At 42.1% G+C, this 144,179-nt stretch overlaps 1 protein-coding gene across 2 annotated transcripts; it reads left to right on the top strand.

The window, feature by feature from the left end:
* The first annotated feature begins 48,999 nt into the window (after positions 1–48,999).
* Positions 49,000–113,963, top strand: DIRAS2 (DIRAS family GTPase 2). Of its 2 annotated transcripts, none has more exons than XM_075828856.1 (2): positions 49,000–49,091; positions 109,104–113,963. In XM_075828856.1, the coding sequence occupies exon 2, from the start codon at positions 109,141–109,143 to the stop codon at positions 109,738–109,740; it is 600 nt and encodes a 199-aa protein (XP_075684971.1). In that variant the 5' UTR covers positions 49,000–49,091; positions 109,104–109,140; the 3' UTR covers positions 109,741–113,963. The 2 variants fall into 2 exon arrangements, with proteins under 2 accessions (XP_075684971.1, XP_075684970.1); XM_075828855.1 differs by lacking the exon at positions 49,000–49,091 and adding an exon at positions 52,505–52,834.
* The last annotated feature ends 30,216 nt before the right edge of the window (positions 113,964–144,179 follow it).

The raw sequence follows: 144,179 nt of genomic DNA, 5'->3' as shown, positions 1-144,179 counted from the left end.
CCACAAATGGGGTATTGACGCACTCAGGACAAATTGGGCAACACAATTGGATATTTTTTCCTTGTGAAAATAAGACATTTTGATGAAAAATGACATCTTATTGGAAAAAAAATTATTTGTTTAATTTCACAGCCCAATTCAAATACGTGCTGTGTAAAAACTGTGGGGTCAAAATGGTAACAACAACCATAAATTAATTCCTTGACGGGTGTATTTTCCGAAATGGGGTCACTTTTTGGGGATTCCTACTGTTTTGGCACGTCAACACCTCTTCAAACCTGGCATGCTGCCTAAAATATATTCTAATAAAAAAAGAGGCCTCAAAATGTACTAGGTCCTTCTTTGCTTCTGGGGCTTGTGTTTTAGTCCACGAGCGCAGTAGACACATGTGGTACATTTCTAAAAACTGCAGAATCTGGACAATACATATTTAGTATGTTTCTCTGGTAAAACCTTCTGTATTACAGAAAAAAATTGAATACAATTGAAATTCAGCAAGAAAAAATTAATTTGCAAATTTCACCTCTACTTTGCTTTCATTTCTGTGAAATGCCTGAAGGGTTAAATAAACTTTCTAAATGCTGTTTTGAATACTTTGATCTAGGGTCTAGTTTTCAAAATGGGGTGTTTTATGGGGGTTTCTAACACATAGGCCCCTCAAAGCCACTTCGGAACCGAACAGGTACCTTAAAAAAAAGGCTTTTGAAATTTTCTTAAAAATAGGAGAAATTGCTGTTTATGTTCTAAGCCGTGTAATGTCCAAGAAAAATAAAAGAATGTTCAAAAAACGATGCCAATCTAAAGTAGACATATAGGAAATGTGAACTAGTAACTATTTTGGGTGGTATAACCATCTGTTTTACAAGCAGATGCATTTAAATTCTGAAAAATGCAATTTTTTATAAATTTTCTCAAAATTTTGCAATTTTTCACCAATAAGCACTGAAAATATCTTCGAAATTTTACCACTAAAATAAAGCCCAATGTGTCACGAGAAAAACAATCTCAGAATCGCTTGGATAGGTTTAAGCATTCTGACGTTATTACCACATAAAGTGAAATTTGTCAGATTTGAAAAATGGGCTCTGAGCCTTAAGGCCCAAACTAGGCTGCGCCCTTAAGGGGTTGAAAACTAGTTCACCATAGAAACGGGAGGGAAAATAGCATAATATAGCAGGTTGTCACCACATGATGGAACCAAAAGCATAGTGATGTTAAAGTAAGGTCATACAATTGCAATTCAGGACAAGTAGAATTCAGTGCATGGAGTTATTATCTCCGCAATTTGGTCCAATGTTATTAAGCCAGTGTATGAAGGTGAAATGTGTGACTATTATTGATGAAATCTATTTCTGAATTTATCTGGATACATTTTGGACACTGTAAAGCGATGTGTTTAATATATCTCTATACGTATATATACGTATATATCACTGCATGTCCTATACTTGAGCATTTTTTGCGCATCACGCACCCATTGAAGTCAATGGGTACGTGAAAATCACGGACAGCACAAGGACGCACATCCGTGTGCTGTGCGTGATTCTCGCAACAGTTGCTCAAGAAATGATGGGAAAAAGAAAACCACCTCATTCATGTCATTTTGTAAACGTCAAAACCGCGTGACATGCGGATGGCATACGCGCGAAAATAACGCAGACACGCACCAAACACTGATGACACACGGAACTGCAATGCGCGCAAAACGCTGCATTTTTTACGCGCGCAAAACGGACATGTTCGTGTGAATTAGGCCTAATAGTGCGTTTTTTTAGGCTGGGTTCACACGTGGCGGAATTTCACTTAAATTCCGCTGCGGACACTCCGCAGCGTTAATCCGCAGCGGTGCCGTTTGTCCATTGACTTACACTTTAATTTAGCAGTGTTCGTTTAGACGAGGCGTAAAATTCCGCTGCGGAGCATAGGCTGCGGAGCGGAATTTGGTGTCCGCAGCATGCTCTGTCTGTTGCGGAGCAGTGGCGGACTCATGGCGGAATTTCTCCATTGACTTCAATGGAGAGTCAAAATTCCGCAATGAAGTCCGCAGATCTTATGTGTGCTGCGGAGCGTATTGGTTTTACTACCATGACATTTCTTCATTCTGGCTGGACCTATGTATTTCTAGGTCTACAGCCAGACTGAGGAAGTCAATGGGGCTCCCGTAATGACGGGAGCGTTGCTAGGAGACGTCTGTAAATAGTCACTGTCCAGGGTGCTGAAAGAGTTAAGCGATCGGCAGTAACTGTTTCTGCACCCGGGACAGTGACTACCGATCTCAATATACATGTATCTGTAAAAAAACATATAAGTTCATACTTACCGAGAACTCCCTGCGTCTGTCTCCAGTCCGGCCTCCCAGGATGACGTTTCAGTGTAAGTGACGGCTGCAGCCAATCACAGGCCAAGCACAGGCTGCAGCGGTCACATGGACTGGCGCGTCATCCAGGGAGGTCGGGCTGGATGCCGAAAGAGGGACGCGTCACCAAGACAACGGCCGGTAAGTATGAAATTCGTTTACTTTCACTAGGGAAAGTGCTGTCCCTTCTCTCTATCCTGCACTGATAGGGAGAAGGGAAGCACTTTTCCCGCAGTCCGCAGCAGCTAGTCCGCATCAATTTTCTGCACATTTTGTGCAGATCCGCAGCAGAATCTGCGACGCAGATTCTGTGCGGCATTGATGCGGACAGTTGCGGAGGAAATCCGCCACGTGTGGTCATGCCCTTTATACGTCTTTAGGTGCAGTTTTTACATTTTGATGCGGAAATAGGTGCAAGTTTTATGCTGCAGATTTTTTATTTATTTTTTTAAACTAGTCAGAAACAATTCGCAAGCGGAAACGCAAGATAAATTGACATGTGGCATATTTTCAAATACGCACCGCAGGTCAATTTTTGTGCAGAAAATGCGACATGTAGATGAGATTTCTTGGTCTCATTTAGTTTGCTAGCACTGTATTACACTGTGGATTTGCCGCACTAAAATACCCGTGACAAATTTGCATGTAATAAGTATCGTGTGCATTTGGCCCCGTTCACACATGTTGAATTTGATACGGATTCCGATGACATGCCGATGATTTTGCATCCTATGCATATGAGGTTTCCGCAAACCAGTTCACATGCTGTTAAAAATTTTCCATGTGTATTTTTGTCCGCACCATGAAAAGAAATCCACCACAGCAATAAGTAGCATGCTAATTATTTTACATGGAAAAGCCGAGGATAAGCAACTTTGAATGACAATGGGACTTAGGCCTTATTCACACAGTTTTTTGTAGGCAGAAAAATCTGCCTCGAAATTCCTTCAGGCTTTCTCTGCCTCCCATTGATGTCAATGGGAGGTCAGAGACGAAAATGCCTGAAGAAAAGACATGTCGCTTCTTTTCCATGCGAGCGTTTTTTTCTGCTCGCGGGAAAAAAACTCCTTCGCCTCCCGTTGAAATAAATAGGAGGCGATTTCGGCTGTTTTTTGCCGCAGTATCCAACGCGGTTTCCGCTGCATAAAATGTGGAAAAAAACCTCTATGTGAACAGGGCCTTATTTTTGTGCGGACCTGCTACACGCTTGTGGCACATCTGCATCAGAAATCAAAGGGAAAGCCTCAGATTTTTGCTGTGGAAAAACACATTGAACTTTAATGGCAACGTAAGAACGGAGCATTAATTCTCCTTACATCCTCACAAGCGCTTCCCCCTCCCTTAAGGACCCTTCTCATCATATTGTTGACCTAAGTTTATTGTGTATGTCAGGAAATCTAATGTAAACTATAAATAACGTAGACGATAATTCACAGGGCTCCATTATGTCCTTTTAGCTTACGTCGGGCTTGTTGCCATCGGCATCACAAGAGCTCTATCCGTGGACTTTGTACCTGGGAAAGCTCCTGACATCACTGTCCATATATGTAAAGTGACGTCAGGGGATTCTCCAGGGCTGGAATCCCTGGCCAGAGCATTCCCGACGCTCTGGCTTTGTACTCAGGCTTGGCAAAGCTTCGGACGTCACTTTACGTATATGGACATCAGGAACAGCGCCATAGTCCCTGGGCAGAGCGCTAGTAGAAGGCTCCAGCCCTGTTCATGGACAGTGATTTCAGTAGTTTCCCCTGGACCATTCCCCGGGCGACGTATCCCACTGTATGCCATACCCTCTCTCCAAAACCACTTGAATGCGGTGCTCGCTATTGAGCGACGCATCTAAGGGGTTAAGCGGGTGAGATCGATGTTGAAATCGATCCCACCCATTTGTGCAGGTGTCTGGCTGTCTTTTGATCGCCCAAAACCCATGAAAAGGCGGCGCTCTGGCATAAGTACCCTTAACGGCCACCGTGAAAAGGCGTATTGGCGGTCGTTAAGGGGTTAAGTAGGTGGGTGTTAGTATAGTATTGTAATATATTGTACTGGTACTGTGGCACATGTAGTATTAGTATACTTAGTACATATTAAGTAATTATATGTATTGAGGTGTGCTGATAATATATCGTGAATTATGTTTAGATTATTGGGTGGTGGTATAGTATAGTTAATAATACTGTGCCACATGTAGTGTCACTATACTCAGTACATGTTAAGTTATTATGTGTATTGGGGTATACTGATACTATATTGAATATTTACTGTGTTCTGTGTTTAGTGTTTTATATCTGAGTGTGATTTTGTGAACGTGCCCCGCTATTCAGCACCCTTCAATGGCGTAAGCGGCACAATATCGTCATCGCGTCTCTTGCGTGATTGATTGACAGGGCAAGGCAGCCTACCAATCAGCGCCTTTCGACGCAACTTTGAAAGGCGCTGATTGGCAGGGGCAGAATGACTTGCCCTGCCACTCAGCGTCTTTTAATGACGCAAGCGGCGTGATGACGTGATCATGCTGCTTGTGCCGTTGAATGACAGAGCAAGGCAGCCTGCTAATCAGTGCCTTTCAATGACGCAACGTTGAAAGGCGCTGATTGGCCAAGCAGAATGACTTGCCTTGTCAATCAACTGCTGTGGATTTTTGTTTCTGGCGTACAGACATCAGAAGATGCAACAAGTTTATTAAGGGGTGTGCCCCTTATAATAAATTAGTTGCATCTTACTCCTGTGGGCTTCATACTAATTCTGGCGGATGAAATGCCAGTCTTAGTAAATCTACCCCACAGTGTACAGTGATAGCACAAGATGAGGTCTTGGCACTGCTAAGGTTTGAATTACCAGCAACGTGCTTTGACTGTGAATAACATTTGGCAAATCCTAAACATGAACTTAGTTTAAAGGGATTCAATACTTTTGGGTAATAGCCCATAGTTCACTGAAGGTTAGTTGCTAAAAGTATAGAATTTCTTGGTTGGAATAACCATGAACACACAAATGTTTAATCGTTTTAGAGAATGGAAAACCGATTCAAATTAATAAATTGATAAATACTTTAGCAGGAGGATATTAATTTTCACTACAGTAGAAAACTATACACATTTTTTGTCTATGGTAAATATATTACAATGGTTGAGCAATTTATGTAGTCAGAGAGTCTGTGGATTTGCATCTATTTTTTTGTGTACTAAAGTAAGCCATATGACACTGAAATCTGTTTTGCTGTGTCAGATACTCATGTCCTTTCCTGTGCTATCTAGTCAGTTTCTTCTTGGATATGATAAAACCATTTTTTTATTATATTCTTTCCACCTTGTATAAACATTGTATTTTGAAGAACAGCTTCCTTTGTAATATCCCTCTCGTTTCTTTGTGTTCGTTTGGTTTGATTGATGAATCCGGTTCGGCAGTATAATTATAGGAGCCCTGGTGTTTACATCTTTATTTCAACTCAATGTTTTAACACTCCCTAGGAAAACGTTGTATGTTCTGTATGCATATCTGCCACTTTATATTTGGGCCCGTTTAAGATGAAGTGTGGCCCTGGGCAAAATTAAAAGTGGGGCCCCAAATGCAGAATTATTGTATCAATAATGCAGTAAATTCAGAAGTCCATGTGCAGAAAGCCTCAGCGCTGATTTTTAGTCCAGTAGTGTTGATAGTCCCAAAGCTTATGTCCCCCCTCTCACACACACAACAAAATTATCTATATACAGATACAGATATAAAATCATACCACTATGCCAGGTCCAAATATTTTCACTATAGCGAGATTAAATATTACCTGCATACTGTTACTGAACACAACTCATTATACAAATACCAATATTACCAATAATAACACTGTACAAGGTCCAAATAATACCGCCACACCATGACCACATAGTGACTGAATAATAGTACCACTCTGTTACAGAAAAAAAACCACTGTACAAAGACCAATTTTACCACCATATAGTGAATATATAGTTGTAGATGCCAGTTATACACAGGCTATCTGCAGAACATATAAGTGATTACAGTACAGTTATATCCAGTGACTCACAGGTGACTTCTTCTCAGATTAGGGTTGTTTACTTTCCCTTTTCTTCTCCATTAGTCCCGGACCACTATGACAACTTCTGTTGTGTTCTTTTCTATTTCACCCCACAAATAATCGTTTAAAAGTTTCCCAGTTTATTATGATACATTAAATGGTGCCACTAAAAAAATTGAAATCGTCCCACAAAGAACAAGCAGTCATATGGCTGTGTTGACAGAAAAATATAAAAGTTATGGCTTTTGAAAGGTGGGGAGGAAAAAATAAAAAATAGCTGTGGCGGGAAGGGGTTACTAATATAATTATTTAGTTGTTTGCAATTATTAAGATTAATTTTTGCTTGAAGCTTTTTTTCTATTTGGATATATTTTTGCAGTAAGTTTTAGCACCATTTTTGGGCCACTGAACATAAGACTCAATGCTAATGCCAAATTGTAATCCTAATCTTTCAATTTGGTTTCCTGACTTCATTTTCCAAGCCTAAGGCCTCTTACACATCACATGGCGAAGTCTGTACAGAGGCACATCGAGTCCCCACAGTTTTTATTACGGAACCATAGGCACTGTGTTTGCTACCGTATGATGTCTCACTACAGCATCATATTCTCCTCTAGAAGCAATGCGTAATAGGGTATCTGCCATAATTTTTACATGGAGGTAATGTATGAGCCCATAGATTTCTAAGGGTGTCATATTATTCAACCGTTACATACAGATCCTTCATATGACCCTGTGCATTTATATTCAGGCTCAAGTGCAGTGAAACATCAGTTCACAGTCTTAGTCCTTATAATAACTGTACCATGATGGTTAATCCAAAATGAACATAGGCAATATCACCCAGCATACAGTGTATAAATATACTAAAAGTCTATATAAAGTTTTACTCAAAGATCTTTTCCAAGATTTGTATATAATAACTGGATATTCACTGCATCTACAACACATTAAGGCTGGGTTCACACGAGCATGTTCGGTCCGTAAAGGACGGAACGTATTTCGGCTGCAAGTCCCGGACCGAACACACTGCAGGGAGCCGGACTCCTAGCATCATAGTTATTTACGACGCTAGGAGTCCCTGCCTCTCCATGGAACTACTGTCCTGCAGTGAAAACATTATTACAGTATGGGACAGTTGTCCCGCAGCGAGGCAGGGACTCCTAGCTCATAAGATAGAGAGCTAGACTCTCTATGATGGTAGGAGCCCGGCTCCCTGCAGTGTGTTCGGTCCGGGACTTGCGGCCGAAATACGTTCCGTCCTTTACGGACCGAACATGCTCGTGTGAATTCAGCCTTACAATAAGCAAATAATCTCACCCAATGAATGTGGTGATGGTCATTTTGTCTTAATTCATTTAAAAGCGATGTCTTTCTTGCAAGTAGGTATATATCTAGTTAGGATTATGTTGGCAGGGATGAATGTTTTAGGCGTCTAATCTGATTGCTTCTTATGGATCCAGCAATGAATGGTTCTCCCATGAAAAAGGGTTTTATTTTGTCTTCCAATGAAACAACATATAAAAAGCTCATTATAGGTTAAATCTAATGTTCCAATGAGCCAGAGCCTTACTTGGAGATATGAAGGCCAAGTAAATTGGGGCATAAATGCTGAAACCAAAATGTTGATACCCATCTGATCTGCTTACAGTGTCCTCCCATAATTTCCGAGGTTTTAGTCACATATTAGTATACCATAATAATTTATAGTAAGCAAAACATTTGCGTAGCAGTAAAAATATGATACAGATCTCAAGACTACATCTAAGATTATTAGCAAGAAAGTTCTCGTAACTGAACAGTCATAGATTTGCTGACACAGCTCTTCAGCCAAAACTGATTTTAATAGCCAGAGGAAAGACCAGATATATTTTTATACTTAACTTACTGGTAAGCATAATTGATGATGACCTTTCAGAATGTGAAATGTTTTATTCACTGTATAGGAAGGATGCTTTGCATGTGATGGTTGCATTAATGGAGAAGGCTTGAGCAGCTTGCAGCCAGAAGCCTTTTAACTTGCAAGAATAAACACATAAATAGAGGACACTTTTATTCTGAGTAGAAGGAGAAAAGAACATAAACCATCTGTTGTGCAATGAAATGTCTATGTAGTGCTTTGATGCTGACACTACTTGTATATGATTGGCCGTAAACAATATGTATTCTGTTAGCCGTCCACTGTCCCCTCAGGACATTCAATGAATGACTTAATCCCTTGGACAAGCACAAAGCACACATTGTACTGTGCATTTCTGCGGTCTTTATTTTTATATACATTCATATATACTGCACATTAAAAGCAATCTAAAAATAAAATAAAAACAACATATTTTACTGCATGTATACTCAGGAGCGTAATGCTAGGAGGTGCAGAGGTGGCAGCCGCACCCCTGCCATTGAGCCTGAGGGAGCCCAACAGGCACCCCTACCACATATTTGGAGACCAGTACTCATAATGAGGCGTGATAGTTGGGGGCCCTTTTCAGATTTTGCATTGGGTCCAAGGGCTTTAAGTTGTGTAAACCAAAATCATATGTAAATTGAGTAAAAATGATCCTATTTATTTCATGCACCCTTACCTCGACTACCAGAGAATGTTGTATCACATATAATTGTGAGAAAAATGTGTATTGACATGCATTTTTGCTATATTCTCTAAAACATAGCGTAAGTATGGAATTTAGTTAATTGTCTTTGGTGGTCAAAAGCTTAATGCTAACGTCCCAGTTGGCCTATAGTGGTGAAGGGTTTTATTAGTCAACCGTTATCCAGCATTAAATTTCCCTTTAGGCTTTAGTGTTGTCTTGCTGTGACAAGAATATTAACCCCTACTACCCGCACGAGTCAGTAACTGTACGTCCTGGCGAGAGTTTAATTCCAGCACCAGGACGTACAGTTACTGAACCGATCCTTGAGCTCACTGTCCTAATGGACAGTCTCCAGAAACCAGATCAGCTGTTCCCGATAGCTGAAACTTCCCTGTCACCGGCAAGTGGTCCAACGCTGGCGATAACTGCAATTAACCCCTTAAATGCACAATTGACAGCCGCGTTTAGGGGGTGTGTAGCAGATTGGCACCCCCACAACGCGATTGCGGGGGTGCCGATGGTTGGTATGGCAACCGGAGGCCTGACTATGGCCTCTGGTTCTGCCAAGTATGGAAGCCTATGAGCAGAGGCATAGCTAGGTTCTTCAGCACCCGGGGCAAAGATTCAGTTTGGCGCCCCCCCAACCTCTTTCCCGACATCTCCTTCCCCTTCACCATGTTTGTTTTCTCTACCAATCAATGACGTGTCATTTCTTTTCCACATTTCTTTTTATGTAACTCGAGCTTAAAAACATTTGTACATTTTACAAGCAATATAGTTCTATACACAACACCAGAACCAAGCTCATTACATATATACAGCACCAGAACCAAGCTCAGTACATAAATACAGCCCCAGAACAAAGCTCAGTACATATATACAACACCAGCACAAATACAGCTCAATTTAGTGCAACCCCTGCCGTATAGGTTTGCACTAAATTGTTTCCAGCTCCCAGCATGGCCCAAACAATGGTAAGGATATGCCGGGAGATGCTGTTTCACAAAAAAAAATCATATCATAATCATACCACCCATCCGGTCCAGACCTCTATGATGGATTTCTCCCGGTCACAGACCATTTCTGCAGTTTGCCGCTCAGATGGCTTCAGCCTCTCACTTTTCCAACATTTCTACACCTATAAACAAAGATATACCACACACTACGCTCCTAAATATAATAGCGACATACACTGTGTCCCACACACACACAGTGCCCCCTGTAGATAGTGACTGCCATAGAGTCCCCTGTAGATAGTGCCCCCCCATAGAGCCGCCTGTAGATAGTGCCCCCATATAGCCCACCCCTGTATATAGTGTCCCACATATAGCTCCCCTATAGTGGTCCACAGATAACCCACCCCTGTATATAGTGCTCCACATATAGCCCATCCCTGTATATAGCCCCCCTGTAAAATAAAATAACAAACTATTCAAACTCACCTTAATCCCATTCCCACACCGTGCGGCAGCAATGGAGACCTGCTCTCTTCTGCGCAGGTCTCCTGGGGTTGAACGATGCGACTATGAAAGGCGAAACGTACCCGGCCATTCATTGCTTCTACTTGTACCTGTGTCCTATAGACGCAGGTAAAATTATAGTGCAGGAGGGGGTGGCGCTGGCGCCCCCTCTAAGTTGCGCCCGGGTCACATGCCCCTCCTGCCCCCCCTAGCTACGCCCCTGCCTATGAGGACCCGCTTCCGGTAGGTCCTGATAGGCTTGCTGACAGTATCACACTGAAGCTTTAATACATGGCACTACATAGGTAGTGTAATGTATTAGTATACTGATCAGTGTTGCAACCCTTCAAGTCCCCTATTGGGACAAAAAAAAGTTACAAATATTTCAAGTTAAAAAAACACAAAAATGCCTTTTTCCCATAATAACTGTTTTTAAAAAAACAAAAACAAAAGACTATACATAATTGGTATTGTCGTGTCTGTAAAATCAGAACTATAAAACTGTCATGTAATTTATCCTGCACTGTGAACGCCGCAAGAAAAAATATGGAAAAACAACACCAGAATCACTGTTTTTAGGTCACATCTAGGCCCAAAAAATGGAATACAAAGTGATCAAAAAGTCACATTTACCCCAAAATAGTACCCATAAAAATGACCGCCCATCCCGCAAAAAAAAAAAGCCCTGACACAACTTTGTCGACACGGAAAAAAAAAGTAATGGGTCTTAGACTATGGCAAAACAGAAAAGGATAAAAAAAAAAAAAAAAGTGATTTTATTGTGCAAACACTGTAAAGCATAAAAAAACGATATACATATGGCATCGTTGTAATCGACCGACAGAATAAATTTAACGTGTAATTCATCGCGCACGGTGAATGCTGAAAAAAAACAACAATAGAAAACAATTCCAGAGTTAATTTTTTTGTAATTTTCTGTTTCAAAAAATTAAATAAAAGGTGATCAAAAAGTTGCATGTGTCCCAAAATGGTACCAATAAAACACAAGCGCTCACACAGCTTCATCAAATGAAAAATAAAAAAAGGTATGGCTCTAGTAAGGCGCGGAGCAAAAAACAACCTGATGTGCAGGCCAGAGGGAAACATTCCTTCCTGTAGTAAAACATACAAAACTATATAAATGTGCTATTGCCTTAAACATACTGAGGCGCTGAATACAGGTAACACGTCATTTATACAGCAGGGTAAACACTGTGAAGAAAAATAAATAAAAAAACAATGCAAGAATCGCTGTTATTGGTCCCTAGCCTCCCAAAAAATTTAATAAAAAGTGATCAAAAACTCCCATGCCCCGAAATTGGTCCCAAAAACAACTACAGCTCATCCCGCAAAAAAAGCCCTCATATGTCTACGGGGGTGGAAAAACAAAAAAGTTATGGCACTAGTAAGGCGGTAATGAAAAAACATCATGATGTGCCGGCCAGAGGGGAACATTCCTTTAGTTTTAAGAAATGGTTATCAGGGCCGAGGTATTTGGGAACCAGGAAGGGGAAGGCCACAGCACATCTGCTGGAAGTGGGGGCGCCCATATTATACCAGGGGAACACATATCCAGCAAAGTTTCCCAAACTGCAAAAGAGTAAAAGAGACAAAAAGGCGCAGAGTGTGTTCCAAAAGAGTATAAGAATGGTCACCATTTATCAGTGCGACACTGGCCTGTGCATAAAGGATTGCTTCAAAGTGTACCACACATCTAGGGATAATTTTATTTACCCCATTATTATACCCTCTTATTATGCCCTAATATACTCTGCCCAGATTACATGTATCCTTGGGCGTAGCTAAAGGCTCATGGGCCCCAATGCAAAAGTTCTTATTGGGCCCCCCCACAAACTTCTCATGGCCGACGGTCCGCAGCTTTCAGCTGCATCGCTGGGTCTCCTAAGTGACCCAACAATGCACCACTAGCAGCCGGGGGCGTCACTAAGGACTTAAAATGTCAGGGGAAATAGCCCCAATACATATGTGTCTGACCCAAAAAAAATGTGTGTGTGTATAGGAGACAGCATAGCATATCTATAGCACTACGACCCTATAGCTATGGATAGGATTAGATACATTGGCGCAGCAGACAGTATCACACATGATAGGATTAGATACACTGGCTCAGCAGACAGTATCACACATGATAGGATTAGATATAAGGCCCAGCAGACAGTTTCACACATTATATGATTAGATACAGTGGCTCAGCAGTTAGTATTACACATGATAGGATTAGAGATAGGGCCCAGCAGACAGTATCACACATGATTGGATTAAATACATTGGCTCAGCAGACAGTATCACACATGACAGGATTAGATACAGTGGCTCAGCAGACAGTATCACACATGATAGGATTAGATATATGGCCCAGCTCGCTGACATTGCGGCTTCAGCGCTGGACCCAGGAAAGGTAAGAATAATAATTTTGCTTCTTTATGTGTTACTAATTATTTTTGTGTGTTTGTGTTTTTTTACAGGTTCGGTTGTTGGACTACTTCGGATTCTAGGACTACTTTAATGACAGCTTACTTTATTCTCAATAAAATGGTTAATGGGAGTTGTGTTTTTTTATTTCAATAAAATATTTTTTCTATGTGCTTGTATTTTTTTAAACTTTATTATTACCGCCTTAGTAATGGCCTCTGGATGATTGACAACCTCCATTACTAAGGTGGGGCTTAATGTTAGCAGGTGCAGAGGCTATCACTAACCCCCATTATTACCCCGGTACCCACCGCCACCAGTGGTACTGGGAGGAGCCGGGTATGAACCAGTACCCGACCATCTGTAGTGATCTGTAGTGATGGTCGGGTACTGGGTCAGACACAGGCTGGTAATATCAGCCTGGGGAAGGCCAAAAACAGTGGCCCTTCCCACCCTGGTAATGCTAGGCTGCTGCTGTGTTGTATCTGGCTGGTTATGAAAATTGGGGGGGGACCCCAAATCGTTCTTTCCAATTATTTTTTTTTTTTTTTTTTTAAATGACGTGGGGTCCCCCCCATTTTTCATAACCAGCCAGATACAATAAAGCAGCAGCAGCCTAGCATTACCAGGGTGGGAAGGGCCACTGTTTCTGGCATTTCCCTGCCTGATAATACCAGCCTGCGGCCACCCCAGTGGCCAACCGTCACTACAGATGGTCAGGTACTGGATCATACCCGGCTCTACCCAGAACCGCTGGTGGAGGTGGGTACCGGGGTAATTATGGGGGTTAGTGTTAGCCTCTGCACCGGCTAACACTAAGCCCCGCCTTAGCAATGGATGCTGTCGATCAGCCGGCGGCCATTACTAAGGCGGTAGTAATATCGTTTAAAAAAAAACACGACATAGAAAAAATATTTTATTAAAATAACAAAAACCCACACAACCCTCATTAACCATTTTATTGATAACAAAAAAAGCCACTATCGAAGTAGTCTTCGAATCCGACGTAGTCCAACGACCAAACCTGTAAGAAAACACACAAAAAACTATTAGTAACACATGTGTTAGGCTTAGATACAGGGCCCATGTGTGACACTGTCTGAGGGACCTTGTATCTAAGCCTATGACAAGGTAGGCTTAGATACAGGGTCCAGCAGATAATAATCTTATACAGTATAAGATAACTGTGTACTGGGGCCCTGTATCTAAACCTACCGTGTGGTAGGCTTATATACAGGGCCCATCAGACAGGATCACACATGGGCCATGTATCTAAGCCTACCATGTGATTGGCTTAGATACAGGGCCCAGCAGACAGCATCACACAATCTGTGATCCTGTCTCATGGGCCCTCTAAGCCTGCTACATTGTAGGCTTAAAGGGGTTGTCCAGTCCCTAAACATTGATGGCCTATCCTCAGGATAGGCCATCAATAGCTGATGTGTCGGGGTCCGTCTCCCGGGAGCTGGCCAATCAGCTGTTTTGAAGGGGCCGCAGCACTCGTACGAGAGCTGCTTCCCCTTCATTTCACTTACTCGCTCACACTGTGAATCGCCAACACAGATTCACAGTGTGAGCAAGTGACCGGAATGAAGGGGAAGCAGCTCTCGTACAAGTGATGCGGCCCCTTCATAACAGCTGATTGGCCGGCCCGGGAGTCGGACCCCGCCAATCAGCTTCAGCAGACAGGGATATTAATCTTGCCCTCCTCTTCAGCCGCGGTGGAAGTTCTGTCCTGACTCTATCCGGGATCACGATGTTGTGCGCGGCGCATAACGTTGTGACGTCATGCGCTGCGCACAGCGCTGTGACGTCAGGATCTCCGCTGCGCTCCGGAAACAGGAAGGTAAGTACTGTCAGTTACTATAGTAACTTTTTATTGATGTGGTGCGGGGGGGCCGCGGGCCCCCCTGGATTTGGGGCCCGGTCGCAATTGCGACCGCTGCGACCCCTATAGCTATGCCACTGCATGTATCCCCATAATATAAACTGAAATACCTTAAAAATTCCAAACAGAACTACTATCCGCTCTCCAAATACCAAATGGCCCTCCTTCCCTTCTAAGCCCTACAGTGTGCCCAAACAGCAGTTTATGTATGCATGCATACCTGAAAGAACTCGATTAACAATTTATGGGGTAAGATTCCCCAGTGGCACAAGCTGGGCACAACATAATGTGTGGTGAATTGGCATATCGGTGGAAAAATAGTAATTTTCTCTTTGCATCATCCTCTGTATACTAATTTCTAAAAAAAAAACAGCCATGGGATCTAAATGCTCACTACACCCCTTGCATTTATGGGTAGTTTCTAAAATGGGGTCACTTTTGTTTTGGTGCATCAGCAGTTTTGCAAATGCGACATGGCATCTGCAAACCATTCCAGCAAAATCTACCCTTCAAAAGTCAAATGGCACTTCTTCCATTCTGGGCCCTCCCATATGTCCAAACAGCAGTTTATAACCACATACCATACTCAGGAGACATTGCTTTACAAATATTGGGGAGCTTTTGCTCCTTTAATAATATTAGAAAAAAAATTTGTTTTATTTTCGCTGCCAAATGCTAATCAATTTAGAAAAAAATTTGTGGTATCAAAATGCTCACTATACCCCTAGATGAATTCCTCAAGGGGAGTAGTTTCCAAAATGTACTGTTGCCTCAGATGTGACATGGCGCCCAAAAACCAATCCAGCAAAATCTGCGCTCCAAAAGCCAACTGGCGCTCCTTCCTTTCAGAGCCCTGCCATGTGCCCAAACAGTAGTTTATTGCCACATATGGGGTATTGCCATAATTGGGAGAAATTACTTTACAAATTATGGGGTGCTTTTTGTCCTTTATTTTTGAGAAAATTGAAAATGTCTATGTTTTTTCAGAAAAAATGTAGAGTTTAATTTCCAATAAATTCACCAAAAACCTGTGGGGTCAAAATGCTAATTATACCCATATATAAATTCCTTGAGGGGTGTAGTTTCTCAAATGTGGTCAATTTTGGGGGTTTCCCCTGTTTTGGCACCACAAGGCCTATTCAAAACTGAACTGGTGCCTAAAATATATTGTAATAAAAAGGAGGCCTCAAAATCCAAGTGCTTATTTGCTTCTGAGGCCTGTTTTTCAGTCCATTAGCACACTAGGGCCACATGTGGGATATTTCTAAAAACTGCAGAATCTGGGCAATAACAATTTTGCAGCATTTCTCAGGTAAAACTTTCTGTGGTACAGAAAAAAAAATGGATTACAAATGAATTTCGGCAAAAAAAATGAAATTTGTAAATTTCACCTCTACTTTGCTTTAATTCATGTGAAACGACTAAAGGGTTAAGAAACTTTCTAAATGCTGCTTTAAATACTTTGAGGGATGCAGTTTCTAATATATAGGCCCCTCAAAGTCACTTCAGAACTGAACTGGTCCATAAAAAAATAGGTTTTGGAAATTTTCTTGAAAATGTGAGAATTTTCTGCTAAACTTATAAGCCCTGTAACGTCCTAGAAAAATAAAATGACGTTCAAAAAATTATGCAAACATAAAGTAGACACATGGGATATGTGAACTAGCAACTATTTTGTGTGGTATTACTATCTGTCTCAAACTTTTTGTGTTTTTCACAAATAAACACTGAATGTATCGACCAAATTTTACCATTAACACGAAGTATAATGTGTCATGAGAAAACATTCTCAGAATCACTTGGATACATAAAAGCAGTCCGAAGTTATTACCACATAAAGTAACATGTCAGATTTTTAAAAAATCGGCTGTGTCCACAAGGCCAAAACAGGATGTGTCCTTAAGGGGTTAACATAGTCAGCCACTTTCAGAGAGATCAGTGCAGGGCAGAGGGTAAAGGGGACTGCATGGCTTTCATTTAACAGGCACCCAGATATCTCTAGGATTGGGCAGAGCTCCCACACAATCACTAAAGAGGGGGTTTACGTAGGCCTGTGCAACTGGGCCTCCTTGACTAGTACCGGGCAAGTACCTAGATATTTGTCTTCTCTATCACTCCAGATGGGAGTCTGTGAGTGTTATGACCTCTACTTCCTCTTTGCTTTTCTACTAGTGTTCTGAAAATGTAGTCACCTTTGATTTTCGCTTAGATTACTTCTCAATCAGTTATTGTTATTGAATGACAATACACACACTTTAACGATAAAAAACAAATGTCAGAACCGCACCGATTATATAATGATGACCTATACGGTGGACAGGTCATCCATTGTCTGAAGGTGGAAAACCCCTTTAAATAGCGCCACACATTTAAAGCTTCTGGAATAATAAAAACGCAGAGAAAAAATTGCATAAAAATCTCTTACCCTTCGACATTTGTTTATAGTTCAGGGTCTTTTCAATGCTCCGTTAGTGAACCCTCAATCACTGTTAGGGTTTCAGGTGACTCGACTCCCCTTTCTTTGTTAATGTGGAGGCAAAAATTTGAAGCACAGTGGTGGCAAGGAGTACTTTCCCTATATTCCACCTACAATTCTTTTCCCCCTACAGCGCAGCACCTGCCCTGAAAGCAGCGACCCCCACAAAAACTGTCCCTCCTAAACCCTAGTAGACCTTAGCAGTTATTCCGCCACCATTTACAGTTTAGTGTAACCAAGTGATACGTCCACAATAAACGTTCCAAACGCATTTCCCTCAACATTCTCCCTGTTCACATAATTTTTTGGTGCGGTTTTTGACACGGAAGCTGCGTCGGAAACCACGCCAAAATACGACCAAAATCACCTCCCATTGATTTCAATGAGAGGCAGAAACGTTTTTTTCAGCGAGCGGAAAAATACGCTAGTGGGGAAAAAGAAGCGACATGCCCTTTCTTCAGGCGTTTCTGTCTCTGATCAATGGGAGGCAGAGAAAGCGGTTTTCGCTGCGTTTTTTACCCGCCGCGCTCAATGGCTGCGGCCGAAAGATGCCACAAAGAATGCGGCAAAGAGACTGCAGGCAGGTCAATATCTGCCTGCAAAAAAACTCTGTGTGAACAGGGCCTTAATGTGACTTACGCTGGGGACACATACAGGAGACGAGACATACAGTGTGTAGTATAGAGGTAACTGGATGCGTATGGTGTCCTGCACGCATATGGCATCCTCTAAAGCTGGACATTAAGCCTCTCCATAGTGCTTTAGCACCAGATATGGTTGATGGTTACAGGAAGTTTGTCACAAGGACAGTACAGGCCGGACCCGCCAGAAGGCCTTAGGGGTAGGCTACCATGATCAGGGATGTAGGCAGGGAAAGAATTAAGGGAGTTAGGAGCGGTGGTTAGGAGGTAGTGGGGGGCAGAGGTTAGTGGGGCGAGGCTAGGTATACTTAAGGGTGGGGAGAGTGGAGCGACGCCATTACAGAGCAGACAGTGAAGCTTGTACACTGTCTGCTTGAAGTACAATGGAGGCCCTACTTATCCAGCTCCGGGCTGCTGTGGCAGAGCGGGGGATGGCGTGGCTTGCAGAAGGGCTGTGGCTATCCGGCCCTATTTCTTCGGCTCCGAGCTCGGCGGTGAGCAGAGGTGGAGATGAGCTATTGGTGCCTTCTGCTCTGGTGGCAGGAGATGGTGGTGTGTCGGCGTGTGGATCCGGGGCTCAGGCGATGACGTCATCTCCTCCTCGGCATCGGTCCCATTGCACGAGGCCTCCAGAGCGCCTGAGCCCTGAAGTGCTGCCGCGAGCCGCTCAAGGAGCCCCTCAAGGGACCCTCCAGGCCGGCCTCCCCGCTCTGCTGCCAGGAGCAGGACGGCCCGGTCTGAGAGGAATCCTGGTAGCTGGCCTAGCTCAGCGGAGGTGGGGGTCAGGCTCCCTTGCATCTGGGACCGCCCTCGGCCTCCAGTCGACTAGATCCAGGATTTCCGGCGGGCCGTGCTGTCGGTGATCCAGTCGGGCGGCCCGCCTGTCGTCTTGATGAGCTACCGGGTTCCAGGCGTGTGCCATGGTCGGTGGTGACACAGCGGGCAGGTGGGCGGCTACCTGCGGGCCGCGGGGTGGACAAGGCCCCCAACCGTCGGGCGGAGAGGCCCAGTTCGTCCGCGCTGGTCCACAGCGCTTCCGTGGAGAGTCATGGGTGTCAGTTGTGTGGAGCTTGTCCCGGTTTGGCCGGTCCGGATGAAGCTGACAACTGGGAGGTCGGTGGACAGGATGGATGTCTGGATGAATCCTTCGCACCGGCTGGTGGGTACACAGCACCTACGCTCCCCGATGAGTTGATATCCCGTACATTTTCATTGCCTGCTATATTTCGGTCCCCGGGCGTGGGGGGTGGGTTCCCACTTGTGCCGACGGGGGTGCTGGGGTGTAGCAGGGTTGGGTCCGGTTGTGGGGTGGGTGACGGGGGGAGATTCTGGAATTGTTGGGTTGTGTGCGGGAGCTGTTGGCATCTTGCGGGGGGGTTGTTGGGGTCCCCTTCTCCTGTTCCGGCATGGGTGCCGCCGTCGGTTGGGCCTGCAATGGTGGATAGTCCGCCGGGAGGTACTGGGGGTGTGGCTAGGGAAGCGTGTGTGGCGGTATCGGTGCGGACGGATAAGGATGGGGCGGTTGATGAGGTGCGGTTGGATGATAAGGTGAAGTGTATGTCTGTTTTGAGGGCCCGTTAGGAGCGCATCTGAAGCCAGAAGTAAGGGAAAAAATATGGAAGGACGAATACGTCAAAATATTTTCATTGTTGACGTTAGAGAAGTTCAACTTAGATAAGGGGAAGTGGTTGGAAAGTAAAAAGAAGAAGGAGGAAAAACTACGCTATCGCTTGATTCCCCAAACTTTTGTTAATTGGTTGCAGGCGTTTGCGATTTTGGCAAGCATGATAGGCCAGAGGACGCCGGAGCATTGTTCCGCGCTCTTTTGTCATATGGATGCTGTCGGGGAAGCTCATCGAGTTTATGGCGGCAGACCTGGCTGCGCTATGATGAGCAGTTTCGGCAGCGGAAAGCCATGTGGCCTGACATTAGATGGGATAAGGACATAGGGTTGTGGTTGCGGGTCATGGCTCCGGTGCGTTAGGGCCAGTCCTTTCCTGCAGGTGGGTCTGGTTCGGCCGGCCCCTCAGCGCTTTCTAGCGGGAGGTCAGTTGCGGCAGGAGGGAAATCCGGGTTCTGCTGGCAGTTTAATGAGGGCCAGTGTAAGTTCGGACCGGGTTGTAAGTTTAAACATAGCTGTTCCTCCTGTGGCGGGACTTCCCACGGGTCCGCCAAGTGTTTCAGAAAAGGTAAGGGATGGGGGGCTGGGGGCGCTAGCCAAGGGCCTGACTCCGGTGAAGTGGGAAGAAATGGAGGCCTTCCTAAATAGATTCCCTAAAAGATTGCAAGCGGTTTTGTTGCTAAATGGTTTTCGGGTTGGTTTCTGTATCCCTGCCCCCTCTCATGAGGTTCCGTTTTGCGTAATCTGCGTTTGGCGTTGCAGTATGCAGGGGTAGTTGCGGAAAGAGGTTGAGTTAGGGCGTATGGAGGGTCCGTTTGTGGATTCCCCTTTACCGGATCTAGTGGTATCTCTGCTTGGGGTGATGACCAAGAAGGAGTCGAATAAATTTCAGCTCATACATCATTTATCTTATCCGCGGGGGCGGTCGGTTAACGATGGGATCTCTCCTGACCTCTGTTCTGTGGTTTATACCTCGTTGGGTGCGTCGTTATGGTACGGGGGCTTTGATGGCGAAAACAGATATCGAATCGGCTTTTCGCCACCTCCCGGTGCATCCTGATAGCATAACGCTGTTGGGGTGTTACTGGGACAGGGCTTATTTTGTGGATCCTTGCCTCCCGATGGGTTGTTCAATTTCCTGTGCCTATTTTGAGGCCTTTAGTTCCTTCCTGGAGTGGGTGGTCTGTGATGTGGCGGGCATCTCATCGGTAATACACTACTTAGATGATTTCTTGTGTGTTGGTCCGGCGGGTTCCTCGGTTTGTTCTAATTTGCTGCGCACGATAGAGTGGGTGGCGAGCAGGTTTGGTGTACCTTTGGCCCTTGACAAAACAGAGAGGCCTAGCTCCTGTCTGGTCTTTCTGGGAATCACGATTGATTCCATAAAACTGGAGTGTATGCTTCTCGGGGATAAACTTGAGGCTTTGCGGGCGGAGGTGGATCGGGCCAGGCATTTGCGAAAGATCTCCTTGCGTGAGTTACAGTGCTTGTTAGGCAAACTCAATTTTGCTTGTCGAATTATGCCCATGGGTCGAATTTTTAGTAGGCAGCTGTGGGGAGCGAAGGCCAGGGTGAAGGCCCCACATCATTTTATTCGGCTGAATAAAGAGCTCAGGGCGGATTTGGCGGTTTGGTTCGAGTTTTTGCATAGGTACAATGGGAAGTCCTTTATTATGTTCCCGGTGGTGGACAGTGTTGATTGGGAGTTATTTACAGACATGGCAGGGGGCGTGGGTTTCGGTGCTTACTGCAAGGGGCAGTGGTGAGCAGCTGGCCGCAGGAGTGGGTGGATCTGGGATTGTTAAAGAACCTTGCTTTCCTTGAACTCTTTCCTATTCTGGTTGTGGTGGAGATTTGGAGCGAGAGGTTTCGTGACAGCAAGGTCCATTTACATTGTGACAATTTGGGGGTGGTAGTGGCCAATAACAATGTGTCAGCTTCTTCCCCCCTGGTTGTCCGCCTGTTGAGACACTTAGGGTTACGTTGCTTGTCCCTGAACGCATGGATAATTGCGGTCCATGTGCCAGGGATCCAGAATGACATTGCGGATTCTCTTTCTCGATTGCAGTGGGATCGTTTTCGCTTGTTGGCTCCGGACATGAATTCGGAAGGGATCTCCTTCCCCGAGTAGCTGTGGGGGCTGGATTACGAGCCGCGGGAAGATTGATTCGATCTTCTCTCGCACCCGGGTCTTGGTCTGCTTATGATTCTACGTGGAGGGATTGGGAAGGTTGGCTGGCATCTCTGGATGGGGTAAGGACAGATGACGATCGCGTGGTGGTGCTGCTGGTTTTTCTGGGACAGGTTTCTATCGCGGGCTGGTCCGTATCCAAGGTTAGTCATTTTGTAAGAGCCCTGGCCTTTGGTTTTAAGCTCCAGGGTTGCAGGGATATTACAAAAATATTTTTGGTTGGCCAGGCCCTGAAGGGTTTTAGAAAGGGGAGAGTGTTACCTGATTGTCTCCGCCCCGTGTCTTTTGTGTTATTGGAACAGTTGTGGGGGGTGTTGGTGGATGTTTGCTTTACAGATTTTGAGGTGACCTTGTATAGATTGGCGTTCTCGTGGGTGTTTTTTGGGGCCATGCGGATAGGAGAGCTGGTGGCACCTAGCACTAAGAGGACTGGGGGGTTGCGGACGGAGGATGTATTGCTGGCGGACTTCTGGAGTTCTGGATCCGGTGTTCTAAGACGGATCAGGGTGGACGTGGTAAGGGAGTGGTGGTGGGGACAGTGTGGGGGGGCAGGATGTGCCCGCTCGCATGCTTTGCAGGTTATAGGGATGTTCGGCCGATTGCGAGTGGGCAACTGTTGTGTCACGTGGACGGGTCCTTTTTGTCCCGTTACCAGTTTACCTGAGTTTTTCGTAGGTGTCTTGGGCAGTTGGGGTTGGATGGGTCGTTGTTTTCCTCCCATTCATTTTGTATTGGGGCGGCAACGGAGGCAGTGTCCTGGGGGTTGGGGTCGGACATGGTAAAGCGGATAGGTCAGTGGGATTCCCGCCGTTTCCAGTTGTATGTGCGCCCGCAGTTTTTATAAGGATTATGTGTACGTTGGTTCTATCCCCCCCCCCTCCTTTCCCTTCATAAGGTTTGTTTTATTACCTTTTGCTTTTATCATCCTAGGTCTCCCTTGCCGGTTGGTGTGGATTATCGGGCATTCCTACGTGCATTGGGAGGCGGAGCGGGCCGATGTTCGTCCAGACGGGCGGCAGTTGGGTTTTCGGTGGGAGGAGGTATTGGTTCGGTGGCTGGGGAGGAAAGGTATGGTGTGGCGTCGGGTGTTGCCTGGGTGTAGGTTTGCTTAGTTGGGTAGAGCCCCTGATGTTCTAGAGTTGCACGTGGGAGGTAATGATTTGGGTTGTCGCCCCTTTCGGGAATTGATCAGAGATATTAAGTATGATCTACTTAGGCTGTGGTCCAGTTTCCTGGGGGTTAAGGTGGTGTGGTCCGAAATTGTCCCGCGTAAGGCCTGGCGGCATGCTAGGTCTGTGGCACGCTTAAATAAGGCCCGGGTGAAGGTCAATAGGGTGGTTTCTGGGTTTGTGGTCAGGAACGGGGGCATCTTCGTGCGTCATTATGACTTTGAATATGGCCAAGGTAATTTCTGGGTAATTTCTGGTTGGGTGATGATGTTCACCTGACGGCTGTGGGGATTGATCTTTGGACTCTGCGCCTGCAGGAGGGGATCGAGCGGGCTCTTTTGCTGGGTGGGGCTCTCATACTTAAAGGTTGTCTAAGTATGTTTGTGTGGCGGATTGGGGGTCCTTGGAGTTGGTGGTAAATTGGTGTGGGGGGGGGATTCATCGGGGGTATGGTCCCTCCCTAATTTATTATGGTTTAGTGGCCTAGTCAATTTGGGCTCCTGCTGGGTGGTTTCCCGGGGAGTGGTTGCAGTTTAAGTCAGCTAACTGCAGGTATGACGGTGCCCCTGAGCCTGTAGGGTGACGGCTGGGTGTAAAAAACGATGCAGGTGGGCTGTTTTTTGTTGACAGACTTATGTAGCTTCAAGGACTCCCCTTCCATTAATATTCTTATATGTAAATTGTTGTTTCCCTTATGTTTGTTTGTAAATAAAATGGCTGCTGTGGCCAAATTTATCCAACCCAAGGTGTCCGTGTTTTTCTTATAGGTGATGGGTGGGGTAGGTGGTATGGCCATTAAAGGGGGGAGGGGTTGTAGTCATAGTAACATTACCCTTATGAGAGTGAACGCACTCTACTGTCAAGTCCCTTATAATTGAGAGCATCAATTAATTCCCCTGTAAGACATATACCAGCAGTCACACACACTAAACATCACCCAGAATCCTTGTTTTGGGTGCTGATTTATTGCATGCACTATGTGTAAATAATGTGCCTCTTCGCCTGAATGGTCAAGAGGCATTAAATGATGGCATCCACAACTCTTGCACGAAGTAAAATGCCATGGTATCAATCACGTAGTACCTCTTGAGAAACAGGCTGAGAGGCACATTAAAGGGTATTCCAGTATTAAAAAGTAAATGTGATGCAAATTTTCAATATACTTTCTGTATCAATTACTCAGGTTTTCAAGATCTCTGCTTGCTGCCATTTAATAAGAACCATCATTGTTTTATTACAGTGAATAAAAATCTATCCTGGCTATGTCATGATCACACATTCAAGCACATGGGTGTCCATCACAAGACTAGGAAAGTTTTTATGCCCTGAGAGTAAACAATATGAGATCCTATTGAATGACAACAAGCAGATACCTTGAGTACAGAAAATGTATTGGAACATTGTATAGATTTTTAAGTTACAATTTTTTTTATTTATTTGCTGAAACCAGAATACCTTTTTTAGTTTAATGGTGCACGTTCAGCAGGTGCAGTGGCACCTACTGATGTACTTTCAATAGAGCACCTATTGGATGATCTTACTTAAAAGGACCTGTCCTGGTAATCGATTATCTTTAATATGTTTAATTTATACCTCCAAAAAAATGTCAGGCACATAGAGTGACACAATACTCAGTAGTGCAGTACATTAAAGGATTGATAAGTATAGGGATGAGAACTACAGTAATAAAATGTAATTAAAGGGGTTGTCTCACCCCAACAACCCCAGTCTATATGTCCTATTAGAGCTTCCACTTCTGCGCTTTACATCACTTCAGTCTCTGCCTCCGTTCCGCACAGGCTTGGGTCACCCTCCAGCATCCACCTCTCTGTCTGCAGCCCCCAGCCTTCTACTGCCCTTTGCACATTAAGATCCACTGGATCCTCGAACACAGCTCTCTCTCTCTCTCTCTCTCACTGCTCCTTGCTGTTCTCTCGCTCGCCCTCACAGTTTCGGTGCCAAATCACCTCATTCATATATGCTACTTCCAACCTTCTCTCCAACCAGCATAGTGGGTAGTGTATCGGCGTCACCATGCTGCCCTTTGCCAGTGCCAAACTCTTCCAGGGCATGTCAGGCCCATCTGGCGTCTCTTAAAGGGCCAGGAAAGCTATACAAAAGAATACTTTGTGCACAGTCCATAGGCTGCAAGAGAGAGTTAGTGCAATACTACATTTCCGCAGGGTGGTCTTCATGACACAACCCCTTTAATACCACGGCGTGATGTGGTTGCTGCCACTTCTCTGCTCTTAGTACAGCATTCCTTTATTTTGTATGGTGAAGTCATGTATGGCATTCTAGTTATCAGGGATACACCGCCCATCTATAACAGTCATGTCCGTGCAGTTGTCAGACAGCACATTCCTAGCAACCAATCTATTCCATATTATTTAGGTCTTCAGTTTCTGGCACAATTGCCACTAAACTGAGGTCAAAGAAGGGACACGCAGGCTTGTCGGGGATTACACCAGGCATTTCTCTCCCATTTATTGCTGGATGTGCTATTATTTTTGTAATAAATTTAAGTTGAAAATGTCTTTGAGCCTTTCAGCTCTAAACATTTGTTAAATGAGTTTATTCAGAGATCGATGTGTTAGTGTCTAACATGGTATTTATTGGTTTTATTAACCCCAAAAGAAACGGTTTGACTGTGCACACATAATAAAGGTTATTATGAATAAAAATCAATACAAAAGTAAAAGCCCCTATTACAAGAAAGTACAGATGAGTACTTATGAGTGGTATAATGCAACACCTACTCGGACATCGTGGTTCGATGAAGCAACACTGCAAATACAGTATATTCAGTAAAAGGGTAATTAATGAATGCAAACCAGTGCCAGAATCTTGACATTTCCAAATGCGGAGGAACATTCCTCAGGGATGCCCGGAGATAGATATGTACTGTAGCTTTCCCTATATGACACTGCAATTCTGCAAACACTTATTCACTGCTAATCTGGCTCCTTCTGCTTCAGCAGCCTCAGGCTAACTATCTATTGCAAGATACTTAACTTATTCTATGCTAGATGTATACACTAAGTATGTCACTGAAGAATTATATTAGTAGAAATGATAAGAAATTCAGACAATATGTAAGAAAATGGAAAGAAAGATGGAAAAATAGATAGATAGATAGAGAGATAGATAGATAGATAGATAGATAGATAGATAGATAGATAGATAGATAGATAGATAGATAGATATACAGGCCGCAATAGTCAAACTATTTAATATAGTGCTGAGTGCCGGCTACTTCCCGCAAATCTGGAACCAAGGCCTTATAACACCAATCCACAAGAGTGGGGACAGTTACGACCCGGCCAACTACCGAGGGATATGTGTCAGCAGCAACCTGGGGAAACTGTTCAGCAGCATCCTGAATAAGAGAATCCTCAGCTTCCTCTCCCAGCACAATGTCCTCCACCAAAGCCAAGCTGGGTTCATGCCAAACCACCGCACCACTGACCACATCTACACCCTGCGCAGCCTCATCAAGAGCCACGTCCACAATACAAAGCATGGGAAGATTTACGCCTGTTTTGTGGACTTTAAGAAGGCCTTTGACTCAGTGTGGCACCCGGGCCTATTCCTGAAACTGCTGGAGAGCGGAATAGGAGGTAAAACCTATGACGTCATCAGAAGCTCCTACACAGAGAACAGATGCAGCGTGAAGGTGAACGGGAGAAGAACGGCTGATTTCCAGCAGAGCCGAGGAGTCAGACAAGGCTGCAGCCTCAGTCCAACGCTCTTCAACATCTACATCAATGAACTGGCCACAGCTCTGGAATCCTCCTCAGCACCAGGTCTCGCCCTCCATGACACCCAGGTGAAATTCCTGCTGTATGCAGATGACCTTCTGTTACTATCACCAACCGAGAAAGGTCTCCAAGACAACCTGCAAATCCTAGAAAAATTCAGCTCCACGTGGGCACTACCCATCAATGCCAAGAAAACCAACATCATGGTGTTCCAGAAGAGAAACTCAAAATCCCCCAGGCACCCGACCTTCACACTAAATAACGCCACAATCACAGCGACCGACAGGTACACTTACCTGGGCCTAGAAATCAACCAATCAGGAAGCTTTAAACAAGCCATAGAGATTCTGAAAGACAAGGCGTGCAAAACCTTCTATGCCATCAGACGAAAACTCTATCATCTCAAACCACCAGTGACGGTCTGGCTGAAAATCTTTGACTCCATCATCTCCCCAATCCTCCTGTATGCCAGTGAAGTCTGGGGTCCGGACACATACCCAGACTGGTCAAGGTGGGATTCCAGCCCAACAGAAATCTTCCACCTAGAATTCTGCAAACACCTTCTCCAAGTCCATCGGAGCACCTCAAATAGTGCCTGTCGGGCAGAACTGGGCAGATTCCCACTACACCTCACAATCCAGAAGAGGGCGCTATCATTCTGGGCCCATCTACACAGCAGCAGGCAAAGTTCCTATCACCATAAAGCCCTGTTACACCAAGGGGTCCCAGGTAAACCAGGCCCCCCAGAACATCTCACCCTGACCCGGCCTGAAGAAAATGTCACCCAGCGCGGCCTCACAAAAGCCGAAATCAAGAAGACAATAAACAAAGGCCAAGAGGAATATATCAGTGACTGGAGGAACGACATAAAGACATCCCAGAAACTGACAATATACCGGAGTCTACAGCGGGAATATAAACTGGCGCCATATCTGGAGAAACTGCCAAACCACAGAGACAGACAGATCCTGAGCCGCTACAGACTGAGCGCCCACAACCTGCTCATCGAATCCGGGCGCCACAGACAGACCTACAAGCCCAGGGAGAGCCGACTGTGCCAACAGTGCGACCAGGAGGCCGTGGAGGATGAGGCCCACTTCCTGCTACACTGCTCCAAATACTCAGCAGTAAGGGACACTCACTTCAGGAGACTCTCTGATCTCTTACCTGACTTCAGCTCCATGGAAGAGGAAGAGAAACTCTACATCCTGCTGGGTGAAGAGGAAACCACAGTGGGCACAGCGGCACAATATGTCACTGCATGCCATAAACTGAGAGAGACATGATATGCCATGGACTTGTATAACCCCGACCCTAGATATGTCCCTATCCCCAAGCCCTCAGTCCCTATCCCTCATTCCCTTACTTCTTACTTGCTTTGGCAATGCTAATATGTATTTGGTCCTGCACTGAACATGAGCTCCTGAGTCTACATCAATATATACCTTGTAATGAGCAAACTGTAAGGCATAACCTGGATAATACAGACTCCATGGAAGACAGGAGGAAGCAGGACTAAAAGTTCTTCATGAAAAATAAGAAATGTAAAGATTTGAAAGAAAAAACAAGAATTTTGCTTAGAGGACAGACTGCAGCAGAGAACATCAAGTCTGACCGAGTCCAGAGAACTGAGCATCCAAAAGGTAAGAACTTCCTGCAACACCAACACAATCCTACTAGAGAGAAAACACCATAGATATAAGGATTTATCTAAAAATGGAAAATCACAACTTAGAACAAGAAATGCAGAATAAAGTAAATGTCCATAAGACGGAGTTTGGGATAGAAGATTCAGACAACAGGGGGTCAGGCACCTTGGAGATCACATACTCCGAAGAGCAGAGGAGCATTCAAGCGAGGAAAGCAGTAAAACATGCCACAATCAGACACAATCCAGAGACACTTTTTGCTGACTTTACCTCTAAAGAAGAAGTCAAGAGGAAAACAAATGTATTATTCTACACTGAGCACCGCTCCGCCTGGCACACAGCCCTGTGCCAGCACTATAAGGACATATCAAAGTGTGGCATCAATAAGGGCCGACAGATCAGAATAAAAGACCCAGGAAATGATGGGAGTATTACACTTACCATAAGTCTATACAATAACGGCAACGTTCTCATACAAGGCAATGAGGACAAGCTAGAGGAATTCCAAGAAATCTTTCATCATATTAAAGACCAGGCCCAAACTTACAAAGAACAACAAACTCCAGCAACCCAGACCAGAGATGGACATACAGAGACAATCTCCAGCGACACCCCCGCTGCCCCATGTCCCAATGTCCCACACCCCTCACCCGACACCCTCAGAGACTGTTTATCTCAATTAGAAAGAGACTTTGTACAATTCAAAGAAGAACTTCAAAGAAATCTCGGTGACAAAAACACAAATGACCAAGTAATTAAAGAGATAAACAAACTGAAGTGTGAACATGCATCAGCTCTGCAGGAAATACAATGTACACTCCGAGAGCTGCAACAAGAAAATACAAAGCTCAGATTAGAGATAGAAAATCTAAAACCACAAACACAAAGTCTAGGAGCAAGGGAGAGCGCTGACATAAGGACTGCCAATGACCAGGGCGCTAGTACATCAAATCACCCAAACCCAATAAATATTCCTGAAATTAATGAAAACAAACTAGGAGAAAACAGAGCGATACAAGTGGGTACAAAGCCGACCGCCAACCAATCCTCCAGCACAGAACCACAGCAGCACCACATACCACCACCAAGCAGGACCCAGGACACAAGCATCAGACAAGCCACCCGCAAGTCACAATGTCCTGATACTGTCCTAATAATTGACTCAAATGGCAAATACCTTAATTCACGGCGACTCTTCCCAGGAAAAAGGGTCAGTAAAATTCACTGTGCAACTATCCAACAAGTCACATCAGTCATCAATAACCCACATTTTACCAATCCAAACCATCTCATTATACACACGGGTACAAACAACCTCCAAGACCAGCAACAGCAGATTGCAGAACAACTGACCCAACTAGCAAAGACGGCACAACAAAAGTTCCCTGACAGTAAAATAATTATATCATCCGTGCTCCCAAGAAAAGATGTACCCAACGAGATCACCCAGGCCATCAACACAGAGCTGGCAGCGAACATCAGCTCAATGTCAAACATCAGCCTGGCACAACACCCCTCCATAGAGCAGCACCACCTGTATGATGACAAACACCTCAACAAACGAGGGGTCAGCCTTCTGGCCAAAGAACTGAAAGACATTGTGCTGAACAGACCCCCCAGACCTGGACCCCACACCAGCCAAAGCCAAAACATGGAGACATCACTAACAATGAAAAGACCTCAAACTCCACACACCTCACTACACCCAGGAGAAAAACCCCTTTACCCAAGGTCAGACCAACAGAGGCAAAAGCCATGGAGAAAACCCCCTGCCTCACACAGAGACACGCAGAGCAGAGACATGGAGGAAACCCCCTGCCTCACACAGAGACACACAGAGCAGAGACATGGAGGAAACCCCCTGCCTCACACAGAGACACACAGAGCAGAGACATGGAGGAAACCCCCTGCCTCACACAGAGACACGCAGAGCAGAGACATGGAGGAAACCCCCTGCCTCACACAGAGACACGCAGAGCAGAGACATGGAGGAAACACCCTGCCTCACACAGAGACACGCAGAGCAGAGACATGGAGGAAACCCCCTGCCTCACACAGAGACACGCAGAGCAGAGACATGGAGATGCTAAAGACCCTGCTCAGCACTCTATGTAAAAAACTAATGTGACTGTACAACACGAGAACATCTACAACACATCCAACAGTCACATCTCCAGCCCGTCCTACACAGCGCCGCTCATTACAAGGTATATGAACACACAATGACGTCCTTTATAATCAGCAGCTGGAATATTCAAGGCCTCAACGCCTCAGCCTTTGGATGCAAAATTAACGATCCAGACTTCATCCAAAGACTGAAAAATATCGATATACAAATCCTCCTGGAAACATGGACTAGGACAGAGAATGAGTCCCTGGTGCCCACTGGATACAGGGAAATCTCTGTCCCCGCCCTGAAAAATAAACACATCAAGCAGGGTCGGTGTTCAGGAGGAATATTAGTCTGGTACAAGGAGGAGCTCCATGAGCAGATCAAAGCCGTGAAGCGAGGAGACAGCCACATCTGGATAAGAATAGGCAGCTCCATCCTCACCTCTCAGTCTGACATGTATCTCTGCGCAACGTACATCGCACCGCCAGAGTCCCCGTACTCCAACCCAGACAGCTTTGAGATTATACAAAGGGAAGCCGCCCATTTCCAGACCCTGGGCAGCGTTCTCATCTACGGAGACCTCAATGCAAGAACGGGGAGAGATAAAGACTACCTGACCAATGATGGAAATATCTTCATCTTTGGAGCAGAGGCCGACTGTCATAACTCCCTACAGAAAGAGAGAAACAGCTATGACAGCACCATCAACAAAAGCGGGAAAAAACTACTGAATCTATGTCGAAGCTTAGGACTCCACATACTGAATGGCCGCACCAAGGGAGACTCTTTAGGAAGGTATACACTAAACTCCCATGTAGGCAGCAGTGTAGTAGACTATGCCATCACGGACATGGACCCCGCAAACATTGGCGCACTCATAGTCACTCCACAAACGCACCTGTCAGATCACAACCAATTACTTCTATACATCAAATCCACAACCAAACCATCTGCACAAAAACCACATCAAACCGGCCTCTTCAACCTGCCCCCATCTTATAAATGGTCCAAAACGTCAACTATAAAATATAAAGAGACAATGAACAGACCAGAAGTGCAGGAGATGCTTCACAACCTCTACAACAAGGTGTATGAGACCAGCCCAGGAGGGGTCAATCAGGCCGTAAATGACCTCAATAATATATTCTATACCATGGCAGAGAAGTCTGACCTGAAAAGATGTGACTACAAGAGGCCACAAGAAATACATCCTAACGGTTGGTTTGACCGTGAGTGCAAAGAAGTACGGAAGACCCTAAGAAATGCCTCAAATAAGAAGCACCGAGACCCAAACAACACCGGTCTGAAGGATGCCTACAGCAACATACAGAGGCAATACAAGACCATCCTCCGAAAGAAAAAACAAAGGCACATCTCCACCAAACTTACCCAACTCCAAGACGCCCTCCATGACAACTCGTTCTGGGAATTATGGAAACACATGGGCAAAAATTGCAAGAAAAACAACCTTCATATTCAAAATGGCAACATCTGGCTCCAATATTTCAGGGACCTCTACAAAGATATCCCGAAAGAAGAACAAAGCCAAGAACAAAAACAAATAATATCAAAATTGAAGGCGATGGAGGAAACACTTAAAGATTCTCAAAACCCCCTGGACGCACCAATAACACTGCAAGAAGTAACAGAGAGAACCTCAGACATAAGGTGTAAAAAATCCAGCGGCCTAGACAGAATCTCACCAGAAATGATAAAACACAGCCCGCCAGAAATACAGGCCGCAATAGTCAAACTATTTAATATAGTTCTGAGTGCCGGCTACTTCCCGCAAATCTGGAACCAAGGCCTTATAACACCAATCCACAAGAGTGGGGACAGGTACGACCCGGCCAACTACCGAGGGATATGTGTCAGCAGCAACCTGGGGAAACTGTTCAGCAGCATCCTGAATAAGAGAATCCTCAGCTTCCTCTCCCAGCACAATGTCCTCCACCAAAGCCAAGCTGGGTTCATGCCAAACCACCGCACCACTGACCACATCTACACCCTGCGCAGCCTCATCAAGAGCCACGTCCACAATACAAAGCATGGGAAGATTTACGCCTGTTTTGTGGACTTTAAGAAGGCCTTTGACTCAGTGTGGCACCCGGGCCTATTCCTGAAACTGCTGGAGAGCGGAATAGGAGGTAAAACCTATGACGTCATCAGAAGCTCCTACACAGAGAACAGATGCAGCGTGAAGGTGAACGGGAGAAGAACGGCTGATTTCCAGCAGAGCCGAGGAGTCAGACAAGGCTGCAGCCTCAGTCCAACGCTCTTCAACATCTACATCAATGAACTGGCCACAGCTCTGGAATCCTCCTCAGCACCAGGTCTCGCCCTCCATGACACCCAGGTGAAATTCCTGCTGTATGCAGATGACCTTCTGTTACTATCACCAACCGAGAAAGGTCTCCAAGACAACCTGCAAATCCTAGAAAAATTCAGCTCCACGTGGGCACTACCCATCAATGCCAAGAAAACCAACATCATGGTGTTCCAGAAGAGAAACCCAAAATCCCCCAGGCACCCGACCTTCACACTAAATAACGCCACAATCACAGCGACCGACAGGTACACTTACCTGGGCCTAGAAATCAACCAATCGGGAAGCTTTAAACAAGCCATAGAGATTCTGAAAGACAAGGCGTGCAAAACCTTCTATGCCATCAGACGAAAACTCTATCATCTCAAACCACCAGTGACGGTCTGGCTGAAAATCTTTGACTCCATCATCTCCCCAATCCTCCTGTATGCCAGTGAAGTCTGGGGTCCGGACACATACCCAGACTGGTCAAGGTGGGATTCCAGCCCAACAGAAATCTTCCACCTAGAATTCTGCAAACACCTTCTCCAAGTCCATCGGAGCACCTCAAATAGTGCCTGTCGGGCAGAACTGGGCAGATTCCCACTACACCTCACAATCCAGAAGAGGGCGCTATCATTCTGGGCCCATCTACACAGCAGCAGGCAAAGTTCCTATCACCATAAAGCCCTGCTACACCAAGGGGTCCCAGGTAAACCAGGCCCCCCAGAACATCTCACCCTGACCCGGCCTGAAGAAAATGTCACTCAGCGCGGCCTCACAAAAGCCGAAATCAAGAAGACAATAAACAAAGGCCAAGAGGAATATATCAGTGACTGGAGGAACGACATAAAGACATCCCAGAAACTGACAATATACCGGAGTCTACAGCGGGAATATAAACTGGCGCCATATCTGGAGAAACTGCCAAACCACAGAGACAGACAGATCCTGAGCCGCTACAGACTGAGCGCCCACAACCTGCTCATCGAATCCGGGCGCCACAGACAGACCTACAAGCCCAGGGAGAGCCGACTGTGCCAACAGTGCGACCAGGAGGCCGTGGAGGATGAGGCCCACTTCCTGCTACACTGCTCCAAATACTCAGCAGTGAGGGACACTCACTTCAGGAGACTCTCTGATCTCTTACCGGACTTCAGCTCCATGGAAGAGGAAGAGAAACTCTACATCCTGCTGGGTGAAGAGGAAACCACAGTGGGCACAGTGGCACAATATGTCACTGCATGCCATAAACTGAGAGAGACATGATATGCCATGGACTTGTATAACCCCGACCCTAGACGTGTCCCTATCCCCAAGCCCTCAGTCCCTATCCCTCATTCCCTTACTTCTTACTTGCTTTGGCAATGCTAATATGTATTTGGTCCTGCCAATAAAGCTTCTTTGAATTGAATTGAATTGAATTGATAGATAGATAGATAGATAGATAGATAGATAGATAGATAGATAGATAGATAGATAGATAGATAGATAGATAGATAGATAGATAGATAGATGATAGGTATATAGATAGATAGATAGATAGATAGATAGATAGATAGATAGATAGATAGATAGATAGATAGATAGATAGATAGATAGATAATAGATAGATAGATAGATAGATAGATAGATAGATAGATAGATAGATAGATAATAGATAGATAGATAGATAGATAGATAGATAGATAGATAGATAGATAGATAGATAGATAGATAGATAGATAGATATGAGATAGATAGATAGATAGATAGATAGATAGATAGATATGAGATAGATAGATAGATAGATAGATAGATAGATAGATAGATAGATAGATAGATAGATATGAGATAGATAGATAGATAGATAGATAGATAGATAGATAGATAGATAGATAGATAGATATGAGATAGATAGATAGATAGATAGATAGATAGATAGATAGATAGATAGATAGATAGATAGATAGATAGATAGATAGATAGATAGATATGAGATAGATAGATAGATAGATAGATAGATAGATAGATAGATAGATAGATATGAGATAGATAGATATGAGATAGATAGATAGATAGATAGATAGATAGATAGATAGATAGATAGATAGATAGATAGATAGATAGATAGATAGATAGATATGAGATAGATAGATAGATAGATAGATAGATAGATAGATAGATAGATAGATAAATAGATAAACACTTGAGAAAGGCTCCTGTGTTGAGCTGAAACGTCGTGTGTATATGGACCAATAAAGCACTTTTTTCTACCTTGCTTATACCTTGGAGTGCTGCCTGATTTTTGGATTCTAGATAAATAGATAGATAGAAGTCTATGGGGTCAGGTAATACACGGCCATCATTTGAATGAGTTCCGAGTGATGGACGTGTCTTCCGTCGCTCTCCCTCTCTCCTCCACACAGTGCAAAGCTCACGTGAGGAGGAGGAGGGTATTTTGTTGCTCCCTGTAGGAGCGGAATCCCCAATCCCTGGCCACAGCTTCGGGCAACACTGTGGCCGGGGATTGGGGATTCCGCTCCAGGAGAAGTCCCTGACTTCACTGTCCATATATGGACACATTGACGTCAAGGACTTCTGAAGAGGAATCCCCAGCACTGTGGCCGGGGATTACGCTCCAGGAGAAGTCCCTGCCTTCACTATCCATATATGGACACAGTGATGTCAGGGACTTCTGAAGCACTGTGGTCGGGGATTCTGATCCACGAGAAGTCCTTCACTTCACTGTCCATATATGGCCAGTGAAGTGAGGGACTTCTCCTGAAGCCATCCCCTACAGGAAGGTAGGGGGGGTGACTATGTACAAGTGGGCAGTGTAGCACTACCTACAGGGGGTCTGTGTTGCATTACCTACAAGGGGCTGTGTGGCATTACCTACAGGGGCTGTGTGGCATTACCTACAGGGGGGCAGTGTGGCATTGCTTACAGGGAGGCAGTGTGGCATTACCTACAGGGGGCAGTGTGGCACTACCTACAGTGGGGCTGTGTGGCACTGCCTACAGAGGGCAGTGTGTGGCATTATCTACAGAGGGAAGTGTGTGGTAAAAAATGTACAAATGTGAAAATGTTAAAACGGACAGGAAAAAAAAAACAGATGCAAAATGGGTCAAAATTGGCTGTTGAAAACGGAAACACGGCCCGGAACGGATGCAAAACGGCCGAGAAAAACGACAGTTTTTATTGGCCGACACTCAGACCCTGTCGTGTGAATAGAGCCTTAGCCATCAATATCTGATTGGTGGCGGCTCGTCTCCCCGCAGCCCCGCCGATCAGCTGTTTTGAAGGGGCCGCGATGCTTGTACCATCGTCGCTTCCCCTTAATTTCCTTTACTGCTCACACATGGAATCGCGGACACACTTGTAGCGGCGGTTCACAGTATTACAGTATACACTTGAATGGGAGAAGGCTGTAATACTGTGAACTGCCTCTACAAGTGTGTCCGCGATTCCATGTGTGAGCAGTAAAGGAAATGAAGTGGAAGCAGCGCTGGTATAAGCTCTGTGGCCCCTTCAAAACAACCGATCGACGGGGGTGCCGGGTGTCGGTCCCTGTCCGATCAGATATTGATGGCCTATCCTGAGGATAAGCTATCAGTTTTTGTGGACTGGAAACGCCACAACATCTGTAATGGTCGTATGATGTCAGTGAACCAGCTTTGGAATTATTTTTTCTAAAAGCCAATTTGCTTTCCATTCTTTGTAAGCGCCACCTTGTGCCCGGCGTGTAAGAAATGCACACATTTTTGGTATCGTTGAAGTCGGTAGAAGTTGCCAAATATGTATTCAGGTGTGTTTACCCAGTGGCATGCACCAGTTGTAAAAAACAAATCACCTAAAATCACACATTCACATTTTTTTCAACTTTATTTTCCATTTTTCCTAACATATTTTTAAAAAAAAGTTAAATATATCTATTATTTTTTTACACAATGTGGAAGGCCAAATGTTTTGAAAAAAACAAGACCAAAAACATGTAGGTTGGAAAAATAACAGAACAACAATTTGCTTTTAAATTGGCACATGGCTAAAACTTAAAAATGGGCCTGGTCAGGCAGGGTGGTAAAGCTCCTGGTCAGGAAGTGGTTAAAGGCGATTTTACAAAACAGTTCAAAATAAACCCTAGGCCGTCCAGCCTCTAACTAAACATACAACTTCCCTAGCTATAAGGGTGAAAGGCCTTCTGCCCAGCACCTCACAACACACATGTGCTTACCAGAAATTCTGACTCCCACAGGCGGGCAATAACTCTCTACCTCAGACTGGGAGCATTGTGAGAATAGATCACACCTCTCTTAACTCCTTCCTGACATCCGCCGTATATATACGGCACTGTCGGGAAGGTGTTCCCGCAAACCGCAGTACAGTTACGTCGCAGTGATGGTGTGGGCTCAGAAGCAGAGCCGGCACCATCACTGCGGGGTGACAGCTGTATTATACAGCTGGCACCCCCCTGTAACTGCCAGGACCGGAGCTATTCTTCGATCCGGCTGATTAACCCCTCATATGCTGTGCTCAATACAGCGCAGCATCTGATGGGTTTTAACCTGGCTGGCAACCCAGCGACACAATCGCTGGGTTGCTATGGCAAACGGAGGCCAAATAATGGCGTCCGAAACTGCCTGAAGGGATCTGGATGCCAGCGTCACTGTTAGGTTGGGCTGGCGGTGATTGGCTGGTCGGATCACATGTCTGACCTACCCTGAACGGCCGCATATCAGCAGTGACGTTGTTGGAATCCGATTGGCTAACGGGGAGGGGTTGGCCTGAGCAAAAGAGGAGGAGTGATATCAATCTTGCTCCCAGCATCAGCTTGCCATGGTTATCAGATGCGAGCACGCTCCTGTGCATGTACAAACAAATGTACTGTTGAATTGTATTATCGCTGACACGTGTAGTCAGCTTAATCTAATCTCGAGCAGTCCCCTGATAAAATCTGTGTGTATGGAAACGCGTAGGGTCATAATAGAGGGGGAATGAGTGCAGGTTACAGCTTACCAAGATCACACAGCAACTGCATCAGGGCACTGAGGAAATTCCTGGTTGCTTTAGGCTGGGTTCACACGACCTATTTTGAGGCGTAAACGAGGCGTTTTACGCCTCGAATTACGCCTGAAAATACGGCTCAAATACGTTGAAATTAATGTGCAGATGTTTGCCGACGTACTGTGCCGACGACCTGTAATTTAACGCGTCGCTGTCAAAAGACGGCGCGTAAAATAACAGCGTCGTCAAAGAAGTGCAGGACATTTATTGGGACGTAATTTGAGCTGTTTTTCATTTAGTTCAATGAAGAACAGCTCCAAATTACGGCCGTAATTGACGCCTCGCAAAACACGAGTACGAGCAAGTACGTCTGAAATGCAGGAGCTGTTTTCTCCTGAAAACAGCTCCTTAATTTCAGCCGTAAATGTCGTTATCGTGTGCACATACCCTTAGAGGTCTGAGAAAGTGACTAGCTGCAACAATTGTCAAGCACACCAACCTCATGCATCATGATGATTGTGTTCGTTCATTTGGATTCATAACTGAATCAGTGATTAATCACAGTTTTGTTTTTTGCTATATTATTTGAGCACGGTGGGTTATTTTCACGATGGTAATCGTACCCCTGATTTTAAATTGAAGTTGTTGGATCACAATCAAAATCTAAAAGGATACAGTGAAATATGCTGTGTTGCAATCAAGTAGCACAGTAGGGCCACATATGGGATATTTCTAGAAACATCAGAATCAGGGAAATAAATATTGATTTGCGTGTCTCTGTTAACACTTGCTTTGTTACAGGAAAAAAAAAAAAGGTTTAAAATGGAATATCTACAAAACAAATGAAATTTTCAAATTTCACCTTGCTTTCATTCCTGTGAAACGCCTAAAGGGATAAGAAACATTCTAAATGCTGTTTTGAATAATTTGAGTGGTGCAGTTTTTAAAATGGGGTGGTGATTTATGGGGGTTTATAATATATAGGCCCCTCTAAGCCACTTCAGAACTGAAGGGAATTGGTCCCTAAAATAATAGGATTTTTACATTTTCTTGAAAATGTGAGAAATTGCTACTAAACATTTTAAGTCTAGTAACATGCTAGAAAAATAAAAGGATGTTCAAAAAAAATGATGCCAACATAAAGCAGATATATGGAAATTGTTAACTAGTAACTTTTATGAGTAAAAAAAAATGGTTTTACAAACAGATACATTTAATTTTAGAAAATGCAAATTTTTCAAAATTTTCACAAAACTTTTGTGTTTTTCCACAAATAAACCCTAAACATATCTACCAAATTTTACCACTAACATAAAGTACAATGTGTCATGAGAAAACAATCTCAGAATCGCTTGGATAAGTAAAAGCACTACAAAGTTATAACCACAAAATATCAGACATGTCAGATTTGAAAAAAAAGTCTCTGTCAGGAAGGTCAAAAGTGGCTGCAGCGGGAAGGGTTTAACATTCCTCTACGCCCCACACTGGAGTAGAAACGTGTTGCAAATGTTTTCAGACTAAATAAAATATACCTATATTTATGGTAGTCCATCTGAATCTACATTTTTTCAATAAGCAGCACCAAGGGACGTTAAGGAGCAAGTTATTTTCTCTCTGTCTTGTTTATTCTCAATCCACATCAATACTACATGGCTGCAGCAAAGACCATTCGGAAATTTCCTCCCAAACAAGCCTCAAGTAGTGTTGTGCCAGGTTAGTAGGTTTTTGACATCGTTAAACATCACTTTGAAAGATCAAAACTATATTGCCTTAGGGCAAGGGTGGGGAATCTTTTTTCTGCCAAGGGCCATTTGGATATTTATAAAGTCATTCGCGCGCCATACAAAATTATCAACTTAAAAATGAGCCTGCTATATTTGGTCAAACATTTAATTAACCCACCCCTAATGTGATGGCTGGAACTGCTAATCTTTGGTGAGGTGTGTGATGTTAGCCGGTATTGATGTTGCTACTGAATCGGTCTGTCTGTAGCGCAGTCGACTCTTTGCAATGGTAAGTTTTGAAAAGAACTGCTCGCAGCAGTAAGTTATTCCGACTTACTTGCTTAAAGGGGCTTTCCCATCATGGACATTTATGACATGTCCACTGGATATGTCATAAATGTCACATAGATGTGGGTCCCACCTCTGGGACCGGCACCTAGCTCTAGAACGGGGCCCCCTAATCCCCGTTCAACCTCTCTGTGTTCCGGCTGATTTCCGGCCATGTAGAAGAAAACAGCATAGCTCGCTCAGCTACGCAGTAGCCGTAACTCCCATAGTAGTGAATGGCAGTTACGGAAGCAGCGTATCATGCGAGTTACACTTTTTCCGTAATTACCATTCAGTTCTATGGGACTGAGGCTGGGTTCACACGACCTATTTTCAGGCGTAAACGAGGCATATTATGCCTCGATTTACGCCTGAAAATAGGGCTACAATACGTCGGCAAACATCTGCCCATTCATTTGAATGGGTTTGCCGACGTATTGTGCAGACGACCTGTAATATACGCGTCGTCGTTTGACAGCTGTCAAACGACGACGGTAAATTGACTGCCTCGGCAAAGAAGTGCAGGACACTTCTTTGCAACGTAATTTGAGCCGTTCTTCATTGAACTCAATGAAGAGCAGCTCAAGATTTACGAGCGTCACAGACGCCTCGCATAATATGAGGAGGAGCATTTACATGTGAAACGAGGCAGCTGTTTTCTCTTGAAAACAGTCTGTCTTTTCACACGTAAATGCCTGCTATCGTGTGCACATACCCTTACAGAAACAGCATAGCCCAGTGAGCTACGCTGTTTTCTTATTCACGGTCGGAAATCACAAGCTTCAGCCACAACACAGAGAGGCAGAACGGGGTTTAGGGGGCCTCGTTCTAGAGATAGATCTGGGACCCGCACCTATCTGACATTTATGACATATTCTGTGGATATATCATAAATGTCCTTGATGGGAGAACCCTTTTGAGGCCTCATGCACACGAACGTATTTTTGTCCTCCCGTAAATACTGGCGTAAATACGGATCCTTGGTCACACGTATTCGACCCGTATTGCACCAGTATTTACAGACCCGTGCACGTAAATACGGATCCGGAGTCACCAGTATTCCACCCGTATTTACGGGCACGTTTTCGCTGCAAAATTGCACTGCACTAATCGGCAGCCCTTCTCTCTATCAGTGCAGGATAGAGAGAAGGGACAGCCCTTTCTGTAATAAAAGTAAAAGAAATTCATACTTACCCGGCCGTTGTCTTGGTGACGCGTCCCTCTCTTGACATCCAGTCCGACCTCCCTGGATGATGCGGCTGTCCATGTGACCGCTGCAGCCAGTGATTGGCCTGTGATTGGCTGCAGCGGTCACATGGGCTGTAACGTCATCCCGGACTGGAGGAAGAAGCAGGGAGTTCTGGGTAAGTATGAATGTGTTTTTATTTTTTACAGCTTTATCTATATTGTGATCGTTAGACACTGTCCCTGGTGCTGAAAGAGTTACTGCCAATCGTTTAACTCTTTCAGCACCCTGGACAGTGACTATACACTGACGTCGCCTAGCAACGCTCCCGTAATTACGGGTGCACACACGTAGTCACCCGTAATTACGGGAGCCCCATAGACTTCTATAGGCCTGCCCGTGCCATAATTACGGCCTAAAATAGGACATGTTCTATATTTTTTAACGGCACGGGCACCTTCCCGTAAGCATACGGGGAGGTACCCGTGGCCAATAGATGTCTATCGGCCCGTAATTACGGGCCGTAATTACGGCCCGTGATTATGGGCGTTTTTACGTTCGTGTGCATGGGGCCTCAGTCACCTGACCTCACTTCATGCATTTAGGACAGGTCCTATGTCTACACTACAGCTATATTTCTACATTTAGGCCTCAGCTAAGCATCCACATGTTAGGTCAGAGCAGGAGGAGGGCAGATGGACCCAAGTACTGTCATTCACTACTAGAGAATGAGGATGCGGCAGTAGGTCAGTGCTTGCCGGCCCGGGAGTGGACCAGTCTAGTCACCTAACCTGAGTAATCTGACCTCAGGTCAGGTGATTGGACTGGTCCACTCCCGGGCCAGCACGCACCGAACTCACTCAGACCACCACCATACTTGGCACTGCCCTCCTCCTGCTCCTAAATGTAAGTGAGTAGGGCAGGGAATGGCAGCGGCGGTCAGAGTGAGGTCAGTGCATGCTGTGACGGAAGTGGACCAGTCCGGTCACCTGACCTGAGTCACCTGACCTCACGTCACTGATGTGAGATCAGGTGACTCAGGTCAGGTGACCGGACTGGTTCACTCTCGGGCCGGCACGCACCGACCTCACTCAGACCGCCGCCATACTTGGCTCTGTCCGCCCTCCTCCTGCTCCTAAATGTGAGTGAGTAGGGTGGACGTAGCCAAGTAGCGAATAACAGCAGCGCGGTCTGAGTGAGGTCGGCCAGACCAGATGATCTCGCGGGCCTTATAGAGCCCACGAGCTGGACGTTTCCCACCCCTGCTCTAGAGAGCGCTCGCTTTCCTTCTTTGGCTTCCTTTTCAGTTTAATGGGGTTTCTATAATATAATTTAGAGAAATCAACCATTCTTATATCACATCTTGTGTTGATTATTGGGGTAAAGTGGATAACATGAAACATTTATAACCATTCCTCTTACCTCTATTTTCTTTCCGTTACCTCATATTTTTCTCTTCTTATTTATTTTTGCTTCCCTTCTATAGATTTTCAGTGGTTGTACTATATCTGTATGCTATTCATCATGAATAAATATGTATTAGAATTTAGACATAGACCTTTTTCTGTAAGCTTGTTAACAATAGTAGATCTTTAGGAATACTTGTTTGTACATGGCCTTATTCTGTTACTGCAGATCAGTTATTATATCTCTTGATTATTTGGCTGGGTTCACACTGTGCGTGTTTCTTGCATTTTTAACATGCTTTTTTTTTTGTTTTGGTTGATGAACTCCCACTCAGAAATGGGAATTTATCTAACAAAACAAAAAATGGCTGTTAAAAATGCAACTAGAATGGAATGTGAACTCAGCCTTACCATGCTGGAAAAAAACACTGGGTCCATTGATGATATTTGCTATCAGGGCAACATTAAAATTAACTTTGTATCTCCCCATCTATATGTAGGTGTCCTCTAAGCATCTTCATTTCTTCTTACAACTTGAGAACACATAGTGACAGTGTTTTAGTGCAATTGCATTAAAAAAAAATGTAGCAATGAGCTTCAACAGGTAAAAACCTGCCGTAGATATGAACCATTTTGTTAAATGCAGTGCGCATCGTTGACATAATGAATACTTATTGGTGCACTATAAGGTATGTTGGTGTTATATAATTGATGCTAACCCCATGTAATTATCAGTATCTGCTGCCAACAGCCTTCTAACTGGACTTCGTTGGAAGCTAGCATATGTGTTCCTCTTGAAGCAGTGCCCCAGAACCTTTGTCAAGCTACACACAGGGCCGGCATTTGGGGTGTGCGACATGTGCCATCGCACAGGGTGCATCACTCCAGCAGGTGGAAGGGGCGCTGCGCTGGCTCCCTTCCCCTGCTTGTGCAGAGAAGGAGCTCCTGGGCTGAAAGGCAGCTGCAGAGTCGCCGGACCCTCCTTCTCTGCTCTCGGCGAAACTACCGCTGCAGCAGTCAGAGCGGCTGCTGCGGGGCCTGCGGCATGAGGGGGCTCGTGCCGCCTGCCGGCACAGGCACCCTCATGCTTGGTAGCGCCGCTAGCAACCGCTATGGCTGCTAAACACGCCACATTCAATAGTGTCTGCATCCATAGGATGCACATACTATTGAATACTATAGTAGAGCAGGGAGACACAGATACAAATACAGATAGAGTTAACTCCCTGCTCTGCCATTTACTAGGCTACAGGCCGCTGGGACCCCTGCGCAGGCCCGGCGTGATGACGTCATTGGATCACACAAGTAACCCATCTGCATTATAAAGCTGCTACGTTGGTCATTGAATGGGGCCTAGGTGAGAATAAAGTTTTTGTTTAATTTGTTAAGGGGGTGCTGTCTACAAGGGGGAGGTGGGGGCACTGTGGCGATATATACAAGGCGGAGGTGGGGGGACTGTATGGCACTATCTACAAGGGAGAGGTGGGGGCTGTATGGCACTACATGGGTCTGTATGGCAGAATCTACAGGGGGCACTATCTACAAGGGGGGACTGTGTGTGGCACCTAGGAGAGGGGAGCGGGGACATTATACTGTGGGGGGCCACTAAGGGAGCATTATACTGTGGGGAAGACACTAAGGGGACATTATACCATGTAGGGGCACAACAGGGGGCAATATACTCTGTGTGGCACTTAGGGGGTATTATATTATCTGAGCACACTAAATACTGTGTCCTTAAAGAGGTTATAATATATTTTATTATTACTATTATTATTATACTGTGTGGGGCACTATAAAGGCCATTATACTGTGTGGGGCTCTAAAAAGGGCATTATACTGTGGGGAGGCACTATAATTTTTTATGGGGCATTTTTTTTATGATGGGGTGGGGTGTCGAAAGCAAATTTTGCATGGGGCACCATCTATCCTAAGGCAGGCCCTGACTACACATATATTTTTATGAGCCAATTATACAAATAAATTAGTCTCTTACTACAGACGAGCACATTCTGATCATGATAAACTTCATCCGGGTGGTCTGGCCATGTTAATGCATTGTGATCACTGCTGGAGTCATTACATTAGTGTAGCAACTGCTGTTGACAGATATTGTCTTACAATGTTATTGTAGTGTAGGTTTTCATTGAAATTACCTAAAAAAATGTCTGTATTCCTAAAAATAAACAGATATGTACTTCTGGTAGCCTTTAAAGTGAATCACCACCTTTTATTATCCTGTTGCTTTTAGGCTTAAAATTCTGTGCTGGTGAATTTCTTAATATATCTTCATAGTGGTTGGAGATTTGTTTTTCTGATACAGAGCTCCAAACCTCATAAAGTAGATATAGATTCAAAAACGATAACATGCTGGCTGCCTAAAGTGCCCACTAAAGGGAGTATGGGAGCTCACTGTATACTGTCTAATCAATGGATAACAGTATAGACCCTATTTGCCACAAAGTCAAAAAAATTCCTTCTAGAACCTTACTGGAAATCGGACAGATCCCTGGATAAACATTCACATTAATACCAGTAGGGATTTGTTTACATCTGCAATGAAGCATGCGTCGCATATCCCATAAAATGTTCCAGAAAAAATAGCACAGCATGCAGCGCTAATTTTTCAGTCAAAATTATGCACACCATGACAGAACCGAACGGACCCCATTGACTTATAATGGGTTCTGTCATGGTATCTGTCAATTTGATTAAAAAAATAACGCTACATACCATTGGTGTGCGTTGTTTGATGGATTCAAGAACGCATATCTGAGCCCTGTATATTGTGTTTTTCAAGGAAGATGTCGAGCATTTCTTAAATCTATCCATAGTTTCAGCCCTTAGCAAATCCTAGACGCATGTTCAATAACTTTATGGTTTGGACAATAATGTAATGCTTTCAGACTTTGTGATGACACTTTTCCGTTGGGTCCACAGTTTTTATAGGAGCCATTTACATACTTGTATAAAGTATCATATCTCCCCTAAGCCCTTTCTTCTCCAGGGTAGATATATTTAGTTTTGACAACCTTTCTTCATGACTGAGATCTCCAATACCTCATATTAATTTGATTGCCCTTCTTTGAACTCTCTCCAGATCTCTGATACCTTTATGGATTGGGGCTCAAAACTGGACTGCAATTGTGGTTACACCAGTGTTTTATAAATGGGTAAAATAATACTTTCTTCTCTAGAAGCCATACCTTTCCTAAAACAAGACAATGTTTTGTTTGCTTTTTATGCAGCAGCCTGACATTACATGCTATAATTTAGTTTATTATCAACAGTTATACCCAAATCCTTCTCCATTGTAGACTCACCTCATAGTGATCCATTCTGGGTATAAATCACATTAATAGCTTGTCCACAGACAGCAGTCTGGCTTTGTAGTCTGGGCTACCTCCAGACCATTGCTATAGAGGTGGTCCACACTACATAGCCAGACTTCACAGCTAAATTGCTGTTATAGGATACTGTTTGGACTGCACAGCCAGACTACTTTTGTAGGGCAACGTTCAGACTACACAGCTTAACTGCTGTTATATAGGGCTGTCCAGACTACACAACCAGATTGCTGTAAAAGGATAAAGTATGGGTTACACAACTAGACTACTATTATTGAAACCTACATATGCTGTTGAAGAGGGTGTTTCAGACTACACAGCCGGACTGCCATTTTAGGGGGTGTTCCTGATCACACAGCCAGACCGCAGTTATAGGGGGGGTTATAGACTACACAACCAGACTACTGTTATAGGGGGAGGTCTACACTACACAGACAGACTTCTGTTATATAGGGTGTACCAGACTACACCACCAGACTGCTGGTATAAGATGGCGCTCCAGACTACACAGCCAGACTGCTATTATAGTGGGAGGTCTACACTACACGGACAGACTTCTGTTATAGGGGGTGATACACAGTAAAAAGCTAGACTGCAGTTAAAGGGGGGTCTAGACTACGCAGCCAGACTAGTGTTATATGGGGTGATATACCCTATATATCCAGACTGCTGTTATAGGGATGGTCTAGACCAGGGGTCTTAAGCATGCGGGCTGCATGCGGCCCCTGGGGCTGTCATCTGTGGCCACGGGACACAGAGCCACTAGTACAGTCTCTGCTCCAGGACTCTGTGGAATTCACTGACTTTGCTGTCCATATATGGACAGTGTTGTCGGGGTCTTCCCCAGAGCGAAGTCCCGGGCAGAGCGCTAGTATAGGCTCTTCTCCGGGACTCTGTGGAATTCCCTGACATCGCTGTCCATATATGGAAAGTGTTGTCTGGGTCTTCCCCAGAGCGAAGTCCTGGGCAGAGCGCTAGTATAGGCTCTGCTCCAGGACTCTGTGAAATTCCCTGATATCGCTGTCCATATATGGACAGTATTGTCAGGGTCTTCCCCAGAGCGGAGTCCAGGGCAGAGCACTAGTATAGGCTCTGCTCTGGGACTCTGTGGAATCCCCTGACAACGCTGTCCATACATCGACAGTGATGTCAGGGGCTTCCCCAGAGCAGGAGTCCCAGTGATGTCAGGAGCACAGCTGGAGTCCCAGGAAGAGCCTACTAGCGCTCTGCCCTGGGACTCCAGCTCTGGGGTTGCCCCTGACATCCATGTCCATATATGGACAGTGATGTCAGGAGCAGAGATGGAATCCCAGGCAGAGTGCTAGAAGCGGCTCTGCTCCAGCACCCCAGCTCTGAGCAAGCCTCTGACATCACTGTCCATATATGGACACTGATGTCAGTGGCTTCCCCAGAGTTCCGGCGCAGAGCCTATACTAGTGCTCTGCTCTGGGAAACCGGCTCTGGGGTTGCCCCTGACATCACATTCCAGTCCAGGAGGATCCCCTGACGTCACTGTGTATGGACAGTGACATCACTGGCTCCAACAGCAGAGGAATCCCAAGCCAAAGCGTCGGCAACGCTCTGGCTGGGGATTCCACTCCTAGAGGGAGCCCCAATGGAGCTATCTACTGGGGGTGTGTATGGCATTATCTGCAGAGAGCACTGTGGCAGCATCTGCAGAGGGCACTGTGGCAGCATCTGCAGAGGGCACTGTGGCATCTGCAGAGGGCAATGTGGCAGCTTCTGCGGAGGGTACTGTGGCAGCATCTACAGAGGGCACTGTGGCAGGATCTACAGAGGACACTGTGGCATTATCTAGGGGTGTGTTGCATTATCTACAGAGGGCACTGTGGTATTATCTACAGAGGGCACTGTGGCATTATCTACAGAGGGCACTGTGGCATTATCTGCAGAGGGCACTGTGGCATTATCTACAGAGGGCACTGTGGCATTATCTACAGAGGGCACTGTGGCATTATCTACAGGGGGCACTGTGGCATTATCTACAGGGGGCACTGTGGCATTATCTAGAGGTCACTGTGGCATTATCTACAGAGGACTCTATGGCACTATCTAAAAAGGGGCTGCCCAATTTTGACATGTGTGTCTGCCAAATACTACCAACTGAGCCGCCGGACTGCATTTAGCGACACTTAAACTGGAAAACTGGATTGTTGAAATAAGCATGTGGAGAATTCTCTCAAATTTTAAACCTAGCGTATTATTATAGTAATGTAGTATTATTATAGTTGTTCAAATAACTAATTGATTAACAATCATTTTGTATTGTATCAAATGTGAAAGTAATGCGGCCCATCAACTTCCCATTTTTTCTATATGTGGCCCACTTACCTGACAGAGTTTGAGACCCCTGGTCTAGACTATGCATCCAGACTAGTGTTATAGGGGGTGATATACCCTATGTATCCAGACTGCTGTTATAGGGATAGTCTAGACTACGCGGCCAGACGAGGGTTATAGGGGGTGAAACACACTACTCAGCCAGATTGCTGTTATATGTGGAGGTCTAGACTACACATCAAGACTGCTGGTATGGGGGGCTGCTCAGACTAAATAGCCAGACTCATGTACAGCAACCAACTGATTATTACCTTAATTCTGACAAGTTCATAAAAGAAACAAAATTCAAAAAATAAGAAAACATTAAGTCTTTTTCAAAATTAACCTAAATGCTAAGATTAAAAATGTAGCACTTTGCAAAAAGAATCAGCTCATTATTTATTTATTTATTTATTTCCGTTACTTATATAGCGCCAACATATTACGCAGCGCTGTACAGAGGTCCTCTTTTACTGTCCCCATTGGGGCTCACAATCTAAATTCCCTATTTGTATGTTTTTGGGGTGTGGGAGGAAACCGGTGTACCCGGAGGAAACCCACGCAAACACAGGGAGAACATACAAACTCCATGCAGATGTGTCCTTGGTTATTGAACTTGAAATACTGAAAGTATTAATTAAATATTTTCACATAAACAAAGTATATGTTAAAATACAGTTTATATAAAATCTGACATGTAAGCGCTCATTTAAACCATTGCTGTGGGTTAGAGAACTTGCATTCATCTTTATCTTATTATAAAAGTCTGAAATGAACTGCAAATGAATAAATATCTAAGAACAAACAAATTACCACATGGTTGGCAGTCGCCTTATAGAGATTTAATCACCGATCCAGATCCAATTATCCTAATTAATTTTTCATATAGTTGTCCAAAGACCTCCTCTGCAATTTCTGTTTTTCTTGTCACGACAACTAAAAGAAAAAACATTTTTTGTTAAGGTGTTTTATTCAGAGCAACGTAAGAGTGAAAACCACACGAAGAAGCAAAACTTGCCATGAAGACTATGAAGACGTTTTTGTCATGTTTTACCATAGAAAAGGATCAAGTCTGGATACATAGACTCTAGGTACGTAAGACAGATAGTGCTTTAGCTCCAATAACTGTATAGTACACAGCACCATTTAAGGCTGGGGCTCCAAGGCACGCGTTGTTCATGTAACGGTAGCAGCAAAATTTAGTTATAAGGGGCATTATCAGTGACATTGTCTGACGTATCTTCTTTAAGGCCCCATAACAGGTGATGACCATATATTAATATTGGGACCTGAAGCTGACAGACCTTCACAGTGGGTGTACCCAGAGGCAGGGGTGGCCCAGGCACGAGGCATGGTGTAACTATAGCCCTCCTCCCCAAGAAAGTAAGCCGCAAGCTTTAAGATGCAGGAGTGCACATTCACTAAAGCAAAGTGAGAAATTTGTCACTGGCACCATCCTCCCTGACTGAACAGGGGAGGGGCAGAATTTTGGCAGAAATACAGTTCATGTTCATACTTACACTTTTCAATTTCCATTTTGGGAAAGAAGGCAACATTTCAATCTCAAGCAATGAATAAGGATGCACCATGCCTGTCCGACAGCTGCAGGTCCTGATGTTTAATTCATAGGACTAGCACTTCTAATGACATCACCACCTCTTATGCCCCCACCTGTGACATCAGGTGTGAGAGCACCACCCATTTTAATGCATTAAAGGGGACACTTTGGGCAATGTCACTGACATTGACCATTTTCAAGTCTTCAACTTTGTGACGTCATGACCCCTTTGTTGCTGCCAATTACACCACTACCTGTGATATCAGCATCTTTGATTTCACCACCCATTCTGGGGCCTTAAATGGGACAGACAATATTACTGACATTGCCCACTAAGATTTCATCACCCCTATAACCCACTATAGAGCCTTAAAGCATAAGAATCACGCAGAAACGTACCTAGAATTCAAAGTGCCTCAAGGTAAAGTCATTTAGTTGATAGCAAAATAAACTGTAATAATGCAAACAGTAGCTTAGCTATTTTTTTGTGAATTTATTAAGGGATGGCTTGTAGAACATTTAATCATATCTCATGCACAAAGGAAAATCCACATAAAAGGACTAGATACTGTAGCTACAACTGTGTTTTCCCTTAAAAAAGGAACAACGTTCTTGTGCCTTCAGGCTCTTGGCCCCGCAACAGCTGCCAAGGCTGTTACGGCTCTAATTGTGCCCAGGAATTATGCACACTGGCATGGGTTGGTTCTATGCAATCTATCTTGGCACAGAGCAAGTGCTAAAACAGGAAAAATGTACTCACCTGAAATTTTATTTTCCTTGCTTCCATAGAGAGTACCCCAGGGTATTTGCTCTACCCCATTTTCTTAGGAAAGCCTATAAAAAAGCAGCACACTGTACTTACTAACAGTGGTAATGTTGAGACAGTAAACTGGATTATTATCGCACCCTATGAAATAGCATGTATATCACAATGTCAGCTTTTTTTTATATATACATGTTTTATGTATAGACGCTGTTTCATACACACACAATGTTGAATTGCATAAAGTCCCAAATTATGATTGCACAGTGGTATTATTGTGGTATTATTGTGGAACCCAGGCCTTAGGCAAATTTCTTAGACTAAGGTCCCATGCACATGACTGTGAAAAATCTCCGTAATTGCGGAACCGCCCAGTTCTATTGGTCATGGACACCTTTCCGTATCGCTACGTGAGCACGGCACAAAAATGCAGCCCCCGGCAGTCGGCGGCCGGCCGCGCTCGCAATCGCGGGCCATGATTACGGGCACGGCCGTGTGCATGGGGCCTTAGGCAATCTAGGAGTACCTAAAGAAGGGTTCTTAGATATAAACAGTTTCAAACTTGTATTCCAAACTGTGACTGAAATTGCATCAAAACCCACAATATGTAAATGTGGTATTGGATGCATTTTATTTTTTGCAATTTGGTGTACCCTTATATGTGCCCTAACTCTAAGTGCCTTTCCACAATAAACATCTGCAAGAAAATAATAGTATACTTCATGTGAATGAGGATTTAAAAACCCCATCCACAGAAAGGTGAAAAAAAATCAGTGCAGAATTCAGGGCATTCTGCAGATATTGCATAATTGCCACCGATTTTCTTTGCAATACATGCAGATTTTGTTAATTGTAACCAATATCCGAGTGTCCTCAAAAGAATGCAGAAGAACAAATGTTTGTAGTGAAGATTTACATAAGTCCTTCTTGCTGGCTGGTCATCAAGTGTATTAAAACTAGTTATTAAACTGCTATAAATTAACCAAGACTTTGTAGACTGTGCTAAGTACATGAGGTGACGTAAAGAGCCTCGGGTGCTGCCAAAGAGTATAAGGAACTACAAATAGAGTAGTGGGGTTTCATTTTTTTCAACTGATTTATTGTTTCTTTCTTCAAACTCTTTGGTTCTCCCTTTACTCTAGACCTGAAACCCACATTCACATGCCTTGTGGATGAACCCTTAACAGGGCCACATTATAGGGTGGGAAAAAAGAGCAATCGCCCAGGGGCCTTTACCACCTAGGAGCCTCAACCTCCCAGTTTGCTCCGGCTCCTCCTAAACATTCCCAAACATAGGCATCAGAACTTCTCTTTGTTCAGACCTCCGATCTCCGATTCTCCTGCTCTGCTAACCAGGAGGACTAAGTAGTTGAGTGTTCATGTTTAATGCCATAGGAAGGAGGAGATAAATGTCTGCCCGATACCTCCAGCTCCACTTATTTCTAACGTAACAAAATATTAGGCATGATAAAAAAACAACATGCCTGATCCTTGTTATTCGTACCAGCAGACATTAGTGTATAATCACGTTGCACGCATACAAAAGGATTGTCAGAGGATGTTGTCGACATGGGTGGGATCTGCCAACAATTACATAATGTGTATGGCAATCTACTTAGCAATGCATTATATTTGGCTTCCACCAACCTTGATCTGGCCCTGACCATGGCTCTGAAAAGGGCTCCAATAAATTATTATTATATTTTTTTTTTCTACAGATCTTCTTGGCTGAAATTAAGTGTCAGAAACATGGGATTCTAAGTTGACACTTTTACTTTAATAAGCACAGAATTGCATTCATACATATAATTCAAAAGATCATTTTAGTATAGACAATGGTGCAATAGGTTAATAGATGCGGACAAGGTGGATTTTCTGATTGACACATTTTCTAATGTACTTGCGCCTTTTATCTTTACCGTTACACGTTCATAAACGCCAAGTGTTTGTTTCTGAAGACGTTGTAAACGTTAGGTTTGGCAGGTAAGATCTATTTTTTTTATTTCTATCATAATAGTGTATTGAATATTGAAGTCATTGTTATAAATTATTTTCTATCCGTCCATTACAGGCATTATGCACGTCGTATAATATATTTTTGTATAAACCTCGTAACTAGAAATATGCAGCGTATCAGAAAAAGGAGTGTTCGCATGAACATTCAGTAGGTGGCACTTAAAAAGCTTCCTTGAATTTGCAGTCGCCATTAGACAAGCGGGAGTAGGAGCAGAGGCTGGAGCCAGTCCATCCCTGAGCACAAGGCACTGAAGCCAAGGTACTGAGGCAAAAGCAACAGCCCAGGCCAAGGCAGAAAGAGACAAAAAGGGGGGAGGGAGACACAACCAGGGAGTACAGCAAGGAGCACGCAGCAAATCCAAGCAGCACAAGGCAACAGTCACAGTGCAGCAGATTGAGCACTTCCAGAAGGGACAGCTCCTTCTTTCCCACCAGCACTCTTTATATTATGACAGCAAAACTCTGAAGATCTTCCCTGCTGATTTCTTCATTATCAGGTATTTTTCCTACTCTCTACCTATGTACAATGTCTAAGGATTCTACTACTGATGCTTCTTGTGCGTTGCTGGATGCTAGAATTCAGGTCAGCAGCATCCACTTCACCTGCACAATTCACTGTTATGAGTCTGCTATAATATAATGTAATAATGCAATATAGGAAAGACATGTATGATTGTTCAGATATGTATGACATACAAATACATGTATATATATATATATATATATATATATATATATATATATATATATATATATATATATATATCCATATGTCCAGCCTGGATACTGTTCTTTCTGCAGATTATATAAAGACAATGTTCTTCTGATGCTTATGGACTTCTACATAGGGTGGGATAATATACTGTAGATTTTCCTGCCATCTCAGCTTTAAAGCTCTGACTCTGCTGATACTATATACAGTATACGCTCAGCAGGGCAGAAATATTAAAGGCAAATCCATCTCAGTTCTGCGGAGGATATTTTCAGTTAATGTACTGTAATCCTGATTTAGAATCAATACTTTGCACAAGGGAAGCAATTAGATATCCTTGTTCTGTTTTCCCAACTTTAAAGAATCACAGCATAGCTACTGCGGGATGTTAAGGGGAGGAAATCTGGCCTTTGATGATGGGACTCCTCTTAAACATTACCATTGATTTTCTTACCCCCAATGATTCAGAAAAGAGATACTGGAACACCACAGCCTTTAAATCAGCTTAGCTCCCTCAATCTCAGCAGTGAAGGCAGTCAATAGTTGCGGAAAAAAACACAGATTAAATGTAGGGGTCAGGAAGCTTTTCTGCTACAATTTATGTAACATTAAGACACAATGTTACATGTTTTATTGCATATTGTAATGACTATGTTCTTAGTTTTGTTGTTCCAGGCGCAAATACACAAGAATTATTAATTTAAAACTGTCATACTTTGTAACAATGCTATATTTATTTAATATTAACATAATGGATTGCAACATGAAGTACTTATTAAATTATAACTTTCTTACTATGAGTAGAATACTCCCATATTACTATAACACGATGCAATAATGATTCTTACATACAGAATATCACAATGTAAAATAACCAATAAAGAAATAATATTGTGGTTATACTCTACAGAGATATGTAAATGAAGCGCTTACAGATATAGCAGTTATATATAGGAGTTTGATACGTGGCATGTTGAGGTACCATGGTTTGTTATTGCTATGCTTTTACATAGAACTGCAGATAATCCTACTCTTATTACTTTATTCAAAGAGTTTTGATCATGTAAAAAACAGACCTAAAGAATTAATAAAATCAGCTCTGTTACATCTGTAAAATGAATATCTATCCTCCGGCACATTTTTTGTTGCACTTGATTTGCAGTAAGTATAGCCTACTCTGATTTTTAACCTCCCATGTGATGTTGCTTTGGCTGCCATCTAAAGTTAGATAATAAGATTATCGCAAATGCGTATAAACTATAATGCACAGTCAATCAGTTTCTGCAGGCATTAGATCATTGCAATTCAATGTTAATGGGTATGTTGGTGATTAAATTCGGTTGTATTTTAAATAAAGACACACAAGATTAATGAACATCTAATATTTATAGTATAGAAGTTTTATATATATATATATATATATATATATATATATATATATATATATATATATATAAAAATACTTTGTATGTATGTTGCTTAGCCTAAAATATAAATAGATGGTAACAATCTCTGACTAGTTCAGGCATAGCTATTTTGCAGAGGAAAAAAATACAAATATAAGTCCCTGAGATGTCCACTCATTTGACACCTTTGACACCCTTTAATATTTAGCAGCTCTTGAGGTCCCCTGCCATTACATTGAACTTAGGTTTCATCCTGTAGCTTTTCCGAAAGCTCTAAATGCCACAAGTTTGAATTGTTATGAAATATAAAGATGTGTCCACTCTTCTTTTGCTTGACTTTGGTTAAGTACTCCAACTTCTCATGAAATAAATTCAATACAATATCGCGACATGTTAGCAAAACCTTTGACAGGCTGCAATCCACACCACAGCCACTGGATGGCCACACATAGGAACATATAGTGTAGACATCTCCAGACAGAGTATCGTAAAATCATGTTTGTTTTTTTTAAGCCGGTTATTTGGTGCCACACATCTCAGGATATATTGATATACAGTATGAGCTAAGGAGGAACACATCTGTAAATATAGTTTCAAAACTGTGTGTCAATCACTAATGGCAGCTAGTATAGTGTCCATTGTATTTGTCACCCAGTTTTGAACTATACTTACAGATGTGTCCTTCCTTAGCATCTGCTGACCAAGATAACTTGTGATCATCTCAATAGAAAATAAAAAGACTTAACACAGGAGGACAACTCAGTGACTTTTAAAAGGGTTTCTGACCCATAAAAATGGAGCTAAATTTGTTCTAAAAGCCTAAACAAAAATGTATTACAGTTGCCGTTGAAATCCAACATATTTCCTGTGCCACTGGTGCCAGGATCCCCCACCATGTCTTGTCATCAAACAGCGATGACATTTAGTCTATTACCACGTGAACGTCAATCTTTGCCCCTAGTGGTGAGTTCACTATGGTGACCATTTACCACTGCAGGCAGGAATTGGGTAAGTCTGTTTTTTAGGCAATTAGAACTTGTTTAGCTCTCTTTTAATTTCAAGTAAGTTTTATTATAGGAGGAAATACCAAATACATGTCATAGAATACATTGAACAGTCTACCCTACTTGTGTAACATAAAACATAAACTAAGTCACCAATAACCCTGAATGAAGAAAAACTGGGATGCAGTAAAGGTTGACTGAGTGCAAATGTGCAGCCACACATAAAATATAATCTGTAATTCAATTTCGTCTACTCTATACAATAATGTAATTACTGCAAAACACGTAGGCATACAGAAGCTTTACCATGCAGAAATGCACTCATACTTATATTGTAGATATGTGCAAAGTCCCTTATTTCACGTCAGACATTGATATCACTGCATCAAAAGGTTTAGGTTGCTATGAAATTTACCCGAGAGTGAGTGAAAGTTTGAGATAAAGAAATGACACTATGGGAAGGCAGGGGTTGATGTGAGTGAATACATTCCATGTACCGCACTGTGGAATGTGGAATGGCCATACAAATAAGGGATTATCATCTAATTTTTGCCATAGATCCACTAATGTCTCATTATTTTTATAAGTACCATAAAGTATTTGTATATTATTACAATTATAATAAAATACACATTTAGTTGTTGTTACTTAATATATATAATAAAATACACATTTAGTTGTTGCTACTTAATATATATAATAAAATGCACATTTAGTTGTTATTTAAAAACGCAGCGAAAAACGTTGAAAAAATCAGCGTGCAGGCAGAGCAAAATTGGCCTCAAAATTCCAAACAGAATCTTGAGGCAGATTTTCTGCCTGAAAAAAACCTCTGTGTGAACCCAGCTTTAAGTGACCGCTTGGATCGTGGTGATGTCTAGTGAAGGTATTTACTTTCAGCAGTGGCGAAACGTGGTCCTATAAATGATAAAATTCTATTTTAAGGTTTCAACCAATAGGAATTGCAGACATTTCATTTTAACCAGCTAGAAGAGCTCTAAAACTATTATGTTCTATTTAATATATTGCAGCATAATGAGCTTTTATCCATAGAACTGTACAAATGATGAAGGGGGGATCAGTTGGATATGGGAAAAGGGTTTAGATAGGAGAAATAACATTCCCCAAATCCCTCAAAACTTTCCACCATATACAAATGATACCCCACCATGCAGTGTCCTACCACATAGGTAGTAATGGCAAAATTAAAGGGAACCAGACACTACAGGCACTGGTCCACCTTTACTATTCTAAGTGGTCCATGAGCTGAGACTCCCTGCAGATTGCTAGAACACAGGGTTCTTCACCCTAGGAACAATTATATAAACGGTTATAATTAATGATAAAACTATGAAATTATTCAGTAACTGATTTCATCAGAGACAACCCCTTTAAGATTGCAGAAGCCTCGGGTCAAGCTATTGGCACAACCAGCAAAAGAGCTGATTTTGACAGGGGAAGTCCTCTCCTGACAGACATTTCTGGCCTATTCAGGGAAAATGTAGTATTAGCGGGCAATCAGATGATTCACATGAAGTATTACATGGATTGTTTGCCAAAACGGGAGCTGTTCTTACAGAGGGGGTTCTAAACAGGGTCCCCATCAGTGACGTCCATAGATTTAAAGGGGGCTTCCCATCTTAGGCATTTTGGCATATTTACACGCATATCCTATTAGAAGGACAATGTTCCCTGGCCCCTTTCTGCAAGCCAAAAAAAAGCTTGTGTGCTTCTGTGGATATGTAATAAATGTCGAATCCTTTTAATGTACATTTTTCTATGTAGTTTTTAATTTGAAGTGATAAGGTGCTCAAGAAAAAGCAAAAGAGGACAGCTACCAAATCATAAATCCTTTACTGTAGTTCTCTATTTTTCACATTTAATTCAGTAACTGGTTTTTAGTTAGAACATGTGACATTTTTTTTGTATGAAAATCAAAAGAAGCTGAAGGAAAACAACATAAATATAAATGTCTCAGACAAGCAGCAGGATTAAGGGAAAGATAAGAAAAACATGAATCACTAGGAAAAGCCACAGACTTGTTATTCATGTTGTAGTTTTCATATTTCTCCCACATTGCCCTAGTAAAAGGGATTTGTATGGAATAAAGTAATGTCAAAGTTATTTACTGAATGTTCCAAGTCATCAAAATACCCTAAATCAATTGTATATTTTATTGTATTATTAACAGAATACAATATGTATATGTATCACTATATAATACAAGATTATTATGTTGTTGCCTGTTAATAACGGGTTATAAATTACTCCGTCGACAAGCTAAACATATTTATCTATAAATTCTATTTCAGCCACAGTTAGTTACTTCTTTGCACTTGCTCCAAAGCAGACCTTATACTTGACCATTCTGCTTTTACCCTTTGCCTTGCTCTGTGCTAGAGTGTATATTGACTATCAGGTAGTTTGCGAGATCCACACAAGTTAACAGCACCATAATATATAATCCCTATATACACTATATAGACAAAAATATTGGGATACACCTCTTAATCACTGAATTCATGTGTTTCATTCAGTCCCATTGCTACAAGTATATAATATTAAGCACCTAGCCACGCAGTCTGCCTTTACAAACATTTGTGAAAGAATGGGTCGCTCTAAAGAGATCACTGAATTTGAGCGTGGTACTGTAGTAGAATGCCACCATTGTAACAAGTCAGTTCGGGAAATTCCTCCCTCTTAGATATTCCACCATCAACTGTGAGTGGTATTATTGTAAAGTGGAAGCGTTTAGGTATCACAGCAACTCAGCCTTGAAGTGGCAAACCACGTATTTACAAAGCGGGTTCACTGAGTGCTGAGGTGCATAGGACATTAAAAGTCGCCAATTTTCTGCTGACGCAAAAACTGAAGAGTTCCAAGCCTCCTCTGCCATTAACATTCGCACAAAAACTGTGCGCCGAGAGCTTCATGACATGTGTTTCTATGGCCAAGCAGCTGCATGCAAGACTTACATCACCAAGAACAATGCCAAACGTCAGATGGAGTGGTGTAAAGCACGACACCTACGTACTTTGGACCAGTGGAAACGTATTCTGTGGTGTGACGAATCGCGCTTCTCCATATGGCAGTCTGATGGCGACTCTGGGTTTGGCAAATGCCAAAAGAACGTTACCTGCCTGACTGCATTGTACCAACTGTAAAGTTTGTTAAAGGAGGGATAATGCTATGGGGCTGTTATTAAGGAGTTGGCCTAGACCCCTTCGTTCCAGTGAAGGGAAATCCTAATGCTTCAGCATACCAAGATATTTTGGACAATTGTATGCTTCCAACGCTGTGGGAACATTTTGGGGAAGGCCCTTTCCTGTTTCATCATGACTGTGCCCCAGTACACAAAGCAAGGTCCATAAAGACATGGTTGGCTGAGGTTGATTGGCCCGCACAGAGCTCTGACCTCAACCACATCAAACACCTTTGAGATGAACTAGAATAGAGATTGCGAGCCAGGCCCTCTTGACCAATATCAGTGTCTGACCTCACAAATGATCTTCTGGATAAATGGGCAAAAATTCCCACTGACACACTCCAAAATCTTGTAGAAAGCCTTCCCAAAAGAGGCTTTTTTAGCTGCAAGGGGGGGGGGGGAACAAACTCCATATTAATGCCTATGGATTTCAAATGGGATGTCATTTAAGGTCCTGTAGGTGTAACGTGTAGTTGTCCCAATACTTTTGTCCATATAGTCTATATTGACATTGAGCATGTGACAAGAAAGGGTGTTGGCAAGCTCACCGAAACACAAACCTATGAGTTAGTCGTTTTCTCACTTCTGTGTAAAAGCGAGCAAGAGAACAGCTTGGTGACCCAACATTAAGATCTACTGGTTACCACTCTAGGGTCTTCTGGTAGATTGTAATGTACTGTGGCTACTACTGGATTAGACAATGCAAATCATGGTTAGTTGACGAGATGAGTGAATCTTTAAAAATTCTATTGACTATCCATTCTCCAAAATGCAAAACCCTTATTCTCTGTGAAACTACGTTAGAACTCTACTAGTTGGGTTATTTTGTTATGGCATAGCCATGATTAGGTCTAGTATGCCTACCAGGTTTCAGGTTATTATGCTGTTACATGGCTAGATTATGACATCAGATTCCTATGATTCGGTGAAAGCCCTGGATCTAACTGAGAAGACTATGATGGAATTCTAACCAGCATATTTCCAGGACTCTAAATTTCAGATGGGTGAAATGTTTTATTCACATTTGCCAATTTTATGGCATTTGTTTTCTGTCAATTGACATTGAAAAAAAATATAGAATACAATTTTCTACTTTTTAACATTACTATCTGGTCTAGTACATGTTTCTCTATACACTACATCAGATTCCTAAACACAACAGAGAAGGACCTTTGTGATGTGTTTATAGAATTAAAATTATTGATAGACGTGTAGTAAAGCCATTATATTGCTATATATTGTAAGTGTAGGGGATCTATGATTTTGCTATACAAGAATAAGGCTTCGTTCATGTCGAGGTTCCGTTCGTGGGTTGCATCAGACCTTTCCGTCAGGGGAACACATGGACGTAAAGTCAAACAGAAACCATAGCTTTGCGTTTGCATTACTTTTGATTTCAATGGTAACGCTTCCCTTGCTAATGGTTTCCGTTAGTCGACTACGCTTTTTATTCCGTCAAAAAAACGGAAACCTTATGGAAGGGAGACAAACAGACAATGCTACCATTAGCAATGGAAGCATTACCATTGAAATCAATGGTAATGCAAAAGGAAAGCTATGGTTTCCCTTCGTGGGTTCTCCTAACGGAAAGGTGTGATGGAACCCATGAACGGAAACCCCGACGCAGATGTGAACGAACCCTAAGAAGGTTTTATTTGCTGTTCCAGTACTCCTCAGATTTCCTCTTCTGCATATCCTGTCTTCTTCTCCCCAGCAGTTTATGACTTCTTGTATCAACAACCGTGCCATCTATGCAAGTAGTAGGCACACTGTCCTTGGTCACTAGTCGTGACAGTTAAAGTATTTCCTGTACAAACCTCCGGCTGGTTTATGCCAGTACTTCTCAGTTATCACATTGTCATTGTGTGATACAGTTGAAGCATTTCCTAAGGCTTCGTGCAAACTTCCATCACTGTTTTCACGGCCGTTTTTCACGGATCCATGTGTCCGTGAATGGATCAGTGTGCTTCCCGTGTATACTCCGTGTACATTTCCGTGTTTCAGTTTCCGAGAGGAAACTGTTCCTATTCACACTATGTACATGATATTGTGAGCGCCGCACATGGTATTCCCTGTCCAGCGGTAGTCACTGTCCAGGCTGCTGAAAGAGTTACTGCCGATCAGTGCAGCACCCTGGACAGAGACTACCGCTGGACAGTGAGTATCATGCTGACAATATAGATTATTAATGTTTCATTTAAAAAAAAACATAACAAAAAAAAAGTTACTACTTACCCAGAACTCCCTGCTTCTTTCTCAAGTCCGGCCACCTGAGATGACGTTTCAGACCATGTGACCGCTGCAGTCAATCACAGGTTGCAGCGGTCACATTGACTGCTGCGTCATCCAGGGAGGCAGGACTGGATGTCAGAAGTGGGATGTGTCACCAAGACAACGGCCGGGGTACGTATGAACTTATTTTTCTTTCCATCACTGCGTTCCAGCACTGATCATCAGCCTCTTCTCTCTATCAGTGCTGATAAAGAGAAGGGGCTGCCAATTAGTGCAGTGCAATATCTGTCTCTAAGTGTACCTCTGGCCGCCTGGCCGTTGCTAGGCAACGGCATCGTCACACACGAACGGCACACGGATGCCTTCCGTGTGCCTTCAGTTATTTTGACAGACCCATTGACTTGTATGGGCCACACAGTCACGGAATCTTGGACAAAAGTAGGACATGCTCTACTTTTGTCGGAACGGAACAACGGGACCGTCAAAAAAACTGAAGTGTGCATGGCCCCATTGAAATGAATGGGTCAGGGTGAGAGCCATCAAAAAAACGGCTAGCATCCTGAAGGAAAAACCGGAAGTGGGCATGGGGCCTTAGCTTACTCCCTAGTGACTCATGATAGCACTGCTTTATTGTCATGGCCAGCTGAGTCCTAGTAGGCAGGTTATCTCCAACATGGCCTTGACGGGGGAGATAAAGCTTTGGGGACAAGTAGACCTCCATCAGTCTTGTAAAAAGCTGAATATTAAGTTAAAGAGGCTCTGTCACCACATTATAAATGCCATATCTTCTACATAATATGATCGGCGCTGTAATGTAGATTACAGCAGTGTTTTTTTATTTAGAAACATGATAATTTTTGACGGAGTTACGACCTATTTTAGCTTTATGCTAATGAGTTTCTTAATGCCCAACTGGGCGTGTTTTACTTTTTGACCAAGTGGGCATTGTGGAGAGAAGTGTATGACGCTGACCAATCAGCGTCATACACTTCTCTCCATTCATTTACACAGCATACAGTGATCTTACTAGATCACTATGTGCAGCCACATACACACACATTAACGTTACTGAAGTGTCCTGACAGTGAAGATACATTACCTCCAGCCAGGACGTGATGTCTATTCAGAATCCTGACACTTTGCTAACGTTTGTGTGTGATTTACAGCACAGCACATTGAGATCACGCTGGACTGTCATTTACAGCGTAATCTCCCGAGATTACCCTTGAGGTGCTGTAAATCATACACAAACGTTAGCGAAGTGTCAGGATTCTGAGTAGACATCACGTACTGGCTGGTAGTGATGTTTATTAACTCTCAGGACACTTCAGTAACGTTAATGTGTGTGTATGTGGCTGCACATAGTGATCTAGCAAGATCACTATGTGCTGTGTAAATGAATGGAGAGAAGTGTATGACGCTGATTGGTCAGCGTCATACACTTCTCTCCACAATGCACACTTGGTCAAAAAGTAAAACACGCCCAGTTGGGCATTAAGAAACTCATTAGCATAAAGCTAAACTAGGTCATAACTCCATCAAAATGATAATTTTTCTAAATAAAAAACACTGCTGTAATCTACATTACAGCGCCGATCATATTATGTAGAAGATAGGGCATTTACAATGTGGTGACAGAGCTTCTTTAAAGCAAAACTATTCTGTTACTAGATAGACAAACTGTGATACAGAGATTTAGGCAGATGTAGGCAGAGATTTAGGAAATCCGTTCCAGTGGTAACTGCTTAGAAAGTAAGTTTGTCCACAAATACTAACCAGACATTTCCATTCAACAAAGGAAGATCACAGCACTCAAAATAAAAATCCAATGACTTCTGTGATTTTTGTCAATATAACATTTTAGTCCTCTCACAAGCAATGTGATACAAGTCACAGCAGATATATATATATATATATATATATATATATATATATATATATATATATATATATATATCCCCATGTGTTACAAATCAGTGATAAATTGCAATTTTATTTAATAAAATACTCACAAAAAAGTGTATTAAAGTGTGAAAGTGTGAAAATACTTCATATGTTATAATGGTATGCTCTAGAGATACAATAAGTATATATATATATATATATATATATATATATATATATATATATATATACACATATACACACTACCGTTCAAAAGTTTGGGGTCACCCAGACAATTTTGTGTTTTCCATGAAAACTCACACTTATATTTATCAAATGAGTTGCAAAATGACTAGAAAATATAGTCAAGACATTGACAAGGTTAGAAATAATGATTTTTATTTGAAATAATAATTTTCTCCTTCAAACTTTGCTTTCGTCAGAGAATGCTCCATTAGCAGCAATTACAGCATTGCAGACCTTTGGCATTCTAGCTGTTAATTTGCTGAGGTAATCGGGAGAAATTTCACCCCATGCTTCCAGAAGCCCCTCCCACAAGTTGGATTGGCTTGATGGGCACTTCTTGCGTACCATACAGTCAAGCTGCTCCCACAACAGATCTATGGGGTTGAGATCTGGTGACTGCGCTGGCCACTCCATTACAGATAGAATACCAGCTGCCTGCTTCTTTCCTAAATAGTTCGTGCATAATTTGGAGGTGTGCTTTGGGTCATTGTCCTGTTGTAGGATGAAATTGGCTCCAATCAAGCGCTGTCCACAGGGTATGGCATGGCGTTGCAAAATGGAGTGATAGCCTTCCTTATTCAAAATCCCTTTTACCTTGTACAAATCTCCCACTTTACCAGCACCAAAGCAACCCCAGACCATCACATTACCTCCACCATGCTTGACAGATGGCGTCAGCCACTCTTCCAGCATCTTTTCAGTTGTTCTGCGTCTCACAAATGTTCTTCTGTGTGATCCAAACATCTCAAACTTCGATTCGTCTGTCCATAACACTTTTTTCCAATCTTCCTCTGTCCAATGTCTGTGTGCTTTTGCCCATATTAATCTTTTCCTTTTATTAGCCAGTCTCAGATATGGCTTTTTCTTTGCCACTCTGCCCTGAAGGCCAGCATCCTGGAGTCGCCTCTTCACTGTAGACGTTGACACTGGCGTTTTGCGGGTACTATTTAATGAAGCTGTCAGTTGAGGACCTGTGAGGCGTCTATTTCTCAAACTAGAGACTCTAATTTACTTGTCTTGTTGCTCATTTGTGCAGCGGGGCCTCCCACTTCTCTTTCTACTCTGGTTAGAGCCTGTATGTGTGGTCCACTGAAGGGAGTAGTACACACCGTTGTAGGAAATCTTCAGTTTCTTGGCAATTTCTCGCATGGAATAGCCTTCATTTCTAAGAACAAGAATAGACTGTCGAGTTTCACATGAAAGCTCTCTTTTTCTAGCCATTTGGAGAGTTTAATCAAACCCACAAATGTAATGCTCCAGATTCTCAACTAGCTCAAAGGAAGGTCAGATTTATAGCTCCTCTAAACAGCAAAACTGTTTACAGTGGTGCTAACATAATTGCACAAGTGTTTTCTAATCATCCATTAGCCTTCTAACACAGTTAGCAAACACAATGTACCATTAGAACACTGGAGTGATGGTTGCTGGAAATGGGCCTCTTTACACCTATGTAGATATTGCATTAACCCCTTAAGGACGCAGCCTAGTTTGGGCCTTAAGGCTCAGAGCCCATTTTTCAAATCTGACATATTTCACTTTATGTGGTAATAACGTCGGAATGCTTAAACCTATCCAAGCGATTCTGAGATTGTTTTCTCGAGACACTTTGGGCTTCATGTTCGTGGTAAAATTTGGTCGATATATTCAGTCTTTATTTGTGAAAAATTGCAAAATTTAGAGAAAATTTACAAAAAATTGAATTTTTCAGAATTTAAATGCATCTGCTTGAAAAACAGACGGTAATACCACCCAAAATAGTTACTACTTCACATTTCCCATATGTCTACTTTAGATTGGCATCGTTTTTTGAACATTATTTTATTTTTCTTGGACGTTACAAGGCTTAGAACATAAACAGCAATTTCTCATATTCTTAAGAAAATTTCAAAAGCCTTTTTTTGAAGGTACCAGTTCAGTTCTGAAGTGGATTTGAGGGGCCTATGTATTAGAAACCCCCATAAAACACCCCATTTTAAAAACTAGACCCCTCAAAGTATTCAAAACAGCATATAGAAAGTTTTTTAACCCTTCAGGCATTTCACAGGAATTAAAGTAAAGTGGAAATGAAATTTGCAAATTTCATTTTTTCTGCTGAATTTCAATTTTATTAAATTTTTTTCTGTAACAGAGAAGGTTTTACCAGAGAAATACTACTAAATATGTATTGTCCAGATTCTGCAGTTTTTAGAAATGTCCCACATGTGAAGCACCTAGTACATTTTGAGGCCTCTTTTTTATTAGAATATATTTTAGGCAGCATGCCAGGTTTGAAGAGGTGTTGAGGTATCAAAACAATGGAAACCCACCAGAAGTGACCCCATTTTGGAAATTACACCCCTCAAGGAATTCATTTATGGTTTTTGTTATCATTTTGACCGCACAGTTTTTTCACAGCACCTATTTGAATTGGGCTGTGAAATGAAAAAAATGATATTTTTTTCCAATAAGATGTCATTTTTGATCAAAATTTCTTATTTTCACAGGGAACAACATACCCCATTTTGTTGCCCAATTTGTCCTTAGTGTGGCAATACCCCATTTGCGGTGATAAACTGCCGTTTGGGCCCATGGGAGGGCTCAGAAGGAAAGGAGTGCTATGTGTTTGTTGGAGTCCAGATTTTGCTGGATTGGTTTTCGGGTGCCATGTCGCATTTGCAGAGCCCCAGAGGTATCAAAGCAATGGAAACCCACCAGAAGTGACCCCATTTTGGAAACTACACCCCTCAAGGAATTCATTTATGGTTTTTGTTATCATTTTGACCGCACAGTTTTTTCACAGCACCTATTTGAATTGGGCTGTGAAATTAAAAAAATGATATTTTTTCCAATAAGATGTCATTTTTTATCAAAATTTCTTATTTTCACAAGGAACAACATACCCCATTTTGTTGCCCAATTTGTCCTTAGTGCGGCAATACCCCATTTGTGGTGATAAACTGCCGTTTGGGCCCACGGGAGGGCTCAGAAGGAAAGGACCACCATTTGGCCTACTGGAGCTTTTCTGGTGCTAAGTCATGTATGCAGAAGCCCCAGAGGTACCAGTACAGTTGAAACCCCCGAGAAGCGACCCCATTTTAAAAACTACACCCCTTAAGACATTCATCTCGAGGTGTAGTGAGCATTTTGACCCCACAGGTACTGTGTAAAAGATAATGCGCAGCAGATGGTGCAGTGTGAGATTTGCAATTTTATATATATATATGCCATTTCAGTGTCCAATATATTGTGCCCAGCATGCGTCACCGGAGATATACACCCCTTAAATTGTAATGTGGGTCCTCCTGGGTACGGAAATACCCTACATGTGGCTGTTATCAGCTGCCTGGGCATACAGCAGGGCTCAGAAGGGAAAGATGAGGGGGGTAAGCTGTGCGGAGTGCATCAGGGTAAATTAAAAATCAAGGGTTGTATGATACATTTTAAAACAATCTTTTATACAGAGCCCTGGTTTTTCGGGACACGTGTCACATTGGTATATTGTGTTCTTCCTTATCCCCGTCTTATAGCAGACTCTGCACCTCTTTTGACTCTTTCCCTTTCCACCGGTTTGGGGAACTTCTCCTGGAAAGTGTTGCCCTGGTACGATGCGTGTGGCCTCGCATCCAGAAGTACTGGGTGCCCCCCCTTCCTGGTCCCTAAAGATTAGATCTTGAAATTCCAGGAAAGTTCCCCTCTGGCCTGCACATCGACGTAGCACGTACGCATTGTACAAAGCCATCTGTATGATGTGCCCGGCCAGCTTCTTATACCACACCGCATGGCGCTGTAGGGCTTCAGGACTTGATTTGACAAGTCCATCCCTCGCATGTACCTATTGTAGTCCAGGATGCAGTCTGGTTTGGGGGTGGCCTTTCCTTCATATATCCTAAATCTGTAGGTATACCCTGATGCACACTCGCACAGCTTATACATCTTTCACGCCATACCTTGCCCTCTTACCCGGCAGGTACTGGCGGAATTGAACCCTCCCTTTAAAATGTACCAGGGACTCATCAATAGAAATACACTTCTTGGGGTGTATGCTTGGGAAAACCGGGCACTGGAACGGTCTAATAGGGGTCTCCGTTTATACAAACGGTCAAAACTGGGGCCATCTCGGGGTGGGCACGGCTCATTATCAGTATAATGTAAGAAGCGAAGTATTGCCTCATTTATTTATTTTTTTAGGTTCCAGTTCAGTTCTGAAGTTGCTTTGAGGGGCCCATATATTAGAAACCCCTATCAAATACCCCATTTGAGAAACTAGACCCCTCAAAGTATTCACAACAGCATTTAGAAAGTTTATGAACCCTTTAGGTGTTTCACAGAAATTTAGAGCAAAGTAGAGGTGAAATTTACTTTTTTTTTTTTGTCAGAAAATCCTCTTTATACCATTTTTTTTATAACACAAAAGGATTTATCAGAGAAACGCAACTTAATACTTATTGCCCAGATTCTGCAGTTTTGAGAAATATCCCACATGTGGCCCTCGGGCGGTAATGGACTGAAGCACCGGCCTCAGAAGCAAAGGAGCACCTAGTGGATTTTGAGGCCTCTTTTTTATTAGGCACCATGTCCGGTTTGAAGAGGTCTTGTGGTGCCAAAACATTGGAAACCCCCCAAAAGTGACCCCAATTTGGAAACTAGACCCCTTGAGGAATCGATTGCAGTTTTCATGTCATGCATGCGGCTTTTTGATCAGTTTTTATTCTATTTTTAGGTGGCGTGGTGACTAAAAAACAACAATTCTACTATTGTTTTTTTTATTCTATTTTTTTTATAGCGTTCACCGTGTGCTATAAATGACACATTCACTTTATTCTGCGGGGCAATACGATTACGGCGATACCCTATGTTTATAGGTTTTTTTATGTCTTATGGTGTTTGCACAATAAAATACGTTTTGTAAAAAATCATTCACTTTTTGTGTTACCTTATTCTAAGAGCCATAACGTTTTTATTTTACAATCAATAAAGCCGTGCGAGGACTTATTTTTTGCGTAACGAACTGTAGTTTCGATCAGTACCATTTTTCGGTACATGCGACTTTTTGATCTCTTTTTATTCAATTTTTTGGGAGGTGAAGTGACCAAACAATTGTTATTGTGGTACGGTTTATTATTATATTTTTTTACGGCGTTCACCGTGCGGGATAAATAACAAAATAATTTTGTAGTTCAGGGCGTTACGGACGCGGCGATACCAATTATGTATAGTTTATTTGTTTGTTTATATATTTTTATTAATAATAAATGACTGATAAGGGAAAAAGGGGGATTTTTACTTTTAATACTTTTAAAACTTTTATTTTCTTATTTTTACACAACTTTTTGTAACTTTTTTTTTACTTTATTACTTTGTCCCACTAGGGGACTTGAGGGCAGGAGGCCCTGATCGCTATTCTAATACACTGCACTACATGCGTAGTGCAGTGTATTAGAACTGTCAGCTACTTACTGACAGCAAGCATAGTGGGTCCTGACGTTGTCAGGACCCACTAGGCTTCCGTCTATGGCATAGCCGGACGCCATTGTTTGGTGTCCGGTTGCCATAGTCACCATCGCCGGCCGCTATCGTGTAGCAGGCCGGCGATGGCGGATTAACCCCTAAGAAGCCGCGATCGCTATTGAACGCGGCTTCTGAGGGGTTAATCGGCGGGGGAGCTCCGCGATCGGTCCCGGCACATTGAGCAGTGATAGTCTGCTGTCGGAAACAGCAGCTATCACAGCTCATGAACGCGCCCCGCGCGAACGGCGCCGTGTTTACTCCATGACATACTATTATGTCATGGAGCGCGAACGATGCACTTACCATGACATAATGGTATGTCCTGGAGCGTTAAGGGGTTAAAACCCAGTCGTTTGCAGCTAGAATAGTCATTTAGCACATTAACAATGTATACAGTGTATTTCTGATTCATTTAATGTTATCTTCATTGAAAAAAACGGTGCTTTTCTTTCAAAAATAAGGAAATTTCTAAGTGACCCTAAACTTTTGAACGGTAGTGTATATATATATATTTATTTAAAAATAGTCAAAATATTAGATATATTAATTAATCATGTAATTGACAAAGTAGTCGGGAATAAGGCCATTCACCCATGAGATGCAGTCTCCGCCAGCGGTATAAAATGCATAGATGAATACACAGTGTTTGTACAACAGAACTGGTTGCGTGCTATTGGCGTACATACTAACATGTGTTTTTACCATGAAGTCACTCCCAAATGACCCTACCTGCTTTATCATTTACCTGATTAATTCACATTTATAAAATTTGGACTAGTTAGTAATATTTATATTTCTGCACTATTTATTATGGGATTTATATGTGTATAATGCATTATTGTAACACATGAAGTATCTTCCTAATTGGATACACTTTCTTTGTATATGTATTTTATTGAATTATTATATTCAATTTATTACTAGCTACAATGTATTAACGTGGGTGAATAAAAATGACACTGGATTGTTTTGGAGTACTGCGATCTTTTCCTTTATTGTATCATTTTGTACCCTGGTCAGATTCGCTGGCACTCACATCTCATTTTTACCAAAGTTCCGCTTATTTACATTTATATTATACTTTCAACATAGAATATTACTGAATGCTAAGCAGAAAAAGAGCTTAAAAAAAGCCTCATTGCGAGGGCTGAAACGTCACTGCATGAGTGAATAAGCAGTCCTTTCAACCATCAACAATGGAGTTCTGTCTCAACTTCTAATATTATGAATGCTAAACAGGAATTTCCCACCAGTTGTGCAAATGTTTGTGGTATGAATATGTATAATTCTTTATTATGTCTCATAGTTCAACAGGATATGTAGGGCTTTGTAAATAATAATAATAATAATAATAATAGTAATTACTACTAGTTACACTACTACTACCACTACTACTAGTAATAATAATAGTAATAATAATAGTAATAATAGTAATAATAATAATAATGATAATAATAGTAATAATAATAATAATAGTAATAATAATAGTAATAATAATAATAATAGTAATAATAATAATAGTAATAATAATAATAATAATAATAGTAATTACTACTAGTTACACTACTACTACCACTACTACTAGTAATAATAATAATAATAATAGTAATAATAATAATAGTAATAATAATAATAATAATAGTAATTACTACTAGTTACACTACTACTACCACTACTACTAGTAATAATAATAATAATAATAGTAATAATAATAATAGTAATAATAATAATAATAATAGTAATTACTACTAGTTACACTACTACTACCACTACTACTAGTAATAATAATAGTAATAATAATAGTAATAATAATAATAATGATAATAATAGTAATAATAATAATAATTACTACTAGTTACACTACTACTACTACCACTACTACTAGTAATAATAATAGTAATAATAATAATAAAAGTAATTACTACTAGTTACACTACTACTACCACTACTACTAGTAATAATAATAGTAACATTAATGAAAGTAGTACAGTGTTCCTCCAAATGTTTTTGGTTTCATAAAAATGAATGTTAAAATGGAGTTTCATTGTTTTATCATTAGTGTTTTATCAGTATTGATTTGCTTCTCCAACAATCTCCAACAGTAGTACATATACAGAATTGTTGGTATATACATGTAATAGGAAAATAATCACTTTGTAGCACGAGTACATTAGGTCATTTCAGATTACACCATATTATACTATACGTGACTTGTCAGTGATTCTTGCTCTCACAGATGAGTTGATAGCCTGGCCATTTTCCAGCGTTTAAAGAGCAATGATAAAAGCCACAAAATGCTGCAAATCTCAAGATCCAAAATTATATTAGTTCATCTTGGATCTTGATGTCATAATATCACATGGCTAGCAAAGCACGGTGGCTCTCAAAATTGTCTCAGAGAAAAAGTATCCCTTAAACCATTGCAACCAATAAGACTTGAACTTTTTTAAACTCTGCAGAAAAATTAATGGACTGGTCTCTGCAGGCAACAGTTATATTTTCTCTCAGACAACTTTGTTACATAAGGCCACGTCAGTCTCAGTATAAAATTGGTTCAGTTGCCCTTAGCAACTACTCATATCACTTTCTTACCTGCACCTCAGAATTAAAATCTGTATCCTAAGGTGCCTCTTCTAGGAGTCTTGATCATTAGAGCAAAGGAAGTACATGCCCAGGTCCTCCACCCTCTAGAGGTCTCCACCTCTTACTCATGTCAGTTCACAGCAGTAACAATAGTGAAAGACTTATATGAAAGTATGAAATGAATATGAAATATATATTTAATTGGACACTGTAAGTGGGCCCTGTAGAGCACTGTAGTTATTTTGGATAATAAATGGTACTATTTGGCAATATTTGTTGGAGTTATTTAGGGGCTTTATAATAGTGATATTTGGGTATTGTATGATGATATTATGTGGCAATAGTTTTTGTAGTTCCATTGTGAATATTTTACTGTTTAAAAGGGGTTGGGTATTTCTAAATGATGAAAAATACTGCCTGCATTTCAGATGTATTATTGCAACAACTGCCCAAAATAATGGTGTTTTTTGCCTGCTTATTATAGCGCCTCCTCTTTTCTCACTAGCTACAAAGCTGTTGTAGTGAAATAACTAAGCAATGAAAAGCTGGGGCAGATACGTACTACCATATACAAGAAAGAAGTGTAGCTAGGGTATCTATTACTTATGCTGAAATGTTGATGCTAATACAGGTTACAGACTGGAGCAGATTCCTGGAGACTTTGTGTCACCTTGAAATACAGTTGAATACAGTTTAATAAGGATTATTGATAAACTGACCATATATTAAGGATTTCAGACGACTGTTTTCTGAACGACTTGTTGTTCATGGTTGGTCAATGAAGGTTCTCCTTCTGGACCACAACACCATAAGTTAAAACGACAAATTGTCGATTGATCTCTTCCTTAATCTGTGACCTGGTCTTTGGGTTCTATTGGTTGGATTCAGATCTGTCGCTAGACACGTATGACTTTACAGGACTACATCCGACAACCACTGAAGAAATCTAACAGATCAGAGCTTTTCCACACATGTCTGTCTTCAATCAGCGTCTTACACGCTTGTTCATGCCATGAAAAGGCTACAACAATCAATGGTCTAATACGACCTTTTCAGACGCCCAAAATCTCTAGTGTATGGACACCTTTAGCAATGCAAAAATCATTAAAGATAAGGGTATGTTCACACGCTTAACAAAAAACGGCTGTTTTTGGAAAACAGCCTCTGATTTTCAGACGTTTTTATGCATCAGGCGCTTTTTGATGCGTTTTTACGGCCGTTTTCTGAGCTATTTTTCTATTGACCCAATGAAAAACGGCTCCAAAAATGGCTGAAGAAGTGACATGCACTTCTTTTTTGCGGGGCGTTTTTTTACGTGCCGTTTTTAAAAATGGCACGCCATTTTTCCCATTGAAATCAATGGGCAGATGTTTGGAGGCGTTCATCCCCTGTATTTTCAGCCATTTTTCTGGGCGTTTAAGGCCCAAAAAACGGCTAAAAATAGGCCGTGTGAACATACCCTCATTGTTAGGTCTATGCTACTAAAACTGATCTGTTCCTCCATATGGAAATGTGCCCCATTGATCGATTGGAACACTAATCCTTCAAGGTTTTAACGTTTTTAAGGGAAATATCTTTTTGAGTTTCCTTTTCAGATGAGCATTAACAAAAATATTGAAATGCTCGTATTATGTCTATTGCTGGCTTTACTCAACATATACAGTGCTCAATGCTACAATTATAAGAAGAAATGTAAGAAAAGGGTCATAAATCAGAATTGCAGTTGTGATGAAAAGTATCTTTCAGTTAAAGGGAAGTTTTGGCGAACCATTCCGTTTTTTGTGAAAATTTTGATACTTTATTGATGTGTGGAAAAAAAAACACCTCCCCTTGAAGAGTCTGCATTGTGTTTTATTTCAACTGTATTTAAGGTATATGCTGACTGTGCTCTTCCTATAGATGCAAGTGCTGCAGTGTTTAATAGTATTGCATTTCACTCCAAACCTTGGCATGCTCTTTGTAAATCAATAATGAAGTCAAAGAAAGTAAAAGTAAAAGCGAGCAACATTAGTAGCGCAGATGTACGGCTGCTCCTAGCCGGCGTAGAAAGAATTTCAATAAGTCAGACAATTCCAAATGCACCACATTTATTAAGAGGCATGCTTCTTTTAGTAAATAAGGCACAAATCTCTCCAACTGCCTTCTCCAATTTCATTGGCCCAAATATTATTAATGAATGTCGACCAGTGTCTTTCTCTACCTACAGATTGACGTTCTTCCTAGTAATGAGGGATTTACCTGAATGGACGTGTACCCTTTCTTCCTATGTAACTATGTGCTTATTACGAATGCTGTAAGGACACTCGTGTCAGCCCTCATCTTTAATTTTCATGGTATAGACTAATACAACTGAATATATTATTTAAAAGGAACATGTCACTTGTCCTATCCTGACCTATCTGAAGGCAGCAGAGCATAGAGCTACGGATGTGAATCTGGAAACTATATAACTTAATAGGGTTTACTGCAGTATTTTATTGTAGTAAGCAGATTAGATTCTAGCAGTGAGTCGGTAGGTCTGGCTTCTCCCTGCCCACATAAAGTGACTGACAGCTTTCCGTGTATGAGTGTTTATGAAGGAAAAGCTGCCAATCAGCCCATTTGTTCAGGGAGAAGTCAGACGCAGGAAGTCCCACCAGAATTTTTTTATTTGTTTTACAATAAATAAACAGCAAAAATCTCTATCAAACTATATTTCTTGAAGCTTATCTTTGTCCTATACCGCGCATAAGGCCATTTTAATGTTAATTGGTAGGGTTTTTTTTTGGCTAGCAAATGATTCCTCTAGGTCAGGCTGGGTTCACACGACCTATTTTCAGATGTAAACGAGGCGTATTAGGCCTCGTTTTACCTCTGAAAATACGGCTCCAATACGTCGGCAAACATCTGCCCATTCATTTGAATGGGTTTGCCGACGTACTGTGCCGACAACCTGTCATTTACACGTCGTCGTTTGACAGCTGCAGGACACTTCTTTGAAACGTAATTTGAGCCGTTCTTCATTGAATTCAATGAAGAACAGCTCAAATGATCGGCCGTCAAAGACGCCTCACATAATGTGAGGAGGAGCTTTTACGTCTGAAACGACACAGCTGTTTTCTCCTGAAAACAGTCTGTCTTTTCAGACGTAAAAGCCAGTTCTCGTGTGCACATACCCTAATAGTTTGATCCTCGAGAAAAAGCATTATAGTATATGCACTGCACAGACTAGTATTACGACATTAGTTCAATTAGAAATTTCAAATGCTAAAATCAGTTTTGTGTCAAATGTGTAGCCAGTAGATAGGGATTCATCAAGTAAAATTAATCTCTACATCCCACTTAGGCCCCATGCACACGACAGCAAAAAACCTCAGTTTTTGCGGACCGCAATTGCGGTCCGAAAAACTGAGCCATTCACTTTCATTGAACACTGACACCTTTCCGTAGCACTATGGAAGGGTGTCAGTGGCGTGGAAATGTTCCGGGAATTATGGAACATGTCCGTTCTTTCGCATTTTGCGGGCCGTGCTCCCATACTTTGTATGGGAGCACGGCTCGAAAATGCGGCTGTCAGTCAGCGGCCGGCCGTGCCCGCAATCGCGGGCCGTGACTGCGGGCACGGTCGTGTGCATGGGGCCTTAAAGTGTAGCTTCACCGTAAGATCAGGGATGCACAACACATGGCCTGGGGGTCCCAGGCGGCTCCCGATGCCATTTTGTATGGCTCTTTGGTGGCTGCTGATATTTTTTTTCCATGTCAGAGAGAAGAGGAGTGGCGCACAGCACAGGAGCAGGTAAGTACTAATGGTGCACAGTGTGGCTGGCAGTAATTGGGGCAATACAGTGCAGGCACAGTTACAGATATGTCCTTCCTTACCTTTCCTCATATCTCAACATATCCTGAGATGTGTAGTGCGAAATAAACAGTTTTGAAAAAAAAACGCATGCTTTTGCGATACTCTGTGACGAGATGTCTATGCTATATGTGTCTATGTATGGCCAGCCAGTGGTTATAACGTGATTTAAGCAAAGGTAAGGGTAGGCACATCTGCATGGTAGGGCACTGTGTGGCTGGCACAGTTATGGTGAGGCACTGTGTGGTTGACACAGTTATGGTTCGGAACTTTGTGGCTGGAAGTCTTATAGAGAAGCACAGTCTGTGTGGCTGGCACTTTTATGAGGGGCACAGAGATGTGTCCGTGCATTCATTGTAGTTTATGGGAGTTGTGAAACACCTTGCTGTTTCCCCCACTCCCATAAACTACAATGGAGAGATACATATTTGCGGTCTCCTTCCCTCTGGAGAACGGTGGAGCAGGAAAACTCAATTCTCCTGATAGGTGGGAGTCTGAGGTGTGGAACCCCCACTTTTCAGTTATACTGCCATTAATGTCTCAGATGAGAATAACCTTTTAAGTTTTATTGCGGCCCTTGGGAGTTGTTTAATTGGACAGTATGGCCTTTAGAGCAGAAAAAGGTTGTTCATCGCTGCCATAGATGAACGTATCCCTGTGTATTCCCAAAATGCACAAATAGCTTAATTTTATCATCAGAATAACTATCTTTATGAGAGGGTGCAATCTGATGGTAGTGTGGAGCGGAGAGAGTCAAAATCCTTCATGGGTGCCCTTCAGGTACATTCGCAGAATACAGTCCTCCATGTGTCAAGTTAGGTGGGGAAAAAATAGAATTCAAATTCCTTGCTCTTTTTGTACTTAAAGAGTTTTCCCAATTAATGGTTTATTGACCTTTATAGCCAATAAATCTTAGATCTGTGGGGCTCCCCTTTGCAGGTGGAGAAGTGACTCTATTAAAGTAAATGTAAGTTACTGATGCAGCCATGCTTGGCCACTTTTCCACTTGGAATTGTGACCAGGCACCCCAATTCTCAGGATCAGTGTGGGTCCCAGCAGTCAGACTCCCACGAATTTCATTTTTTATGATATATCTAGTCAATATGCCATAAAGCATTTTGTGAGAAACCGCCCTTTAATGTATGCACATGCTATTTAATAAGGGTTTGGAAAGTAAAGGCAAATTCATCTATAATTACATTGTCTACTGTATAAAACAAATGTTAAGAGTATTCCAATGACACAGCACTTTGATCTCTGCGGTTGATAAATTGAAATTCTTCAAAGTGCAACTTGATAAACAATTGAAAAATGCATAGTGTGTTATTCAATGACAACTGGATACAGCACTCAGTATTTCATATTCTGGAGTGTGGAGTGCAGCATAACCGATTTTCCTTTATCTAGCATGCAAAGTCATATATTAACTCACAAAGGCAATTCCAAGGCATGAGTTATATAGTCAAATTCAGCAACCTCCTTTTTCATAAGCAAAGTGGAACTTTTACAATTTTATTTAAAAAAAATTCTTTATTGTAATGGTTATAGTGTAGAATTACTTTTCACGTTTGATACTCCATTTGTCACGGTCACAAGGTATGTGGACCCACTAGGCCGCTCCGCCGAAACGGAGAGGCAGCTGACCAGGTCACAGTCTATACGAAAGTCAATAGTAGATAGTAACGCTTGGGTACCTGAACTAGTCCAGACGGTGGATGTGGCTTCAGCACGGATGGAGGCCGGTTCAGCAGGTAGCACGAGACGTGGCGGGCAGTAGCCGATGTGGCAGAAGACACTGGACGCGGCAGAAGACACTGGACGTGGCAGAAGACACTGGACGTGGCAGAAGACACTGGACGTGGCAAACAACAGCAGGTGCAGTAGACACGACTCCAATACTAGTAGGCACAGGAGCAAGAACAGCACGGGATACAGGAACAGGTAACAGGGCACAGGTAACAACTGGAATGGGAAACACTAAGGGAAAATTTGCAAGACAGACTGGGATAAACTAACAACGCTCAGGCAAGGATCAGAAGGGCTGGGGCCTTCTTATAGTTCAGGAAATCATGGGCCATTGATGATGATAATTTCCTGATGTGCGTGTGCTGGCCCTTTAAGGCCGGGCACGAGCGTGCGCGCGCACCCTACGGGACACAGCAGAACAGAGCGGAAGTGAGCAAGGCTGCGGGCGTCGGGAGGTGAGCAAACCCGACGGCCCGTGGCCATGGACGCTACACAATTCACATTCCATACATTTGGAATTTTGAAGGGGGTTACACACCCCTGAAGGCTTATCTGCCTATAATGCAGAACACTACTGGTTGTTGTAATTTTTGTCTGTGTAAGCACTACATCTCATACACTACAGTGTAAATTCTGTTGAATTTGTGTGGCATTAAATTGGAGGAATATGGAGGAACAGTAGAGACTTTATGCACCTCCATTGGTGCCCTATTTCAGGTCTATACAAACCGGAGCCATAATATGGCCATGTACATTAGTCATTAAGGTAGATTATACCAAGATGTAAACAATATAATTATGTTTTAAAGTGAACCAAAATGTTTCAATATGTTTTATTAAACACGTCTTCAAAAATATGAGTTACCATTGGAATTATACTTTAGGGCAGTGGTTTTGAACCTGTGGCTCTACAGCTGTTGCAAAACTACAACTCCCAGTATTCCCTGACAGTCTGAATCTATGAGGGCATCCTGGAATTGTAGTTTTGCAACAGCTTGAGAGTCACAGGTTGGGGACCACTGCACAGGGATGCAGACTGCCTGAGGCGAACAGTGAAACCGCACCCCCCCCCCCCACATGATAGAGGAGGGATGGCAAAGAAAGCATAAAATATAATTTTTATGTTCACATGTTATGGAAATCTGTTTAATACAAGTATGATTACATGCTGCATAAAATCTGCAGTGCATGCATGCAGATAACTGACATCCAACTGCACTCACTATATTACACTTATTAATTATAGACCTATTTGTGCACATTCACCATCATAGGCATGCATATACATTGTGTGCACTGGAAGAAGCACAGTAATAAATATGGTACCAAAACCAAGCTCAGTACATAAATGCAGTACCAGAACCCAGCTCAGTACATACAGTACCAAAACCAAGATTATTACATATAAACAGCACTTGAACCAAGCTCAGTACATGTATACAGCACTAAAACCAAGCTCAGTACATAAATACATCACTATAACCAAGCCCAATACATAGATACAGTACCAGAACAAAGCTCAGTACATAAATACAACACCAGAACAAAGCTCAGTACATTGATACAGCACCAGAACAAAGCTCAGTGCATATATACAGCACCAAAACCAAGCTTGCTACATAAATACAGCACCAGAACAAAGCTCAGTAAATAAATACAGGACCAGAACAGAGTTCAGTACATATATATAGCACAAGAAATACAAACCACAGAACCAAGCTTAGTACATATATACAACACCAGAACCAAGCTCAGTACATATACACAGCACCAGAACCATGCTAAGTACATAAATACAGCACCAGAAGAAAGCTCAGTACATATATACAGCCCCAGTACAAATACAGCTCCATACAAAGATAATTTGCAAATTCAGTTTAACCCCTGCCGTAAAGGTTTGTACGGCATAAAACTACAGCTCCCAATATGGCCTTAACAATGGTAAGGATATGTAAGGAGTTGCTGTTTTACAAAAAAGAATGATACCACCCATCTTCTCGCTGCAGATCATACAATGAATACATGACTGATCAGTCAGAGGGAGAATAAATTTTTACATTTAGTGACTCACAGATGACATCTCAGATTCTCGCCGTTCTTTATCTCTTTTCTTCTCCATCGTGTCCAGACCTCCATCATGGCTTCTCCCAGCCACAACCCTTTTCTGCAGAGTTTGCCGCTCAGATGTCTTTGGCTCCTCACTTTTCAAACATTTCTGTACCTGTAAACAAAGATAAAATTCTCATGGTGCCACACAAATTGCCCCTAAATATAATAGCACCATACACTGCGCCCCTAAAAATAATCGTGTCACACACTGTAAAATAAGCACCACACACACAGCGGCCCCTGTAGATAATTCCTCAAAGCCCCAGATAGATCCCACAGAGCTGACTGTAGATAGTGAACCAATAGAGTCCACTATAGACAGTGCACCTCATAGAGCCCTGTCGATAGGGGCCTCTATACAGCCCCCTGTAGATAGAGGCCCCATATAGCCCCCTGTAGATAGTGGTTCCCATGCAGCCCCATGTAGATAGTGCCCCCCATACAGCCCCCTGTAGATAGTGGCCCCATATAGCCCCCTGTAGATAGTGTCTCCCATACAGCCCCATATAGATAGTGCCCCCACAAAGCCCCATGTAGATAGTTCCACCATAGAGCCCCCTGTAGATAGTGGCCCCATATATCCCCCTGTAGATCGTGTCTCCCATACAGCCCCATAGTGATAGTGCCCCCAATACAGCCCCATGTAGATAGTGGCCTCAATACAGCCCCATGTAGATAGTGGCCCCCATACAGCCCCCTGTAGATAGTGGCCCCTATAGTCCACCAAAAGAGTCTCCTGTAGATAGAGCCCACTATAGATAGTTCTCCCATAGAGCCTCCTGTAGACAGTGGCTCCTGTAGATAATGCCACTCATAATGTTCACTGAAAAAATTAATTTATATACTCACCTGTTCCCACGCCGTCTTCCAGCGAAGCAGGCCTCTTCTAGCCAGACCTGCTCCTTAGCAAAGACGCAGGGTGCAATGACGTCATCACACTTCCTGCATCATTGAAAGGCACTGACTGTCATTGCAAGGAACTGAATCATTCAAATGTATCTGCGTCCTATAGACGCAAATACAAATGTAATGCAGGAGGGGGTGCCAGCCGTTGGATTCGGTGGCACCGCCGCCGCCCCTTCAGGGACACAGCAGGCCGCTGCCTGAGGTGAAAGGCTTACCTCTCCTTATGGCACTGTTTTAGGGTTTACTTTAGTCTTTCTAACAAATACTTTTTTGGGGTACTGTTTATTAAACATTAGTATGAAAAGTTAGTTGTACATATTGATTAAAGAGTTGCATTGAAAATTAATTATGCTATATGAATATAACTTGATACGTAACCTAGAGTGATCATTTTTACAGTCATGTGTAGTAATCTTTTATATCAGAATAAGGGTGTATTCAGATGTTGCGGTTGGGGTTCGGTTAGAACCAAATAAAAAATCCTATCTGAAAACCGCAAGCGTTATTTAGTTCGTTTTTCGGTGCAGTCTTTGTTTTGTTTTTTTTGTTTTTTTTAAAACGGTCAAATAGCGGAATATAAGTGCATGTGGGTTTCAGGTGCATTTTTTAATGCGCTTTTAATCGGATGATTACTGCAACATCTGAATACACCCCTAGGGTCCTTTTAGACCGGTAAACGAGCGCCAATTGACAATATAGTACGTTGAAAGAAGCTTGTTTAGCTCCATTTAAATAGAGCAATAAGTGTACTGTATGGAGACAAACGATATTAGTCTCATAATTTGCATCATTGTCGGCAGCACATCCCCTGTTTACATGGTGCTGCTGACAACGATGATTCTTACTGCCGCATAAAAGATGTGATCAGTCGACCAATGAGCATTTGCTAATTTGCTGGCTGATTGTTGGGCCCTTTTACACAGGCCGATGATCTAAAAAGAGATGAGCGTTCCATTCCCCTTATCATTGACCTGGGAAAAAGGGCCTTAACACATAAAAGAAGACAGAGAAAACGAAATACCGGGTTTTGGTGGGGTAATATCACACATTTATCTTGAGCCATTTCCCGAAAAGTTTGATATTTTTAACTATTTGCTAGCACTTACTGGTGGTCAAGCTTAATCATAATTCTATACAATGGTGAGGGCAGAGTCATTTCTGCAGTCTGCAAAAAAAGATTTCTAGGTCCTCAGAAGGCTTTTCCTATAGTAGGTTGACCTTTACTATTCTCCGATGCATGGCATGTGCTAGTCTATTAACCTTTATGTCAATCATATCTATGGGCTACTTTCATTGAAGGCACTGCAGATAGAATTAAGGTATTTATAGATAGACCATTATTGCGCTCTCTGGCATATTACCTTTGGAGCACTCATGTGTTATGCAGTTATAAAAATAAGTCTAGCCTATCTGCATTTTAATTCATGTTCACAACGGCTGCAAGAAGCAGCGTCCTGAATGTTGCCAGGTATGCAGGATAGCAGCGACCATGAGGTAATGAATCTGATTTGCACACAAGACAAAATAGCAGCTGGTGTCTAACACAATTAGACGTTGTCTACTTAAAAGCAAAAAACAGATTAGTCTATGTCCTGGATTTGTAGGAGGAAGGAAATTATAAGCTTTAGGCCTCATGCCCACTTCAGTTGTTTTCGTCAGGGTGCTATCCGTTGTTTTAACTGCTAGCACCCTGACACATTCATTTCAATGGGGCCATGCACACTTCCGCTGTTTTAATGGAACCGTGCGGCCGTTCCATCAAAAATAGGACAGGTCCTACTCCTGTCCATTTTTGACGGAACAGTCTTGGCCTTTTCATTGATTTGGTTTGTGAAACAACGGACTGCACACGGAAGCCATCCGTGTGCAGTCCGTGTTTCACGGAACCGTCATTAGCAGCCATACAACGGCCGACAGAATTGTGCATGAGGCCTTAAACTCCATACTCAAACACATTTAACATGCAGAAATGGAAAATAGTCACTAGGTAATGTACCAGGTAAGGACTAGTATCACGTTGCACCACTGTATAGAAAATATCATCTCATATCTTAATTGAATGTGTTGGCTCCATTATCTCTTGACTGACACAGAAATGAATGCAGAGGCGCATAACCATTGCTTTTAGTTATATTACGTATAGCGGTGCAAACAGGCAATGCAATATGGCAGGGACGGCATAAAATCTTTGTGTACTTTTGATAATCCCTTTTTGTAAGAAGGATAAGATAGTTTCTTTGGCAATAAGCCGATCACAGAATATCCGCTGCTGGGTCTCTCAGTGGTCAGTGTTCAATTTCTCTGAAGCACCACCATAGGAGAAGTGAAGCATTAGACAGTCCTCTTTGAAATCAATGGGCTGCACATGTAATGCAAGGATGTGCCAGGTCCTCCAAAGCAAAAGACACTCTTTGTAGCTGCTCTGACTAATAAATGAGGCTTCTGAATTGGAGACCCCATCTACTCATAATTCCTAATAGGGTATTTTCTTTAAAACAAGACAACCTCCTTAAAAGAACTACTGTAAAACCAGAATGTTTTTTTTTCTCCTCCATTGAACTAATATAAATTAGTTAATTTTACCCTACTGTGTTGACTGAGAGGCAGGAGAGGCAGCAGCACCCAGCATCCGGAAGTAACAGGAGACGCATGTCAGAAAAAGGTAAAAAAAAAAACGATTGAAATGCCGGAGCAGAACAGCTAATCACTGCCGATCAGCTCATTGTATTTAGCAGAGGCCCGTCATCTAAGGGTATGTGCACACGATAACTGCAAATACGTCTGAAATTACGGAGCTGTTTTCAGGAGAAAACAGCTCCGTAATTTCAGACGTAATTGCTCATACTCACGTTTTGCGAGGCGTCAATTACGGCCGTAATTTGGAGCTGTTCTTCCTTGGAATCAATGAAAAATGGCTCAAATTACGTCTCAAGAAGTGTCCTGCACTTCTTTTGACGAGCCGTCTTTTTTATGCGTCGTTGTTTGACAGCGACGCGTAAATGACAGGTCGTCGGCACAGTACGTCGGCAAACCCATTGAAATGAATGGGCAGATGTTTGCCGACGTATTGGAGCCGTATTTTAAGGCGTAAATCGAGGCATAATATGCCTCGTTTACGCCTGAAAATAGGTCGTGTGAACCCAGCCTAAGAGTTTCAAGCTCGGTGATGTCCGTTCTAAGTTTTGAGGGTTTCTTCCTTCAGAGGCTGCTCTCATATTTTTAGATGACGGGCCTCCACTAATCATAGTTACCTGATCAGCTGTGATCAGCTGTTCTGCTCCGGCATTTCAAATGTTTATTTACCTTTTTCTGACATGCGGTTCTGTTACTTTCGGACGCTGGGTGCCGCTGCCATTCACTCAACACAGAAAATCAACTAATTTATAATATCATTTATATATTAGCATCTTGTGCATTATCAAGTACCCCAGAGGAAACTGGTTTCTCACCAGCGATACGTGTGGGGCTCTTTTTTTGCGGTGTTTGCTTTGGCCAGACTCTACTCTCTCTTATTATTATTGTTACTTTTTCCCCACTTTTTTAGTGTTACGTTTTAATTGTTGTGTCTTTGTATACATTATTTATCCCCCTTTATGGGGTGGATTTTTGTACTTTATAATATCTTGTATATGACTTAATCATCTGTTTTCACTTCACATATGCAATTTCATCATTAGCTTAATGCCTTGTGACATATGTCTTTTGAGCATATAGCGCTTTATTTAGGGTACCTTACATGGTATAAAAGGCATTTGTTATTTGCATGATCAGTCTGGTCCTATCCCTTATTTTGGGTTCTCACCACATTATTTTCTGTGATCCTCATTTGATTTTCCCTGTATTTTTAGTGGTGTTGCTTGTAGGTGTGTATATGTATATTTAATTGCTTTGTATACTACATGTTAATAAAGTATTTTTCTTATCTTGTTTATAAGTATGGGTGTGCATACCTTCTGTGGGTAGTCGCTTTTCTGAGTGTTGTATGAATGAGAATTTATGATATTTTTATTTTTATAACATTTTTATCCCCACATTGCTTTATTTTATTGTTGCAGTTTTGAATAGTCTTTTGTGTCTATTTTTCCATTGACTTCAATTAGAAAACAAAGAAAAATGAAGAAAAGAAAGTGCAACATACAATTACATTTCTCACAACTGTTTCTTTAAAAGAAATTTTCAAACAATTGTTACAAAAGCTCAATATAAGGTTTTTACTGTTTTTTTGTGTACTATAGTGGTTCTGCTGACCACAGCATCTCTAACAACACTGGTTACCATGTCTTAATGAAGCCCAGAAGCGTAGAAATCTCATCAGGACTGTCATAAAGAGTTCTACTGATAACACTTGCCCAGCTGTGTATATAACTCCCATAGAATTAATGGAAAGAGCCATGCACATGGATGGCCACCTCCCCATTTATTCTCTGTCTGGATGCAGCAGCAGGCAGACGCCTCACCAGGCGGGATAGCGGATAGGTCACCCCTTTCCTGGAGATAAGTGTGGGTCCCATAGCCAGGACCCGCATCTATCAGTCATTTGTGGTATATCCTGTGGATATGACAAAAATGTCTGAGTTAGGAATACCACTTAAATTTGCCTTTACAAAATCATGTCTTTTATGAAAGACATACACAGAAAGCGATCTGCAGATAACTGTATAATATTGGAAGTTATCTCAATACTCAAAAACTGTCTTAATCTAATATCACTTCCAAAAACCTCCCTGAATTATAATAATCAGTTAATAGTATAAAAGACGCGGATTCCGAATCTTTCATTTTTATCTTTCTACTCACTTACATTCCTCTGCTATAAGCCAGCAAACCGCCCATTGAGTCCTCTCTATGCATCAACATGTAGTGCATGGCCTGTTTGTGCTGGGTTCAAATCTGTGTCATTGGCTCCTCTTAAAGGGGTTTTTCCACCATTAAATATCATATTCATTGTATAGATCTTAAAAAACTAACTACCTTTGCCAGAGGCGTAGTTAGGTTCTCCTGCACCCGGGGCAAAGATTCAGATTGGCGCCCCCCACCCCAACATATTTCCTGACATCTCCTTCCCCCTCGCCATGTTTGCTTTCTCTACCAATCAATGAGGAGTAATTTTTTTTTCACCATTTTTTTAATGTAACTCAAGCATAAAGCATTTCTACATTTTACAAGCGATATAGTTCTATAATGTAATTAACATAACAATAAATTAAAAGAAAATAAATTAAAGAGGCCACACACAGCCCCCTGTAGATAGCGCCACACACAGCCCCCCTTGTAGATAGTGGCACACACAGCCCCTCTCTTGTAGATAGTGTCACACACATTCCCCCTTGTAGATAGCGCACACACAGCCCCCTTGTAAATAGCGCCACACAGCCCCCCTTGTAGATAGTGCCACACACAGCCCGCTTCCCCCTTTGTAGATAGCGGAACACTCCCCCCCCTTGTAGAACACTCCCCCCCTTGTAGATAGTGCCACGCACAGCCCGCTGCCCCTTTGTAAATAGCGCCACACTCCCCCCCTTGTAAATAGTGCCACATTCCCCCCCTTTTTAAATAGCGCCACACTCCCCGCTTGTACTTAGTGCCACACTGCAAATAGAGCGGTGAGCGGTAGCCTACCACTACCACTCTCCGCTCTGCCTGGTGTGACTTACCGGAGGAGCCGAGGAGGTCATGAGGCGCAGGCAGCGGCGGAGTTCCTTCTGACTAGGGTCGGTAACAGCCAGGTTGGATGGCGCCCTGTGCGGGACTCTCTATTGCCTCCCCCTACACAAACCAAAAATTAACCACCTATATGGACACGCTGGAACATATATACCGTACATACATCAAGACAGATATTTAGACATACAGGCAAATATACATACACACATTCTGGAATACATACATACAGGTAAATATATAGACGTACAGACACATATACACACACACACACACACACACACACACACCGGCAGATAAATACACAGACAGGAACATATACAAATACATAAAAGGCACATACACCGCATTCCAAATTATTATGCAAATGTTATTTTTTTCGCTGATTTTCCTAAATAGTCGACGCAAATGACAGTCAGTATAATCTTCAAGCCATTAACCGTTGGAGTATAATGCGAATTTTATTGAACAAATCTCCTAATGATAACAGATTTTTTTTTAGAAGTAAAAAACTCAAAATGCACTGTTTCAAATTATTATGCACAACAGAGATCAAAACATTGTAAAGGTTGTAAAGAGAACTAAAATGGTAATTTGTTGAATTTGTTGCATCAGGAGGTCATATTTACTGAAATCAAAAGCTCTTTCAATCAAAAAAAACTTAACAGGCCAAGTTACATGTTAACATAGAACCCCTTCTTTCATATCACCTTCACAATTCTTGCATCCATTGAATTTGTGAGTATTTGGACAGTTTCTGCTTGAATATCTTTGCAGGATGTCAGAATAGCCTCCCAGAGCTTCTGTTTTGATGTGAACTGCCTCCCACCCTCATAGATATTTTGCTTGAGGATGCTCCAAAGGTTCTCAATAGGGTTGAGGTCAGTGGAACATGGGGGCCACACCATGAGTTTCTCTCCTTTTATGCCCATAGCAGCCAATGATACAGAGGTATTCTTTGCAGCATGAGATGGTGCATTGTCATGCATGAAGATAATTTTGCTACGGAAGGCACGGTTCTTCTTTTTGTACCACGGAAGAAAGTGGTCAGTCATAAACTCTACGTACTTTGCAGAGGTAATTTTCACACCGCCAGGGAGCCTAAAGGGGCCTACCAGCTCTCTCCCCATGATTCCAGCCCAAAACATGACTCTGCACCTCCTTGCTGACGTCGCAGCCTTGTTGGGACATGGTGGCCATTCACCAACCATCCACTACTCCATCCATTTGGACCATCCAGGGTTACACGGCACTCATCAGTAAACAACACGGTTTGAAAATTAGTCTTCATGTATTTCTGAGGCCACTGCAACCGTTTCTGCTTGTGAGCATTGTTCAGGGGTCGCCAAATAATAGCTTTATGCACACTTGCAAACCTCTGGAGGATCCTACACCTTGAGGTTCGCGGTACTCCAGAGGCACCAGCGGCTTCAAATACCTGTTTGCTGCTTTGCAATGGCATTTTAGCAGCTGCTCTCCTAATCCTATTAATTTGTCTGGCAGAAACCTTCCTCATTATGCCTTTATCTGATCGAAACCCGTCTGTGCTCTGAATCAGCCACAAATCTTTTCACAGTACGATGATCACGCAAGTTTTCTTGAAATATCCAATGTTTTCATACCTTGTCCAAGGTATTGCACTATTTCACGCTTTTCGGCATCAGAGAGATCCTTTTTCTTTCCCATATTGCTTGAAACCTGTGGCCTGCTTAATAATATGGAACATCCTTCTTAAGTAGTTTTCCTTTGATTGGGCACACCTGGCAAACTAATTATCACAGGTGTCTGAGATTGATTACAATGATCCAAAGAGCCCTAAGACACAATACCATCCATGAGTTTCATTGAAAAACGAATAATTAAATGTTTATGACACTTAAATCCAATGTGCATAATAATTTGGAACACGGTGTATATACAAGCACAAAGACACATTCACAAACAGACCCATATATACCCACACAGGCACATATATGCACAGTACAGATATTGTTGTAGATTTCACGTGCAGCCCTATGTAATACCACAGATAACACAGTGATAACTCTCTGAGAACAGATAATGAAGTAGATGTTACCTGCAGTCCTATGTAACACCACAGATAACACAGTGATAACTCTCTGAGTACAGATAATGTAGTTATGTCACCTGCAGTCCTATGTAACACCACAGATAACACAGTGATAACTCTCTGAATACAGATAATGTAGTAGATGTAAGAGACAAACACATGCAGAGAGACACACACACACACACACACACACACACTGTAACATATACACATACAAACACAGAGACACATACTGTATACACACTATACACACTACACACACATATACACACAGACACTCACCATGTCTCCTTGCTGACAGGATCACAGGTCAGGACGGGCTGTGGGCAGAGCTTCCTCCTCTGCTTCTCGGCTGTTATTTACTCCGTGTGTAACAGCAGAGCACAGAGTAGAGTCAGAGCCCAGTGGCGCCCCCTACATGCTGAGATGGTGCAGCACGGGAGTGGACCAGTTCAGTCCCCTGACCTGAGTCATCTGACCTCATGTCACTGACGTGAGGTCAGGTGACAGGTAAGATGTCTGGACTGGTCCACTCCCTGGCCGTCACAGACCCCAGTCAGAACGCCGCTGCGTGATTTCCTGGCTCTTCCTAAAGCTGCTGCAGGTGTCCGACATACAGGGCGCTTATCAGCAGCGATCAGCTGCTCTGCGGCGCCCCCCCTTTCCTACCACCCAGTTGCGCGTGGGGCACATGCCCCGCCTGCCCCCCCTAGCTACGCCCCTGCCTAATAATAAAATTATCCATTGAGAAGAGATGACGTTTACTAACAAAGTATGGCGCTACCTAGTGTTCAAAGTGTATAGCAACGTGCACATCCCCATACTGAGCTGAGTGCTGGTGGACACCTATGCTCAGTCACTCTAACCACAGCCAGTTCTTTGCGTAGTGATCTGTTCACTACAGAGTAGCCAACATGAATAGTTTTACTCCCTCTTTGTCAGGGAAGGAGCGGAGCCCCCTGCAGTAGCATGGCAATATAGCTGAAGAGACTCCTTCTGCAGGGTAAGTAAGAAAGAACTATATTGACACCTGCCAGAGGAAAAAGGAGTCTGATTCTGCTCAGAGCTCCTCCCCCAGCAACACAGATTAGCAGCAGCACCAATAAACATACGTGGAAGCAAACAAATTACAAAAAAAGCTATTTTTTTATGCTAGGAATACGGTTAATTACTCTAAAACAGCTTCTAAAAGCATTTTAGGACTTTTGGTATGAAAATGATTCCTGGGATAAACCTTTTAAAGGATTATTTTCATCTCATCATGCAAATATGGATATGCCAGGGGGCGGAGCCTGACCCCAGAGAGTGATGGCAGCTTAGTTCTTTAGCTCACATACACAGACCAAAATCACTAATATAGTGAGGCACAATAATCGAAATGGTCAAAATTGGCAAGAATGATACCAGGGAACAAAAATGTATGCTAAAAAAACCACAAAAGGTCAGGCCGACCTAGATAAATTCTTAAAAATTAAACCACCTCAGAGCCCGGCCCGCCAACCTAAAATGACGACACGCACCATTCCGGATGTGAGACCAGAAGAAGACTCTGAGGAGGACAGTGGTCCGGAGCTTGCCTCAGCTGCTTCAGAAATAGAGAGGGCTCCTATTTCACGCGCCTATCTTAAGAAAACTATACTACAAGCACTCACCCCAATGATGAAGGACCTCTCAGACATTAAGGTGGATGCACGCCATATTGGCCACCGAGTGGAGCACTTGGCATCAGTGGTCACGGACTCGGTCAACTTCTGTGATTCCCTGAGTCATAAGTTGCAACAACAAGAGGTTCAAATTAACAAAGCTTTGGAAGACCAGGAAAACAGAAGCAGATGAAAGACGCCAGATTCATGGGAATACCCGACTCTTTTGCATCTGAAGCATTACATTCGGTGGCGATGCAGATCGTTGCGGACCTACTAGGCCAGGAACGGGCCGCCACCATTGTTATCGAGAGGATCCACAGAGCACCACGCCCTGTTCCGAAAGCGACAGACGCTCAGCGACAGATTGCTCAGCTTTGTGGACACATCGGCTATCCTGCAAGCCAGCAGAGAACATGCTGATATTTTATTTGAAGGGGCGAAAGGCCAACTCTTCCAGGATATAGCAGCATCTACTCTTGCAAAGCGACGCATGATGCGTCCATTGCTGCTTAAACTTAAGGACATGGGATTCCCATACAATTGTATGTATCCCTTCGGCCTGGCCGTTATAAAAAACGGCAAAAGGATCGTCATTCATACCGCAGAAGATCTACAGGATGCATGGGAAAAGCTAGGTATTGCTCCAATTGATATTCCTTTGTGGATGCCAGCACACACCGACAGGGGCATCACTAGCACCGGGCCTTCGGGGCCCAACCCCCGGATATTTTGCCCGGTGCCCCCGATCCCCGGCGACTGGCACATTCGGGTCACAGCGGTTGCAATTGTGACCGGGCCGCGGCCGACCGCACCGCATCTGTAAAATTTACTATAGTAACTGGGGCCTATGTAATCAAATACACGAGCCCCTGTTACTTTAGTAACGACACATACTTACCCATCTTCCTTCCCGAGCGCAGTGGAAGTCCTGACGTCTTTTTGCGCCATGACGTAAGGAAAGGACGCTGTTTGGATGATGTCACAACGCTAGATGGTGTTGGGACATCTGCTGCCCCTGGAGCCGAAGAGGAGGTAAGTCTAACGTTACGATCTGCTGAGGTGCTGTATCTAAGCATGTCTTATGGTAGGCGTAGATACAGGGTCTAACAGACAAGATCACACATGGACCCTGTATCTAAGCCTTCCACGTTAGGCTTAGATACAGGGCCCCAGCAGACAGTAATCTTATACAGTATAAGATAACTGTCTGCTAGGGTCCCATATCTAAGCATGCCTTGTTGTAGGCTTAGATACAGGGTCTAACAGACAGTATCACACATGGACCCTGTATCTAAGCCTTCCACGTTAGGCTTAGATACAGGGCCCCAGCAGACAGTAATCTTATACAGTATACCTCAAGATTACTGTCTGCTGGGGTCCTGTATCTAAGCTTGCCTTGTGGTAAGCTTAGATACAGGGTCAGTGGCGGATTAAATAGACCATAGGCCCTGGGCTGTTCCACAAACTTGGGCCCCCCTTCCCCACCGCTGCTCTGCCTTGTCTATAGTGAAACCACCTTTCTGTGCGAGCATTGACAAATGGTTTTTATGATTCCCCTTGTCAAAGGACTGTGTCCCTACATACTGACAGTCTCCAACCAACGCTGACTGTATCACACTTTTCGGGGACACTTACTCTTGACAATGGCAATGGTAACACACATTTGTCTATTAGTTCTGGGTACACAGAGATATGTAGAATACAAGGATTACCTGCAACAGACATGTCAGGAGAGGGGGCATATCCCTATAGATCCAGTGACTCACTCGGGAGCCATTTTCTTTTCTTCTCCATCTGATGCAGACCGTTATGGCGACTTCTCTTGATGAGACATCTTTGACCATCACTTCTGCAGCCATTTCCAGCCTCTATGGAAACACACAAAGTTAGACACCAAGGCCCAGAACCATACATTAAAGGAGTTGTCCGGGCACGGACCGTTTTTATACTGATGACCTATAGATGTGCCCGGACAACCTCTTTTACTCAGACTAATACATTTGGACATGATGCCTCCCAGGGTTGGTGGGGACTTGGGTTCTACTGCCTTTTCAGGTATAAGAACCTCCTCCCTGCCTTCCCTGGAACGCCTCATGAATTCCACCCACATATAGTTTTGCGAAAAAATTGATAATTGATTAATGTAGCAGAGTCATATTTATGGAGGAATCATCTAAATTGGTATGAAAATCCTGATACTTAATATGGAATGTGTTATTAGTTCTCCCTATATATGTTTCTTTGTAAAAATATGAAATATATAATGTACAATTTGTGCAATGTAGTAAAATTGTATTGATGGAGGAATTATCTTAATTCCTTTATATTTGATACCTACATATCTATTTACGTATGGAGACACACCACGGATCATCTACTATTTATACAGGGATTAAAATACCTTGTGAATGTGGATTAATATTAAATGATCTAATTATCGGTTCTTTTCTTAATATACTTTCTGATGTAGAAATGGAAATTATAGCTATTACACCTTGGAAGGAACGTATATATAATTTGGTAATAGTTTAGATCTTTGGTATGGAATATTATATTCTTAATTATAGAACCAATAAATGAATGTTGGACACTATAAATACAATGAATTTGGCCGGACTTGCCAAACAACTCTGAGGAAATCCCGACAAGGGATGAAACGCGTCAGCTGACCTAATCAAGACAGGCAGGTAGTGACGTCGAAACTCTGCCTTGCGAATCCCTGACTGTGTTGGAGACATCACACGGAAAAGGATGCTATGCGGTTTGGAAACTTACCCTCTTGAAAGTGTGTGCCCTTTCTCTTCGGATCTTGTACCTCTTGATGTATACTGTGTGGTGACCCTGCATACCGAAGAAGCAAGAGGCTTCTGACTGGAAACAAAATCCAAAGGCTTAAAAGAATATATGAGCACATGGGCTGGAAATCACCTGGTGAGAGCCATTGGAGCCTTCAGCTGAGCCTGCCATCCTTCCACGTGTCTTCCCGGTGCACTTCAGATGACCAGAGGTAAAAAACCATGTGGATAATGGAAGTAAGAATTGCCGTATAAAATCATAGAAAAACGGCTTTTTCTGGGATAACAGTAGGGATCGGGAGGAATGCATGAAGACCGTATTGGTCTAAGAATAGACTGCTGGTTACCCCTGATTCAATAAAAAAAGATCCGATCTTGAAAGGGAAGAACGAGAGACACACACATTGTAAATACAATCTCTCTACTGCATGATGGCTACATTCTTATGAAAGGAACTATTGCATATAGGAAAGCTTTCCTTATCATTTCATTGCCAAGTTTCTTGAATAGGAACCTTTGCCATTTTGAGGATAAATAAATGTATATAGGGAAAAACCGCAAGTTTGAATGCAACCCAGCGGTTTTTTTCTGTCTATGCTATTGACCCCAATCTTGTGGGGGGAAATATATGTATACATCAATGTCATCTATTTACAAGTAATGCAATCAGTGTATAGGAGGTAATTTCCATCTGTATGTAACCTTGCTAGCCAGGAGAAAAATCTTTTTAATTTGTGTGGATATATTTATATTTTCAAAAATATTTGGAGTTTAAAATAAAATAACTTTCATAATTTTTCAACAACCCAAGAGTGCCTTGTTATATTTCTGAAATACTTTTCTTTTTTGTTTTAATAAATTTGGACCCCAGATTAGATCATAGAATACATACAGACCCAGACTTTCTAAACTATTGCAGTCCCCAGACCAGACCCCCCTAAACAAATACAGACCGCAGAACAAGCACCCTAAATACAGACCTCAGACCAGACCCCTACATACAGACCCCAGACCTGACCCCCTAAACTAATAATGACCCCAGACCTGACTGCCTTAATACAAACCCCAGACCAGACCCCCTAAACTAATGCAGACCCTTAAATAAAGACCCCTAATCTAATACAGACCCCTAAATACAGACCCCATAAACTAATACAGACCCCAGACCAGGCCCCTAAATACAGACCCCAGACCAGACCCCTAAATACAGACCCCAGACCTGACCCCCTAAACTAATAATGACCCCCAGACCTGACTGCCTTAATACAAACCCCAGACCAGACCCCCTAAACTAATACAGACCCTTAAATAAAGACCCCTAAACTAATACAGACCCCTACATACAGAACCCATAAACTAATACAGACCCCAGACCAGACCCCTAAATACAGACCCCAGACCAGACCCCCTAAATACAGACCCCAGACCAGACCCCCTAAATACAGACACCAGACCTCAAACTAATACAGACACCCTAAATACAGACCCCAGACCTCAAACTAATACAGACCCCCTAAATACAGACCCCAGACCTAACTACAGACCCCAGACCTGACCCCTACACTAATAATGACCCCAGACCTGACTCCCTTAAGTAATACAGACCCCAGACCAGACCCCCTATTCTAATACAGACCCCAGACCCCTAAATACAGACCCATAAACTAATGCAGACCCTAGAACAGGCCCCCTAAATAGACCCTGTAAACTAATACAGACCCCAGAACAGACCCCCTAAACTAATACAGACCCTGGAAAAGGCCCCCTAAATAGATCCTATAAACTAATACAGACCACAGACCAGACCCCTAAATACAGACCCCAGACCTGAAACTAATACAGATCCACTAAATACTGACCCAGACCCCTTAAACTAACACGGACCCCTAAATATACAGACCCTAAACCCCTTAAACTGATACAGACCCCAGACCAGAGACCCCTAAATACAGACGCCTTAAACTAATACAGACACCAAACCTCCTAAATACAGACCCGCATACCAGACCCCTAAATACAGACCCCTTCAACTAATACAGACACCAAACCTCCTAAATACAGTCCCCAAACCAGGCCTCCTAAATACAGACCCCCTAAATACAGTCCCCTTAAATACAGACCCCTTAAACAGATCAATCCCCTTAAACTGAGATAGCAGCTCTCCTCAGTCTTCTCTGTGGAATTTTGCTGCTGCTGCTGCTCAAGGTCCTGCGGTCATGTGACCTGCAGGTCTCTAAGGCCTCATGCACACTTCCATCACCGTTATCACAGCTGTTTTTCACGGATCCGTGTGTCCGTGATTGGATCAGTGTGGTTCCCGTGTGTACTCCGTGTACACTTCCGTGTTTCCGAGCGCCGCGTATGGTACTCACTGTCTAGCGGTAGTCACTGTCCGGGGTGCTGAAAGAGTTACCATCAGTACTGGATAGAGAGAAGGGGCTGCACTGAACAGCAGTAACTCTTTCAGCACCCTGGACATTGACTACCGCTGGACAGTGAGTACCATGCGCGGTGCTCACAATATAGATTTCTAATATTTCTTTCAAAAACATGCAACAAAAAAAAGTTTATATTTACCCAGAACTCCCTGCTTCTTCCTCAAATCCAGCCTCCTGGGATATTTCATCCCATGTGACCGCTGCAGCCAATCACAGGCTGCAGTGGTCACATATACTGCCGCGTCATCCAGGGATGTCGGACTGGATGTCAAAAGAGGGACGCGTCACCAATACAACGGCCGGGGTACGTATGAAATTCGCTGCGGAAACTCTGCCCGAAAGGGCTGCTACTTCTCTCTATCCAGCACTAATAGAGAGAAGAGTCTGCCGATCAGAGCTGGATAGAGGGAAGAGGCTGGCGATGAGTGCTGAATAGAAAGAAGGGGCTGCCCCTTCTCTCTATCCCTCACTGATCAGCAGCCTCTTCTCTCTATCAGTGCTGGATAGAGAGAAGGGGCTGCTGATTAGTGCAGTGCAATATCTCTTCTGTACTTCTGCCTGCCCGCCCGGCCATTGCTCGGCAACGGCTCCGTCACACACGGACGGCACACGGATGCCTTCCGTGTGCCTTCAGTTTTTTTGACGGACCCATTGACTTGTATGGGCCCCACTGTCACGGAATCTCGGACCAAAGTAGGATATGCTCTACTTTTGTCAGAACGGAACAACAGGACCATCAAAAAAACTGAAGTGTGCATGGCCCCATTGAAACGAATGGGTCAGGGTGCTAGCCGTCAAAAAAACGGCTAGCATAATAAAGGAAAAAACGGAAGTGGGCATGATCCTTAAGCAGTAGTGAGAACTTCAGAGATAAGGTCATGTGACCTTATGGCTAAAGGTCCTTTTGCAGGACATACACAATGCAGTTTAGTCGCGGTTTTTTCGCGATTCACGGCAAAAACGCGACAAAACTACGATGTACATGGGCCCCATGGGATCCTCGGGCCCCGGGCGGCCGCCCAAAATGCCCTATGATAATCCGCCATTGTACAGGGTCTAACAGACCGTGTCACACATGGACCCTGTATCTAAGCCTACCACATGGTATTCTTAGATACATGGCCCATGTCTGATCCTGTCTGATAAGCTCTGCATCTAAGCTTACCACATGTGTTACTAATGTGTTTTTTTTTTTGGTGTTTTTTTAAGGGTTCAGTCGTTGGACTATGTCAGATTCGATGGTTACTTCACTTCGATGATGGCTTTTTTTATTTTCAATAAAATGGTTAATGAGGGTTGTGTGGTGGGGTTTTATTTTAATAAAATATTTTATTTATGTCTTTGTATTTTCTTTTAAACTTTATTACTACTGCCTTAGTAATGGCCGCTGGCTGATTGACATCGTCCATTACTAAGGCGGGGCTTAGTGTTAGCCGGTGCAGAGGCTAACACTAACCCCCATTATTATCCTGGTACCCACCGCCTCCAGGGGTACTGGGAAGAGCCGGGTACGATCCAGTACCCTGACCATCTGTAGTGATGGTCGAGCACTTGGGCGGCCACAGGCTGGTTTTATTAGGCTGGGAAAGGTCAAGAACAGTGGCCTTTCCCACCCTGGTAATGCTAGCCTGCTGCTTCTATGTTGTATCTGGCTGGTTATGAAAACTGGAGGGGGCCCCCACGCCATTTTATTTATTTATTTTTTAAATAAATAATTGGAAAAAATGACATGCCCCCCCCCCCCCATTTTTCATAACCAGCCAGATACAACATAGAAGCAGCAGCAGTAGCAGCCTAGCATTACCAGGGTGGGAAGGGCCACTGTTTCTGGCTTTCCCCAGCCTAATAATACCAGCCTGCGGCCACCCCAGTGGATCGTACCCGGCTCTTAAAGGCACCCCTGGTGGCTGTGGGTACCGGGGTAATAATGGGGGTTAGTGTTAACCTCTGCACCGCCTTAGTAATGGACGCTGTCAAATAGCCAGCTGCTATTAATAAGGCAGTAGTAATAAAGTTTTTAAAAAAATGCAAGAACATAAAAAAAGTATTTTATTGAAATAAACCCCCCCTCACAACCCTCATTAACCATTTTATTGAGAATAAAAAAAGTCGTCATCGAAGTAGTCCTCGAATCCGACGTAGTCCAACGATCAAACTTGTAAAAAAACACAAACACACCAAAAAAATTAGTAACACATAAAAAAGCAAAAAATTTTTTTTCTTACCTTTCCTGGGTCCAGCACTGGAGCCATAATGTCAACAAGCTGGGTCCTATATAAAAGCCTATCATGTGTGATACTGTCTGCTGAACCAGTGTATCCAATCCTATCCATAGCTATAGGGTCAGAGATATGCTGTCTCATATAGATATATATATACACACACACACACACACACATTTTTTTGGGGGGTGAACATATGTTAGTACAAGGATACTCACTGCTGGGGCCCTGTATCTAAGTCTATCATGTGTGATACTGACTGCTGGCGCCCTGTATCTCAGTCTATCATGTGTGAAACTGTCTGCTGGGGCCATGTATCTTAGTCTATCATGTGTGATACTGTCTGCTGAGACAAGGCGGGTATGTGGGACTACCTACAGAGGACTGTATGGAACTGTCTACAAGGGGGATGTATGGCAGGGAGACAGTGTGTGGAACCATACAGGGGGACACTATATATAGGGGGCATTGTGTGGGGAACTCTCTACAGGTGTCTTTGATTAGAGCCCTGAGACATAACTTTGCTTGGGGTACCAGAAGTGCCAAATTTGCCCCTGAGGGTTAGTACAAGGATACTTACTGCTTGGGTAGTGTATATAAGGCTAAATTCACACGAGCCTGACAGATTTACGCGCGTAAAAAACACGCGTATATCTGGTCGTGTGCGTTGCGTCTTTGCATCAGTGTGCTCTGCGTGTGGCATGTGTTTTTCCACGCACTTGCAAGCACTTTTTTTTCAATGTAATTGATGCGTGTAACACGCACACAGATGTCGTACGTGTGCTGTCTGTGGTTTTCACGCACCCATTGCTTTCAATGGGTGACTAGGTGCGTGAAAACGCAGCAATATAAGACATGCATTGAGTTTCACGCAACGGACACTCGCTGTGTGAAAACTCACGCATGTGTGAATGGTATTGGAATGTATTTCAATGCACAGCACGCAGACAAGATTCCCGCTCGTCTGAATGAGCCCTAAGTAAATCATGATACTGTCTGCTGGGGCCATGTATCTAAGCCTATCATGTGTTATACTGTCTGCTGGGCCATGTATCTCAGCCTATCATGTATGATATTGTCTGCTGGGACCATGTATCTAAGCCTACCATGTGTGATACTGTCTGCTGAGACAATACATCCAATTCTATCCAGCGGTGTAGCTATAGGAGCCTTAGTCTTATAGATATGCTATCTCCGATATATATATACGTTCAAAAAAAATTCTGGAAGGTAAATATGTGTCGCAGGGCTTGTGCTCCTGATCTTTTAAGACCCTAGCAATGCCCCTGCAAACCGATCTACACCTGCTGAACTTACCGCAGATTACTCCATGGTCAACAGCGGGAAAGATGAGATCTGCTAAGTCCAAGAAAGCTCAAGCGAGAGATGAAGATACCGACTTTACCTGAGTATAACCTTACTTTTTCGATATTTCAGGCTGTATTACACAATGCCTTTGCTTTAATGTTACGATAATGAGTATATGCCTCAGTTGATTGGTGATTCACTATATAGTGTGTCCTAGCCTATCTTTAATTGTTCTGTTCCTTTTATATTGTGCCTCATAGATATGCATGTTGATATAGTGGTTCTGGGTCAGGCATCAGCTCAGTGTACATGTTTCTCTGTTCCCCTTAATCCTACTTTTTTCTGCGCCATCTACAGTCTTGGTACAGTAGTGGTTTCCATAATGCTACTCTTATGGTGTTTACTACCACTCTAACTAGGGACGCTATCTGTTTGATCCAAGCTCACTTGATTGTTCTAGGATCTGAGGATCTGGAGCTTCCTTATAGAGGAGGGACCCTCGGTTCCAGGTTGCATTCTCTTCTTCTTATGTATATAGGTTCTTTTACTATAATAATAATAATAATAATAATCTTTATTTATATAGCGCCAACATATTACGCAGCACTTTACAATTTAGAGGGAACATGAAACAAACAATATCAGACATTACATACTGACAAAGTTAATTTACAATTCAAACCAGAGAAGTGAGGACCCTGCTCGCAAGAGCTTACAATCTATGAGGAAATAACGGAGACACAAAGTGTAACAGTGTTTGTTCTGTACAATAGTCCAATCATTTTTTCTACACATGGGTGGTAACATAAAGCTGCATGAGCCGGTCACCAGCCAGTATACGTGTATGACGGACATGAAGAGAAGGAGTGTGAGGGAATCTTATTCTGATGACTAATTTAAAAGGGGGGCCATGGAAAGGAGTCAGATTAGGGAATGTTATAGGCCTCTCTAAAAATGTGTTTTCAGGGCACGTTTAAAACTGTGGATATTGGGAATTAATCGGATTGTCTGGGGTAGCGCATTCCAGAGGACTGGTGCAGCACGAGAAAAATCTTGGAGACGGCAGTGGGAGGTTCGGATTATGGAGGATTTTAATTTAAGGTCGTCAGCAGAATGTAGAGCCCGAGTACGGTGGTAGACAGAGTTGAGGGAGGAGATGTAAGGTGGTGCAGCACTGTGGAGAGCTTTGTGGGTGAGAGTAATAAGTTTGAATTTTATTCTGAAGGGGATGGGTAAACAGTGCAGTGACTGGCAAAGATTAGAGGGGTTGGTGTAGCGGTTGGTCAGAAAGATGAGCCTGGCTGCTGAATTAAGGATAGATTGGAGAGGGGAGAGTTTAGTGAGGGGAAGACTGACTAGTAATGAGTTACAGTAGTCAAGACGAGAGTAAATCAGAGCAACAATGAGAGTTTTGGCTGTTTCCTCAGTAAGAAAAGGGCAGATTCTGGAGATGTTTTTGAGGTGAAAATTACAGGAGCGTGAAAGTGATTGTATGTGAGGAGTAAAGGTAAAATCGGAGTCAAAAATAACCCAGAGACAGCGGGCGTGCTGCCTAGGAGTTATGATCGTGCCACACACGGAGATGGAGACATCAGGTTTAGGTAGGTTAGTAGATGGTGGGAACACAAGGAGCTCTGTTTTAGAAAGATTCAGTTTCAGATAGAGAGAGGACATGATGTTAGAGACAGCGAACAGACAATCACTGGGGTTTTGTATTAGAGCAGAGGTGATGTCATTGGAAGAGGCATATAATTGAGTGTCATCAGTGTAGAGATGGTACTGGAAACTAAATCTGCTGATGGTTTGTCCAATAGGGGCTGTGTAGAGAGAAAAGAGAAGCGGACCTAGGACTGATCCCTGAGGAACCCCGATAGCAAGGGGAAGAGGAGAAGAAGTAGAACCAGCAAATGACACACTGAACGAGCGGTCAGAGAGATAGGAGGAAAACCAAGAGAGAGCAGCATCCTTGAGGCCAATAGAGTGGAGCATGTTAAGTACGAGTTTGTGGTCTACAGAGTCTACTATTTATATTCACTGTGTCATCCCTCTCCCCATCCTCTCTCACTTTTGTCAGTCTTTATATGGAGACCGCTGGTACAGTTAGTGATACTAGTTCATAATGGTCAGATACTTTCCACACAGCTATGGCTTCCATTAATGTAGTTATAATATTAAAAGTTTGAACTCCCCTAATAAGTGGAACCATGTATTGACTCTGTTGAAAAAGGAGAATGCTTCTACAGTATTTTTCCAAGAACTTCATTTAAATTACCAACTCATTATTTCAATAAATGATTCCACTTCAGTACAACTAGCCCTGCGTCACGAGGTGTATCAATTGCAATACATAAAGAGGTGCCTTTTTCTCTTATCATTTGCCGGGAACATTGCTCCACTGATGGCAGAGCGCTTTTCTTAAAAGGCTATATAGGTAATGCGGTTTATACGTTTGCAAATTTATATGCTCCTAATTGATTTCAAACCAGATGGTTTATTAGAAACTTAGATGGTCTAAACATTTTTGCAGAAGAGCCTATTATTATAGGAGGGGATTGTAATGTCACATTGAATTCGATCACTGACTCCTCAACTAACAGGTCTGGTCTGCAATGTCGTTTACTGCACTAAACAGAATGAAACAAAAATTTCAGGTCCTACAACTAGAGGATACTTGGAGGGGACTTCACCGCTGGAATCGAGACTTTACTTTTATTCTTTAGCTCATAGGTCGCACCAGAGATTGGATTATGTATTTATTCATAAGAGTCTACTTCCTATACTGAAGTCGGCGAAAATAGGATCCATCACTCCCCAGTGAGCATTACATTATCCCTATCTGGCTTGCCCATTAAGGAATGGTCATGGCGCCTTCTATCACCACATTATAAGTGCCCTATCTCCTACATAATGAGATCAGCGCTGTAATGTAGGTAACAGCAGTGTTTTTTATTTACAAAAACTATCTATTTTCACCAAGTTATGAGCGATTTTAGCTTTATGCTAATGACTTCCTTAATGCCCAACTGGGCGTATTTTTACTTTTGAACAAGTGGGCCTTGTGGAGAGAAGTGTATGACGCTGACCAATCAGTGACCAATCAGCGTCATACACTTCTCTCCATTCATGTAATCAGCGCGTTGTTCACTATGTGCTGTTACATACTCGCACATTAACGTTAATGAAGTGTCTTGACAGTGAATAGACATCCCCTCCAGCCAAGACGGGACACTTCACAATCCCGACACTTCGGTAACGTTTGTGTGGGACTTACAGCGCAGCAAGTGTGATTTCACGAGATCACGCTGTAAATGACAGCTTACAGCAAGATCACGCTTGCTGTGGTGTAAGTCCCACTCAAACGTTACCGAAGTGTCGGGATTGTGAATAGACATCGCGTCCTGGCTGAAGGTGATGCCTATTCACTCTCAAGATACTTCAGTAACGTTAATGAGTGAGTATGTGACAGCACATAATGATCTAGCAAGATCACTAAGACACTACACATATAGAAAATCTAGCTGAACAATTTCAATTTTATTTTGACACTAATATTTCATGCGTGTGGGAAGCACACAAAGCGTATATGAGGGGCCTCTTTGTTTCTCTGGGCACTCAGGTTAAAAAAGAAAAATGCAAGGCAATAAACTCTTTACTGACACAAATATCGGCCATAGAAAAGGTCCATAGACAATCGGCAGCTCAAGCAGCTCAAAATGACCTTCTTTCCTTCAGGGAGAAACAGAAAGATATGCTAAACCAAAAATGAGCTAAAAACTTACTATATTATAAACAGAAGATATATGCCCTCGGAGACAAGGGAGGGAAACTCATGTCTGCTCTCATTAAGAAACTGAGCTTTGTACACCTCCACATCTGATATTGCAAGTGGAATTTACCTTATTCTATTCCTCTCTTTATAATATAGCAGAGACTCTGCGGAGCTCTCATTTCGAATAGAGAGATCCCGGATATTGACATTTTTAGAGTCCATTGATTTACCTGTCCTCTCCTTGGAGGAACCGGATACGCTTCTACAGCCAATAACCATTAAGGAAGTTAAAAGAGTACTTTCCTCCTTCCCCCAGGGTAAAAGCCCAGGCCCAGATGGCTTTTCTATTGCATATTACAAGAAATGTCAGGAACTTCTGTTACCGCATCTCGCATTTCGCATTTCGCTAACTACTCTAAAGCACCATTGATTCTAGTGAGAACGGACGCTGAAAAAGCCTTTGATAGGGTTGCTTGGGACTTCGTGAAACAAGTTCTTGACAAATTTATTTTTCCACAGCAATTCATAAAGGCAATATTCTCACTATGCAATGCCCCATATGCTCAGATAAAGGTTAATGGCGTTTTGTCCCCCTCCTTCTCCATCACGAATGGAACTAGACAGGGTTGCCCATTATCTCCAACCCTCTTTGTTTTGACTTTAGAGACACTCTTACAGAGATTTAAAGAATGTTTTTAAAGGTCTGCAGATAGGGAAGCATACCCATTTGGTGGCTGCCTTTACAGATGACCTGCATTTGTTGATCACTAATCCACAACAGGATTTGCAAAGTATCCAAACTATATTTGACAAATATAGGGTGGTCTCCAACTTCAAAATAAACGACAACAAATCTGAAATACTTAATATATCCATTCAATCCACTGTAGCACATGACTTACAAAGAAATTGTAATGATGTGGTAGGGAGACAGACAGGTGAGCCCTAATCTACCCGCCACTCAGTCCCTGCCTACTTGCAACGACCCGCCGTAGGCGACGGGGTACAACTGGGCGACGGTCCCTACACTCAATAGGTGCACGACAGACAAACAGACAAGGGTACAAAGAAGCCGGGAAATGGGGAAGTTGCCCACGGGAACACTGTGAGCAACAAGCGAGGTGAACGAGCCGAGTCAAACCAGGAGATGAGCGAGGTACAAAACGCAGAGCAGAAGAGTGGTCAGTAAAGCCAAGGTCAATAACAAGCAGAGGGTCAGTAGTTCAAGAAGCTGCAGCAGGGCCAGGAAACCAGCAGAGAAGAATCACAAGCAAAGGAGGAACAGGAAAGGCAGGTATAAATAGGCAGAGGACGGGAGCTAGCTCCGTCTGGCCAGGCTGTGATAGGCTCTCCCACTCCTAAGCCTGCCATCCTGAGTGGTGGAAGATGGAGTCAGTCTCACAAACATAGAAGCAGGTGCAGACTGATTACCTATGGGCGTTGACACAGAAGTAGTGTCTGGCAGATCCTTTACAGAAATTCTCCCTATTCCTGGCCTTCTCACTCTATTAAATACCTGGAAGTTCAGATACCCAGTGTAACAGCTGCCGCGTCATTCCCCACCTCTTCCACGGTCTCTGCTCCGGTTCCTGCACCCTCCATTCCCTCATGCTCGTCCCGAGCTCCACTTACCCGATCCGGATGCTCTGTTGGCTCTGTGTGGCATCAGGTAAGTGCATTTCTTACCTCCCTCCGCAGTCGTCATCCACGATGTGCGGCTTCAGCCACTAGAGGGCGCGCACGATGACTTTTCCCTTCTTAAAGGGCCAGCGCGTGCCAAAATTCCAATACTTCCTATTTAAGGTTCCTCCTCCCTCTGAATCCTTGCTTGTTCAACCAAGTTCCCCGTGAGTTTCCCTGTACCTTGGTTCCCTGTTTCCTTGCTTTCTGCCTTTGTCTGGATTTCCCATTTTGACCTCAGCCTGAACTTGACTATCCTTGCCTGCCGCCTGCCTTGACCTATTGCTATCGATACCCGTTTCGACGTCTGCTGCCTGTCCTGACTTCTGGCCTATACATCCGACTGCCTCTACACCTGCTGTGCCAAGCGTTGTCCTGGTTTACAAGCACCATCTCCCGGACGACACAGACGACACAGAGGATACATAAACAAACCGGTGAGAACCGGTATACCCAGTCGGTTAAAAGACCTCTATAAATTGAATTATCAGCCACTTTTATAAAAACTGTCAACACAACTCACCACTTGCCACATTCCCTTTATGTCCTGGATGAGACGGAAAAACCTTTTACAGACATATATATTGCCGATTCTCTTGTATGTTATGTCAATGGTCCCGATTCACCTACCAAAAAGTATCTTTCTCATAGTGAGACACCTCCTCTTGTCCTTTTTATGGAAACAACGTAGACCAAGTTTGTCCTATAAGATGTTATAACAAAAAATAGTTGTGGGTGGATTGGGTTTACCAGATGTGATGGTTTACTATAAGGCCATACACATACAGAGATGGTTTAATTTGATATCACCGGGCAAATTAACTTGGTGCACGCCAGCAGAGACGACCACTCTTAGTGAGGACTTCTCGAGAATTATTATGGATTCCAGACCATAAGGACTTAAAATCCACTACAAATCCCCTCTTAAAAGGCACACTATCTGTTTGTAATCACTATAAAACCGCCCTCTTCACCGATAATGCCAGCTTCTTTACTTCCATGTACTTTAAAATATAAAGACTCCCCACCTAGGGATATATGGAAACTATTCCAACATGTGACCATTGCAGACCTGTTGGAAGATAATAAAGAACCTACCCATGCAAAGATTCGATCTCTGGTGTCACCTATCTTTTTAAACGTTCTTTGACTTGATCATGTACAATATGTTTGCACTTCTTTCCTGTCCTCCCAGAAGTGAGTTAGGGATCTTAGTGAACTAGAAAAGCTACTTCTTGCAAAATCAGTGACGAAACGCAAATTACCTAAACTTTACTCTATATTACTTGGTTGTGGTTCACCCTCAACTCCCACTTTTCTATTGTCTTGGAAAACAGAACTGGATAGGAAGTTTATTAAACAAGACAAAAAATGGATTCTGAGATATTCACATGGGTTCTCAAGATGTATTAAAATGCAAGACAGTCATTATAAATTACTTACAAGATGGTATAAAACGACAAAACGTATGTTTCATCTAGGATTATCAAATTCTAAGCTGTGTTGGAGATGTCATGGTTCCACATGAACACTGTCTCACATATTTGTTGCAATGCCCACTGGTCAAACATTTCTGGAAGGATGTGAACCTTGAGATTAATAAAATATGCAACTCTAATAACTCACTCTCTATAGAATTATTAGCCCTAGCATTACCTTCTACAGAATTCAAACCCTCTAAATCACACCTAGCAACTCATTTGATGGCTGCTGCCAAATACTTAATTCCACTCTGTTGGCTTCAGACCTCTCCTCTATCTAAAGCACAATGGATTGATAAGGTTAATCAGATTTGCATACTTTAAGAGTCGACCAGCTGGCAGTACCACAAACACGCATAATTCCTACGTGTTTGGAGACCATGGACAGAATATAAATCCCGATTGATTTGATATGGTATACGTTAAATAGATATCACACTGTAAATAGCTCCAAACTCATTGCATATTTTGTCCGATTTGACATCATCGCTATATAACTGTAGTTCTCTGTACTGTTACTCCCCTTCACCCGTCCCTGCTTCCTAATTGTTTTTATGTCATTGTATATTTGTCATCTGACCATTGTGGTACGTTGGCATAGTAGATTATGTTCTATATTCATGTTAGATCTGCCAATATATGTACGGAATGTACCATTTTGCACACGGTTTTTCTCTGTTGATTTTTTGTACTTTTACTGAATAAAAACAGATTTGATATATAAAATATGGATATGCCAGGATATGACATCACTGAATTGGTAGGGATCCAAATGCCGGTACAGGTCTCTGCACAGCAGTTGGCTGGAAGCGCCACTGTGCAGGAAAAAACTGAGAAGAGAATGCAGCACTAAACCAGCACTGTAGCCCCTTACATTTTCAGGAACGGTGGGGTTCCCGGCAGTCGGACTCCCACCGGTCGCAAAGTAATGGCATATCCTAGCAATGCATTGCAGTCTGGGAGTGAAAAGCTAGACAAATCTGTATCCTGTGGGACATTTACACATGAAGTTTTAAAATAAGCACTGTAAATGCTTAATTTCCCTTAACACATTTGGATGAAGTTATTCCCATCACACAAAGTGACGGCATATCGCTAGAATATGCCATCACTTTGTAACCAGCAAAGGTATGACTGCTGGGACCCCCACCAATCCTGAGAATAGGGCTGTGCTGCAATCCTATGCACAGCTGTTGGCTGGAAGCACTGCTGTGCAGGGAAAAATTGAGAAGGAGCACTAAACCAGCACTGTAGCCTGTTCATTTTCAGGATTGGTGGGGTTCCCGGCAGTCGAACCCTCACGGATGGCAAAGTAATGGCATATCCTAGCAAGTTTTACACGTAATACAATTCAGTGCCTGATGCATGGCAGTCTGGGAGCGAAAAGCTAGACATATCTGTATCCTGAGGGACATCTACTCATGAAGCTTTAAAATAAGTACTTTAAAGCATAATTTCACTGAAATAACACTGTTGAATGAAGTATTAATTTCACACCATAGCAGTCCTTATTTTCACAGCAAAATCTCATATTTTATGTGCTAATAAGGGGTTTTGTATGCGGAAAAATGATTTCACTTATTTAGAATATGGATGTCTGGGGGTTTGAGTAAGGTTATGGTGTAGTGAGATCATTACCTGTTATGTCCTGATTTCCCAGCTAGTACTCTGTTCAGCCGAGCACTAACAAGAGCAGCCTAAGAAGTGGTGAGGGTTATGACATGTGGTGACAGTGTACAGACTGCATTGTTTTTCTATAGTTATTGCCCTCTTATACCTTCTGTGAGCAACATGTCATGTGTATTTAGTAAGAGCTACATATTCAATAATGCCATGTACCCACACGCGGTACGTGACATAGTTGTGGTCAATTACAGCCTCGCAGCTTAGTTACAGTGTAAATGTGTTCTTGGCTATAAAACCTTGAACATATGTTGCACTTGGTTTGTGACGACAGTATATTTACAGCTTGCTTCCTCACACAAAGGCATGTATATAGCTATAAAAAGCCACCAGCGACTGTGATAACAGTGAGGCACTGACTTGGCATCAAGGTATAGGCATCTGTTCTAAACTCAGTCTTAGAAATATCATTCCACTTTCAGATCATTTCATTTGATTAAAATGAGGAAGAATTCTATCAATATCCATCTGCCCATTTTATTTTTTTATTTTTTTCCAAAGTCTGGTTTACCAGTGTTAACCATGGTGCCAAGTGCCTGCTATATGATCCTGACCAGGGAGACAAGCAACAGTGATATCGGCTTTAGTTAGGTGTCATACACTGTAGTTCTGACCCTGGAGCAAATTTATAGTAATGCAACAACATCCCTGGTGCCATTGATGCAAAATAGTACCTGACCAACAGCTGGAGACTGATAGGGTTTAGCCAGTACTGCTGAATTCAACAAGGCCTACCAAACTTTACATAAAATGAGCTTTTTGTTTTGGGAGGAGGTAGTACTACCGCAATTTTCTTTCACGTTAGACTCAATCTTTAGTTAAAGAGGTAATCTCATTACAGACATTAGTTGCACATCACTAGGATATACCACCAATGTCCGATCGGCGGTGGTCAGAGCGCTGTGACCCCCACTGATCCCTAGAATTAAATGGTGGAAAGCTGCCTGTGATGAGCCAACTCCTTTAAATCACCTCTCTCTGTAATGACCCATTGTGACATTTGTTTTTTTTTCCTCTGAATATGTCTATGCTTGTAGGCTGACCAATAATGTTCAGTAAAACTCAGCAGTGAATATGAGATCAATATAATGGCCAGTCAGCTTTTTGCATGTATAGGTGGCTCCTTAACCCTTTCCCACTGCAGCCAATTTTCACCTTCATGACAGCCTTATTTTTTTAAATCCGACATGTGTCACTTTATGTGTAATAACTTTGGAATGTTTTTACCTATCCAAGCGATTCTGAGATTGTTTTCTCATGACACATTGGACTTTATGTTACTGGTTAAATTTTAACGATACATTTAGTATTTAATTGTGAAAAACACCAAACTTAGTGAAAAAAATGCAAAAATTTAATTTTTTCTAAATTTGAATGTATCCGCTTGTAAGACAGATCGTTATACCACACAAAATAGTTGCTAGTTAACATTTCCCATATGTCTACTTTAGATTGGCATAATATTTTGTACATCATTTTTTTTCTAGGACGTTACAAGGCTTACAACTTTAGCAGAAATTTCTCACATTTTCAAGAAAATGTCAACAGGCTATTTTTTTCAGCGACCAGTTCAGTTATGAAGTGGCTTTGAAAGGCCTATACAATACAAACACCCATAAATCATCCCATTTTAAAAACTGCACTTCTCAAAGTATTCAAAACAGCCTTTAGAAAGTTTCTTAACCCTTTAGACATTTCACAAGAATTAAAGCAAAGTAGAGGTGAAATTTACAAATTTCATTTTATTTGCAGAAAATCCATTTTAATAAAAAAATTAATTTGTAACACAGAAGGATTTACCAGAGAAACGCAACTCAATATTTATTGCCCAGATTCTGCAGTTTTTAGAAATATCACACAATTGGCCCTAGTGTTCTACTGGACTGAAGCACAGGCCTCAGAAGCAAAGGAGCACCTAGAGGATTTTGGGGCCTTCTTTTTATTAGATTATATTTTAGGCACCATGTCAGGTTTGAAGAGGTCTTGTGACACCAAAACAAAGGAAACATGCAAAAAAATGCATTTTATTTTTTCAATAAGACGTAGCTTTAGCGCAAAATTTTTCATAATGAAAAATGAAGTCCACCACTTTTGCCTATTTTCTGCCTCTGTTAAGCCCTGCCTCTGGCAGGGCTTAACAGGAGCCTTTAAGAATTATAATACACCACGATACATTAGTATTGCAATGCATTGAATCAGTGATCTTAAATATAGTTTTCAGAAGTGTACAAAAAATAAAAAAAATATTAGGAGTTAAAAAAAAAACCTTTTCCGATTTTTTCTCTAATGTACTGTAAAAAAATAATAAAACTAAACAAAATTGGTATTGCCGTATCCGTAAAAGTACGAATTTTGGACTTATAAATTACATGTTAAAAGGTTGACATTCACTTTTAAAGTACATCACATATTTTAGACACTAAAGTATATTTGAAGCTTGAAAATTATGAATTCATCCAAATGCCTTTTAGTTAGGCATTATTGACATTGGTAATTACTGGGCAGAGCATTGATGTTTGCCCTCTGTTCTGATCATCTTTTTATATACATATTTTGTATAATTACTATTTTTAACTGATGATGATGGATGGATGAACGATGATCATGATGATGATGATGATGATTTAATAAACAATTCTTGTGTTTTTCCTCTTTAGGTGTTAACCCAAGAAAAGCATCTGATCTATTGTGAAAATGCCTGAGCAAAGCAATGATTACAGAGTAGTAGTATTTGGAGCTGGAGGTGTGGGTAAAAGCTCCCTGGTTCTACGCTTTGTAAAAGGTACATTTCGAGAAAGTTACATACCAACTATTGAAGACACCTACAGGCAAGTGATCAGCTGCGACAAAAGTATATGTACTTTACAAATTACTGACACCACTGGAAGCCACCAATTTCCAGCCATGCAGCGTCTGTCTATATCAAAGGGACACGCTTTCATTTTGGTTTACTCTGTCACCAGCCGGCAATCCCTAGAAGAATTGAAGCCAATCTATGAACAGATTTGCCAGATTAAAGGGGATATAGAGAGCATTCCTATTATGTTGGTTGGAAATAAAAGTGATGAAAGCCAAAACAGAGAAGTGGACAGCACGGATGGAGAAGCAATAGCAAAAAAATGGAAATGTGCCTTCATGGAGACATCTGCCAAGATGAACCACAATGTGAAGGAGTTGTTTCAAGAGCTTCTAAACCTTGAGAAACGCAGGACTGTGAGCCTTCAGATAGACGGCAAGAAGAGCAAGCAGCAGAAAAGGAAAGAAAAACTGAAAGGCAAATGTGTTGTCATGTAAAGATCTGTTTAATGCTCCTCTAACCAGCGCTGGAGAGGATAGGGAAACTGCATGCACAACACTTGGCAATGCACTATTTTAGTATTCGGAAATAAATGGCACATAATTTACCTGTTTCACCTCAAGTAATGTTTGAGGCAAAATGATGAGACTTGAAAACAATTTATTGTCAATTTCACCTTGTTTAATATCATTTAATAGGACTAAATTGCCATTTCCAGCATGCAACTTGCTAGAAATTCTTACAAGGAAAATTTAGATTTCGTTTTTTATTTCTACATAGAGACTGAAAATATCAAATTGCATGAGATAACCATGCTATACAAATAAGAATAATAAGATTTCAATAAGATTAAACTTTTCTGTGTATTGCTTTAGCGCAGGAATTTGGGCTTTCAAAACTTGTATATTTGGGGTTTTAGTACCTGAGGAAATATTAAGCGCAAATGACTATGTACCTTTCATGCATGATAGGACATGTCCATACTACAGCTCAGCTGTATTCATATTAGAACATATTTTATAAAAATATATAACACATAGCCAGACATGTTTTAATTGTGTATATTTTTCTTAACATTTATTGCCTTAAACAAATTCTTCTCTTTTCAATAACTTGGACCATGTGCTGATATAAAGGCATTATTCACAAAAATTTATACATTTCACGGTGATCAGTCCTGAGTATATGTTCACTTGCGAATATCATTTCATTGTTTTCATCTTGATATATTCAGGATACATTGTTAAGTCATTTTGCTTTACTTATTTTGTAAGGATCTTAAGTTGAATTGTCTTCTCAACCAGAGCTGCATGCGCAGTTCTGCTGGTTACTACTTTCCTAATAGCTAAGCTAAGAATGTATTTTTTATACTGAAAAATGTCCGGTGCAAGGGATTTACTTACCATAGAGGCAGCTTATGTGACTGCTATCGAGCTCTATCCAGTTTGGTCTTCTCCCTGTTTTATTGGGTGGTGAGAACCTGCACAGGGATGCTGCAATGTTAGCAAACAAAGAAGTGGAAAACATTGGTCATAAAAAAGGCATGGGTTCCCTAGGACCTCCTGTCTTAAGTGGTTAGAAGCATGGTGATGTCAAGCAGCACCTTAAAAGGGAACTTATTTTATAGCTTTACTATAACCTCCCCCCTCATCCTCTTCTGGTCTGGTGTAAGGCTAAACTTCAGAAGATTGAGCTCTCTTCCGACATTGAGCCAGCAGGGTATAACCAAAACAATAACCAAAATTGTGAATGCAGCTGTGGAGGAGAATGGATTGTAAGGCATACCTTAACAAATGACCAGTTCAACATAAGTAAAGCAAATTATTTATAAAATTATTTAACATTACATGTTGGTTTCTATTTAGATGTAAGTTGTAAAAAGGCTTTTAAAGGTGAAACTAAATAGTAACGGAATGAGTTTCAGTGAACATTGGGTAGTAACTATATAGGTAATCAACTCTATAGTGACCTAAACAACTTTAGATGAGGCCACCAACAATTCTGTCCTGGAACCCAAATGTTAAAGTGTAGCTCCAGTTACAAGTAAATTTTACTATATTTTGGCACTTAGACAAGTGATCGACATGCCCACACACCCTCTTTTCTCCTACTATCTGTAGCCATGCAGCGGGGTGTCACTAAACAGAGGCTCGGAGTGGAATTTATTGCAAATGCACTCACCTTGGTAAGTGTCATAAGCGGAGCTACACTTACAGTACCATCAAGTGTGGCAGCTCAACTATGTGGAAAATTTAGATGGCACCAAATTAGATATTTAAACCTAAGCAGATGTATTCCTTCCAGAATAGCTACGTCCTATTACTACATACAAAGGCCATCAGTGGTCATCTTCTAACACTATTCATCAACAATTGAAAATTCTGCAGTATAAAACCATCCATTACATTTGCAATATTGCAGGGTATGAAGTCATCATAAGAAAAGCTTTATTTCAAAAAATGATCCAAGACATTGCAATGACACAAATCATATATGTATAGCTATATATTTCCATGCCATACAGGCGTATTGTATGATACTGTATACAACATAGAATGCCTATTTGGAAACAGCAACTGAAGATATCTTGAACAGTGAAATGTTAATCTGCTGTGAACATGAACTTTCCATACTTTTAATTATTTTAAGCTACAATGTTCATGGGAATACAACAAACAATAACATATGGAAAAGCACATTAAGTTTATACATTGAATAAATGCTGCATTTTGCTACCCTGAAATCTTCCATATTTAATGCATTTTTTGGCAGCAGAAACAGCCACTTATAGAGCGCAAAAGGCCCTAATAAGAATAAAAACGATGCAACAGGAGGGCTCATTACTTGTTCACCCTACCAGTTCTCCTATGGGAGAAAAGTTCTGTGTGAGCTTCTCCCTAGATTACAAATTCTGCATCACCCATAGGGGGTTGGGTCAATGGTACCTTTATGGGCCACATAACAATTACATGGACTACCTTTATAACATGTATGGCTTGCTTTCTACAAATTTAGTATGGCTAAGGTTGTCATTTTGCACGACTCCTCATGGTATAATAATATTTTATCTGTGGTTATCCATAGGATAGCAGAGAAATCTGCTGCGCTATCTTAAAGGGGTCAGACATATTTATAAAATTATTGATATACCTGATTTATATAATTATTGATACCTAATATGTGCCCCTTCCTGATTCTATCTCTATGTGGAGGTGGGGGTTATAGTTTAACTGTAGAAGAGCATATCTTGGAGAAATGAACCAGAAGGTACTCTTTCCTATTTTGCATGTAGGAGAACACTGCCTGAATGAGACAACCACGGTGTGCTCATCTACAGGTCCACAGTAGCCACATCCTGCATCTTGCCCCAAACCAAACATTATGGCCCTATGCCAAATGTGCATTATTACCTCTTAATGTCTACCACACTGTTGCGCTCAAACTATTAACTTCATCGTATCATCATACATAGTACGCTAAGCAATATGAAAACTCCCGTATAGTGACCATGAGATAACATATTTTGAGATACCATTGCTATGACTTTCAGACCTGAACTATCTTGATGTATAAAGCAGTGGCCACCATATACTGCCCTAAACCCAGCATACATACTGTACTCACCAAAGTCAAATAGAGAGCTCGTGTTCCTAGTATAACAAAATAATGGCTATATATCCATTTGACACACTCAATCATGTGTATAGCATAAACATGTTAGGCACATGAAGTTATTGCCCCTACCCGCAATGTCTACATCTGCCACTCACATTCCTTTGGCCAGCTATCAACCACAGAAATCAGCCTCTGCATTGTGTTTCTTTTCCATAAAATCCATGACATTTCATGCTTGTAAACCATGTGTCCTTCAATTCAGCAAATCCACTTCTTTTTTTTTTAGTCTATTTTGATTTCATATAAATAGTGGGTATGAAATTGTCATAAAGGGAATCATTTATTTTATGTCTGTAAATAGCTGGGTAGTACCAACAAGAATTGATTTCCCTGTGGTAAAGTAGCATTACATTTTTAATCAATATTTCAGATAAAGACACAGTAGACCACAGTGGCAGCTTCCCATCAAGCACTATTGGCTTGGGTGGAAGGCACCAACCACTGTTATGGCATGTTAAACACTGCATTTTAACTACATTTGAAAGCACAAGGTTATGAGAATTGACTTGATACAAAATGTTTTCTACCAGTTTAGAGATGTAAGAATTGTATTTTCTTTCAATTATAACACTCTTAATCTAAAATGTCCTTTGAGTACTTATTTTAGCTGTTAAATTAATTGCTCAGATTATTTTTGGGATGAAATTAATTTGCTATTATTTACAATTAAACATTAGATGAGAATTTAAACTTCAGCTATTTAGGGTGAATTGCTTTTTAATTGACTGTATCTCTATGATCATGATCGATTGGCATTATACCTACTAGACAAATGCAATAGGACAAAAAAATGGTGTATCCAGCACTCTAATAAAAAAATTGGCTTTATACGTTCATTTAAAAAAACCAGAACAATTAAAATGAAAATCCCGGGACCACTCTTACGCGTTTCGAACCACTGGGGTTCTTAATCTTTTTTTACTAGAGTCCTGTATACACCATTTTTTTGTCCTCTTCCATTTGTCTTGCATACCTGCTGTCGACTCAGGATTCTTTGGAGTATTTTCGAGCACCTGCAATACCTAAGACGTGGAATTAACTAAACGCATGGAAACGCGGTAAGCTTACCTTTGTAATTTTTCTTTCTATTTTTCCATAAATTATACCTACTAGTCTCAACTACTATTATGAACGGATAATTTGTACTAGTCGTGTGCTATGTTTCTTGAGTCCAAATGTTTGTTCTTGAACTATGGACATCACCGCAGCTGTAGCTAGGGTAAGGGGCTAGTGGGGCATATACCCTGTGTCCTCCATATTTGGGGCAGAGCTGGCATTAGCAGCAAGAATTAATTTTAAAGTCATAATAATAATAATTGGCATTCATACTATTTTGGCAGCAGGTACTTGGTATAGGAAAACAGGAATGCCACTGACCAGTAGTTGTCCACTAAACTACAAATCCCTGTATGCATTTTATCATTCAAGGCTTTGCATGTATTCATTTGTGAGGGAAGGGCACCAAACCAATTCTGTGCCTCGGGTTAAGGAAAACCAAGCTCTATCCCTGAACATTACCATGGTGTTACTATATGCACAATATACTAACAAATGCAAACTTTGAAAAACTGTATACTAATATATTTAAGCACAATTGGGATATTTGATACAACCATGCCAAAAACATTTGCTGTGTTCGATATCTCTAGAAGAATAATCACTGTTTACTACTTAACAATACAGTACCATGTAACACTTGGCTCTAGAGCGCAAATAGGGTACTGTATTTTATAGCACAAAATGTGGCTTCAAGATCTGCGCCTAAACATTTCATTATGTATAGTTTTGGGGTGTTAATAAAATGTGCCACTTCACTACTACATTTTCAGTTACATGACTAGTAGAAACACACGGGAGTATCAAGATCAGCACTTAGGTTCCAAAGAACACTACAATTTTATAGCATTTTTATCCATAATGAAGGACATGTTTATAGAATAGAAACGTTCTTGAGGCTCACATATTATTCTAAGAAAAAAGTTAAGTCTGTGTGGCCTCCTAGGGCCACAAAAAGTCTTTGGAGGGCTACATCTGTCCTCAAGCCACCAACAGGGCAGCCCAAGAATACAATAATAGAATTATCTATGTATGCCAATATCATGGCTTTGGTAGTCTTCACCGATTGGTAAAAATATCAAGCCATAAGTGCTGTGGAGTTCTGGAAATGGATTTGTAAATACTTGGTGCCACTTCTCATTTATACTTTTAAGATTTTGAAGCACTGTACCCAGAACGTATAACTGTTACAGAACACAATGGTTACACTATATTTATCCTGACGTTATCTAATTATAGACTGGCATGAAATTAAATTTTCTTGTCTATTTATTGTGGTATTTTTGTGTTTTGATGGAAAGCTATTAGCATTTGCTGTCCGTTTATTGGTAGTATTGTTTCCATATAGCAAAAACAGCATTTACATGATCTACTGTATGTATTATCAGCGTATTTTTAGTGCTTAAAAGCACTGAATATGTAAATAAATAGGAGAAAGGATGAAAAGTAGAACTTCAAAAGCAAAAAATCATCCGAGCAGTATAGCAAAAAAAAATTCCGCATAATGATGTTCTTATAGCAAAAAATTGTTTCTGCATATTGACGTTCTATATATTTTTATACATTTTATTTATTGTTTGACAATTGTAATACCCCTGAAAGTACCTGTTAGACTTCTTGTTACACTTTTATTTATTCACAATCACCGAATGGTAAAGCCATGATGTATGTAAAAGTCTTGCATGGATTTATGCAAGGCCAGTAAGCAATACTAGATTAGAACCAGTAATTCCTTTCCGATTTTCTACCCTTATATGCTTATTGTAGTTTTTCAGTACTTTTTGCATAGAGTATGCTGGTTACAATGATTGTTATGCTATAATTGGGATAAAAAGCTTATTTTGGTAGTAAAAACAATAAAATGTAGAATATATAAAATAATATACAGCTTTAATACATTTTATGTTTTTTTTTAATGTATGCAAATGGACACAAATTCTTTAATATGTACATAAACCATTGGATATATTGAATATGTAAAATGAATGGCTAATTTTAACACAACAGCATGATATTTATTATATGATACGGTGTAGCATACAGGCTGTACTTATTGTTGAACTGTTATCTACTTTACTCAATATACAGATACAGAAATCATCTGTTTCTATGTTTCCAGTGCTGTTATGAAAATAAAGAATCATAAGGAAATAAAGTTTTAAGTATGAAATACTGTTTGGAGAATTTTAGATTTCAGGTATACACGTGTCATAAAGTATGTACATTAACATATAATAAATTACCTAAATACCGGTACTTTTCCAATCTTGTACTTATCCATCTACCAAAGAGCTGCTATACTTGCAAAAGTTGAAGACCAAGTGTTTAATGCAAATGTTTTAATGTTCTAAAACAGTCATTTAACATAGTTCACCACTGTAATTCCCCAAAACAAGTTATGTTTCCTGATGTTCCATCACTACTACAAATACAACTGTTCATACTATTTGCCAAATACACTTTCCTCACCATTTTTTCGTTATGAAATGCTGTAAATGATGTGTATGTGCACATGAATGTTGTAAGAAACCATGCGGTGGGGCACTATTAGATCCTAGACAGGAGTGCAGAGTCTAAGGCATTATACGTTCTTCTCCCTCAACCGCCTCCTGAAGTATAGCATTTCCCAGAAGTAGTTCTCAGGTGGCAGTTCCCAGAATTTTGGTAACAGCTGACAGGAAACCAGTACAGAATCGGCAGGCGGAGTCATAGTCATACAAGCAGGAGTTTTGGATACATGGGTAAAAGTTGTGGCCCAGTGAGTTGCAGACAGGCCTGGTCAGCAATGAGCAGACAGGGCGCGAATCAACAGCATATTTTTACAACACCAGGAACTTATAGAGACTATTGCTGAGGATGGTGTCCTGAGCTGGAATATATAAGGGACATGGCTGATACTGATACATCATGAGCCTATTGTGTACTGTCAATACAAAACTGGAAAAAAACTGCACCACTAGGGCACCAGGTGGCAGCAGAGAGCACCAGGAAGAACTGAATAGACCATGAAGATGACTACACTGCAGAGGTAGGTTGCCACAGCCACAAATTATGTGGAGGATGGCTGGTTGCCACAAATATATTGCTATGTACGAAAAAAAATCTCTAGTAGACTATTAATTGTATAATATGTTTTCTTGTCACTGTCCATATCAACCTTCTATTATTAGCTTAACTAGAACACGGAAAAAAAGCATGGTTCCTCATAGTACAGTAATCCCCATTACAGACATGTATGGAATAAGTGTTCAGTAAGTAGTCTGCTATCCTGTATTGGTTGTTCTCTGGCAGGCACAACACTGGGGTATACATAAAAAGGCCGGACGGTGCCCAGGACACCACCAGTTAGTAGCACTTGCACAGAAGATATGAGTCATATGAGTCAATATGAGGCTGGAGATACCAAATTTAAATGTTTTTGTTTATGATGTATTACTTTTACAAAGAAAAAACTATTTGTTAAAAGAAAAAATAGTTTATTTGTCGTTGTTATGGAATTGCAAGTTGAGCGATTCCCCAAAGGCTGCTTGAGACTGCCGGGAGAGAGCGTGCAAATAAAACCGCAACCTCAAATCTGTCACAACTCTAATCAACAGAGTCTAAGGCTGCTCTAAGGTTTTCGCCAGAGCCGGCCGCAAGGTGGGATGGTCTTTGCTGCATAGTACCCAGGTTGTCTTAGCAGAGTTCAGTGTTGGATAAGAGGTGCAATGGAGGCAAACCTAAACAGGATAACCAGACAGCCAGAGGGAAAACAGAAATTCCAAAACAAGCAAGTGGAAATCAGGTACAGCAGAGGTCAGAACCAGCCAGGAGCAGATAATCAAAATCGGTAAACAAGGGGCTAACGAGAGACAAGCCGAGTTCAGTTTCCAAGTATTCCAGAAGTCAGAAATACAGGGCATGTCAATGGGGATAAAATCCATAGACAGATGAGACCAAGGTTTCTGTGAAACAGACAATGGTAGTAGTTCACCCATAGAACGGATTCGAGGAGTCTTATCGTGAGCGCAGATATCGCAAGCAGAGACATAGAAACTCACATCGCGAGACAATGACGGCCACCAATAGAGCCGCGAGACTATCTTTTTAGTACTAGTTATCCCTGGATACCCAAACAAAACAGAATCATGTAACTCATTGAGCAAACGAAATCTGAACTGAGGAGGTACAAGCAATTTCCCAGCAGGAATGGTTTGCAGGGTGAGTTTCTGACATTCTTTAATCTCATTTGCAACATCAGGTGAAATTACAGAAAAATTCACTGTATTTCTTCGATTTATATTAACTTGTGCTCCCACAAAGTATAGGAAATTGTAATTCACTGAAGTGATATATGAGTAAAACGTATAAATTTTATTTCATAACTCTCTAAAAATAGGGGTATAGTCACCACTGTGAAAAGCCCCACCGTGTGCATTAAAAACGTATTAAACACATACTCCAAGTCCTAGTTCGTTTGTGAACCCTCTCTGACTGGGTATACTTGAAAGATACAAATATGGGATCAACGTTTCAACATTGGTGTAACAGTGGATTAGACCCTAAAACACACCGGAGCCTGCAGTTACCGCTCCTAAATCTCCTGGTGCTAAGGTACACAACAGTGCCACTGTTCCCTACGCTATTTTCCCTCACTAACCTGACCCTACGCGTTTCTATATATATCATCAGGGGTCTGTAACTTGGTCATTCTGGCTAGGTTGCCAGCGATATTGATTCAATGGCAGATATTCTGCTGTACAACACGGAAGCGTGCACGCATAGATGTCAGCGGCACGCTTCACTTCGGGACTCAGAGTTGATATAACTAATACTCCTCCCCCTGGCCTCGGCAGCGCACTTAGAAACAGCCAATCACACTAGCCCACCTCATTCGTGACGCCTGACCATGTGACTCCCGGCCGTCAGCTAACGTACCCGGAAGTAACATCGACAACATCAAACGAACGCACAGGCGCAGTGGGAGGCTGTAGGCGCATCTCCTTACTGCACATAAGCCCATTCTCATCGAGGATGGAGTATGATAGTAGCAAATAGGGTAGATATTGCGGATCAGCTCAAAACCGCAACTCGGCTGCCATAGATAAAACACCTTCTCTGTAAATACACTTCGTATTGATAAATAAGCGATATTTGTATTTGCCACACTTTTAGAATTTGAAAACACTTCTCTTGAAAGGAACAGCTATGCCTGTTAGCAATGAATGGTGTACTGCAAGTAGCTGTATTGTGACCAGAATTAACAGCCACACACATACTTTAACAACCATAAATAGTCACATTTAATTGTGTATTTAAATAAAACAGGTATAGTTTGTTTGCTCATTTAGACCTTCAGGCTGTACACAAGCCAGTCTATAAATCCACTGGGCCTCTTTACGCAGAATAAGATTGTCCCAGTCCCCTCTCCGTTTTGGAGGACGCACCAGTACAATCGCCTGAAATTTTAAGCATTCTGCTCTGCCTTGATGTTTTGCATGTACATGTTTAGATATGGGAGTATTTCTTTCATTTGTAACATCTCCAACATGTTCTCTAATCCGGCGCCGAAACTGCCGCACTGTTTTGCCCACATAATTCAGTGGGCATGGACATGTTATCAAATAAACCACCCCTGCCGTTTTGCAATTGACAAAGTCTCGAATATCATACTCGACCTTGGTGGTAACACTTTTAAATTTTCTCCCATTCTGGATAAAGTCACAAGCTTTGCAACTGCCACATCTATGTGTGCCTGGTATCTGCCTATTCAGCCAGGTTCCTTTTTGTGTTATAGGGTCAAAACAACTGTGCATCACCCTATCCCTGATGTTTTTGCCTCTACGGAACGTGACTGAAGGCCACTGTGTAATCTGATCCACCAAGTCCACATCTGCACCTAAGATACGCCAGTATCTTTTTAATATTTGCATGATCTCAGATTGTTTGGAGTCATAAGTACCTATAAGTCTCGTAACCCTTTCCTCTTTACGTTGTCTAGGGACTAAAAGACTCTGCCTGTCTGCATCCCTCGCTCCCTCATAGGCCTTTCTGATTACCCCTTTCGGGAAGCCTCTCTCCTTCAATCTATTTGTGAGATCCTGTGCCTGTATCTCAAAATCATCCATCGAGCTACAGTTCCGGCGTACTCTCATGAATTGGCCTCTGGGGATACCTCGTTTGAGGGGATAAGGGTGACAACTATTCCATTGTAAAAAGCTGTTAGTTGCTGTCTCCTTACGGTGTACTTTAGTACGTATTGTGCCTTACAGAAACCACTATCCGATTAGATAAATAGATACAGGACGAATGTCGGGGACCTGTGAGGAACAGAAACTTTTAAATAATGCGTCGGCCCTGACATTTCATGTCTAGCTCCCTCTAGTTAGTGGCGCCACTCTTCTAGCGCCCACTTAATAGCAAGAAGCTCACGATTGCCTATATCATAATTCTTTTGAGTGGAATTAAATTTACAAGAAAAAAAAGCACCGGGATGCAAATTAGTCAAAACGGAAGACCCTTGAGACAACACAGCCCTATTTCTGAGGCATCAACTTCAATAATAAAGGTGTAACGGCCGCGGTCGCAGACAGCAGACCACTTTCATGCTGCCGACTTCTTCTTCCCAGGAGATGCCAGCACATTCGGCCGTCCTTTTCTGCAGTGACCACTAGGGTGCGCACACAAGCTCATTCCCAGCCTTAAAGGGCCAGCGCGCACACATGTTAAGAATTAAGTAATTACTTCCAGATCACCCTGGACTATAAAAAAGGGCCCTGCCCCTTCACTCCTTGCCTGAGCATTGTTTGTATTCCTCTGTTAGTCTTGCAAATTTTTCCTTAGTCGTATCCTCTTACCTGTGTACCCGTGCCCTGGTACCTGTATCCTCTGCTGTATTTGTTCCTGTGCCCTCTCTAGTGTTGGAGTCATGTTGTGCCATCGGCTACGCCTGCTGTCTTACACCACGTCTGGTGTCATCTGCCATGCCTGGTACCTCCTGCCACATTTTGCATCACCTGCTGACAAAGTACCATCTGTGCCCAAGCCGCTGCTACTGTCTGGACTATTACAGGTACCCTTGTGCTTGGACTTTGTATAGACTTGGTACACTGTTGCTTGGCCAGCTGCTACCCTGCTACGGCGGTGTGGCCTAGTGGGTCCACATACCCACAGATCATGACAAAAGGGATTAGAAAGGTTAGGTTGAACAAGTACAGGTGCTTCCATAAAACACTGTTTTAAGGTTTCAAAGGTGGAGACCACATTAGGCTTTCAATTTACAAGATCAGAACCCACTTTCGTAAGATCCGTCAAAGGTATGGCAATGGAGGAAAAATTATAAATACATTTTCAGTAATAATTAGCAAAACCCAATAACCTCTGCAAAGCTTTTAGTGAAGTGGGTTGAACCCAATCAAAAATTGCCTGAACCTTAGTGGAGTCCATACGTAAATCATGAGAAGACAGCACATATCCCAAAAAATTTACTTCCTGAACTCTAAAAATAAATTTTTCAAATTTCCCTCAGTAGAGACAATTTTTCCTTAGTACTTTAAGGACGGACCTTAAATGTTGAACATGAGAGTACCAACCGGACGAAAACACAAGAATATCGTCCAGATACACCACAACAAAGAATCCAATAAAATTTCTGAAATTATCATTAACCAGGTTTTGAAAAACCGCTGGAGCATTACTTAAACCAAACGGCATGACTAAGTTCGCATAATGACCGTCTGGAGTATTAAATGCTGTCTTCCACTCATCCCCTTTGTGAATACGAACCAAATTGTAGGCTTCGTGTAAATCTAGTTTAGAGAACCACTTGGCTCCTGAGATCTGATTAAACAGGTCCAGAATGAGTAGAAGAGGATATTGATTCTTAATGGTAATCTTATCGAATTGACGATAGTCGATACAGGGTCTTAAACTGCCAACTTTTGTTTCAACAAAAAAAACAAAACGCACCCACCGTAGACGTAGATGGACGAATATGACCCGTACAAAGACTGTCTTTAATATAATCTTTCATGGCCTGTCTTTCCGGAGCAGAAAGATTATAAATCCGCCCCTTGGGCAGCTTAGCATTAGGGAGAAATATAATGGGACAGTTGTACGGCCTATGAGGAGGGAGAGATTCACAACCAATTTCAGAAAAGACATCCTCAAAATCTTGAATACACTCAGGCAACGATAGTGCGTTGCAAAATACATTAGTAGTAGACAAAGATATGCAAGAATCATAACATTTAGAATTCCACTTAATCAAACCTGATTTTACCCAATCAATAACCGGATTATGTGTTTGCAACCATGGAATACCCAATATTACTTCAGAGGGAAAATGTTCTAGAATAAAGAAAGTGATTTGTTCAGTATGCTAGGTACCCACTTCCAATGTAACAGGCAGAGTAGAGAACTTGACCGACCCCTGAGCGAGAAGAGTATTATCAATAGCAGAGACTTTGACTGGGGTACTCAACTGAACAAGGGGGATAGCCAATCTCTTTGCAACCTGAAAATCTAAGAATTTAGCCGCAGAACCACAATCTACAAAAGCTTGACCAGAAATACAAACATTATTAAACCATATATTAACAGGCAAAAGGATTTTTTTTTTACAAAATGTGGGAAAAACCTTACTGCCCAGATGGCATTCTTGGGGACCATATAGGCTCTGAAGTTTTCCTGCGCTGGACGTTCTGGATGCTTGGAACAGTTCTTGAGTGTATGACCAGCGTCCCCGCAATAGAAACACAGTCCCTTGCATTTTTCAGATGAAAGGGTTTTCAGTGCAGTCTCAGAAGGGCCTCGGCAGAACTAGCATAGGAGTTCAGCATTATTCCATTGTGACTAAATAGACCATCGTCTAAATTCCGAACAAAATTCTTCAACTGGACGCAGTCCTTGCTGGAGAGATAACAGATTGGTCTCAGCCACTGCAGTGATATCTGGTTCTCCATAAATTAAACCTAGGGCTGCAAACAAGGTCTCCACAGAAGAAAAAGTTCAGGGACAACAGGTCCCAATGAAAAGGCCCAGGTTTGAGGATCACCCTGTAAAAGTCAAATGCTGTTGTTCAGTACCAGAGGAGATAGGTCTCAGTGGAAAATATAATTTACAGCTCTCCCGAAAATTAACAAACGACTTACGTTCACCAGACAAACAACCAGGTAAGTTAATCTTAGATTCCACCGAAGTTGCAACTGGAATGACTGCTTGGGCCGGCGTAGTTTCATTCTGTTGGACTCCCACGGCCAGACCTTGTACTAGCTGAGTCAGATAGTTTATCTGATCCACCAGGGTTTGCATAGGTTCCATCGTGAAAGGATAATATAAATGGGCTTGTGATTATGTTATGGAATTGCAAGTTGAGCAATTCCCCAAAGGCTCCTGGAGACTGCCAGGAACCTCAAATCCATCACAACTCTGATCGAGGTGATTCCAATTATATATATTTTTTAATTTTTTTGTACATAACTACGATAGAGTAACAGAAGGGGGCCCTCACACTCTTTCTATTGAACGCATCATCTGTGGTTAAATGTCCGGAATCGGAATTTGCTTTGACCCCGGCTGTTAGAGCGAGGTGTTTAGCTGACACCGCAGCTTTTGGAGCGAGCTTAGCTACCGAGCCCGCTCCATACTACTGCCCCTCCAGCCTGGACGAACAGTTACGTCATTGGACGTTAAGGCCATTATTCTAACATCGTTTTTTTTTTCCGCTTTATCGCTCTTTCTTATAAATAATAGTTATCTCATGTTCTGGGATATAGTTGCTACTGTCTAGTAGTGCGCATGCCTGGCAAAGTGATCCCTGGAATTTCAGCTTATCTGCACGCGTCTTTAGGTTGCCAATCTCATACATGCGCCCTACTGGTTAGTGAGCCATAGCTCATTAGTAATAGTGACGGCTGATCGGAACATGTGCCATAAACACTATCACGTCGCATCCTCCACATGATGCCACATACTAATTTCTACTGGCCACTAGTTTCCATTTAAAATGTTATTGCATCCTTCCCAAACACCTCTCCTGATGAAGCTGCGGCGAAACACACATCGGGGCACGGGAGCACTGCACTGCACAACATTATTACATGGGTGAGTCAGTTTTTAGTTTATACTTTGCTGTTAACACTTTACCCCGGCTTTAATATATGTCATTTAGGTATGTTATTGTAGTTACTCTAATAAAGTTATTGTATATTGCCTTATACTTAGTATAAAGACTAATCTTTGTGTTCCAAAGCTATTACTAGGGATCAAGGAGGGTGCTGGCTTTATACATATACTCGATCTACAACTTGATGTACAACTTTAGCTGCACAGTGCCTCCCCCCCCAAGTATTTATGGGTGATCCATATATTTATATTATGCTTTTATTTACAGTACTTGCTAAATTTAATAAAGATTGGTAGTTTTAATGGGATATTTTTTGTAGGGTATACAGTATGCATTATGAGAGCGATCTAAGAGTCAATTATTTATTAATTGGTATTGGACTAATAATTACGGGAGTTAATAATAATTACGGTAGTTTATCTCTACTTTTCTAGCGTTCTACCCTTACATTTCTGAAGGGGACCTTACACATTAAATAATGCTTGTTTGGCCGAGAGTTATTTTTCCTGAGTCCTCAGCTTGGTCGACCGTTCATGTTTATTTCATTGGGTTGAATAAATACCTCTAGTAGCAGCATATAGGGATATGTATTAAAGCATATCAGCCTCCATTGTCTTTTTTGAGAAAATTGGCTTTGCACTGGGAAATTCACCCATCAGCTGGTGGAGGTCATTTTTACAGATTTGCTCATGTCTAGTTCTTAGCTGATTTCTGGACTACTTTTATTTCCAAGACATGTTTTCTCTTACTTGACTGCTTGTGGACCTGCAAGCTCAGAGTTCATTAAGCGTTTTTCAGTGAAGCATTCTAACACTAACTATAGTTTTCCAGCAAGATAATGACTCAAAACATGTTTTATAAATTACTCAATAATAGATGAGAAAAAGGAAAACTTTGGACACTGTTACGGTTCTCCTTTAACTTCAATTAGTTTGATGCTGGCTAAACGGAAGTGCAGAATCTAAGGATTTTCCACGCTCTTAACCTTAGAACCCCTACAAGGTGGTATGGTTTTTCCTGGTCAGGTTCCCAGGTTGAGATCCCTAGAGTAGTCAACAATTGGTTGTTGAAATCTAGGGAATGATGCGGAATCAAAGTTGGCATTAAGCCTAGTATTGTCATCGGATCAGCAGTCAGAATGCGACAAGCCAGAGGATTAGACGAAGATGGGCTAGAGGTGAAAAACAGAAGGTCATACTACAAGTACCAGACAACAAAGTTGGCAAAACCCATAGGTAAGCCTAAGGTCAAGGTCAGAGCCAGGGTCAAACTAACTAGCCAGAAGAGTGTACCTTTTCACAGGCACAGATACCAAGGTAGATCCTACCTTTTAACCCCTTCCCGACATCTGCCGTATTTATGCGGCGCACGTCGGGTGGGGGAATGTGGAGCGGGCTCACGGGCTGAGCCCGCTCCATAGAGAAAGCGTGTCGGCTGTGTGTTACAGCCAACACTTCAGGGTATGAGCAGGATTCCGAACGATTAACCCATTAAATGCTGCGGTTATTAGCAACCGCGGCATTTAAATGACTAGAAACAGAGGGGTGGTCCCCTGTAACCCCCCCTCACGACACTGATGAAGGTCCCCAGGTCCACCATCTTTGTACTCCTGGGCATCGTCAGTTTCACGAAATACTGCAATACGTTAGTAAATATGATTACTCATACATTAAAAACAAGGATGACTACCACAGTGTGGAAGAAAAATTCTACATCTGAATCAAGTGATACGTCCCAAGGTATGAGAACGAGAAGTACCACAGACCCTAGGCGGTTTAATGGGAACAACTATAGGGGCCGACAAAGACGGAAACAAACAGGATATCAGATGGAACCACGAGATGTCGGTAGATACAATAGGCAAAGAAGAGAGGACACATATGACACCCCTGCCGACAATGCAAAATTGAAGGTAATTAATTTATCGGATCACGTCTTGTCGCCTATTGATGTGGGGGTTTTATCTAAGGGGATGACTTTTGTACCTGCCTCACACTTTGACATTTTTACAGCGATAAAAGACCTCCATTTGTTTGCCGGACCATAGAAAGGATGATAGTAGTAATTTTGAAACACCAGAGGAACTGGAGACGTTACGATGTCTGGAACAACTTTTGGATGAACAGACACAGCCTGCAGCAGGTAGGATTCCGACTTCCATTAGGAAACGCTCCACTCATTTTCCACCATTTGCAGTATGTCCTCCTATTTATTTATTTGTTAAATTGGTGACACAGGAATTTGAACAAATTCCTGTGTCCATTAAACATGACAATTTGTCCATGGCTGAACGTAAAAGCCTTAAAAAGCTGATGGGACTACAGAATGTTATATTTAAGCCAGCTGATAAAGGTGGTAACGTGGTCGTCTGGCCAACGGATATGTAAGAGAAAGAGGCGTATCGTCATTTGAAAAATCCTACCTGCTACAAAAAACTGTCATTCAATCCTCTCTCATCCTTTAGTACAGCCCTGCTGGGCATCCTAAAAGAAGCTTTGAATGATGGTATCATTTCCGCTGAGCTGATGGAGTGCCTGATTGTACAAGAACCTACAATAGCAAGCCTTTATCTTTTACCTAAGATTCACAAGAATTCAAGAATACCACCTGGTCGCCCAATCATTTCAGGGAGAGGAAACATATGTGACAATATTAGTAAGTATGTAGATGCCGTTTTGAAACCTCTGGTGGAAACACTTCCCTCATATTTGAGGAATTCAGCTGATCTTATTCAAAAATTGTAGGGGATCCACCTTGAGCCCAGTATGCGGTTAGCCACCTGTGAAGTCATTATATACCAACATTAGACACCTGGATGGCTTACGTGCAGCAGCATACTTTTTGAGAATGACCAGCTCCAGGGTACTGCAATGGGGGCGGCATGTGCAACCTCCTATGCTAACCTCTTCCTGGGGCTGTGGGAGAGAGATTTACTTTTGTCCGATCAGATGTCGTCGGTGAGCAAGGTTGTACTTTGGTCCAGGTTCATCGACGACATTTTTCTGATATGGAATGGGACCAGGGAAGAATTATTTTCCTTCATGGCAGATTTAAACTGCAATGATTTCAATATCAAACTAACCTGGAGGATGGAGGACAGGGCAGTGGATTTTTTGGATATACTCATCAAACGTGATGACAGTGGGTATATACAGACGGATGTGTATAGAAAAGAGACATCTGTCAATTCATATTTACATGCGTCTTCTTCCCACCCCAGACACATGATAAAGGCTATTCCAACGGGACAATTTCTTCGGATGAAGAGGCTTTGTTCGACTGAACAAGATTTTGAGAAACAAGCGATTATATTGAGGCAACGGTTCCTGGACAGGGGATATAGTAAGAAAAATATACGGCGGGCGTACCAACGAGCACGTAAAACAAGCTGATCCAAACTGTGGCAGCCTGTAGCCAGGAAAACACTGCCCGTACAAACCAGGTACGTGACAACCTACCATGAAAGATGGGGGGAAATTATACAGTGTTTATCCAAATACTGGCCCATATTGAGGACGAACCCTGTATTATCTGAGTTACTACCTTTGAGACCTACCGTAGCCTCTAGACGAGCAATGAATCTGCGTGACACGTTGGTTCACAGTCATTACAACCCCAATAAAATGAAACCTATATTTGGCGCAGGTAAACCACGTTGGGGCTGTCGACCATGTGGACGTTGTATTGCTTGCCCAAATATCGCTGAAGGTGTGGAATTTTGGGATTCGTCAAAGAAGACCAAATATACAATCACATGGCCCATCACATGGAATATCAAAGGGGTGATTTACTATGCGCAATGTCCGTGCTCCCTGATCTATGTTGGGCTGACTACAAGAGAATTCAAGGTGAGGATACGGGAGCATGTGAATGGGATTGAGGCTGCCAGAGGAACTAAACCCGATATGGTAGACCTTCTGAAAACTATACCCAGACATTTTTTTCTCCATCATGGGTGTGACTTAAGGTGTCTACACTTCATTGGTATTGACAACATAGAAGTGGGCCTAAGGGGTGGATCTCTGATGAAGAGACTCTTACGCTTAGAGGCCCGGTGGATTTGGAAACTCAAAACCATGTACCCAATGGGCCTCAATGAGAGTTTACCTAACTGTTTCCCCTTTCCCATCCCACTTCCCCTTTCCCATCCCTTGGTTGAACTTGATGGACATGTGTCTTTTTTCAACCGTACAAACTATGTAATACTATGTAATACTATGTAATACTATGTAACTGGTGTCAGGATCTTCTGTGTGGTGGTGTTTTTAGGTGTCATTGAATGACATGATGATTTTACTATGTAATAACTCTGTTTTTACTTTTTTTCTTTGTATTTAGGTCTCTGGATCTAATTGATGACTTATGAGTCTGTTTAGAGGTCCTTATGTGCCCAAGATGAACATTCATGCTATTTATTTAATCCGGTTGAATCCTGTATCCAGTGGTTGTCTCACTCTCCTTATGTTTATTATTTTTTAATTATTTTCTTAATTTCATATTTATTTATATTTATTTTCATTTATTCATTTAGTTATTTATTATATTGTATGCATGCACACACCTTTTTGGTATAGTTTTGTAAATTATCACTTTTTGTAAGTATGTATACATATGTCCACATATATATTATTAATTGTTTTTCATGTTTTTTTATTTATTCATACTCACATGTATATACATGTATATATATTTTTTCACATTTTTCCAATTTCTGTCATTATTTTTTGTGTGTGTATGTATGTGTACACTACCGTTCAAAAGTTTAGGGTCACTTAGAAATTTCCTTATTTTTGAAAGAAAAGTTTTTTTCAATGAAGATAACATTAAAATAATCAGAAATACACTCTATACATTGTTAATGTGCTAAATGACTATTCTAGCTGCAAACGTCTGGTTTTTAATGCAATATCTACATAGGTGTATAGAGGCCAGCAACCTTGTTCCAGCAACCATCACTCCAGTGTTCTAATGGTACATTGTGTTTGCTAACTGTGTTAGAAGGCTAATGGATGATTAGAAAACACTTGAAAACCCTTGTGCAATTATATTAGCACCGCTGTAAACAGTTTTGCTGTTTAGAGGAGCTATAAAACTGACCTTCCTTTGAGCTAGTTGAGAATCTGGAGCATTACGTTTGTGGGTTCCATTAAACTCTCAAAATGGCTAGAAAAAGAGAGCTTTCATGTGAAACTCGACAGTCTATTCTTGTTCTTAGAAATGAAGGCTATTCCATTCGAGAAATTGCCAAGAAACTGAAGATTTCCTACAACGGTGTGTACTACTCCCTTCAGAGGACAGCACAAACAGGCTCTAACCAGAGTAGAAAGAGAAGTGGGAGGCCCCGCTGCACAACTGAGCAACAAGACAAGTACATTAGAGTCTCTAGTTTGAGAAATAGACGACTCACAGGTCCTCAACTGGCAGCTTCATTAAATAGTACCCGCAAAACGCCAGTCTTAACGTCTACAGTGAAGAGGCGACTCCGGGATGCTGGCCTTCAGGGCAGAGTGGCAAAGAAAAAGCCATATCTGAGACTGGCTAATAAAAGGAAAAGATTAATATGGGCAAAAGCACACAGACATTGGACAGAGGAAGATTGGAAAAAAGTGTTATGGACAGACGAATCAAAGTTTGAGGTGTTTGGATCACCCAGAAGAACATGTGTGAGATGCAGAAAAACTGAAAAGATGCTGGAAGAGTGCCTGCTGCCATCTGTCAAGCATGGTGCAGGTAATGTGATGGTCTGGGGTTTCTTTGGTGCTGGTGAAGTGGGAGATTTGTACAAGGTAAAAGGGATTTTGAATAAGGAAGGCTATCATTCCATTTTGCAACGCCATGCCATACCCTGTGGACAGCGCTTGATTGGAGCCAATTTCATCCTACAACAGGACAATGACCCAAAGCACACCTCCAAATTATACAAGAACTATTTAGGGAAGAAGCAGGCAGCTGGTATTCTATCTGTAATGGAGTGGCCAGCGCAGTCACCAGATCTCAACCCCATAGAGCTGTTGTGGGAGCAGCTTGACCGTATGGTACGCAAGAAGTGCCCATCAAGCCAATCCAACTTGTGGGAGGGGCTTCTGGAAGCATGGGCTGAAATTTCTCCTGATTACCTCAGCAAATTAACAGTTAGAATGCCAAAGGTCTGCAATGCTGTAATTGCTGCAAATGGAGCATTCTTTGACGAAAGCAAAGTTTGAAGGAGAAAATTATTATTTCAAATAAAAATCTTTATTTCTAACCTTGTCAATGTCTTGACTATATTTTCTAGTCATTTTGCAACTCATTTGATAAATATAAGTGTGAGTTTTCATGGAAAACACAAAATTGTCTGGGTGACCCCAAACTTTTGAACGGTAGTGTATATAATACACAAAATGGTGTGTTACAGCATTTCAGACCTTTGGCATTCAAGCTGTTAATTTGCTGAGGTAATCGGGAGAAATTTCACCTCATGCTTCCAGAAGCTCCTCCCACAAGTTGGATTGGCTTTATGGGCACTTCTTGCGTACCATACGGTCAAGCTGCTCCCACAACAACTGTATGGGGTTGAGATCTGGTGACTGCGCTGGCCACTCCATTACAGATAGAATACCAGCTACCTGCTTCTTCCCTAAATAGTTCTTGCATAATTTGGAGGTGTGCTTTGGGTCATTGTTCTGTTGTAGGGTGAAATTGGCTCCAATCAAGTGCTGTCCACAGGGTATGGCATGGCGTTGCAAAATGGAGTGATAGCCTTCCTTATTCAAAATCCCTTTTACCTTGTACAAATCTCCCACTTTACAAGCACCAAAGCAACCCCAGACCATCACATTACCTCCACCATGATTGATAGATGGCGTCAGGCACTCTTCCAGCATCTTTTCAGTTGTTCTGCGTCTCACAAATGTTCTTCTGTGTGATCCAAACACCTCAAACTTCGATTCGTCTGTCCATAACACTTTTTTCCAATCTTCCTCTGTCCAATGTCTGTGTGCTTTTGCCAATATTAATCTTTTCCTTTTATTAGCCAGTCTCAGATATGGCTTTTTCTTTGCCACTCTGCCCTGAAGGCCAGCATCCCGGAGTCGCCTCTTCACTGTAGACGTTGACACTGGCGTTTTGCGGGTACTATTTAATGAAGCTGCCAGTTGAGGACCTGTGAGGCGTCTATTTCTCAAACTAGAGACCCTAATGTACTTGTCTTGTTGCTCAGTTGTGCAGCGGGGCCTCCCACTTCTCTTTCTACTCTGGTTAGAGCCTGTTTGTGCTGTCCTCTGAAGGGAGTAGTACACACCGTTGTAGGAAATCTTCAGTTTCTTGGCAATTTCTCGCATGGAATAGCCTTCATTTCTAAGAACAAGAATAGACTGTCGAGTTTCACATGAAAGCTCTCTTTTTCTAGCCATTTTGAGAGTTTAATCGAACCCACAAATGTAATGCTCCAGATTCTCAACTAGCTCAAAGGAAGGTCAGTTTTATAGCTCCTCTAAACAGCAATACTGTTTACAGCGGTGCTAACATAATTGCACAAGGGTTTTCAAGTGTTTTCTAATCATCCATTAGCCTTCTAACACAGTTAGCAAACACAATGTACCATTAGAACACTGGAGTGATGGTTGCTGGAAATGGGCCTCTATACACCTATGTAGATATTGCATTAAAAACCAGACGTTTGCAGCTAGAATAGTCATTTAGCACATTAACAATGTATAGAGTGTATTTCTGATTAATTTTATGTTATCTTCATTGAAAAAAACTGTGCTTTTCTTTCAAAAATAAGGAAATTTCTAAGTGACCCTAAACTTTTGAACGGTAGTGTATATATATATATATATATTCTTTCATTTATTTTTCACTGTTTATTTATTATTATTATTATTATGTAACAACACGTTCTTTGCATATATGTACTATATATAATTCAATAATTCCACTTATTTTTGTGGGTGTTTATTTTATTTTATTTATTTTTTCTACTCATTTATATATATATATTTTTATATTATATTATATATATATATTTTTTTATATTCATTTTGTATTTGTATATATTTGATATTTTTTATAATCTAATATATTGAATTGGTGTAATTTGGGTTATGCGCTATGCGGTCATCATATATATTATATACTCTTTTTAATGTTGATGCAATATTATATTGTAATTTTCAGGTCGATAGGAAAAGTTTAGGGACAGTTCATTTAGTCTAATACTTGTGTAAAAACAATGTGATTCTGGTGATTAATTAACCTAATGTTTGTATGTAATCATTGTGATATGTATTTGTAATATGTAATGTATAACATCCAAAACACATGCACCATCATTTGTGGCTTTGACTGCTGTGGGGACGTATGGCCTCTCAGATTGTGTGGGGCTTTCTGATGACAGGCATTTCTCCCTGCTTGACAGATCAGCTGGGCAGACTCTGGCTGTATGCAGAAACCCAGCTCGCGCATGCGCACTGTTCTGGATTTCACTGAGCCTCGTGGTGCGCTACGGGCAGCGACTGCTTCTGGCTGCATTGTCTGTCAGCTGGGAGTGATCAAGCTATGTCTAATTCACATCATTTGATTGGTGCTCTGGCCACATATAGCCTCTCTTCCTTTTCTCTGACACCACCCCTGGACGAAGGCGTCTTTTCGCCGAAACGCGCGTCGGGTGTGACGCCAGACAACACTGTGATATCTTATGGGTAAGCTATTTTCATTTAGTTGCATGTGCACTTCACACTAACAATCTATGTTTAATAGGTGCCAAGTTGCACCAATGGCAATTAATACATACTACTAATTGGGACTTTGTATAGTCCTTCTTAACATAGATATACTCTTTGATGGTTTCCATTTGTCATTAACTTAGTTATTTATTCCCTTTACTCATGCACTTTAGTACCATCTTTTCTATGCATATGCCAAAATATTAGCCCCATTATATACATTTGTCTGGCTTCTTTCTTCCACACTGTGGTAGTCATCCTTGTTTTTAATGTATGAGTAATCATATTTACTGTTTTGTATGTATCAATAATAATAAAAAGTAAAATTTTTTATAAATAGTTCGGTTTTGACTCAATTCTTTAGGCTGTTGTTCTAATACATTGCATGAGTCACCGCTAGTGTTACTTAGTCATGGGCATCCATTGTGTTCTACGCCCTTCCCCCTATATACAAGATACTGTTTTGAAGCAATTCATTTTGTGTAATTTTTAAGGGGTATTTAGGTTGTCCTCCGCATTGGTTGTGCAATACATTAGTATTGATCGCTGGTTCAAGTCCCCTAGGATGGCAAGTAAAGAAAATGAAAAACAGTAAAATAAAATTTTTTTAATAAATCAAAGTAAAATTAAAAGTTAAAAAAAAAAACGTTTCCCATTTTCCTTCAAGCACAAATTAAAAGAATATAAAAAATTTATATAACTGGTATCGACGTGTACGTCAAAGTCTGAACTATTACAATATATCATTATTTTGTCTGCACATTGAACGCTGTAAAAAAATAAAAACGCCAGAATCACTGTTTTTTGGTCACTTCATCTCCCACAAAAAATTTAATAAAAAGTGATCAAAAAGTCTCATGTACCGCAAAATCATACCAATAGAAACTACAGCTCGCCTTGCAAAAAATAAGCCCTCATATTGCTCAATCAACGGAAAAAATAAAAAAGTTTTGGCTCTCAGAATATGCCAACAAAACTCAAATTTTATTTTTTACAATCAGTTTTTTCCTTGTAAAAGTAGTAAAACATAAAAAAAAATATAAATTTGGTATCACTGTAATGATATTGACCAGCAGAATAAAGTTAACATGCCGTTTTTTCCCGTGAACGCGGTAAAAAAATACTACTCAAGAAATAGAAGAATCGCTGTTTTTTTCCTATTCCACTCCACAAATATTTATTTTCCAGTTTCCCACTACATTATATGGTACAATACATGGGGCTGTGAAAATCTACAACTCGTCCCACAAGAAACAAGTGCTCATACGTCAATGTTGATGGAAAAATAAAAATGTTATGGCTTTTGGAAGATGGGGAGGAAGAAACTAAAGTGAAAATCCGAAAAATGGATGGGAAGGGGTTAAAGTCGCCGCTAGAGTGACATCATCAGAGCGGGCTGGTCGTCATGTTGACCCTATGTGGCCTGTGACTGTGTGCAGAGAGCCAGAGGCCGCACAGGATTTCCCATTGCAAGGGACGTATATGCCACTTTGCCCATTCTATTGCGCTGCTGGTTGCTGTCATAAGGTCCAAGACCTTCATTATGACATGGATAGACACCCACTCGGGCTGACTGATTGTTTTTACAGACCCTGGATCCTCTTCAGTCTGTTAGGAATATGAGATATTAGCATTGAGTTGGTGTCCAAGATGAAAATGAGAAACTGCTTTGTCTGCAAGTGAAGAATATAGGATTTCTCCAAATTTATTAGCCACCCGAGAGACTGGATGTGTAGAAATTTGGTCTCAAATGTGCCTTCAAAACCTCTTCAGATCTAGCTTTTACTAGCCAGTCATCTAGGTAGGTGTCACGGCTATGGGGTATGTAGACCCACTAGGCCGCTCCGCCGTACCGGAGTAGCAGCTTGCCAAACAACAATCAACGTACATGGGTAGAAGATCCGGCAAACACTCGGCATGGCTGACACTTGGCATCCAGACACGTGGTGTAGCAACACGTGGTGAAGCAGACACTTGGCACAGATGTTACTTGGCACAGATGTTACTTGCCACAGATTACACTTGGCACAGATGACACTTGGCACAGATTACACTCTCGACTCAGACACTAGATTTCGCACTGGAACAAACACAACTATTGGATACGGTATAGAGGAAACGGGAAAACTGGATACAGGATACAACTAAGGGACCATTTGCAATGACGAACATGGGCAGATACAACAACACTCAGGCAAGGAGAGGAAGGGCAGATCCGTTTTAAAGTCCAGGGTGTATAGGGCCTGGCTAGGGAACTTTGCATTGATGCGCACACTGGCCCTTTAAGGCCAGGAACGAGCGCGCGCACACCCTACAGGAATCAGGAGGATAAACTTGTTTAGATATGGCAAATCAATTATAGTTCTCCAACGATTGCCTGTTTTGGGCACAAGTAACACTCGCAAGTAAACACCACTTCTTATGATGGGGGGGCACAAATATGGTATCGTCATAATTGTATCGAACCGCAGAATAAAGTTTACAGTACTTTTATATAGCATGGGGAACGCCATAAAAAAAATAAAAAAATAAAAGCATTGCCAGAATACCTGTTTTTTTTTGTTTCCTCACCTTCCCAAAAAATTTAATAAAAAGTGACCAAAAAGTTGCATGTTCCCCATATGGTACAAATAAAAACAACATCTCCCCTCACAAAACAAGCCATTACACAGCTCTAAAATAAAAAAGTTATGGCTTTTAGAATATGGCGACAGAAAAACATTATTTTTTTCTAAAAAAAGTATTTTTATTGTGTAAAAGTAGTAAGACACAAAAAAAACCCCTATATATCGATGGCATCTGAGGGGTTAAAAAGCTGGAATTAGAGTTATCGCCCATTGCAGGCAGGAGTCAATTGTTTAGAACAGCCAGTACATACATGAACAACAATGGCCTTAAGTGGTTGAGGCAATAAAAGTGCTCAGTCTTGACAGGAGTATCCATGCAACAGTTCCCATTCACATTGTAAGGCCTTATTCACACGACTTATTCCTTTTTAGACCTTTTTTCCCGGCCATTTTGCATCCGTTTTGCATCCGCTCCAATTCCGTTCCGGACCATGTTTCCGTTTTTAACGGCCGATTTTGACCCGTTTTTTTTTCCCTGTCCGTTTTAAAATCAGATGAATTTCATTGGTAAATTTTTTGCCACACACTTCCCTCTGTAGATAATGCCACACACTGCCCTATGTAGATACTGCCACATCCCCCTGTAGGTATTGCCACACAGCCCACTTGTAGGTAATGCCACACAGACCCCCTTGTAGGTAGTGCCACACAGACACCCTTGTAGGTAGTGCCACACAGCCCCCTGAAGGTAATGACACACAGCCCTACTTTAAGCAATGCCATACAGCCCCCTTGTAGGTAGTGCCACACAGATACCCTTGTAGGTAATGCCACACAGACACCCTTGTAGGTAGTGCCACACAGCCACCCTTGTAGGTAGTGCCACACAGCCCCCTGTAGGTAATGCCACACAGCCCTCCTGTAAGCAATGCCACACAGTCCCCCTTGTAGGTAGTGCCACACAGCTCCCCTGTAGGTAATGCTACACAGCCTCCATGTAGGTAATGCCACACAGCCTCCCTGTAGGTAGTGCTACAAAGCCCCCTTGTACATAGTCACCCCCTAGATGGCACACCCCCCTACTTTCCTGTAGGGGACGACTCCAGGAGAAGTCCCTCACTTCACAGTGAAGTGAGGGACTTCTCCTGGATCGGAAACTCCAGCCACAGCGGTGGGGATTCCGCTTCAGAAGTCCCTGACGTCACTGTGTCCATATATGGACAGTGAAGGCAGGAACTTCTCCTCGAGCGGAATCCCCAATCCCCTGCCACAGTGTTGCCGAAGCTGTGGCCGGGGATTGGGGATTCGGCTCCTACAGGGAGCAAAAAAATACCCTCCTCCTCCTCACATGCACTTCGCACTGTGGGGAGAAGGAGAGAGCGAGCGACGGAAGACACGGCCGTCACTTTGAGCACATTCAAGTGATGGCCGTTTATTACCCGGCCCCATAGACTTCTATGGGAGCCGGGCGGCTGGGTGAACGGCCGAAAATAGGGCACGTCCCATTTTTTGGCGGCCGGGTTTCCCAGGCCGTTAAAAAATCGGTGGTGTGATGAGCGCCATCAGGGGTCTATTGTTCCTACTGCGGCCATGTGACGGCCATTTTTTACTGAGGCCGTGTAACGGCCGTCTTAGGCTAGGTTCACATGTTTCGTTTATCTTGCGTTTTGTTGCAATTTTGAACTCTTGGGAAAAAAATCGGATCTAAAAAATGCATGCTTTTTCTATTACTTTTTACGTTTTACTAAATATCTCAGCTGTAATCTAGTTTTAAATTGACTAGTTATAGATTTACAGCTGCAACACTTTGTAAAACGCATGGGTAATCAAAAAACCCATGCGTTTTTTTCCTAATAGTTAAAAAAACTCAACAAAATTGCAATATAAGGCCTTATTCACACGACCGTGTTATACGTCCATGCTACGCGCGTGATTTTCCGGGTGCAGCAGTAAAATAAATGACACACGGACCTTTTGCGCGCGCAAAATGCTGCTTTTTTGTGCGCGCAAAACGCACACGCTTGTGTGAATCCGGCCTAAATGCAACATGTGAACCCAGCTTATTGGAAACAGAAATGTGGGGATTAAACTTAAAACAGAATAATCCAACACCGAGATATATGACAAGAGAATACACCGTGTTCCAAATTATTATGCACATTGGATTTAAGTTTCATAAACATTTAATTATTAGTTTTTCAATTAAACTCATGGATGGTATTGTGTCTTAGGGCTCTTTGGATCATTGTAATCAATCTCAGACACCTGTGATAATTAGTTTGCCAGGTGTGCCCAATCAAAGGAAAACTACTTAAGATGGTCGTTCCCAAATATTTAAGCAGGCCACAGGTTTCAAGCAATATGGGAAAGAAAAAGGATCTCTCTGCTGCCGAAAAGCGTGAAATAGTGCAATACCTTGAACAAGCTATGAAAACATTGGATATTTCAAGAAAACGTAGGCGTGATCATCGTACTATGAAAAGATTTGTGGCTGATTCAGAGCACAGACGGGTTCGTTCAGATAAAGGCATAATGAGGAAGGTTTCTGCCAGACAAATTAATAGGATTAGGAGAGCAGCTGCTAAAATGCCATTGCAAAGTAGCAAACAGGTATTTGAATCCGCTGGTGCCTCTGGAGTCCCGCGAACCTCAAGGTGTAGGATCCTCCAGAGGTTTGCAAGTGTGCATAAAGCTATTATTTGGCCACCCCTAGACATTGCTCACAAGCAGAAACGGTTGCAGTGGGCTCAGAAATACATGAAGACTAATTTTCAAATCGTGTTGTTTACTGATGAGTGCCGTGCAACCCTTGATGGTCCAGATGGATGGAGTAGTGGATAGCCACCATGTCCCAACAAGGCTGCGACGTCAGCAAGGAGGTGGCAGAGTCATGTTTTGGGCTGGAATCATGGGGAGAGAGCTGGTAGGCCCCTTTGGGGTCCCTGACGGCGTGAAAATGACCTCTGCAAAGTACATAGAGTTTATGACTGACCACTTTCTTCCGTGGTACAAAAAGAAGAACCGTGCCTTTCGTAGCAAAATTATCTTCATGCATGACAATGCACCATCTCATGCTGCAAAGAATACCTCTGTGTCATTGGCTGCTATGGGCATAAAAGGAGAGAAACTCATGGTGTGGCCCTCATGTTCCCCTGACCTCAACCCTATTGAGAACCTTTGGAGCATCCTCAAGCAAAATATCTATGAGGGTGGGAGGCAGTTCACATCAAAACAGAAACTCTGGGAGGCTATTCTGACATCCTGCAAAGATATTCAAGCAGAAACTGTCCAAATACTCACAAATTCAATGGATGCAAGAATTGTGAAGGTGATATAAAAAAAGGGGTCCTATGTTAACATGTAACTTGGCCTGTTAAGTTTTTTTTTATTGAAAGAGCTTTTGATTTCTGTAAATATGACCTCCTGATGCTGCAACAAATTACCATTTTAGTTCTCTTTACAACCTTTAAAATGTTTTGATCTCTGTTGTGCATTTTGAGTTTTTTACTACTAAAAAAAAATCAGTTATAATTAGGAGATTTGTTCAATAAAATTTGCATTATACTCCAACAGTTCATGGCTTGAAGATTATACTGACTGTCATTTGCATCAACTATTTAGGAAAATCAGCGAAAAATAACATTTGCATAATAATTTGGAACGCGGTATATTTCAAATTGAATATATAATATTCAAAGAAATTTGCCTATAAAGGCATAAACAACACCTCACTACCTCAATAAAATATACTAACTTTTTATTATTGACTAGCTAATAGATAAAAGACAAAAATATGTATTTATTGATCAAAAAAAAAAAAAGTTATTTAACAATACTGCCCACACAGACTGACTGATTATTTATATTATATATATTTAACATCACAGCTACCTAATATAAATGAGTGCCTGGCTGACCGGGAAACTTAACAGTTACTAATTATAAAATGTAATAATATTTACACAATGATAGTGTTTGTAAACAAGTTGTAACTTTTGTTGGTCAATTTCCAAAATCAATACATCCTAGTACTATATTAACGAAGTGTGCTGAACTGGTGGCTAACAGTAACGGCTAATTTTATTACAGAACTGTGCAGCAGCTATTTAAAAGATGACATTCTATCCTTCCGACATGTTTCACCAAATCATTGGCGTCTTCGTTGGAAATGGGACACTAATCTTTAATAAAAGTTACATTTCATTAAAGTACGGTAGAGAGGATCTGTTTATGCCTTTTTAGGCAATTCATATACATATTCTCTTACATGGGGGATTAGTGTGAATTATGTATGTATTATATTTGTATAGTTAATAGTATCATCTATTTAAAGTGATTTTAATGTTTAACCTCTAGGCCTTTATTTATTAATTCAGAAACTCCCAAAGTACTGAACTGTCATGGTGATCAGATGATCGCCGCAGGTACAACTTCTCTAACCTTTGGCAATCATCTGTTATCGCTGAAGTAAGCAGTGTCTGGCCATACAGGGCCAATTATATATTTTTTGCTGCCCAAGGTAAATATTGAAATGGCACCCCCAGATCTTGATTGATATCCCCCTGGCTGCTCTACATCACTACCAGCCTCCTCCAACTCTTGCGGAAGTGCCATTGCTTTGTACTCCCCTGGCATGTGCGGTGCACTGATGAAGCCGGGCAGAGTACACCTTTCTGCATGGCGCATCCGAGAAAGTTGGAAGAGACTGGTAATGATGTAAAACAACCAGGGGGATATCAATTAAGCATGGAAAAGTGGGTTTGGAGTCAGGACTGTGTGACTCTTCAGAATAGCGGCACCACCCCGTGACCCTTTAAAGAGTATTTAGCACACAGTGAGCCGTTTTAAAAGTTGGTTTTATAGATTTTGCTGCATCAGAAAAAAACATACAGGGGAATTTTGGAAATATTCTCAGGTCATGTATCACCGCATTGTGGTGTTTCAAGGATTTACAACTACCTGACAGATTGCCAATAAATATACAATGAATTACAAAAATTCCATCTGCCCTGCAATTTTGTTATTATATATATATATGCTATATAATTACAGCACCAGAACCAAGCTCTGGCATATATACGGCACCAGAAACAAGCTCAGTAAATAAATACAGTACCAGGACCAATCTCAGTTCATATTATACAATACCAGAACAAAGCTCAGTACATAAATACAGCACCAGAACCAAGCTTAGTACATATATACAGCACCAGAATAAAGTTTAATACATATATACAGCACCAGAACAAAGCTCAGTACGTAAATACAGCACCAGAAGCAAGCTCAGTACATATAGTGCCAGAACAGAGCAAATTACATAAATACAGCACCAGAAGAAAGCTCAGTACATAAACACAGCACCATAACCAAGCTCAGTATATAACTACAGCACCAGAACAGAGCTCAGTACATAAATACAGCACCCGAACCAAGCTCAGTACATATATAGCGCACCAGAACAAAGCTCAGTACATAAATACAGTACCAGCCCAAATATAGCTCAGTACAGAGATCATTTGCAAATTCCGTGTAACCCCTGCCGTATTGGTTTGTATGGCGTAAAACTACAGCTCCAAGCATGGCCCGAACAATGGTAAGGATATGCTGGGAGTTGTTGTTTTACAGAGAAAAATCATACCACCCATCATCTCGCTGCACATCATAGAGTGACTACAGTACTGTTTAGAGGCATTATAAACATTTACAGTAACGACGGGGGTAGGGAAACGAACAAGTGAGCCCTAATCTACGCGCCACTCTGTCCCTGCCTACTTGCAACAACCCGCCCTAGGCGACGGGGTACAACTGGGCGGCGGTCCCTACGCTCAGTAAGTGCACGAGACAAAAATACAAGGGAATACAAAGCAAAGGGAAAGGGGCAGTTGCCCACGGAAACACCGTGAGCAACCAGAGTGGTGAACGAGCCAAGTCAAACCAGGAGAGCACGAGGTACCAAACGCAGAGCAGGAGAGTAGTCAGTAAGCCAGGGTCAGTATGGAGCAGGATCAAATAGTTAGGAGTTGTAGCTGGGCCAGGAAACCACACGAAAAGAATCACAAGCAAAGGAGGGACAGGAAAGGCAGGTATAAATAGACAGAGGGCGGGAGCTAGCTCCGTCTGGCCAGGCTGCGATAGGCTCTCCCACTCCTAAGCCTGCCATCCTGAGTGGTGGAAGATGGAGTCAGTCTCAGAGACGTAGATTCAGGTGCAGACTGATTACCTATGGGAGTTAACCCCGAAGCTGTGCCTGGCAGATCCTTTACATTTACATTGATTGACTCACACGTGACGTCTTCTCAGATTTGAGTCGTACTTTTTCTCTTTTCTTGTCCATCTGGTCCAGACCTCTCTGATGACTTCTCCCGACCACAGTTCATTTCTGCAGTTTGCCGCTCAGATGTCTTCAGCTTCTCACTTTTCACACATTTCCACACCTATAAACGAAGATAAAATTCTCATGGTGCCACACACTACGCCCCTAAATATAATAGCGCCATACACTGAACTTCTAATTAAGATAGCACCATACACTGTGTCCCTGATTATAATAGCACTGTTCACTGTCTCCCCCACACACAGTGTCCCCTGTAGATAGATAGTGCCCCTCATAAAGCCCTTTGCAAATAGTGCCCCTCATAGAGCCACCTGTAGATAGTGCCACTCTAAGAGCCCCCTGTAGACAGTGCCACTCATAGAGCCCCCTGTAGACAATGCCCTTCAGAGAGCCCCTTGTATATAGTGCACCCATACATACTGCCTCCTGTAGATAGTGCCTCCCCATAGAGCCTCCTGTCGATAGTGCCCCCATAGGGCCTCCTGTGGAAAGTGCTCCCTATAGAGCCCCCTGTAGATACTGCTACGCATAGAGTCCCTGTAGATGGTGCCCCCCATCGGGCCCTCCTGGAGATAGTGCCCTACATAGAACCCCCTGCAGATAGTGGCCCCCATAGATCCCCCTGTAGACAGTGCCCCACATAGAGTCCCCTGTAGATAATGCTACCCATGCATAGTGCCTCTGTAGAGCCTCCTGTGGATAGTGCTCCCCATAGAGCCTCCTGTAGATTGTGCCCCCATAGAGCCTCCAGTAGATACTGCTCCCGATAGGGCCCCCTGTAGATACTGCTTCCCATAGAGCCCCCTGTAGATGGTGCCCTCCATAGTCTTCTGGAGATAGTGCCCTACATAGATCCCACTGTAGATAGTGACCCTCCATAGATCCTCTATAGATAGTGCCACACATACAGCCCCCTGTAGTTAGTGCCCCACATACAGCCCCCTGTAGATAGTGCCCCCATAAAGCCTCCTGTAGATACTGCCCCCACCCAAAGTCCCCTGTATATAGGGCCCCCTGAATATAGTGCCCCCTGAATATAGTACCCCCTGTAGATAGAGCCCCTGTAGATAATTCCACTCACACTGTTAGCTGAAAAAAAAACAACTTTACATACTCACCTTATCCTATTCCTGCAATGTCCTCTAGCAACGCAGACCTGGTCTCTTCTGAGCATCTGAGGAATTAAACGGCTAAGAGCAGAGTTCTCTCCGATCCCGACGATTGCAGCAGTGTCAACTGTAATATAGCCGACATCAGCGGGAAATGGTGTGGGCACAACTGAGGTGCCTGAACCACCCTCATGTTATACATTTAATTTGGATTAAAGGGTTAAAGGGGTTGTCTCATGACAAAACCCCCTATAAATGTGTCTTTATAAGACAACCCCTTAAAACGTATCTAACTTTTCAGATGACTTTTTAGAATAAGCTGACTTATGTGTGTAGATGAGCAATAACACTATTTTTGGCCATTATATGAATTGTATATAGCAGTTTAGTGGAGCCTAACGACTATTATGTCTTCTATACACAGCACACATAGAAGAGGAGAAATCTCTATCTATCACATATATAGAAGATGCAGCAGCATGGAGAAGATTATACAGCAGTAATGAGATACCAAAAAGAGAAACCACAGAGTCTATAAGTCAGATATAAAATATAAATTTTTATTTCATCAATTCTAAAAAATTATATGCACAAAGAATTAAAAATGAATCTCCACAGATGAAAAAGGATCGCCAAGCAAGAGAAAGTATTGCATAAATATTCAATATCAGTATATAACAGAATACATGTTTTTAGGAAACACAATAGAAAAATGCATAGTGCAGAGTAAATATCAGATGTTTATGCATCCTATTAACAAGATATTTAACCAGAACTGTTAACAGTCCCCACAGGGGATCCAGTATGAAGCATGTGCCACTACTCCAATAAGTTCCTCATACTTAATATAAAGTGCTAAGTGCAAATAATTCAAGAGAAATCTAGAATGGAGAGTGAAATACTAACCCATGTTGCTAGATCTCAAGATTGGCGTCCTGTCCCGACGCGCGTTTCGGCTTCCGCCTTCGTCTAGCAGTAATGAGCAGTGTGACTGAGAATCCAGCACTGGGGTGAGAAATAACACTTACCAGGAAGCTGCAGCATATCTGTGTGTTTCTTTCCCACTCTACTTCTGCTTCCCCTCCCACTCTCCATAGACTTCTATTGGCAGTGTGTCTGTGTCTGACTCACTCTGCTCCTGCTTCCTCCTTCCCTCTCGATAGACTTCTATTGGCAGGCAGAGAAGAGATACACCCCCACTTCCTGTAGCCCGTATCCTCTGCTCTGTAACTAGGGATGGATTTTGCTTGACGACATTGGATGGACAGCAGATTACAGAAAAGGAGACACCTAGTGGCAGTAAATTCTCACAGAATTTGCATGCATAACACAACTAAATTCTAACAGTAAATAAATTACAAAGTTGCTATATATCAGGTATTCTA

This window comes from Rhinoderma darwinii, chromosome 1, assembly GCF_050947455.1.
Source record: "Rhinoderma darwinii isolate aRhiDar2 chromosome 1, aRhiDar2.hap1, whole genome shotgun sequence".
NCBI classification, from domain to species: domain Eukaryota; kingdom Metazoa; phylum Chordata; class Amphibia; order Anura; family Rhinodermatidae; genus Rhinoderma; species Rhinoderma darwinii.
This window is presented reverse-complemented; position numbering and strand designations above follow the sequence as displayed.

What these genes read in the sequence shown, in the direction of transcription:
- DIRAS2 (XM_075828856.1), top strand. Translation starts at nt 109,141, where the DNA reads ATGCCTGAGCAAAGCAATGATTACAGAGTAGTAGTATTTGGAGCTGGA.